The 141479-nt window shown below is 45.3% G+C and overlaps 6 protein-coding genes, 1 long non-coding RNA gene and 1 other non-coding gene across 14 annotated transcripts; 4 read left to right on the forward strand and 4 right to left on the reverse strand.

The window, feature by feature from the left end:
* Positions 1–15408: 15408 nt before the first annotated feature.
* On the reverse strand, positions 15409–23700 carry LOC134388714 (polyunsaturated fatty acid lipoxygenase ALOX15). Its single transcript, XM_063111972.1, has 14 exons — positions 23566–23700; positions 21916–22120; positions 21572–21653; positions 21370–21492; positions 21110–21213; positions 20745–20905; positions 19955–20098; positions 18565–18774; positions 17136–17222; positions 16867–17036; positions 16660–16781; positions 15990–16090; positions 15698–15865; positions 15409–15588 (listed from the first exon to the last, which is right to left on the reverse strand). The coding sequence occupies exons 1-14, from the start codon at positions 23698–23700 to the stop codon at positions 15409–15411; spliced, it is 1992 nt and encodes a 663-aa protein (XP_062968042.1).
* A 25049-nt stretch (positions 23701–48749) lies between these two features.
* Positions 48750–68716, reverse strand: PELP1 (proline, glutamate and leucine rich protein 1). Of its 2 annotated transcripts, XM_063112020.1 has the most exons (17): positions 68452–68716; positions 64116–64180; positions 63652–63757; positions 59772–59921; positions 59449–59520; positions 54189–54248; positions 53733–53883; positions 53405–53534; positions 53171–53258; positions 52616–52704; positions 52419–52535; positions 52158–52305; positions 51854–52013; positions 51051–51106; positions 50684–50890; positions 49060–50556; positions 48750–48899 (listed from the first exon to the last, which is right to left on the reverse strand). In XM_063112020.1, exons 1-17 carry the CDS (start codon positions 68698–68700, stop codon positions 48807–48809), a joined length of 3438 nt encoding a protein of 1145 aa, XP_062968090.1. In that variant the 5' UTR covers positions 68701–68716; the 3' UTR covers positions 48750–48806. The 2 variants fall into 2 exon arrangements, with proteins under 2 accessions (XP_062968090.1, XP_062968091.1); XM_063112021.1 differs by lacking the exon at positions 52419–52535.
* A 37-nt stretch (positions 68717–68753) lies between these two features.
* Positions 68754–71804, forward strand: LOC134388742 (uncharacterized). The gene is made up of 3 exons (XR_010024650.1): positions 68754–68816; positions 70819–70883; positions 71723–71804. It is a non-coding gene; the product is annotated as an uncharacterized LOC134388742 (long non-coding RNA).
* Positions 71805–73884: 2080 nt separating this feature from the next.
* Positions 73885–82970, forward strand: ARRB2 (arrestin beta 2). 4 transcript variants are annotated; one of them, XM_063109668.1, is made up of 15 exons: positions 73885–73984; positions 77123–77153; positions 77807–77867; positions 77980–78024; positions 78236–78465; positions 78724–78783; positions 79202–79269; positions 79392–79527; positions 80110–80194; positions 80495–80567; positions 80863–81000; positions 81725–81808; positions 81902–81981; positions 82097–82151; positions 82425–82970. In XM_063109668.1, exons 1-15 carry the CDS (start codon positions 73962–73964, stop codon positions 82516–82518), a joined length of 1263 nt encoding a protein of 420 aa, XP_062965738.1. In that variant the 5' UTR covers positions 73885–73961; the 3' UTR covers positions 82519–82970. The 4 variants fall into 4 exon arrangements, with proteins under 4 accessions (XP_062965738.1, XP_062965739.1, XP_062965741.1 ...); XM_063109669.1 differs by having other exon boundaries at positions 78236–78432; XM_063109671.1 differs by lacking the exon at positions 77123–77153.
* A 6196-nt stretch (positions 82971–89166) lies between these two features.
* LOC134389774 (U6 spliceosomal RNA) lies at positions 89167–89273 on the reverse strand. Its single transcript, XR_010024750.1, has one exon. It is a non-coding gene; the product is annotated as a U6 spliceosomal RNA (small nuclear RNA).
* A 2680-nt stretch (positions 89274–91953) lies between these two features.
* MED11 (mediator complex subunit 11) lies at positions 91954–93561 on the forward strand. Its single transcript, XM_063112752.1, has 3 exons — positions 91954–92084; positions 92280–92410; positions 93058–93561. The coding sequence occupies exons 1-3, from the start codon at positions 92000–92002 to the stop codon at positions 93193–93195; spliced, it is 354 nt and encodes a 117-aa protein (XP_062968822.1). The 5' UTR covers positions 91954–91999; the 3' UTR covers positions 93196–93561.
* A 208-nt stretch (positions 93562–93769) lies between these two features.
* Positions 93770–98243, reverse strand: CXCL16 (C-X-C motif chemokine ligand 16). The gene is made up of 6 exons (XM_063112798.1): positions 97917–98243; positions 97399–97537; positions 97017–97099; positions 94874–95266; positions 94126–94195; positions 93770–93876 (listed from the first exon to the last, which is right to left on the reverse strand). The coding sequence occupies exons 1-5, from the start codon at positions 97984–97986 to the stop codon at positions 94149–94151; spliced, it is 732 nt and encodes a 243-aa protein (XP_062968868.1). The 5' UTR covers positions 97987–98243; the 3' UTR covers positions 93770–93876; positions 94126–94148.
* Positions 98244–99248: 1005 nt separating this feature from the next.
* Positions 99249–104341, forward strand: ZMYND15 (zinc finger MYND-type containing 15). Of its 3 annotated transcripts, none has more exons than XM_063112685.1 (13): positions 99249–99831; positions 100342–100576; positions 100665–100820; positions 101061–101221; positions 101598–101747; positions 102068–102148; positions 102282–102398; positions 102492–102580; positions 102671–102769; positions 102930–103083; positions 103147–103229; positions 103484–103644; positions 104170–104341. In XM_063112685.1, exons 1-13 carry the CDS (start codon positions 99249–99251, stop codon positions 104339–104341), a joined length of 2241 nt encoding a protein of 746 aa, XP_062968755.1. The 3 variants fall into 3 exon arrangements, with proteins under 3 accessions (XP_062968755.1, XP_062968756.1, XP_062968757.1); XM_063112686.1 differs by having other exon boundaries at positions 103171–103229; XM_063112687.1 differs by lacking the exon at positions 102282–102398 and having other exon boundaries at positions 103171–103229.
* The last annotated feature ends 37138 nt before the right edge of the window (positions 104342–141479 follow it).

A 141479-nucleotide genomic window follows, 5' to 3' on the forward strand; every position in this document is an offset into this window, starting at 1 on the left:
AAAGCAAAGCAAAACAAAACATCAAAACATACCCACTATAGTGGTGTTTAAAGAAAATAAAGAATAGTCAATACAGAACATATTCTGGTGAAGCATTTTAGTCACATGTTTATAGAAGCAGTCATGCAGAAGAATCAGGAAGAAGAAAAAAATTAGGCTAACCTCAGATGTCTCTTAAGCAACATTTGCATCACAGATGTGTCCACTTGTGTGGACCACAGGTGTGTCCACATTTGTCACTCAAGTGTGTCCAGGTTGTATCATCTTGTCTAGCCCCAAAGAATAAGTAATGGAGCCCCTGCCCATTGTTTTGTGGATCATATTGGAGTTTACAGGTGTTTGGAAGTGCTGATGGGAAGCATTGTGAACAATCAGCATATGATATCTTCAAGCATTGGATTCATTCATTCATTCGTTCATTCAGTCAGTCAGCAGTCAATGGGTACTTATTGAACATCTACCATGTGGCAGGCAGTATCCTAAGTTCTGGGAATATAATGAACAAAACAGACACAAATCTCTGCCCTTGTGGAACTTATATTCTAGAGGGGAAAATAGATGGTAAACAATACCACCGTTTAAATACACACTAGGTGAGATGGTGATAAGTGTTGTGGAGAAACAGGAATCAGGGTAAGGGGGATTGAGAATATGAGCACCTCTTTGAGGTGACATTCAGTGGAGAAAGCCATGTAAGTATCTACCTGAAAATGAAAGTTCCAAGCAGAGGGAACAGCTAGGGTAAATTCTCTGAGGTGGGTACATGGTTGGCACATTCAAAGAACAGCGGGGAAGCCAGTATAGCTGGAGAAAAGTGAGAAGTGGGGAGAGTAGCAGGCGATGTGTCATGGCGTTACGGTGGACAAGATCTTCAAAAATAGTGATTTTCTCTATTGTGATGAGAAATAGAGAAGGTGATGCCATTCATTCCAGCGTGCAGAGTCCGCATTCTTTCTTTTCAAAGATACACCAAATATTCATAAAACATACCTCATGTATTTGGGTATTAATCTGTGTTCCCACCCGCCACTCACCAAATTATTTTATATTTACCTCCACATGCTCTTCTCTCCCCAGACCACACAGATAAATGTGAGTCACTCAGTGCAGACCCAGAGCTAATGGCTGGAGTGACTGTGCAGTGTTGGGGGCTGGGGAAGGAGGGGTGAGAAGAGAGCTGGAACCGGTGACAGCAGAGTTTGTGAGGCAGAGACTGTGAGTCAGTTCAGAGCAGCTTCTCTCGTCATTTGGAGAAGATAACCTATCATAAGCAATGAGAATGGAAATATAGATTTTCTATTTTGAATAATGCTTTAGAATCTGGTCTCAAAGCTCTTTCCACCCCCCAACTTGACCCATCCACATGGACAATCTTTGGTCTCTTGGCCCAGTAACTTGTAATCCCTCCCAGAATGTGAGATGGGGGTATCAACCCCAAAACTATGAGTTACAAGTTATGGACACCTCAAACTGCCTTAAAAATAAAAGGAATATGTTGGTTTATAAATAAAAGAATCAAGAGGTAGGGTACCCTTCAGGTGACATGTGATACAGGGTCAATGTTTTCACTAAGGACCAATTTCTTATATTTTTCATCGGAGTCATTTTCATTTTAAGATTGGCTTGCTTCATGAACACAGGGTGGCTACTAGCATTTTGTGGGATTATGTGCTTATTTATTCAAAGAGAGTGAGCATCTTTGTCCTGGAATTAAAGGAAAAAGCCCTGAGATTCACTCTGATTGGATTGGATTAGGTCACATGCCACCCTTGCATCTGTCATATGGTAGTGGGATGACCTGTTGATTTGACTTCCCATAGGTCACATGCTCCATAAATTAAACCACAATGTAGTCAGAATCCCCAGAATTCTGTGGTGCCCCTTATGAAAATTAGGATTATTGAGAAAGAAAGAGCAGAAGGAACTTGAAAAAGGCAATCAACAAATGCCTGCCTTGAAGTGAGAATTAGGACTGTTGGAATAATAGTGGAGCAGACTTAGAAAACTTGCAGGATGATGGAAAATGAAGAGTAAATCTTGCCCTAACTAGTGTAAAATTACTCACTTTACTGAGACTGCTGATGGAAGACTTACCAAAACTAGACCTGGATTTAAACACAAGAAAACCATAATGAAGTAAAACAATAACAATAACAACAAGAAAAACAATAGACACCTCACATTTCTTGATCACAGTGCAATAAAACCAGACACCAATAACAAAATAACAAAAAATCAACGTTTTGGCAGTCTTAAATACTCTTCTAAGTAAATCCTCAAATACTGATTTATTAGTCTAGAAACTAATAAACATGAGAACATTCCTTATTATGGTTTCTGGATTATGACCAAAGTAATGCTAAGAAGAAAAGGTACAGTCTTAAAATCTTTATTTTTGCAAAAAATATTTTAAAACAACTTGAAAAAGAAATTGTGATGAAGGATTATAAAGCTAGAAGCTAAAATTAATAAACTAGAAAAAAAAGAATGGAATTGATTAATAAAACAAAAATTTGGTACTTAGAAAACAGATGATATAGAGACATCTCTTTTAAGGCTTATTAAACAAAAAAGAGAAAAAAACAAAAGTTAGGAAAAAGAAATAAAATGTAACTACAGCTCTCCAAGGTGTTAGAGGAATCATGAGGTAAATATTATATGCAACTTTATGCAAATAAAGTTTAAAATGTAGGGTATAATTTCCCATTAAAATATTCTTTTGTGTAAAACAAAGATTAATATATATTTATACTAATATTCTTGCATGTGCATAGGGAATTTTCTAGAATATATACAAGAAATTGCTAGCGATGGTTACTTCTGGAAATTTGGACTAGGGATTTGAGATAATTACTTTTGACTGTATAGTCTTTTGAATTTTTCTATACATCATGATCAAGTGGGATTCATTCCAGAGATGCAAGGATGGTTCAACACATGCAAGTCAATAAGTGTGATACACCACATCAAGTAAATCAAGGACAAAAACGATATGATTATTTCAATAGATGCAGAACAAGCATTTGACAAAATTCAACCTCCCTTCCTGATAAAGACTCTTAGTAAATTAGGTATAGATGATACATAATGATGATATGTAATGATACAACCTGGACACACTTGAGTGACAAATGACACACCTGTGGTCCACACAAGTGGAAAGCATCTCAACATAATAAAAGCCATAAATGCCAAACCCACTGCATCCTGAATGGGGAAAAACTTTCAGCGTTTTAAGGACAGGAACAAGGCAAGGATGCCCACTCTCATCACTCCTATTTAACATAATATTGGAAGTACTAGCCAGAGCAATCAGGCAAGAGAAAGAAATAAAAGACATCCAGATTGGAAAAGATGAAGTCAAACTGTTCCTGTCTACAGATGACATGATCCTATATATAGAAAAACCTAAAGACTCTACCAAAAAACTCTTAGAACCGATAAATGATTTCAGTAAAGTTGCAGGATATAAATCAACATGCAAAAATCAGTAGCATTTTAATACTCCAATAACAAACTAGTAGAAAAGAAATCAAGAAAGCAAGCCCATTTAAGATAGTCTCAAAAACAAACAAACAAACCAACAAAAAAACCTAGGAATCAATTTATCATGAAGGGAGGCTGAATTTTGTCAAATGCATTTTCTGTGTCTGTTGAGATAGTTGTATGTTTTTTTGTCCTTGATTTTGTTGATGTGATGTATCACATTTATTGACTTGCATATGTTGAACCATCCTTGCATCTCTGGGATGAATCCCATTTGATCACGGTGTATGATTTTTTGATGTGTTGTTGTAGTCTCATTGATAGCATTTTGTTGAGGATTTTTGCATCTATGTTCATCAGAGATGTAGGCCTGTAGGGGTTTTTTGGTTTTTAAAAAATCATATCTTTGCCTTGTTGTGGTATCAGGGTGATGCTTGCCTCATAGAAGGAGTTTGGGAGAATGGTCTCTGTTTCAATTTTTTGGAATAGTCTGAAGAGAATTGGTATTAATTCCTCTTTAAACATTTGGTAGAATTCAGCAGTAGAGCCATCCAGTCCTGGGCTTTTCTATATTGGGAGACTGCTGATTACTTCCTCAATCTTGTTGCTTGTTATTGGTTGGTTCAGATTTTCTATGTTTTCTTGGTTCAGTCTTGGTAGTTTGTATGTGTCCAGAAACTTATGCATTTCCTCCAGGTTTTCCAATTTGTTGGCATGTAGCTGTTTGTAATAGTCTCTAATGATTATTTGTATTTCTGTGATACTGATTGTAATGTCTCCTTTTTCATTTATGGTTTTTGTTATTTGGGTCTTCTCTCTTCTTCTTTTGGTTAACGTAGCTAATGGTTTGTCTATTTTGTTTATCTTTTCAAAAAACAACTTTTTGTTTCATTGATCTTTTGTATTTGGGGGGGGTCTGTATATCATTTAATTCTGTTCTGATCTTAATATTTCTTTCCATCTACTAATTGTGGGATTGGATTGTTCCTGTTTTTCTAGTTCTTTGAGGCGTAGTGTTAGGTTGTTTATTTGAAACCTATTTTTTTGATGTAAGTATTTATTGCAATAAACTTCCTTTTTAGTACTGCTTTTGCATAATAGGTATTAGCAGACTGTGGTCCCTGAAAAATGGGAAACAAATTAGGTGAGCCCTACAGCCACTCCAGCTTTCTGCCTAGAGGCACTTTTGAGACAGCAGGGCAGGAGCGGGCACACAATTAGGGCACAGTGAACTCACTAAGCTTAGGAGAATGAAAACGAAGTTCAAGAAGGCTAAGGTTTCTGAAATATGCAGGAAAGAGTATGGGAGAGAAGGCAGCATGCAGAGAAAACTTGCAGAAATTTGCATAGGGGTCTCTATTTGTTTCCTATTGCTGTTCTATCAAGTTACCACAAAATTAGTGACTTAAAGCAACATAAATTTATTATATCATAGTTCTGGAGGTCAGAAGTTAAAACTCAATCTCACTGGGCTAACGTCAAAGTGTCAGCAGGACTGGTTCCTTCTGGAGGCTCTGGGGGGAAATCTATCCCCAAGACAGCTTGGCGCATGGCTGCAGCACTCCAGCTTCCGTCTGTCATCACATTGCCTTCTCCAGCTTCGACCTTCTTGCTTCCTCTCATAAGGACTCTTATGATTACATAGGGCCCACTCAGATAATTCAGGATATTCTCCCCATTTTAAGGTATTTAGTCACATCTGCAAAGTCCCTTTTGCCATGTAAGATAATATGTTCATAGGTTCTGAGGATTAGGATGCGGATATCTTTTGGGAGCCATTATTCTTTCCACCACAGGGACCATTTGAGCCTTTGTCTGAATACTAAGCTTTACAGCATATGGTAAGATTCCATGAGTCCAGAGAAAGAATAATTTATGGGGAATTGTAAACTGAACAAATACAAGACTATCACAGAACTGAAGGACAATCCAGTATCAACCAGCTAGAGTGAAGAAACCTTGTTGAATACCTAGGTCACTCAGCAGAAACTCCAGAAAGGCAACACTTTAGGAATAAGGTGAATCTAGCCCTAAAGTAAAAACTATCCTAGACCTGCCCTCAAAAAGTTCAAAACAAACTTTGAAAGGATGAAACTGCATAGCAGAACAATGCTCGACATTCTTTAAGGAAGACCAAAATATCCTACTCAACAACATTACATTCATAATGTCTAGTACCCAATAAAAATTACTAGATATGACAAAGAAAAAAAATGAGGGCCGGCCCGTGGCTCACTCAGGAGAGCGTGGTGCTGACAACACCAAGTCAAGGGTTAAGATCCCCTTACCGGTCATCTTTTAAGAAAAAAAAAAATATATGAGACCATTTCCAGGAGAAAAAAATAATCAACAAAAAAAGACTCAGAAATGAGGGAGATAATGAAATTAATACACAAGAACTTTAAAATAGTCATTATAAATATATATAATGTTTTCCTTATTGATTAAATAGTTGCTGTATTTACATCCATAATTTTTATGTTTACATCCATAATAAATTAACAAGGAATGGACTTACACTCCCACCATAAACAAATAGAAAAAATGGACAAAATTATGAAACAATCATTTTAAGACATTTAACAGTAGGCAGAGCAGGGTTGTAATCAATGAGAAAAAGTAAACAAATTAGGTGAGTTTATGACAAGGTTTCTGCCTAAAGGCAGTTTCCCAACTGACAGCCCAGGGGAGGGAAACCTAAATAGACCCCAGCTGACTCACTGAGTTGAAGAAACAGAAAGCAGAGTATAGGAAAGCTGAAACAGTTGCAAGTTACGGATGGAGTTCTAGAGAGGTGAACCCAGCGCAGAAAAATATCTCAAGAAATCTGTATATGGATGTCCTTGAGTCATTGATGAGTATTGGCTGGGGCTGGGGAGAACAGGGTACAACTCCATGAGGCCAGACAAAGACTAGGGAACTGAACAACTCCCAGAGCTCAAAAGCAGCAAGATATTTGAGTTCTGACCACTCTAAATAGGAAATCCTCAGTTATCACCCAGTCATTCAGTAGATACCCCAAAGGGGTCATAATTTGGCAGTAGTGCTGACCTATACTTTGATCAAAAGTAATTTCAGACCCAATCACACAATGTTTAACAACAGGACTTGAAGGATCAAATTGATTACCAATAACTTAACTCTTTGCCACACTTGCAAAAAATTTAAAGGAAGCAAAAAAGAAAAAATCCAGACAATCAACAATGTAATATTCACAATATAGGGCATCAAATCAAAATTTACCAGATATATTTAACAGCAGGAAAATGTGACACATAGCCAAGAGAGAAATCAATCAATAAAAACAGAATGAGAAATGACGGAGGTGATAGAACCAGCAGACAGGGACATTAAGACATATTATAACCATATTCAATTATTTATAGGAAAACATGAAGAGAGAAATGAAAGATATAAAAGAGTACCCAATGAAACACCTAGAGATTTTTTAAAAACAATATCTGAAATAAAAATTTTACTTGATGAGATTAACAGAAGATTAGACATTGCAAAGAAAAGATCAGAAAACTTAAAGACATAGCAAGAGAATCTATTCAAATGGATCACATAGAGGAAAAAATACATACAATGACCTGTGGAACAATATCAAGCAGTCTAACACAGATATAATAATGTGAGTCCCGGAAATATAGGGAAATTGGACAGAACATGTTTGGGAAAATAAGGGCTAAAATTTTTTCCAATTTTACTTTGTTTTTCAGCTGGCTAGTATGGTGATCCAAAACCTTGATCTTGGTGTTATAATGCTGTACTCTAACCAACTGAGCTAACCAGCCAGCCAATTTTTCCAGATTCAGTAAGATCGAAAAATTCACCAATGCATGGAGCTCAATAAACCTAAGGCAAGATAAACATAGGTGCACATGTGCATGCACACATACACACACACACACACACACACACACACACACACACACACACACCCCTGACACAAAGGCACTTTAAAATCAAATTGTAGAAAACCAGTGATAAAGATAAAACCTTAAAAGAAGACGCATTATGTACAGGGTAATAAAGATTCAAATTTACCACAGATTAATCACAGATTTCTTACCAGATATTATGCAAGTCAGGAGACAATGGAAAGTCATCTTTAAAGCAACACAAGAGAAATGTATCCTCCAAAAACAAAGACAAAAAAAAATCTGGAGAAAAAAAGTTGCATCACAGAGCATTGTCAAGAAACTTAAAAAAAAAAAAAAATGCAAATCATACATATGATAATGTTCTAATATCCAGAATATATAGAAGACTTTTACAATTCAATAAGAAGATGAACAAGCCAATTAAAAAATGGGCAAGAGATTTGAATAAGCATTTCTCCAAAGAAGATATGCAAATGACTAATTAACACATGAAAAGGAGTATGACCCAGCAATTGCACTCCTAGGTATATCCAGTAGAGAATTTAAAACATGTTCACACAAAAACTTATATACCATTGTGTGCTTAACCAGTACAGGGTTTCTTCTAAGGATAATGAAAAGGTCTGGAATTAGATAGTGTTGGTGATTTGCAAAACATTGTGAATATAGTATAAACCACTCAATTTTACACCCTAAAATGGTTAAAATGACAAATAAATTTCATGTTATGTAAATTTTATCTGAATGTTTAAAAAAGGATGAGACATGTCAAAAGGGCATTGGGACCAACCTGGAAGAGCTCCCAAAAGCCAAAGCTGGAGAAACCTGAGTGACAAATTATGAATTCCCCATAAAGTAGAATGTTTTTAATTTTGTGAGACCATGCTTTTATAAATAAATAATTGAATAAACAAGTAGGGGAGAAGACATAACTCTTCCTTACAGAAAACTTCCAATTAATAAAAATACAATGAATGAAAGAAACAAAAAATCGCTATTAAAACATGACAGTAAAAATTATTCTGGGAAGACCCACCAAAGCTGTTAAAATTAGAGAGCAAAAGTTTAAGAAGTAGGATATTCATATATTCTCAAAGTATCTCCCCCAATATATTTATTAATTATAAAGTGAAAAATAGTAACATTACAGTGGAGAAACCCAGCAGATGCCATCATATTGATGTAATATCAAGGTTAACATCGCCAGGTTTAAGACATAGCAACATCATGTACTCCTTGATATGATGCACTGAGAAGGGTACATTGCTTCTGTGGGATTCTTGTCAAAAATGCATAATTTCAGGCTGGCCCGTGGCTCACTCGGTAGAGTGCGGTGCTGATAACACCAAGGCCACGGGTTCGGATCCTATATAGGGATGGCCGGTTTGCTCACTGGCTGAGCGTGGTGCTGACAACACCAAGTCAAGGGTTGAGATCCCCTTACCGGTCATCTTTTTATAAAAAAAAAAAAAAAAAAAATGCATAATTTCAATCTAATCATGAGATAACATCAGACAACCCCAAATTGAGGGACATCCTATAAAATAACTGACTAGTACTCTTTGAAAGTGTCAAAGTCATGAAAATAAAAGGAAAAATTTTTTAAACTGTCAGAGATTGGAAGAAGCTAAGCAGAAATGAAATGTACTGTGGGATGCGGGACTGAATCCTGGGACAGAGAAAGGACATTAAAGAAAAGACTGTAATTTAGGTAATAGCATTGTACCAATGTTAATTTCTTAGTTTTGATGGTTATAGTATGAGTTGTATAAGATGTTAACATTAAAAGAAACTGAAGAATATATGTACTATTTCTTCAACTTTTCTATACATCTAAAATTATTGCAAAATGAAATTTTTTATAAAACTTCCCAAAAAGAAACTCCAGGTTCAGATGGACTCACTGACGATTTTCATCAAACACGTAAGAAATAATACCAATGCTATACAAACTCTTTCAGAAAATTGAGTACTAGGGATTTCTACATTTATTATAAAACTACAATAATCAAGACTGTTGGTATTGGTGAAAAATGGAAATACAGATCGAAATAGAGAGTTCCACATACATATAGTAAATAAATTAATTTTTAACAAAAGGTTTCAACAAAGTTGCTATTGCAAAAGAAAGTATTTTCAGCAAATAGGGTTGAATTAACTGGATATCTTTATGGGGAAAATATAACATCAACCCTCGTCTTGTATAACACACAAAACATTAATAATTCAAAATTAATTCCAGACCTAAACGTAAATCCTAAAACTATAAAATTTATGTAAGGAAACACAAGAAAAAGTCTTTTGCTGGGAGTAGGCAAAGATTTCTTATAAAGAACACAAACAGCATGTAACTTCTAAAAATCAGTAAATTGGACATCATCAAAATCTAAAACTTGCTCTACAGAAGACACAATCAAGAAAATGAAAAGGCAAACTTAAAGAAAATATTTGCAATACATGCATCTACCAAAGGACTTATATTCAGAATATATAAAGAACCCTGACTACTGGATAATAAGAAAAACTACCCAATTTTAAAATGGGCAACAGATTTGAACAGATATTTTACACAGGAAGATATAAAAATTGCTCAGCATCATTAGTTGCTACACAGCCATGAATCACCAAAATTGAAAAGACTCATTATTCCAAGTGTGGGCAAAGGTGTGGAACAGCTGGAACTCCCACACACTGCTGGTGGGAATGTAAAATGGTACAGCTGCTTAGGAAAACTGTTCAGCAGTTTCTTAAAAAGTTAAACATAAGCTACCATACAACCCAATCATTCCACTCATAGGTATTTTCTGAGAAAAAACAAAAAACATATACCCACACAAAGATTTGTACATGAAGCTTAATTTGTACATAACAGTTTATTTGTAATAGCTGTAATAACCCAAATGTCTATCATCCAGTGAACAGAGACACAGATTGTGGGAGAGCTGTACAAAGGAATACTATTCGGCAATAAAAAGAAACAAACTTCAATATGCAATGACATGATGAATCTCAAGCTCACTATGCTAACATGAAAGAAACCAGACCCAAAAAAGTACACACTATATTATTCCATTCATATAAAATTCTGTAACATGGAAACTAATTTATCACAGAAAGCAGATGATTGGTTGCCTGGGAATGAGGAGGGAGAGCGTTGAGCTGCCAAAAGACACAAGGCATCTTCCAGGGACGATAGAAACGTTCATTACCACGGTCGTAGGGATGACTTCAGGGGCATAGACATATGTCCAAACCCATTCAAATTATACACTTGAAGTATGTGCAGTTTATTGTACTTTAATTTTTATTCAATAAAGTTATGCCAAAAAAAAAATACTGAAGTGAAAAATGTTTAAAAAGAAAAACTAAAGCTTCCTCTACCTACACTCCTGACTCATATTATAGTTGATGTCCTTTGGGAGAGGGCCAGCCACAGAAAAATAGAAGGCTTTTAAGTTTGCCAAAATAAACATTTCCACAGAAAAATATCAATCTCTACTGAAAAGAGCCCTGACAGTTGTCACTGGATTATTATAGCTACGATTTAACGATTATGTTAACGTATCGTGAGGTGTTAGATATCAAAATTGTTAAGCAGAGATTCCTTGAGATCTGAAAATTATTTCAGGGGTTCCTTCAGGGTAAAGGTTGAGAAGACCTATTTCAGACTATATTGGAAACGTTTTAATTAAGGTCTGGCCTGTGGCTCACTCGGGAGAGTGTGGTGCTGACAACACCAAGGCCACGGGTTCGGATCCCTATATAGGGATGGCCGGTTTGCTCACTGGCTGAGCGTGGTGCTGACAACACCAAGTCAAGGGTGAAGATCCCCTTACCGGTCATCTTTTAAGAAAAAAAAAAAAAGAGAAAAATTTTTTAATTAATTAAATGTTCAATTTAAAAATTTAATTTAATTAAATTTTAATTAATTATTTTTTTTAATTTAGGGTTACGCTGTGGCTGCTGGTAATGCTTTTTCTTGCCCTGGGCTGTTGCTATATGATTGTCCTCTTGGTGATGATCCATTGAGAAGTACTTCACATTTTATGCACTTGTGTGTGTGTGCGGGTGTGACACGTAATTTTAAACGTTTAAAATAAAAAATCGTGTCATGGGTCAATTAAGAAAAATAAATTAAAAGGTAAAAAAAAAAGATAGAACTAGAGGGTAGAATAGCAGTTACAGGAGGCGGGGAAAGGGAGCAGGGGAGAGGGGGCCGGGGAAAGGTTGGTAGACTGGTACAAAGTTACAAAGTCACAGTTAGATAGCAAGAATAAGTTCTGGTGCCCTGCGGTGACAATAGCTAATAATATTGTATTGTATACTTCAAGATAGTCAGAAAAGACAATCTTGAATGCTATAATCACAAAGAAATGATCAATGTTTAGGTGATAGACAGGCTGACTATTCTAATTGGATCATTACACAATATATGCATGTATCCCACAAACGTGCACAATGAGAAAAATTAATTAAAAAATAAAATAAAATAAAAAATCGTTTGCCCCAACCACCCAAAATGCACGGAGTCATCCTTTCCTCCTCCTCTACCCCAATCTTGCTGATATTTAGAAGGTCACCAAGTCCCGTCAATTCTGTCTTTGTAGTTACTCCTCACATCTTTTCTCTCCATTTTCAGAGACACCTCCCCCAAGGTCACGTTCTCAATAACTCATGACTGACATTGACATAGAAAGGAGCAGGCAGTCAGAGGAGCAAGAGAACTCTATGGCATAGCATGGTTAGAATTTAAGAAGACTTCCTGGAAGTCAGGCTTGCTCTGGGCCTTAAAAAGGTGATCTCGACACATTTCTAGCAATGACCTCTCCAGTGAACGTTTTCCTTTATCCCAGCTGCAATACCATACCTTTCTGTTCCCTCAAATACATTACAGAAACAAGCTACAATATGATTTAAATTGCATTTACAAATATTCTGCTCCACCTACACCCATCTCTGTTCCCTTTCCCACCCCAGGGCCTTTGCCCACTCTAGGTTTCCTGCCAGGTATACCCCACCTCCACACATTTAAATCAAAGTCATCTTTTTTTTTATTGGCAGCTGGACAGTATGGGGATCTGAACCCCTGACCTTGGTCCAAACTCATCTTTTAAGGGCAAGGGCAAATCTGGGCTGGGAAATGGTCCACAGAGTGGGGTCCAGGCAGCTAGGCTCACTCAGGCCTGAACCCCACTTTACTGTCTGCAGCAAAAGAGCAGGTGGAGGTCCAGCAGTTCTCATGTGTGGAAACAAAAGTGAAAACTCTACACTCTTTCACTCAGCCTTGGCTAGAAATTGTAACCAAAGACAGAGGCTCCCAGACTCAACAGGCAGATGAATGAGAAACCTTGAAAAGAATGCAAAGGCTTAACACAAGGGTTTTGAGGAAACTAAGCTCTGGGCTAGCAATTATGTTTTGCTACGTAAAAGTAAAATCTACGAATATTTGCCAAACGTCTACCTTGAAGACGCCAAGAATATAAACAATAACCAGGCTGGGATGAAGTTTCCTTCTTGCCAGGTGTATACTTATTCTATAGCTTGTTATCTCAAAATTTTGTACACTGGAGATTTGTTTGCAAGATTTCCCTTAAGCTATCCTGACAAAGTTTTATTGTTATCTCCTATGTTCTGCCATCCATAATCCTGAAACTATACTTCCTCTGATTCTCAGTAATGTACTGTAATTTCCATTTGCTAACTACATATTTGTCATAAAAAGTATATATGTGTGTGTATATATATATATATATATACACACACACATATGTGTGTGTGTGTGTGTGTGTGTGTGTGTGTGTGTGTGTATATTGGGGCCCTGGCCAGTTAGCTCAGTTGGCTAGAGCATGGTGCTGATAACACCAAGATACAGGGTTTGATCCCTGCACTGGCCAGCCACAAAAAATAAAAATAAAAGACATTTTATATATATATATATATATATATATATATATATATACACTTAGACACACATATATTTTATACACACACATATATATATTTGTTAAATTATGTCTGTTGCAAGAAATTGTTTACTCACCTGAAAGTAATATAGCTTCACTATCTATGATCTCATTTTTAATCTGTAACTTCGCTGAAACTTAAGGAAAATGACTTCGTGTGTTAGAAAACATGAAGATCATGTGTCTTGGTTTTCTCCCTGCAAGCCTGTTTGTAATAAACCTGAAGCTCTAAAAGATTCATTTCCAGAAAGCAACAGGATTTGAGGTTTTCTCTGCCAGGAACTGAGGAGGAAAAGTGTCAGCTTGAATGTATACCTGGCAAAACGAACTGGAAGGAGGTTCCGGACCCTCAAGGGAAAGGGGGTGTGGCCCCAATGGGGGGTGTGGCCTCTAAGGAGAAGGGCGTGGCCTCCAAAAAGAAGGATGTGCCTGCGAGAGTTTGACTTCCAGGTCTCTGCATACCCTTACTTTAAATCCTTCAGTGGCTGTTTCCTAAAGGTCAAGTCTAATCTCCTGGCATTATGAAACAGGCTCTTTCCACCACTTCCCACCCCCACTACACCACTCTCCAGACTGCATTACTGCTTTATTCCTGCCTCTTTTGCCTCTCTCTTGCCTCTTTGCAAATTCTCCTGAATTCCAGCGTTAAACTCTACACCCACTTCTCAACTATTTATTTCCAATTCTTCCTTCAAGAGTCAGACCAAGCATCGCCTCCTGCGGAATTAAATAGAGTCAGGGGCAAGAAGAAACTGTTCATGTTGTAAAGGAAACACTTTGGATTTATGTATTGTTAGTTTCCTTTTAAAAATCTCCACAGATTATCATATTAAGAAATAAAACTTTCAAGGGCCGAGCCCGTGGCGCACTCGGGAGAGTGCGGCGCTGGGAGCACGGCGTCGCTCCCGCTGCAGGTTAGGATCCTATATAGGAATGGCCGGTGCACTCACTGGATGAGTACCGGTCACGAAAAAGAGAAATAAAACTTTCAGTCTGAACAGATAGGCCTTGCTGGGTTTCCCCACTCAGTCTATCAGCATTAGATCATACTTTCTTCTCTAATTGCATTTCTACACAACTGTGCCTGCTCCATAAAACCTAAGCATAAATATGCACAATTTTCCCTGTCTTGGGGTCTTCATTCTGAAGGCTCTTGTGTCACATAAAACTATGACATAATAAAATTCATTATGCCTTTTCTTCATATTTTAAAAAAAGAAAACTTCCAAGTTTATTTTTCCAAAATTTTCACCAGATACAGAAGTTGGATTTTATTGAATCTCTTGTTGTACTTAAGATAATAATGAAATTTTTAGCATTCTTCCAGTTAACTATATTAATTTGGAGATTCCCAACCAGTGAGTTGCAAGAGGGTTACAGATATAGATCCCTCGGGCTGAAGCCCCAAGGGCAGAATAATATCTCCAGCCAGAAGCAGCTTCTTCAGTTTAACCAGTTTACTTCCATTCATTGTTTTCTAAATGAGCCATAAAATGAAAATCTTGAGAGTCAAAAAATCTTGAGAATCCCTGTGTTTGCTTTGTGGGGTGTCTGGCTTCAGGACATGTGCTAAATCCTATCCAGTTAGAAAGAGAAAAGAATTTTTTTTTTTTTTTGATGCTCTATATTCCTTTGCCAATATTTTATTTAAATAGTTCAGTCTTAGTTTTCTATAATTAGTCTAAAATATCTTTTTGTTGTTGTCAAACTCAATTTAGACTCAAAATCACATTTGGTTCATTAAATTGTGGAGTGATATTGCATTATCACCCTATTCTATTCTTGAAATAGTCGATGCTATTGTTTGCCCTGTGGGAGATCTGAATGACGAGGGAAGAAGAGAGGAAGGGAGGAAAATAGAAAAGGAGACAGGAAGGAATGGAGCAAGGCCCCATGTTTTCAGCACATCTACAACAACATGTGTTCACTGGGGGCACAGACAACAAAAAAGCACCTCTTTAGGGAGCTGGGACATGGGAAGAGGGTGGGATTTGGAGGGACAGGGCTGAAACCATGAAGGAATGGGATTGTGGCTTGGGTGGAGGAGCTGAAACAAGCAAAGACTGGGACAGTCATATGGCCACACTGTTTTCCACCAGGCTGGGCCGCAGGTACTCGTAGGGTATGTCCAGGTTGGCATTCCGGGTCTCAATTTCCTTATCCAGGGCAGCCAGCTCCTCCCTGAACTTCCTCAGTACAGACTCAGGCCCAGGGCCTGAAAAATACTCCTCCTCATGCTGGCCCAAAGCCACCTAGAATGGAGAAAAGGGAGGAACTAAGAGCCTTATGACCCCCAGTTTGGCATGCCACACCTCCCCAAAGCTGCCTCCTTCCTCAGGAACCCAGGCACCTGGCTCTCACCATAATGACCTGGCGTCTGCCCAGCTGCCAAGTGATGGACATCTGGAGAGCAGCCTGATGAAAGTTTGGCAGTGTTGCCATCACTGTCTCCAGCGTTGCATCCTTGGTGGTCGGCGGGGGCAGCCGCATTGTGCAGGGTGCATTAGGGACCCAAGTGAACCAGTCCAGCTAAGGAGGGGCAGGGATCCAGAGTCCATGTATGTTAAGCATGAAATACCTTTAGCCCACCTGCACACAACCCCCTCTCCCACTCCAGGCCACAAATTCCCAGCTGCCTGCCTCTGGTAAATACCTGGCCTAGGTGGGTGGAGGAGTGTTGACCAGTGCAGGTGAAGACGCACATGGTGACAAAGTGACAAATCTGGTTCCGAGAGTGTAAAGAGTCAGGAAACCCTGCAAGAGGTGAGGAAAGTTAGAGCTGAGGCCAGGAGTAGAAGCAGAGCTCAGAGAGACAAGGCAGAGATCCATGAGAAGGGGTGCCAGGAACTAGCAGCAACTCTTGTGAGAATTAACATGAGAGTGGGGTGGGCTAGGGAAACGGGGAGCTCTGCCAGAAGAGCCACTCAGTGGGGTGCTGGTGCAGCTCATACGGGCTCATAAGAGTCAATGATGTTAACTTTTCAGCTGTTGAGCAAGCTGGCTGACATCACATTGGTAGCCACAATGGGAATATTTACACCATGGAAATGGGCAAATGCTACAAATCAGGGCTTTTTATCCAGAGAGCTGGTTGTTAAACATTTATGAGCAATCACTGGTCCCACTGCATCTGGAACCTGGTGGGAATTTCAGTGTATAAGATGGGACCTGCCTCTAGCTGAGAGAGAACAGAATCTGGGAAGGCCTTTAGGAGTTGTCATAGGGGTTGGAAATGCTTCTGGAAGATTCCATAGAAGTAGAGAAGATTCGAACAAATCTCTTGTGTTTTGTGTCTGAGATCTCATAGCAGGAGCTCCTCTTACCTCGATCCTGGGCCCCTAGCAGCCCAATTTCAGTGATCTCTCGACACCAGTTCTGCAGCTCAAGGTCATCTGTTACATCTACATCTGTCTTATAGTGTAGATTCACAATTCCCTCCACATACCTGCAGCCAAGGGGTCAGGGCAAGAGAGGTCCTGACCTCCACCTTCACCCCCACCCCACCAGCCCTGCCTTCCCCCTTGCCTCACCGAGAGATGATTTCCCAGAGCTGCAGTGCATCTTGGGCATAGAAGGAAGACTTGACTCCCAGGAGCCCCCGGTCAGCCAAATCATCAGGGGGACAGAATGATCTGTAGGTTAGAAAGGCTCCAGCTTGCTTGAGCAGCTCCACGTGGCCTCCCCCACCTGTGCTCACCACCTGAGAAGCAAGGACAGCAGGGTCAGGCAAATCAAGCTGCCCTGAGGCCAGAGCCAGAAGGGAGAGTGAACCTGCAAATCCCCCTTTGTCTCTCCATACCTGGTCGAAAACTCCCATGTCAGAGACCAGCCCAGTCCTGGCCCGGACATTAATTTCCATAGTGTATCGCAGGTGGGGGATTATAAGCTAGAGGGAGAAAAGCAGGGAAGGGCAAAGTCAGAAGAGAGGTGTAGCAGGGCCCTGTGGGAAACGGGTTGAAAGCAGGAGAGGCATCAGGTGTTCAGGAAAAGCATAGACTTGAAGTTCGGTGGCTTCTCAACACCGAGTTTTCAGTTGATTTGCATCACCTAATTCAATCCACAAACCATTGATTTAGCACTTTATGATAATTGAAATAGCTCTCCTTTTCTTTTTATATTCTTTTCATAGGTTTAGACCAATGTTTCCCAACCTTTTCTTTATCATCAGCCCCCTAAGGAGCCTTCTGAGACATTTTTTCCTAATCTTACTTCCCCCATGAAATTTTCATGCTACATATATACTGTCTATCTGTTTATGTACTGTATCATAACCGTGCTTTATACATAAAAATAACAAGACTTTTTCAACCCTCGCAATCATTTTCACCCCCTTGGGGGGCATAATTGCCCCCACTGAGAATGTACGATCTAACCCCTGCCTACCTCCAGAACCTCATCTCCTCACTCCCCTTTATTCTGCTCTTCAAACAAGCCAAGCTCATTCTTGCCTCAGGGTCTTTGCACGAGCTGCTCCCTCTGCACAGAACTCTGAGTGCACCCTTGGTCATCTCACAGTGACTCCCCCTTATATTCTCATTCTGTACATCATCTCCTCAAGGGAGACTTTCTTGGCCACCCAGTCTAAACTCGCCCTCACATACCCTGCTTTGATTCTCTGCATCATACTTACCACAGCTAATATATTACAATACAAACTCTATTGTCTGCTTGCCCCTATTGGAAATGAAAATCCTAAAAAATCAAGACCTCGCCTGATCCAGATGTTACCACCAGCCTCTAGAATGGTTCTCGTCACATAGAACGCACCCAATAAACATTTTTAATGGGTGAATATTTTGCTCTAATTGTCTGTAATAAACAAGGCTACTGTCGTGGGCCTGAGCCCCTCTAACTAACCTGTTACTATTTTAGAACTCGTCAAAGATTGGCTGGAAAAAAGCCTTTTACCTTATTTGCATGGTCCCCTCTAATTGGATGGAATCTTCAATCATTTGCATGAACTGTTTATATACTCTATGAATATCTGTGCATACAAAGAGTAAGATTTTTTTTGTCCCTTTCCCCAAGAATTATCTTCACCCCCTTGGGAGGTGACATTGCCCACTGAAAATGCAGCAAGACATGCTCGCCCTCCCTCACTCCCTTGTCTTCTACTGGTTGGTTCTCTCCAGATCCTGAGATTCCAGAAAAGAGGAAGCCTCCAGAGGTCGGAACGTATATTAAGGCAGGGAGAGAGGCAGGCAGGAGAGAAGAGAATAAGGTGTTACCTTGAAGATAGGATGTATCGATGGAAGACACCTCATGGTGGCCACAGCAATGACCTCAGCCATCAAGTGCCCCCTCAGGAAATGAAACTGCAGCTGATGAAGCTGGAAATCAGAGCTACGGACCCAGCATTTGGCCAGGAGCCAGACCATTGGGGGATCCGTGGGCAAGAAAAGTGGAGGTGGGGGGGATCCCAGGCTTGGAAGTTGAAGCTGGAGCAAGGACAAGAGGGAGAAGAGGAGAGAGGAGATGAGTGCCAGGTGCCCAGTGATTCCCCTCCCTGCCATGTATAACCTCTGCCTTTGTCCTTCAGATCTGCTTAGCTTTCTCCATCTTGCTGCTGCTCTCCCCTACAGCTACCAGTCCTTCCCCTCCTTTTCCTACAGGTGCGTTAACACTAGCAAGCTGCTCTGCCCTCAGCCTCCTGCAAAAACTGCTCTTCCACTACCTTCTCCAGCCGCTCTTCACCTCTCAGCCCTCTCAGTGTAGACAAGATTCAAACCCCCTGCTTCCCTCACCCCACACTCTTTCAGAAATCTCAGCCACTCTCCAATCTTCCAACAGGACCTCTACGCAGAAGACTAAGTCTCCAGTTCTCAGCTGCCTGCTAGACAATTTGAATGTCTCCCCATTACCTCAATATTAGCAAGACAAAAGCCTACCCAGGCATCTTTCCCTCTTTATTTGCCCTATCTCTGCTGGTGCCTGGCCTGACTCCCCCTTTTTCTCTCTCCTTGAATCTCTCTGCACTCCCACCCACTTTTCCCCTCCATCCCTTCAGCCACTACACATTTCAGCCCATCACTTCCACCAGGTCACCCTAATCCCTATATCTAGTGTCTCCCTGCTCCAATCCATCCTAAACACAATTGCCTGTATACTGTGTCCACAGCATTTTTCATAGCAGCTTTCACCAGCTTCCCATATTCATCCTCCTTATTAGCTTGGCTTGATCTGGCCCCTCTCACCTCACATTACTTCCCAACACTCCAGTCTGACTGTCCACTAGGAATCTCCTGACCCCTCTACCTCAGCCTCTCTGCTTAGCCCATCTTGCCCTTTGGGACAGGTTTTTCCCCTCCGTCCTGTTTGTCTAAGTTCTGACCCTCTCCAAGGCTCATGACCACCCCGCCTCCAGTGATCCTTCCTTCCCAGACTGTCTCTCTCCTCAGGGACTTCATCAGTACTGGAGCTTATTCAGACTTACCCAGTCTGTCTCTCCAGCCGGACTGAAAACCCTTTAAAATCAAAGACTGTCTATTTCCTACATTAATGTCTCCCCCAATGCCTTATCACAATGCTTTGGCAGAGAATGGGTACTAAGTGAATTTGGACGAGGGGCTGAGCTGAGAAGGCCAACCCCTGGAGAGCAGAAATTCTCAGTCCTCTCACCTGGATGACCATGGGCAAGAGTTTCCCATCAGGCTGCAGTTTCAGCATGACCAAAGGGGCAGCCAGGTGCTGCTGGCTACACAGGATGACATTGGCCTGGATCCCATCCAGCAGGGAGTAGTCAGCTTCAAACAGCGTGCCTCCCTGGATGAGGGGATATGGCAAGGGCTGCTATCAGCACAAGGCATCTTCTTCCCACCTTGATTCGCCAAAGGGAGAAGGGAGCTAACTTGTCTCCATCACTTACTTTGTACCAGGTAGTGGATCACATGCTGATTACTTCATATAATTCTTATATGTACTTGAATTAACCCCAGTTTTACAGAAGAGGAAACAGATGATTAGAGAGGTTGGGTATCTTGCCCGAGGTCACACAGCTTACAAACTGCAGAGCCAGGATTCAAATCCAAGTCTCTCTGACCCTATAATCCCATGAATTTTCTCTCAATTGTTTCACATTGACTCCTAATTAACAATCACACCCCCAACCTTCATTCTCTTACTCTGCACCCCACTCCTGAGTCCCTATCACCAAGGCCCAGTTACATTGCTTCAAGTTGACTCTGTCTCTTTCAACTTTGTACGCCCTCCCTCCGCAGCACACTATTCTCATGTGAGTAGGAAGGCCATGCAGGTGTACTTCTCCAGGATCTCTGAGGATTTCTCCTGCAGAATCACTTCCTGTGAATGGCAGCAAGCCAGGCCCACAGTGGACCCTGCAGCAATACAGATGATGCTGACCCCACCTCCATTTCACTGTTCTGCCTCCTTAGGGTTCTGATGTCCATACTTTGAGTTCCTTCTCCAGCTGGGCCTGCAGTTCCTCCATCCCTGGAGGGAACACTAGGCGGGCAGGAAGGTGAACGGAGCGCCTCAGCAGCATGGGGTTGGCACCATTGAGAAACTGGTATCCAAATAAGGCATCCTCCTTCCACGAGTCCTGCACCCGCTCTGGGGAAGGCAGTTGAGCATGCTATGGGATCTGAGCTCAGGTCCTTCTAACCGCACCAAACCATCCCCACTTGACCCCAGCCTACCAGAGAGACCCCAGCCTCTGGTCTCCTAACCCTGTTTCTTTCAATTCTCCTGGATTGGGTGGGATCAGGGGGTAAGAGTCCTGGGAGAAGTACTGGGGAGGAGGCAGAGGCCACTGACCAGCAAGCTTGCTCTGGCCACACCAGAAAATCCGGTTGAAGTCATCCAGATCATTCCAACAAGTCAGAATATTTGAAACGTCTTTGAGAGCGAGATCTGCCAGCCTTCATGGGAGGATTGGGCAAAAAGAGTTTGAGAGTTATTTTTAGAATCAAACATTACAACCAAAGGCACCTACCTTGGGCTGGTGCAACCCATGAGCCCATTGTCCTCCACTAGACCAGGACAGCCCCCCCTCACCCAGCCCCCCTTGCTCTCACCCTTTAGCCAGTGAAGCCTCAAACTCAATTCTCTTGTCCTCCAGAAATCGCTCATCTACAGGGAGGTCATTTATTTTGGCCACAGCCACATTCAGGATTAACCCCTCCTTCCAGTTACCCCACCTGTGGGGTAGAAATGAAATCAGACATTGGAACTGCAGAGGGTCAGCAGCTCACTGTGGGGTCGGGGAGTAGGGCTAACCGGTACAGCTTCCTTCTCTTTTCCAGCTCCTCTTCCCTGTGTTTCTTGAACAGACCTTGAGGGTCGTCCACCACTGTGCGGCCTAGAAGTGCAGAAGAAAGCACGGGCAATGACTTTTCCTAACAGCCTCTCTCCTGTCCCTGCCCAGAGTGTCTCCTCAGCCTGTTCTTCTGGCTTGTCGCTTCCCCCAGCCTCCATGCCACTCTGTGTCAGCTCCAACAACCTACCTCTTCCACAACCCCTGAAGACCCCTGCCCTCCAGGTTCCAGCCACCACGCCCTGCACGCTCTTCACACACACACGCCCCCCAGAGAAGGTCTCCTCACCCGCAGCCCCACGCTCACCAGTGCCCTCCGGTACGCTCAGGACGCCGTCGCCCTCCACCCAGCGGTAACAAGGGAACCTGAACTCGTCCCCACTGGCCCCGGGGCCCTGCACGGAGATCCAGTTGCAGAACCAGGCGTCATCCTGAAGGAGGTGCCGTTTGCGCAGTTTCACGAACAGCAGAGGCCCCAGGTACTCCAGCACGTCCTCCTTGAATTCCGCCTCCTGTGGGCGATAGAAGAGGCTGAGCATCCGTGGGACCTGCCGGGAGGGGTTCTCGGACTGAGCCCTGCTCCCCCGGACGCCCTTCCGCTGGGCCTCTGGGAGAGCGGCCCGAAGGGGGCCAAGAAGAGAAAGGGAGAGCTCACAGGGCAGGTGCCCCCGACCCAATTCTGTGTCGTCAAGTGAGGGGGTGGGGAAGGGGAGAGGAAAGGCGCACTGTTTGCTTCACTGTTTCCTCCCTATAGTCACTGGCTGTGCCAAGCTCTGGGCCGGGCCCTGGGAACCCGGCGCCGCGCCCTGCGCACAGTTGAGCCGGGAAACGCGCTGTTGACCGGGCAATTACAGCTGGGAGACCCCGCCGAGGCCGACAGCGGCCCCACGCGGCCTTCCCGGAGGACATTCCGTCGGGGCAGAGACCCGGAGGTGGAGATGACTTAGCAGGGAGAGTGACAGGGACGGAAAGGTGGGGGACAGGCGTGCCAAGCAGAGGAAACGGAGAGAGCAGCGGCGAAGGGAGGGCGGGCCGCGTCCTGGGGCGCGAGCGCAGGGCGCCCGGGGTGCGCGGCTCGAAGGCTAAGCCGAGGGCTTTGGATTTGGTCCCGAGAACAAGCGGGAACCGTTCGAGTGTCTTAAGCAGAGGGAACGTTTTAAGGGTGGGCCTGTGCCGGGGAGAAAGCGATCTTGCTGCAGAAGGGTTTGGAAGGTTTGGAGCAGAGGCGGCGCGGCTGGTTAAGAGGGCGAAGGTGACGCCGATTCGTGGGGACATTGGTGACCGGAGGGGGTGGACATCAGGACACGGATGTGGGAGCCGTCCAGGAGTTAGAACGGACTGCGCTCGATTCTCGGTTAGACCGAGGCGAAGAGGGGAAGGAGGCGCGAGTGCCACCGGGAGAGCCGGCAGGAGGGGCTGGGAGGTGAGAAGCGGGGAGGCCGTCACCCGGGCACGTTCCGCAGAAGTGTCCGTGGGGCGGACACAGGGATCCGGGGTTCTGGGAAAGAACGGAACAGGCGGGGATATCCGGGGGTGCGCGGAGGACCGGGTGGATGTGAGCGGAGAGGGGGTGGGTCGGGAAGCGGAGACTGCTCTCGTGTCTCGGCTTCTTCCTTCCACCTCCCACCACCTCGTGTCAACGGCCACCCCCTGAAGTGATAAAGGCCGCAAGGTCGCACACCCAGCCACGGCAGAGGCTTGAAATGGCATCTTTCAGAAACAGAGGCAACAGGAGGGCAGACAGGCGCTCGGGCGACCTCTGAGTTCCGAGACGAGAGCTCCGAGGACCGAGGGGCGTGCGGGAGTGTCCCGTCCACTCCGGGGAGGCCAGCGGCGGGGACCTAAAGCGGGCTCTTACGGTCTGGCGCCCACCGCCCCAGGAGTGGGGGCCCGGCCGGCATTGGACGGATTTGTGGCCGGGGGCGCAGCCCAGCCCGCCCGGCTCCGGACAGCTCACCGTGCCCCGCGCCGGCCACAGACGTGTCCTGAGCGCCGCCTCCCCGTGCTGGCCCACCAGCCACAGCTGCACCTGGTTGTTGGAGCCCGCGAAGAGCGAGGCCCCGGTGGACACGCGGACGCGGTAGGTACCCATCTCGCCCGAAGACGTTTCGCGCCTTCTGAGGTGGGAGAAGGGTGGACGCACCGAATAACCGAACCCGAGACCCCGCCCTCTCGGAGGTCTGGCCTGGGGTCTGGGCGTGGGTGGCAGGTCTCCAACCAATGCTGCCGGGCCTCGCGCTGGGGCCCCCAGTTGTACGCAGCCCAGAGCTCAGCGCCAGCCCAAAAGGCGGAGCCCTGGTGGGGACAGGGCGTGCAAGCCATTCTCTTGGCGGGGATAGCGGGCAGCAGATGAAGACTTAGGCAGAAAACGTGAAGGAAGAAGCAATCAACGCCTAGACCAACAGGCAGACACGGTGGGGTGGGGGTGTGAGTGTGGGTGGGACTCACTCTGGGGCCAAACAACGGCTGAGAAGCCCCCCTCCACCTACACGCTTACGCACACACTGGCCTCACAAGTTGTCTTACCCCTGCCTAAGTCATCCTTCAGGTTGCAAGGAAGGGCGAAGTGGGCGAGAAGACTTGGTACATTCGTGCCACCGAATTAATTCGACCAACTTTGCACACTTGCCCTCCCTGTGCCAGGCTCTGGGCCTCGTTCCTTTCGACCTTAAAAGCCTCTGGCGTCCCTGTAGCCTGCGGAATAAAAATCCAACCGTCTTGCCATTCAAAGCCCTTGCTGACCTGACCTGCTCTCCTCCCACCTCATGCCTCTGCACCCCAGCCTCATCTCCTGCGCCTCCACTTTGGACTGGAGCCCTCCCCAGAACCCACCATGCTGTCCACCCGGAGAGTTCGCTCCTGGAAAATTCTATGCACCCTTCTAAACCCTGATTAGACTCCAGCTTTTCCGTGAAGTCTTCCCTGGTAATTCCACCTCTCCCACCCCACCGGAACCAGTCAGCTTTCCTCTCCACTATTGCACTTTCCTCTTTGTGCATACTTCTGTTATTGCACCCTTAATACTGCATTGTGATCCTTTGTTTGTTTGTCTGTCTGTATCCCCCACTACTGTGAGCTCTTCGTAAGCAAGGGCATTTCCAGCACAACTCGCTCACTTTTGTTTCCCCTGGATTGTGGACACTGTCAGTTCTTGTGGGTGTCAATCAGTGCCTGCTGAAACACACTAAGCTGAAAAAATCAATGATAAAATCCTTCCCTCGGGGAGAAGGTAAACAAATAACTATCAGACAATAAAAATAGCAAGAGAATGTAAAATAAACTCAGGCGCCACCATGGCATTGAGTACTATGAGCCTAGTAAAACCAATGAAGTCAGTAGAAATATGTTTGTGATGCATATTTTCTGGTTTGTTTATGTTTTTAACGGGAAGTACATTCACGTGACTCAAAATTCAAAGGTACAACAAGGTATTCACTAGTTCCTCCCTCTTGGACCCAAGCCACCCGTTTCCTCCAACCCCAGCAATCACTGTTACCTTATGTAACAAGAGACACTATTACTGTGTCTCTTATGTACACATTCCCAAGCAAACACATCTTTTTATCCTTCTCCTGTACATGGTAACATACTTTACACTGTTCTGCACCTTGTTTTTTCCCTATTGCAACATAAACCAAGAGATCATTCCATATTAGTACATAAAGACCTTCCTTATTCTTTGTTAATGTTGCCATTGTTTTGCTGTAACACAATATACTCTGCCAGTTCCAATTCCTTATAAGTGGACATTTAGGTTGTTAGCAATCTTTTGTAACTATGAACAAATTTTTTGTTGAAATGAATAAACCCAGTGTATACATCGTTTCTCGTCTATAAGTGTATCTGTTGTACAAAATCCTACAGATGGAATTTCTGGGCCAAAACCATGTGTAATTTTGGCAGAAATTACTTAATTGCCCTCCAGAGAAAGTTATACCAATTTATACTCCCACCAGTGGACTATGTGTAAGAATGTTCTCCCTCACTCTTATCAGTGGAGTGTTAATAACCTTTTACCTTAGCCAATCTGATCGGTAAAAATGGTACTATAGTTTTAATTTTAATTTGCACTTATCTTATGAGTAAGGTTAAGCATCTTTTCATATTGAAGGAGCTATTTGTATGGCCAAGCAAAGACACTGCTGAATGCTGTGCTGCATAATGTGTGTATTAGTCCGTTTCTGTCACTTATAACAAAACACACGGAACTGGGTAATTTGTAAGAAAATGAAATTTATTGCTTACAGTTTAAGAGGCTGGGAAGTCCAAAGTCCAGGGAACACATCTGGTGACAGTCTTCTTTAGTGGTGACTTTACAGCAGTGCAGGGGTCTCACGTGGCAGAAAATGACGAAGCAGAGAGAGACTCTCACGTGCTCTCCTTTTTAAGCCCTCAGAACCATGCCCATGACTGCCATTGCACCATCAAATAGATTAATCCATTCACTATGGCATGGGCTTTACAATCTAATCATCCCTTCAAAGCCCCACCTTTCAACTATCACAATAGGATTTCCCAACCTCAACAGTTACAGTGGGGATGAAGCTTTAATGACTTTGGGTGGGGGCCATTCAATCCATTGCAATGTGGTTCTTCCGATAAATCTCTGGACCTTCCATAAAAGTTATGAAATGCTTGATGTGATGTGATTTTAAGTAACTGAATTTTGCATCTAAGTTTACACAAGGGCCATCAGAGACATCATGTTGGGATCTGAGATTAGAGGCAAGAGATACACTAAGGCCATAAATCTCAAGGATTCCACAGAAATCTGGGGGAACACTTTCAATTTCTTTAAGCCAGGAAAATTTGTGGGGTGGGTAGGAAATTTCCCCTAGAATGCAAGGGACAGGGATACCCCTAATTGAACATTATGCTATAGTTTGAGGTCCCACCCAGGATAGTTTGGACTAAAGTGGTATAACCAGCTACATGTTAATCCTGAGCTAGTAGTGTACTCTCCCCACTACTGCCACATCTTGGCCAATTAATGCCAGGGTATCGATGCTAATCCCATGCAAGCCTCTATGGTCCTAGGAAGTCCACTTCAAAGACAAAGGGAAGTTGTGTAACTACATTACAATCAGCCTTAGAGCCTTCAGGGAATGAATGGATGCACAATCTTAAATTGGACGTTTTGACAACCAAAAAGCAGTAAGTAATCTATGTATGCATCATTACATGAACTTAGTAGAACCACTGAGCCTAAGAAATTCCCTGGTGAAATAACTGGTGGCAGAAGACCTCACTTCTGATGTTTACCAGCCTCAATAGACATTCCATTTCTTAAGAGAACAGAATCTTTCAGGAAGCAAATATGATATGCTTGAAATTGATCAGCCTCCACTCTGTTTCTTCTGCTGAGATAGGATTACTTGGAGGCTGACTCAAGTGCATGATGCAGGCACTGGAACCTCTGGTTAAGGCTACTGCTACTAGAAACTAGAGATGTTCTCGGGGAGTACAGAACTGGGACTGAACAAGAGTGTTTGGGATTGTGGTCGGAATGTACCACTGAAATGTAAGCCTGAAGGAAAGAAGCAAAAGATTAATGGGAATCTTACAGGGGCCAGTGTCAGAAATCATAAATGACCTCCAAAGTTGTCCATGCCTCCAACTCTGCAATTGCACAACAATTCTCAAAGGTATTCAGTGATGACTCTTCAGGATTTGGACATCAGATTTTGGATAAACATATTCCCACAGGCAGGAGAGAAGATTACTCTGCCTATGTGGGTTAAGGCTGCAGAAGTCTTAGGATGAACAAAACTACCAGATGCTGTGGAATGCGGTTTGGAAAACTAGGATTAGTTAGAGCAAGATAGTAATGTGAGAGCTTAACTGGGAAAACTCAGACTTCAAAATAACTTGCGGGATTCTTGAATTCGCATGAGAGGAAGAGGACATCTACTACTTTAGGAAATAGACTAAAACAGAACAGGGTTGGTCCTGGAGGAACCACTTCAAATTTCCCAGCTGAAATTGATATAGATCTGGCTCAGTCTCTGAGGGCAAATTCTCAACAATCAAGATCTCAGGGGGAAAAGATGAATGGGTCTCCTACTTCTGGTAGAAGGTTCCCAAGAACAAGTGTTGGCATGCAGAAGCAGGCTCAAGAAAGCTGTCGGCATGGAGAAGGGCAGCCTATGTGATTGGCTACGGTGCACATTTCACTCTCTCTGATTCCAAGTGGAAGTGGAGACAAAAATTAGAAAATCTGGCCATTATTGACCAAGTCCTGACCGTTTGGGGCCAATTGCTACAGACGTTGTGGCTTGACTTCCTGGTCTGGTTGCTGCAGAGGTTGTGGGACGGAGTTCTGTTTCCATGTATGATTCTGGCCATTGGCCTTTCGTATATTTTCTCTCACTAGCAATGTACAGGAGTTCCAGCTGCTTTGCTTCCTCACTAATACTTGGTATTGTCAGCTTGTGGAAGAGAGGGGTAGTTTGGGATGAGGGAGATTCTAATAGGTGATATGCCATTGTGGTTTTAAGTTTTGCTAAGGACTAATTATTCTGAGCATATTTTCATGTGCTTATTTGACATTTGTATATTTAATTTGGAGAAGTATCTATTCAAACTTTTGCCCATTTTTTAATGTCTGTTTTCTCATTTTGAGTTTTGAGAGTTCTTTACATAGTTTAGATTTAAGTCCTTTGCAAATATTTTCTCTCAATAAGCAAGGTTTCAGAGGATGTCTTTTCATCCCCCAGCAGTGTCTTTAACACAGCAGAAGTTTTTAATTATGATGAAGTACAATTCATCAAATGTTTTATGGATTATGCCTTGCCTAAACAAAGGTCATAAAGATTCTCTCCTATGTTTTCTTCTAGCAGATTCATTATTTCACGTTTTATATTTAGGTCTGTGACTAATTCTGATTTAATTTTTGTATGATGTGCAAAGAATGGGTTAAGTTCCTTTTCTTGCATATGGATATTCATATGCAAACAATGTTATAGCACCAATTCTTAAAAAGACCATCTTTCCTCCATTGAATTGCCTTTGCATCTTTGTCAAAAATCGGTGTCTATTTTTGGTCTATTTTTCCATGACCTATGTGTTTATGATTCAGCAAATACCACTCTGATTTTATTACTATGGCTTTATAAGTTTTAAAATCAAGTAGTATGAGTCTTGTAACTTTGTTCATTACTAAAACTGTTTTAGCTATCCTATTTCCTTAGCCTTTTCCTATAAATTTTAGAATCAGCTCATTGGTATTGACAAAATTACTAACGAAAATCCCTGTTGGTTTTTTTAAATTGGGATTGCATGAATCTACAGAGATATATGAGGAGCATTAACATTTAACAGTACTGAGTCTTCCAATCCATGGACAAGGTATATCTCTCCATTTACTTGGTCTACTTTGACTTTTCTCATTAGTATTTTATCATTTCCTGCATACAGATCATGTATATATTTTATTTTGTTAGATGTCATCCCACTGTCTGCTGGCTTCTTTGCTTCTAACGAGAAATCCAGTCATTCAAATGGTTGTTCTTCTGTATGTAAGGTGTTGTTTTTCTTTACTATATGTAATGTGACTACTTTAAACAGAAGAGGTTGGTTGTTTTTCTTTTAATCTTTGGCTTGCAATAATTTGCTTGTTGTCTAGGCAAGGTTCATCCTGTCTGGGGTTTTCTGGGCTTTTTGAATGTATGAGTTTATGTCTGTCACTAAATTTGGGGAATTTTCATTTATTATTTCTTCAAATATATTTTCTGCACCAAGTGTTTTCCCTTCTTTTTTTTTTTTTTTTTTTTTAAAGATGACTGGCAATGAGATCCCAACCCTTGACTTGGTGTTGTCAGCACCACACTCTCCCAAGTGAGCTAACCAGCCATCCCTATATAGGGATCTGAACCCATGGCCCTGGCACTGTCAGCATCACACTCTCCCAAGTGAGCGATGGGCCAGCCCTTATTTTCCCTTCTCTTTCTGGGACTTCAATGACATGATCGTTAGAACTTTTAATATTGTCTCACGGGCCGAGCCCGTGGCGCACTCGGTAGCGTGCTGCGCTAGGAGCGCAGCAACGCTCCCGCCGCGGGTTCGGATCCTATATAGGAATGACTGGTGCACTCACTGGCTGAGTGCGGTCACAAAAAAAAAAAAAAAAAAAAAAAAATATTGTCTCACAAGTCACTGAGGTGCTGTTTATTATTTTCATTATTTTTTAAATCTTTTTTTTTCCTCTATGTTCATCAGATTGGGAAACTTCTAATTGTTCATTGATTCTTCCCTCTGTCATCTCCATTCCACTATGGAGCTATTCCAGTGAAATCTTTATTTCAGATATTGTTTTCTTCAGTTCTAAAATTTCTGTTTAGTTCTTGCTTCATGGAAATTCATTAGCTTTACCTCGTGGAGCTTGGTTATAATAGCTGCTTTAGTCCTCACCTAATAATTCCAGTAACTGAGTCATCTCAGGGCTGGCTTTTGTTGACTGCCTTTTTCTTGAGAATTGGTCATATTTTCCAGATTCCTTTTATGTCAAGTAATTTAGTCTGTTTCCTGGACACTTTGACTATTATTTTGAGAGACTCTGAGTCCTGTCAAAATCCTCTGGAGAATGTTGATGTTTGTTTTGTATGTTTTTTGTTTGTTTGTTTGTTTGTTTTTGTTCTAGCAGACAATTTACCTGGCTAGGTTCAAACATCAAGCTCGAGCACATCTCCTGTCTTGCTCTCTGTGGGCTGTGGTTTCAATGTTAATTAAGTTTTCAAAACATTTGCTAAGCCACTTTAGGTCTGTCCCATACATGCATCTCTTAGTCTGGGACTTGAGTGGTGTTGTATATCATAATTCAGTTCTCAAAGCCTTTGTTATGCTGCTTTTGGTCTGTTCTGTGCATGCACAGCTCTGGGATTAACCCCGGACTTGTATAAATTCATGCACAGAATTATGGGTTCCTATTCTCCAGCTCTCTCCTCTCCGGTATTTTCTTTACCCTCTCCAACTTCCAGGAGTCTGTTGTTCCAGTGCTCTTGCTTGAAAGAAGGAATTTCTCTTCACGTTTTAGCCACCTGTGCTGCCACCACACAGTTCTAGACAACTGGGACTGTTCCCATTCTAAAGTGGTAAGAGAAGAGAAAGAAAAAAATAACGGGTGTTCATCCCCATACTCTTTGACCACAAAGTCCCCTTTTTCTGGTTCTTCTGCCAGAAAAGCAGGTCTTCTCTCACAGTTTTAGGTGCCCACACCACCATTACACGACTGTGTGCTCTCTGACCAGGGCCACCCTATATTGTATATTGGATAAAAATATGTCAAGATGAAATTTTGAAAACTCATTGACAAATTTGCAGAACTTAAGGCTTAGGAACAGAAATTTTAATGTTAACACTTACCACTGTAAAAATCAATTATGTACATATAAGTTTTTTTCCTTTTCCCTAAAAAAATATTAATGGAATTTTTAAAATGAGTACATAATTGTCTTTTTTGCTGTAATCTTTTTTTGTTTTTCATTTTTTTAAAAAAAATCTCTAGCATGATTATATAGACAAAATTCAATAGAAAAAACATTTTACAGTCTCAAGTTTTTCTAGCCATGATTATTATCCTTATTCTTTTCATTTCGTGATTACTAAAACTAATTGAAGGATGTTAAAAATGATCTGCTTTGGGGCCGGCCCATGGCTCACTCGGGAGAGTGCGGTGCTGATAACACCAAGGCCCCGGGTTCGGATCCCATATACGGATGGCTGGTTCGCTCACTGGTTGAGCGTGGTGCTGACAACACCAAGTCAAGGGTTAAGATCCCCTTACCGGTCATCTTTAAAAAAAAAAAAAAAAAAAATGATCTGCTTTGATTGTCAAATAAGCTAGGTACACAATTGCCCTTTGCTTTTAATTGTAGCAAGGATGGCTCCTGTGGTTAAAACTTTACCTTGGACATTGTGACAGATTGTATATTCCAAATGTGGCTTCCTCAACATGTCCCATCCCACACAGTCTTCTTGTGGTGGAACACTGACTCTCCTCCTATTGAGTGGTGCACTCTATATTCAATCTCCTTGCTCCTGAGTGTAACTTTGAGACTGTCCAGACCATTTGAATACAATATAAGTGATAGTCTTTGACTTTCAAGGCTAGGTCACAAAAATTCCATGCATTCCCTCCCACCTTGTTCTCTAGAAACCAGCCACCATGCTGTAAGGAAGCCCAAGTCACATGGCAAGGCCATATGTAAGTGTTCCAGCTGATAGTCAGCATCAACTACCAGATGTGTGAGTAGGAAAGCCTTCAAGATGACTCCAGTTCCAGTCACAACCTAACTATAATCACAGGAGAGATTCCAAGTGAGAACCACCTAGGCTAGGTAACCCTCCAGAACCATTTGAGATCATAATAATAAAATGATTGTTAATATTTTAAGTCTCCAGGTTTTGGTGTTATTTGTTACTAGCAATAGATAACCAGATATATTTGATACCAGGAGTGGGATGTTACTGAAACAAAAATCTAAAACATGTGTCACTGGCTTTAGAACCAGGAGGTTACAGAAGCCTAAAGGGTCTCAAGGAGTGTTAGTGAAAGCCTAAAGCACTTTGAGGAGGCTGTGGTGAGGGCTTAAAGTGAGGAAAATATTATTAGAAGCTGGAGAAAGAGTTATATATGTGGTGGAAATTTTGTTATGTATGTAGCATTATTACATAACGGGAAATATTTGTCCCCTGAAGTAACATGGTAAATGAGAAGTGTACTTAATAACTCAATGATCTAAGAAAATTTCAAGACAAAATATTGAAAGTACCACCTGACTTCTCGCCACCTATGACAAAATGCAAGAGGTAAGAGAAAAGTTAAAGACATAATGTTATGTATAAATGATCCATGACTTGCTGAGTTCAAAAATAAAGCTGTTTCTCATTCTCAGTCACTCTGGATGTAACAACTCTAAAATTAAGAAATGACTTCTGAGGGCCGGCCTTTGGCTCACTTGGGAGAGTGTGGTGCTGATAACACCAAGGCCACAGGTTCGGATCCCTATATCGGGATGGCCAGTTAGCTCACTTGGAGAGCGTAGTGCTGACAACACCAAGGCAAGGGTTAAGATCCCCTTACTGGTCATCTTTAAAAAAAAAAAAAAGAAGAAAGAAATGATTTCTGGGCAAAGATCAAATCCAGGGCATTTTCAGGAAACATGGCTTAAAGATTAACCCAAAGTTATAACTGTAAAATAATTTGTTAAAACCTCAGAAAGATTTAAAGCAGTGCTTTAAACAAAGCCTTCTAAGAAACTTAAGGACATGCCTGGCAAAACATCTCTGTTAAAACAATCAAGCTTTTCATATGACCCAGCTATCCCACTGCTGGGAATATACCCAGAGGAATGGAAATCATCAAGTCGAAGGTATACCTGTTCCCCAATGTTCATCGCAGCACTCTTTACAACAGCCAAGAGTTGGAACCAGCCCAAATGTCCATCATCAGATGAGTGGATACGGAAAATGTGGTACATCTACACAATGGAATACTACTCAGCTATAAAAACGAATGAAATACTGCCATTTGCAACAACCTGGATGGACCTTGAGAGAATTATATTAAGTGAAACAAGTCAGGCACAGAAAGAGAAATACCACATGTTCTCACTTATTGGTAGGAGCTAAAAATAAATAAATAAATTCACACACACACACACACACACACACACACAAAAAAAAAAAAAAAAAAAAAACGGGGGTGGGGAGAAGATATAACAACTACAATTCCTTGAAGTTGACATGACCAGCAAACAGAAAGGACATTGTTGGGTGGGAGGGAAGAGAGGGAGGAGGGAGGGAGGTTTCGGTGATGGGCCACAATAATCAACCACATTGTATATCAACAAAATAAAAATTTAAAAAAAAAAAAAAACAAGCAAGCTTTTGAGAAGATTAAAGGCAGGGAGTCCAAACTAGAGAAGGATTTATCACAAAGAGATTTGTATAGGGATTTTGTCTAATAGGTTAGATTATAATTGATAAGTATAACACTCACATGGTTGTTTTCTTTAATTATATGAGCTGGAACTAAAAGGAACAGAAACAGTACAAACAGAAAAGAGACCTCTAGACCCACAAACTTCCATACGCAATAATCAGGCTGAGTAAGCTACTGCTTATGGAAAAAGAAGGATGACTTAGAAGAAAAAATTAGGGTCCTAGAGGGTAGAGCCAAGAGCCACAGTAAACTCACAAGCACGAACTTTGGCGAGAGTGTGAAGATTTGTTTTGACTACACCTGTTTTGTTGATACAGTAACAGCATTCTTCGTTCAGGAACATGCAGGTGCTGCCTCTATCTGCAGTGAGGAGGTTCAAGGCCCATCAGTTTTGGAGAGCTACCTGGGCCACCGAGGTGATCTGGCACTGCAGGGAGGCCAGAGACCCCACTGAGGCCTCAATAGCCATCTGGAGTCTTTCAGAAAGGTCTCTGGTGGAGTCCATGCCGGAAAGGTTAGCAATGGTGATGAATGAGCTTTACCCGGGAGAAGGAATCTTGACCTAGATGAGGGCCGATCTGCAGGTGTGCTGGGAGGAGACGCTCCTGTGCCTGGATTACGCTAGTCTGGTTACTGAAAACAGAAAGGACCTGAGGGATGACCCGTGTGTAGGCCCTGTAAATGTGAAGGGAAGCGGCGGGGCAAGACTGGAAGGGCCAGTGGTACAGTTTGGCATCGACTCCGGTGGCCCAGCCATTGTCCCAAGGGTCTGGAATAGTTAAATAATAAGTGTTTTTTCCATTAGGGGTGAGGCGGTATTGGTCCCGTTTGGTACCTGCAGTATCTAGCTGGGCAGTGTGCACTGTGCAATAATGATAAGGGCAACCGTTAGTTTGAACCCAGTAAGTGTGGCAGTTGTAATGTGTTTGGTCATAAACAAAACAGATAGTGGGGTTTGAGCTTCCCTGTGGGGCAGAGTCAAAAGCAGGGATAGAAAAATTAACTGAGGCCTGGCAATTGCAAAATTCTTTTGTAAATTCACCCTTCACAAACCACTATTACTACTTACTCAGACCTTCTGCAACGTGCTTGAACTTTTTTTCTTTGTCCCCATACTTCTTTCCATTCTGGAGCAATCCAGCCACTCTATTCTAGAACAAAGTTCACTACACAAGATGCTTTCCCACACAAAAGTATTTTTCCTTTTTAACCTTCCTAACCACAACTACATCTTCATAGCTTTCTCATATCTCCTCTTTTCCTACAATCTTGTTTCCTTTTTAGCAACAATACCAGATTAGCCTCATTTGCCTAAGAATTGCATACAGAATGATCTGGTTTTGGCTGCATTCACAACTTTGGCCTTAAAACCTTCTAGCAGAGATAAATGCAACCCTGTTTGACCAGTAAATCCATGGGGAAAATGTATGCTAATAGTTCTGATAACATTTCTCATAGCAGTCTGATTTTCAAAAAGCCTTTTTACCCTTTTTTGTCCAGTAAGCTTCTGCTTTAACACTTGCAGAACTCTGAACAGATAGACACACTTTGTCCAGATATGTAGTCAACTGGAACGTTTCTGTTTCTCAATCTTTCCCTCTTGGATCATCAGGCCTTTAATGACCAAGAGGCACAAACTTACTCCCTCCCAAGGAGACAGAGCTTTTCCAAACAAGACATGAGGTTCACTATACTAGGAGGTGAGACATACGGCAAAATAAAAACCTAAAAAGGAAAGGCCATCCCCCAGGTCTCCATTAATTTGGTTGTTGTTACCCTTTCAAACAATTAGATTATGTCTTAGCTACTGAGTTCCATTAAGGCATAAGTTGAAACTGTTTAGTCATTGCAGGAAATATTTCACATTACACTTTTAACTCAGAATGTTACACATACAATGTTGCTAAGCTCACCTTGCTGTTTTTAAACAAATCCTGGACTCTGAGAAGTATGTGCCTCAGGGTCCTCCCAAGTGAAGGCAAAAAGGAAATAAGAGTCCGCTACCTGGAGCATGACCCTGGGCTTGGCGTGGGTGGGAGGGGTTTCCGAGTCTGGGCCCCGTCAGTCGTCATCCAGGCCAAGGAGCTGGAAGGCAGGCCTTACCTGCTCGGAGTTTCCTCGTGGAGGTGCCGGGAACCCTCCAATACCAGGGCAGTCAGATTTCCAGTGGCCTATCCTCCGGCATTGAGGACAACGGGGTGTCAGTACCTTTGGATTTGGACATTGACAGGCCCAGTGTCCGTCATCGCCACACTTGAAGCAAGCCGGGGGGGGGGGGGGGGGGGGGGGGGGGGCTGGGTTACCCCTTTCCCGTTGGCTCCCGGGGCCAGCCAGCTGCAGGGCTGCTACCAAGGCTTGGGTCTGGAGTTGAACCTTCTGCTGGACCCGGGCTTGTCTTTTAATTTTGGCCGCTTCCTCCTGGGCATTACAAACTTTAAATGCCATTCTCACCAGGTCAGGAATGGGAGTTTGAGGGCCCTCCTCAGCCTTTTTTAATTTTTTGCGATATTGGAGGCTGAATGAGAGATGAAATGGGTGGCTAGGGCAGTAGCTCCTGCCAGGGTGGAGGGGTCTAGGAGGGTATACAGAAGTAGGACCTCAGTGAGCCTATTCAGAAACACAGCAGGATTTTCATCTGGACTTCGGGTGATTTCCCGCAGTTTGTTATAATTGACGGCCTTATTAGCAGCCACCTGCATTCCTGTGATGAGGCACTGAACCATGGGGTCACGGCGTCGGCCATCTTGACCATTCTGATAGTCCCACCCAGGGTCTGCAGCGGACACCACCTGAGCCCCTACTGGCATAGTCAGATCAGTTAAATGGACCTCATCTGCATGTTCTCAGGCAGCAGCCTGGATGCATTCCCTTTCCTCTGCTGTGAGGGTTGTAGTCTGGACGACATGTAAGTCGTGCCATGTTAGGTCATATGCTTGAACTAAATATTGGAACTCTTTGGTATAGTTTCCCAGGTTAGCAGCGTAGGAACCTAGCCACTTTTTGATTTGGGAGAGGTCCTGGAGCGAAAAGGGTGCATGAACTCGAACCACTTCATCGGTGCCAGCTACCTCCCTTAAGGGGCAGACCAGGTCGGGGATAGGTGGGATTACTCGGGACCGTGTCCAGGCAGAAATGGGAGGCAAGCTGGGGGGTGAAGGTACTGGGGCAGGTGCCGAAGGAGTAAGGGAAGGAAGAGAAAGAGTTGCCGGCCCCCGAGCCGGCGGGCTGGCCAGGTTTTCAGGGGGTTCGGACAGAGGAGAAGGGGGGAGGACTCAGGGGCCTTCGGGGCCGACGGAGCCGGTGTGGTTCAAGTGAGGAGGACTTTGAAATGGGTGGATAGGTAGGGGAAGGGACGCGAGCACACTGGGGGCAAGGCTGCCGTGGGAGCCATATCAGAAACAAGTAGGAAATCAGAGAAGCAGGTAGAGGGTTGGGAGGAACAGGTCAAACAGTCAAGAAATCAAAGTTGGGCTCCAGGAGAGCTCAAAGGAGGAGGGAGAAGTTAAAGTTGAATTCAGAAAGTAGAAGCCAGTTAGTTCAATATGAAACGCGGTCCAGTTCCAAAGCGGAAGTTAAAAAGGGTCAGGAGCTTAACAATGGCTGTAGAAGGTGGAAGGAGAAGCAGACAAGAAGTTAAGGTTGAGCTCCAGGAGCTCGGACATGTGAGCGGGACTCCAGGAGTTCAAGAAGGAGAGGCCGGTGCACTTAAAATGAATTTAGATTGGGCAGTTCCCATAACTCCTGCCAGGCAGGCCTGGAAAAAAGGCTCAAAACAGGTAAAGGCAAGGGGAAATAACCGTGGATCCTGGCTAAGACAAAGAAGAGAGAAAGGGAAAAAGAAAGTAAAAAATTCGGTCCAATCCAGGTGCGGGAACTTAAAAGACAAGAGCCGGGTAGAAACCAGTGAGCACATGTAAAACGGGTAAAGGGAGCTCCAGGAGCTCCAGAGATGGGGACAAAATAGTTACAGTAAATCGAAGGCAAAACAGGCAGTGAGTAAAAAAGGGGGTAACAAGTAGTGGATAAAGGGAGCTCCAGGAGCTCTGGAAAAAAGAACGAAGCAGTTACAATTGACAAAAAGCAAGACTAAAAAAGGGGAAGGGCCCTCGGGTGCCAGGAGTGGAGCAGCCACAACTGAGCTAAGAACCCGGAAGGCAGAGGGTACAGGAAAAAGGGGTGAGAGCGTAGCCTCCAAAAGCCTGCCTGTAAAAACTCTGGACCGCTTGTCCTGGCGACTACAGAAATTATTTAAATTTGTGAAAACCTGATAGACGGAAATGCCCTGAAGGAGTCGTTGAGACTGATGGTTTAATTGATATGGGGGTGAGGTGGCCCTCAAATCCTGTGCGAGGCGCCCAGCAGTCAGCCCAAAAGGGGTTTTAGGGTTAGATTTTGGTCGGGCAGTTCCCACGATTCCTGCCGGGCAGGCCAGGGATTAAAACAGGTGTCCCCCTTTGGAATCCCGGGCTGTGGACAGAGGGAAGGTGGCTGTCCTGAGGATGGGGACATCTCCCGATCCCCAGGCGCCGAGCGGGAGTCACCTGGTGACTCGGTAGAGTAGTCCTGACGCAGCCGTGCCTTTTCAGGCAGGACCATCCAGATCAAGGCACGGAATCAGGGGAACTCACCCGGTGTCTCGAGGCGTGGGGCTCAGATGAGGTCCTGGTAACGAGAAGGAGGGAGGCCTCCCACGGGAGCGGGGCCTCCACCTACTCCCGGGTTTCAGCACCAGATGTCCTGTTCGAATTGGTGGTGGTAACAAGAGGAGCCAGGCAAAGGGTTCGAGGCAAGCTTTAATGGCAACGCTTTCAGGCGAGGCGCTGTGGCCCGCAAAGGAATGAGGCCGGGGAAGTGGCACCCAGGGTGGATTCAAGCGGGTATTTATAGGGGAGGGCTGTTGGTGGGTTTTTTGCCCATATATGGTAAGGAATTGGGCAGAGCTCCGTTTCCGGTTCCCGCCTTCCGGGGAGGGAGGGGTGGAGTTAACAAGACGGAGGCTCCGTTCTATTTTGTTGCCGCTTTCCAGTCCTCCCGATCCCGCCACCGGCCCAACAAAAACAAAGTTGCTTAGAGAGTTGGATCAGTGACTTGGACAGGGAGACATAGGTTTTTAGAAACTTCAGAACCTGAGAAAAGAGTTGACAACTGGAAATTTTCTAGTGAAATTCCAAGTAATATGGTGTCATTTGAAAAATCATACTCAATCTTGCAAACAATTTACATGGAATTAGATGTTTTCAGTTCAGTTAGTTAACTTTGGATTTAATATAGGGGGTGTATTTAAAAGTGAAGGATGAAGTAAGAAGCTTGGACAACCCAAACCCATCTAAGACATCATACATGCATGACTGTGGAATTTTGGAAACACTTCAGATTCAATATAAGGTAACCTGGGCCATAGACTCCAAGAAACAAGATTAAGAAAAGCCAAACACTTGTAAATGTTGTAATTTAAGACAGAGTATGTTAACAGAAAGGGGAGCCTGAAGCACAGGAATATGTCAGATCACACATTCATCAGAATATTTGACAAATGCCACTACCTGACACACCTGGGAGGAGATGGGTGAAAGCTTTTCCAACTCTTTCCCCATGGCAAAGAATGGATGTGGCTCAAGGATGGGTTGTGTAGAGGTCCCTACAGCCTGTCCCAAACACAGAGCACACAATGCCTAAACACACAAAAGTTCAGCATCTGCCATTTTCTATTCACAACATGACACATCCCTTCACTCCACACTATGCCTGAGAAAGTTGGCTTTTGTAACCAGGATGAGAACACTACTTCTCAGTCCAAAGAGATACTGCAGATGTTTCTGATTAAAAAAATGGATGATCAAACTCACCCTTATTCATTCCACATAATGACAGTAAGGGAATTTTTTTAAACATATAAAAACCCACAAGAACAAATACAGCAGGAGAGGTGACAATTGCAGACAATAGATTCAACAAATTTTATCAGCTGGAAGCAGTCAGGTGATAACTTCCTTAAAAGACAAGAAAAGATGAAAGCTAGATGCATAGAGCCGGGTAGAGCTGGGGTTATGAAATCCCCCAAAGCAAAACTGTTCCTGACACAGAATCCTAAAAAAGCTCAGAAATTGAGGACCACGGGCCAAGCCTGTGGCGCACTCGGGAGAGTGCGGCGCTGGGAGCGCAGCGACGCCCCCGCCGCGGGTTCAGATCCTATATAGGAATGGCCGGTGCACTCAATGGCTGAGTGCCGGTCACGAAAAAGACAAAAAAAAAAAAGAAATTGAGGACCAGCCTGTGGCTCACTTGGGAGAGTGTTGTGCTGATAACACCACGGGTTGGATCCCTACATAGGGATGGCCCGTTGGCTCACTTGGGTGAGCGTGGTGCTGACAGCACCAAGTCAAGGGTTAAGATCCCCTTACCGGTCATCTTTTAAAAAAAAAAAAAAAAAATTCTAGAACTGAGAGAATATTAGTTCCAGATTAATACAACCCACCAAGTGCCAATAAAATGAACATAAACAGACGTAGACAAAAGTATACCATTGTGAAATTTTAAAGAACGATGGGGACAAAGAAAAAAAAATTCTAAAAAGCTTCCAGAGAGGGGGGAATAAACATAGGTCACATACAAAGTGAGTCAAATGGCATCAAATTTCTGAGTAGCAACACTGGAAACTAGAAGAAATGGGAAAATGTCTACAGGATTTTGAGGGAAAATAATTTCTGACCCCCATACCTAGCCAAATTGTCAAGCAAATGCCAGAATAAAGTTATTTTGGGAAATGCAAGAAATAAACCATTTTACCTCCTACATACTGTTGGGTCCCTGGAACTGAGAACCTGACTTTTAGAAAGCCCCCACCCTTCCGTTTCATTTCTCTAAGTTTCTGTCTCTGGAAGTCTCTGTTCCCACCAGCAGGCTGAGCAGGCTGTACCCGGAGTGTAACATTGTAACCGTTTCCCTCCCTTAGACCAAGGTTTCTGTCTCCCCAAGTCTCTGTTCCCATGAGCAAGCTGTACCCGAAATGGAACATTGTGACCGTCTTCCTAGGCTAGGCCAGACGTCAATCTGAGCCCTATAGAAGAAGACACCCGACTGCCTTGCTAATAGAATCTTCTTTTCTTCCTTCACCTGGCTTCTGTCCTTCCTCGGTGACCTTACACATACCCTTTCTCAAGAAGCTATTGGAGGATGTGCTCCCCCGAAATGGAGAAATAAGTCAAGAAAGGGGAAGGCATGCGATCCAGGAAGCTGAGGAAAGACAAAAGGAATTCCCGAGGATGATGCGGAAGGGAAGTTCCAGAATATAACCATTTCAGAGCATGTCTAGACAGCAGTCAATCCAGAGTGGAGCCAGACATAACTCTCCAAGAATGAGTACATGAATGAATGATGAATGAATCTTACCTTGATTAAATATAAAATATTAAGATGTAGAAATATCTTTTTATTTTTTTAAATTTTCATTCATTTTTTCTTGCAATGAAAAATACATAACATTAAATTCACTGTCTTAGTCATTTTTAAATGTACAGTTCAATAATGTCAAGTGTGTTCCATTGTTGTGCAACAGATTTCAGAATTTTTTCATTTCGCAAAACTGAAACTACACACCAACTTCTTCTTCCCCCTTTGCCCAGCCCCTGGCAAACATCTTTTCATTTTCTGTTTCTGTCATTTTGACTGTGTTGGCTACCTCATATGAGCAGAATCATACATTGTCCTTTTGTGACTGGCTTATTTCACTTAGCATAATGTCTTCAAGGTTCGGCCATGTTATAGCATGGGACAGAATTTCCTTCTTTTTTAAGGATGCACAATATCTCATTATATGTATATACCACATTTTCTTTATCCATTCATCTGCCAATGGACATTTATTTGGGTTGCTTCCACCTCTTGGCTACTGTGAATAATGCTGTGATGAATACAGGTGTGCAAATATCTCTTCAAAATCCTGCTTCAAATTCTCATACATATACCAAGAAGTGGGGCTGCTGGATCATATCATAATTCCATTTTTAATTTTTTCAAGGAAAAAATTTTTCCGTACTGTTTTCCATAATATCTGCATCATTTTACTTTCCCAACAACAGTGCACAGGGTTTCAATTTTTCTGCATCTTTGCCAACACTTGATAGTTTCTGCTTTTTTTTTTTTTTGGTTATGAATATTCATGAGATACAAAGCTGATTGTCACCCCTCGTGCCCATGATGTGAGGGCCAGATTCATACTGGCAGCATATTCATTACCACAAATTGCATTTGTACCCCGTGTGCCCCACCCAATTATCCCCATCCTCCCTCCCCTTCCCCCTTTCCCCCCCACTCCACTTTGTAGCCCATGTTCTCTCCCTCGCCAGTCCAACGCACCACTGTGGTCTTTCTTTCCTTCCTTCTTTCTCTCTTAGCGCCCACATGTGAGTGAGAACATGCGGTATTTATCCCTCTGTGCTTTGCTTATTTCACTCAACATAAGTTTCTCCAGGCTCATCCACGTTGTTGCAAATGGGAGTATTTCGTTCTTTTTTATGGCAGAGTATTTTTCTGTTCTTTTGATAGTGGCCATCCTAATGGATGTGAAGTGATATCTCACTGTGGTTTTAATTTGCATTTCTTTTATGATTAGAGCAGTTGAGAGCAGTTGGGCATCTTCATATGCTTGTTGGTCATTAGTACGTCTTCTTTGGAGAACTGTCTATTCAAGTCCTTTACTCATTTTTTAACTGGGTTATTTTCTATTCTTGAGTTATGAGTTCCATATATGTTCTGGATACAATCACTTATCAGACATATAATTTGCAAATATTGTCTCTTAGTCTATGATGTGTCTTTTTAATTTTTTTTTTAATGATGTCCTTTGAAGTGCAGGAGTTTTTAAATTTTGATGAATTCTAATATATCGATTTTGTTTTCTTTTGTAGATTGTGCTTTTGATTTATATCTAAGAACTCTTTGCTTAACCTAAGGCCACAAACATTTTCTCGTAAGTTTTCTTCTAAAAGTTTTGTATTTTAGCTCTTACGTTTGGGTCTATGATCCATTTTGAGTTAATTTTTGTATAATGTGAGGTAGGGTTCCAAATTATTCTCTTTACAAGGATATCCAGTTGTCCCAGCACCCTTTGTTGAACAGACTATTCTTTCTGCATTGAATTGCCTTGGCACATTTGTCAAAAATCAATTGCTCATAAATGTAAGGATTTATTTCTATCTAGACTTTCAGTTCTATTCCATTGATTTATATGCCTGTCCTTATGCCTGGACTACATTGTCTTGAGTACTCTAGCTTTGTAGTAAGCTTTGAAATTGAAAAGTGCAAGTCTTCCAACTCTGTTCATTTTTTTCAATGTTGTTTTGGCTATTTTGGGTCCTTTGTAATGTCTGCTGGAGTTTTGATAGGATTGTGTTGAATCTGTACATCTATCTGGGAAAAGTTTTGTATTCTGCTATTCAAACTAAGAAGTAAAAAAAGCAACCATAATACTGAGGTGCTCTGTTTATGTAATAAAAGCAACAGTTCAGAAAAGATAACATCCAAGAAGTATGCAAAATAATCTCACGCAATATTGGTGGTTTTTTTCGTTTTTTTTTTTTTAAAGAGTCCTTATCTTTTAGAGATATATACTGAAATATTTATTGATAAAACAGTATGTCTGGGCCATTTTTTAAAAAAAGAATAACAAAAGGATTAAAAAATAAAATAAAATGAAACAGTAAGTATATTGTCTGGGATTTAATTCCAAATAATCTGGGTTGGGAGAGTTTTTAGCCATGTGTTGATAATTATTGAAGGTATGGAAGGGGGAATCCATAGTATTATTCTCTTTAATTGGGATATGTTTGTAAATTTTCATAATAAAAACATCAAACAAAAAAGTAGGATCAAATCATGACATTATCCTCAGATTTTTTTCCCCTAGAATTAATGCTTTCGCCTAAAATAGTCTAATAATAAGACTTACAAATTTGGCTGGCCTTGCAGACTTGGCTGTCTAGTTAGCTCAGTTGGCTAGAGCATGGTGCTGATAACACCAAGGTCCAGGTTCCTGTACTGGCCAGCCACCCAAAAAAGAAAAGAAAAGAAACACATAAAATTATTGTAGAGATGTCACAACAAAAGATAAGGAATAGAATATATTTTCCCCTTGAATCCTCTCTGCTCTATAGTAGTTTAACTCTGTTTTCTCCTATGTCCACTGCAATGCCAATTAATCATGACATGGTTATAACTAATCCCAAACTCTCTTTTCCTGCTGTCTGCTGTCTAGTCAATTCCTGGCTTCCCCACCTGTTCCTTTACTTATTTGTTTCATTCATTTCACAAAAATATGTGTCTACAGTGTTGTTACAAGAGCAATTGTGTCACCTATTCAGCCTGACCCAGAAGTTGAGAGGTCTTTTTGAGTGCCAGCCCTCAGAGTTCTGCAGAAACTGAAGAAGTGACGCAAGCAGTAAAACGAAGTTGGAATTAGGTTTGTTTGGGTTTGGTTTGATTGCATTCCAGTGGTCAAAGGCCCCACCCTTAATGACTATGTGGAGAGAGATGAAAGGAGAGACAAGCTTGATGGGAGCCTGACAGTCTTTCAATCCTGCCACAACCTGGACCTTATCTTTGCCTGACATATATGGCATTCTTGTTTAACAGGTATCTTTTCAATTAAAAGTTATAAGTCTCCTGTTAGTTGAGATTATTCTTGTTTTTGACTGGAGAAAAAGGAAGAGGCAAATACTAATTCTAGAATCTAATGCTTTAGCAGCTAAGCAGGAGTTTGCGGAAGTGGCCCATGCTGTGGATATAGGTGGGGGGCAGGCAAGGGATGAGGCTCAGGAATGGGATAAGGGACAGAGTTCATGTCAGGGATGGGGGACAAAGGTACCTGTGACTTGATGACATAAAAAGCTAAAATTCACAAACAGCTATAAAGGACATTAGAGGGATAATTGAGGAAATTCAAATATGGACAACATATTAGGTAATAATACCCTCTCAATTGTTAAAATTCTTGTCTGATAATTGTATTGTGATTATGTAAGAGGATGTCCTTAGTCTTGGGAAATACTGTACAGATATTTAGGAGTGCAGAAGCATTTAAGGGTAAAATATCATAATGATGCAACTTACTCTCAGATGCAACAACACAAAAGAATGGGCTGGACTGCAGGGCACCCCTGGAACCGCACACCCTCCCTCCCCTGGCCCCTTGCGAGCAAGGAGACTTTGAGGGGTGGCTCTCAGAACACAGATCCTGTGGAGGCTACAGGTGCCACTTCCCCTGCCTTTGTCATCAAAGGCTCACATTGATCTTCAGCCCTTCTGCTTGGTTCACTTTCCCACTTCCAGTCTCCACCAGCCTGGGCCCTGGTGAAAATCTGTTTTCAAACGCTGGATGAGTGACCTCTCTACAACCTGCCCAGGGGATTTCCCTAAATAGGGTTTCCCTGCAGCACCCTCTGGATAATGTATGTTAGGCATTCTTTTCTCCTTGTGTTTCCTAGCAAAATGCTTGGCATAAAGGAGGTAACAGTGAACAGAAAGTAAATGAAATGTTTGCGTGTGTGATAGAGTGCAAGAGGAAGCAGCCCATTTTCAGTCCTTCGTGATTATGTTTGGTCTCCCTAATCTCATGCCATTCTAATGTTTCCCAACACTTTATCTCAGTTTTGCTTTGTGTTTCTTCACCTTTCTGACCCCAACTCCTTCAAGTCTACCATATCCTCTGTTTCTCCTGCTCCCGTGTAGTAGTAGCACAGTGCTTAATCCACACTTTTAGGTCTCGAACACTAAGAATCTAAACCCATAACATTCTGGTCATTTCAGCCCCCATCAACCAGCCTGGAGGTCACTTGCTTTCATTTGTCATACTCCAACTACCATCTCTGTCTATCCGTCCACCCAGTGAGCCATTAATTCATTCATTCATTCCCCAACCTGTACATGGTACTTCCTGCCACACATTAGGCTAGGTGCTGGAGAGAACAAAATGAAAACTACACAGTCACAGTCTCCAAGGATTTCTCAATCTCCCAGGAAAGAGAAGGGTAAATGGAGAAATGCAATGAAGTGAAATCATTATATTATTTTAGAGTATTAATAGGAGCCCAAAAAGAGAGCTGCCGGGGTCATGAAGGGGGTGGGGAGAGTGGGAAGATACAAGGATATCAGAAGGGCTTTGGAGAGCAGTGCCTGTTGTCTGGGCATTTTGGGGGCTAGGCATTCTGGATAGAAGGTTGGGGAGCTCCATCAATACTAGGGGGCTGGGGCCAAAAAGCAGGACATTTTGATGTTTGCACTATAGCAAACGAAGTATTTAAGCTTAAAAAATTTTTTTAAAGCTTCCTAATGTTTCAAATATTTAAAACTCTGTGGAAATGTTAACAGAAGAGCAGTAAAACAGACATCCATCTACCCTTAACTTACACTAATCAAATATTAGTATTTCGCCACATTCAATTTCTCTACATCTGTATTTTGTCTTTTTTTTTGGCAGCTGGCCAGCATGGGGATCTGAACCCTTGATTTGGTGTTACAAGGCTGTGCTCTAAACGACTGGGCTAACTGGCCAGCCCTCTGTATTTTGTTTTGTTCACTGCTCTACCCCCAGCTTGTAAAACAGTGCCTGTCACTGAACCAAAACCAAATTTCTGGTTTTTATATTGTACCATAATCATGTGAGATGTAACCTTTGGGGGAAACTGGGTGAAGGGTATTTTGTCACCCCATCTTCTCTGTACCATCTTTGCAACCTCCTGAGGATCTATAATTATTTCAAAAAGTACTATATCAATGAGAAGACGGTGCCTAGTACATAATTGGTACTCAGTAAATATTTGCTGAGTGAATAAATCCCCATGACAGTGAAGTTAAGTGATTTCTATTAATATATTAACAACCATCATGTAAAAAATAAAAGGAAGGATTTTTAGACATATTTGCTTGTGTACGCATACAATATCTCTGGAAGAATATGTAAATACTGATCATACCGGCTGCTCTAGGTAGAAAATCTGAGTGGCTGGAGAACAGGGGTGAGATGACCTCAAACCTTTTGTACCTCTTGAATTTTGAACCATGTGAACATATTATCTATTCAGAATACAATTTAAATTAGAAAAACTTCTGTTCTAGCCTCTTCCCCAGGGTCAACATCAACTTTATCTATCTATGGTTTCCAGAAATCAGGTTCTTTCCCTTTTTGAAAAAAATCATTATTGGAAGAGTTTTCACATTTCTCCACCTTTGGCCTTGCAGCAATCCTTACTTAAGCTTTTAAATGGCCTTCTCCACCTAAAGGAAACTCCTCTTCAATTTGTATGAGAAAAAAAAACAAATAGCTATCATGCATTTTAGAAATAATTAGGAAAACCTGAATATCACAATATATACAATATCACTGAATTACTATTACTTTTCTTAGGTTTGATGGTGGTATTGTGATTGTGTGGGGAAATGTCCTTAATCTTAGAAGATAATGTTGAAGTATTTGGAGAGGGCAGAGCCATGATTATCTGCAACTCAATTTCGCATAGGCCCATGAAAAAAAGAAATGTGTATAAATATAAATGTATTACACGTCTACACATCTATATGTATAGTTATACGGGAATAAAAGCTAACATGGCTAAATGTTAAGAATTGCTGAATCTAGGCAAAGATTACATACTGTACTATTCTTACAACTTTTCTGTAGGTTTGAAATCTTTCAAAATAACTAGTTAGGGGAATGAGGGTTTAAGCCCTAACAACGTTTCCAAAAATTAGCTCAAAAACCACCCCCTCAAAGAGGCTCTTCAGGATACATGCAGTTGGGAGAAATGATTCCCTTTTCTGCATTTCCAAGGCATTTTACTGTACTTACGTTCATACACCAACAGAGTCCTATGGATTGAACTGTGTCCCCCAGTTTATTAGAAACTTAATCCCCACTATGACAGTGTGAAGAGTGTGGGAAATCCTATTATGGTAGTTGAAAGGTGGGGCCTTGAATAGGTGATTAGATTTTAAGGACCATGCCATAGAGAATAGATTAATCCATTGATGATTTAATGGATCATAGGCATGGTTTTGATGGCTTTGAAAGGACAGTGACTGAGGTTAGTCTCTCTCTCTACTCAGGCATCCACCATGTGAGACCCTGCATTGCTGTGTTGTCACCAAGAACAGGCCCTCACCAGACATGTTCCCCAGACTTTGGACTTCCCAGCCTCTGAAAATGTAAGAAATAAATTTTATTTCTTTACAAATTATCCAGTTTCAGGTATTTCTCTTGTAAGCAATAGAAATAGACGAATATACTGAATGAGTGAAAAATTCATGGGGCGGGCCGAGCCCATGGCACACTCGGGAGAGTGCGGCGCTGGGAGTGCAACGACGCTCCCGCCGCGGGTTCGGATCCTATATAGGAATGGCCAGTGCACTCACTGGCTGAGTGCCAGTCATGAAAAAGAAAAAAAAAAAAAAAGAAAGAAAAAGAAAAATTCATGGGGCCCTCGCTCAAACCCATAAATCTTGGTTGGCACCCTCTCCTAGACACACCTCTAGATTCCTGCTCAATCATGCATCACAAGGCCTGGAAGAAATATTAGTGCTTAAAGGGACCAAACACTGGCTGGGAAATGTCCAGATCCCTCGAGTGGGTAGAATGGGAGGAGGACTGGGATAATGTTAATGAAAGGACAAGACTGGGAAGAGCTCATTCTCCATACCCACTGTGGATGCCCCCTTGAGATGCCCAAAGATAAAATTTCACAGAGTTCAATGACTAAATTCCTCTTTTCATAATTTTCTAAACTTTCATTGCAATCTCTCAGCCTTTTTCAGACCAAGGGCTGTGTGTGCATGTGTGGATGTGTTTACACAAGTTCAGTCACTAGGACAATTAATGCCATCAATTCCCCACACATTTCCCACTTCTAGATTACAAACTCAAAAGCAGGGCTACATCTTCCAACTCATCGCAGTCTTTACTAGACAGGCAACCCTGCATGTATTTAGCATCAGAAATGAAAGAGGGCAAAAATTCTAAAATTCTGACACTAAATTGCTGAGTGACAGGACAATCTATTACCCCTTTAAGTCAATGCCTCCTCCTCTGGACAATGGAGACAACAGGACAGATATGGAAACATTTGGGGAATACTACAGATACCTTGAAAAGCCCAGAAGACACTTGGGCTTCTGGCTAGGGACCCAGTTGTGGCAAAAGGCAGAAGCAGCAGTCAATATCTAAGGACATAACTTTATTGGAAACGAGGGTTGGAGGGTGTAGAAGAGGGCTAGGAGTCAGGCTCTGTGGTAGGTGGTGGCTTCTCGTCATCAGGGGGACAATCAATGAAATCGGCCAGCATGGCAGCTGTGTCATCCTCTTCCTTTTAAGGACAAAGACAAGATTTGAAAGAGACACACACACACAGAGGGAGTGGGTCAGTCTGGGGCAAACCTCTTCCCTAACATGAACAGCTGCAACCCCTTCTCCCGCCAGGCCCACCTGCCCACCCCAGAGGTGCTCTCTTTGCCCGGCCCTCTCACCTTTTCCTGGAGAGCTGCAGGCTCTGACTCTGTCTCCATCACTTCTTCTGTAGATGTCTCTGGTGGGGGTGGTGTCTTGTTATCCGCATCCTCAGTCCCCTCTTCCAGCAGGGTTGGGGGAGCAGAAGGCTCTTCTTCAACAAGCTCCTGAGGAGGTGACCCTGCTGCAGGGCTTCCCCCTTCCCTCTCCACCTCCCCCTGGGAGGGGAGTACTTCAGGGGCCAGGGTAGGGGCTGTCTCAGCCTCATGGTCCTCCTCTGCCCCTGGCTCCTCCACTTCCAACAGCAGCCTGGGTTCTGGTTCTGGCTCAGGCTGCACCTTGGGGGACTCCGGGGGAGGCAGAGCCGGAGGCAGGGTGGGAGGCAGAGGTCCACCCTCTTCTACCTCCCCTCCTGCTGAGCCAAACTCCAACTCTTCGACCTCTTCCAACTCTTCCTCCTCCTCTTCCTCCTCCTCTTCTTCTTCTAATTCACCTTCTTCTTCCTCAAATTCCTCCTCAAACTCTTCCTCCTCCTCTTCTTCCTCTTCAAAATACTCTTCTTCATCCTCTTCCTCTTCCTCAAAGTCTTCTTCCTCCTCCTCTTCCTCTTCCTCCTCCTCCTCCTCTTCCTCTTCCTCCTCCTCCTCATCACTGCTGTTGATATTAATAACCGTCAAATCCTCTTCCAGGGCTGGAGGCCCTCCCCCACCAGAGGTCCCTTCAGGGACCAGCTGGGGTGGAGGAAGTGTCACAGGACCAGGAACAGGTGGGGGTGGGAGCGGAGGCGGTGGGAGAGGCCCTGGGGCTGCAGAAAGCTCTTCGGGCTCCTCCTTGGCTGGCACAGGAGGAGAAGCTGCCGGTGGCCCAGCGGGGGCTGCAGGTGGAGGTGTAGTGCCTGAAGGCGGTGGGGGTGGCAAAGGCGGCAGCCCCTCAGGCACTATCACCACACTGTCATCAGAGTCACTTTCCAGGGAGATCTCTACGTCGGATGCCTCCTCCTTATCATAGTGGACAAAGGCTGGTCTGGGCACTCTCCCCCCAAAAGTTTCATCCGGGGGTATAGCAGGTGGAGAAGTCCCACTAGGAGCAAGGACAGGGTCCTCGTTTGAGCCTGCTCGGTGGTTCTCAGGGCCAGGAAGGAGCCTGGGCGGGACAGACACCAGGCCTGGGACAGAAAGGCCTAGGTGGTTGGCTGTGGCTGGAGGTCCAGGGCGTGCTGAGGGCACGGGGCCTGCGGAAGGCATGGGGCCTGAGGAGGACATGGGGCCTGCAGAGGACATGGGGCCTGCAGAGGGCATGGGGCCTATGGAAGGCATGGGGCCTGTGGAAGGCATGGGGCCTGCAGATGGAACAGGGCCCGAGGGATGGAAGGGAGGGGCCCTGAACGGAGATGGGGCCTCAGGAGGGGGACCCGGGGCAGGCGTGGGGCAGGTGGGGCCCATGGACTGCAGGGGAGGAACCCGGGGGTGGGTCAGAGCAGCACAGGTCACCAGTGCTTCTGAGCAGAAAGAGGAGACCTGAGGAAGGAAGAAAAAGAGAGTGTGAGTATCAGCAATACAGGGTCACATGGGGCCAGAGAGGCAGGATCCATCAGCATCAGAAACAAGAGAATCCAGTAACCAAAGTGCCCCAATCAGCACTTACCTCAAGGCTGTCTTCTCGCTGGCCAAGGGAGAAGGCTTGCAGGGCACAGGTGAGAGGTGGCGGGCAGCGAGGAGAAGGTGCCAGCAGCAGTGCCAGCAGCAGGCGGTAGAGTTCACGGCGGCAGCAGGAGCTGGTGTATGGGGAGCTGCCTAGGACCTCACCCTGCTGGACACCCATGACCAGGGGTAGGACCAGATCATGCAGTCTCTGGAAAAGACAGAGAGCACACCTAGAAACAGCGCCAAGACTACCCAACCCTTCTCTGGCCTACTCCCAGGTTGGAGTGGACCAGCTCTGAGGCACACACCCCACCATGTACAGAGCGGTGGCCCCTTCCCCAGCCCCTACGGGACCAGGCTCCACTGACCCTGTGAGTCTCCTCCTTGATGAGAGGCCCACACATGAGGACGGTCCGACTGAGGCCTGGAGAAGGAGAGTGGTGTGTAAGAGGCAGGCTGCTAACAGGATGAACAGCACAGGCTTCTGAAGCACACCGGCCAAGGTGAGCACTAGCTCTGCCACTGCCACCTCAGGCAAGTCACCTCACTTCTCTAAGTCGGCTTTCTCAACTATAACTGCTACCTCTACTACATAGGGCTGCTGACAATACTTAAGTGAGATAATATAGGTAGAACATTATAAATGTACATTTATATAGTTGGGGAGAGTTGGCTCTTCCCTTCACACGGGGAGGAGTGACAGGCAGTGAAATACACAGGACCCAAAGGAAAGTCACCCATTAACTGCACAGTATCTGTCTAGTAACTTCTGTTTACAGCTTAGCAGTTGCACTGGAAGCAGAAGCTCCAACAGGCAGCCTGCCTGGGGAGAATGTAAGCTCCACAGGCAGGGGTTTCCTCCCAAGTGCTACTACTATACCTGGTACATAGAGTGGACGTGCAAAGTGTTTGCTGAATAAATGAGATAACTGAGACCTTGGAGGAGCAGTGTAAACTGTCAGAACCCTCAGTCTGACAGCAGGACCCATGATTCCACCTGAAGTCCTGGAGCTGCATGGCTGCTTCTGCTTCTACTCTTTCTCCTGGCCTCTCTGTAGGGTTTTAGCTGGCTCTGCATTTTATATACACCCTCTATAAAGCAGGCTGGTTTTGGGTTATCACTCCAGGCCATCGCAGAGCCCTAAGGGTCTGGGGCACAGGGTTCACCCACCTCTCAGTGCTGCTACACACACATCGCTGTTGGCATTGCTATCTCCTTTCCGGTGGCTGGGCGGGGCCGTAGCCTCCCCTAGATCTAGCTTTAGCTTCTTGGGGGCGCTGGGCTTCCCGGTTTGTAAACCCCCATCAGGGCTCCCCCGGGGGCTGCGCAGCTGGTGGTGGAGAGAAACATAAATCACACACACAGATACACAGGAAGGAAGGACAGAGTTGGGAGACAGAGTCTGGTGAGAAAGCACATTTGGACAAAGGGCACAGGATGAGAGTACTGGGATGGGAGCCGAGGCCTCACTCACCTTCAGGGTATCAGCTGGTGGGGAGATGTCACTGAGCAGGTGGGTGAGCAGGGCCTCTCCAGAGGCTCCCCCCTGAAGTATGCCTGCCGAGGCCCCACAAACCTGTACCCACAGCTCTAATACAGAATACACCTTGGTCCGAATGGTACTGTGATATGAGCAAAGAGGGAAGGTTACAAATGGAGAGCCAACATCCCAGAAGACCAACCCACCCACATACGCTCACCCCTTCTCCTCCTTATTCCCTTCCTGGAGGGTCACCTGTAAGGCCTCTCCTGGCCTGGAGGGAGGGTATCCCTATCAAAGCTCCAGGCATTGAGGACCTGGGGAAGCAGGCGGCTGATCAGGGCCCCAAAGCGCAAGAGCCGGCCTCCACACCTGGGGGCAGAGACGGAAAGGTGACCCTTGTTCCCAGCATGTCCCAGTCCATTCACCACACCTTGCCCAGAGCCACTCACGCGAGGATGAGCGCAGAGAGCAGGTCCAAGGCTTCAAGATGGATAGATGGCAGCAGTAGAATCCGCAGGGGACCATCTCCAGGCAAGCTCTGGAGAAACAATTGGAAAAATAAGGAGCCAGAGAGAGAGAGCCAGAAGAGGTGACAGAGGGGGTGTGTGTGACCAGGTACATAAATACAAATAGGTAAGGAACCCACCCTCTGACCTAAGTCCTCCAAACAAAATCGAACCTCCATCCTCTAAAACAGACCCTGGACAGCGGGTAAGGAGAGGAATGGATGAGCCTCTCAACAACGACTCAACAGATCCCCAAATTCACCCTCCCCTAGGGAAGCATTAGCCACAAGCAGTCCCGCTGTATGAGAACAAATCCACTCTGACAGTGCGCACATGTGCTGGGGAAGCACCGGGAGTGATGGTACTTAGATAAAAATAAGGATCTGTGTGGGACAACTTCAGGGATAACATTGTTTGAGGAGCTTTAGGTCCCACACTACTTTCTAGTTGCCAGGGGTCCTAAGCAAGGGCTCAGAACAGAGGACAGGTCTCACTTACAATATTCTTGCCACTGACACTGAGTGTCCGGCAGATGACATCCAGGATTTCCTGCACAGGGACGGACACAGGAGCCCCAAACTCTGAGCTAAAGAGAATCAGAGCAGGGAGCCCCTCAGAGCAGGCTCCCCAGCATGACTCCAAACCCACCTTAATCTCCTTCCTCATGATGAAGACGCCTCTCCCATCTGAACCCTTCCTGCTCTAGGCCCCTGCTCCAACACCCACACACACCTGAGCATGAGCCCCAGGCAGCGAGCCAGTCCTGAAAACCTCTGCCGAACCTGGAGAAGGACATGGGCACCACCATCTTCTGAGGGCGAAAGTAGCGTCTCTACTCCAGGGACTTCATGCTGCATAGGAGCTGGGCAGAAACACAGCCTCCTTGTACATTGTCTCTCTTCCATCCCCTCCTTTTTCATTAGTGGTGAATGACCCGCCAATATTCTAATCCATTCTGCCTAGACTGATCAATTGCCTCACCCACCTCTCTGGGCCACCCCGTTCCCTCCTGCCAAGCTCCCCAATCACTGTTCCACTGACTACCAGCCATGGTCCCTACCTGTTTCTGCTCCCTCATACAGGACCCCCAGCAGGCTGTGCAGTGAGGCCAGCAGGCTGTGCAGCTCCTGCTCCCAGCTCTCAGTGTGCTTCAGGCCCTGGGAAAAGCCAGCGCCTAATGAGGGCAGCCTAGAATAACACTCACAGGCCAACTGCAGAAGAAAGGGCAGAAAGGTGGTCAGACAGGAATCCAACCCAGCCACAGAACCCCCAACCCCACTAATGCCCAAAAGAGACAGAGATCAAAGAGAGCTCTGAGGGAAACATGAGAAGGGACAATGAAGCCAAAGAACTCAGATGGGCGTGTGAAGGCAGCAGTAGAGGCCTGCGCATTTGAACAGGGACAGAGGTGAGAACATGGTCCCAAAGCAGTAATACACAGAACAGCTAAGGAGGAGCCATAGGAGATGCTCCAGGCTCAGATCCCCAGGCTCTCCATCTCCCTCCCTTCTTTTACCTGCTGGAGCTGAGGGCTCAAGGCATCCACGCGAGACAGGAAAAATGAGGCTAGCTTGCCCTGGACGAGGGGGAAAAAGGAAGAGGCTAGTGAATCAGCTCCAAGAGCCAGAAACATACACCCTGGCCATTCCCAACAGCAAACCCTAAGCTCAGGTCTTTTTCTTTCCTACAGACACAGGAGGCAAAGCACTCTATAGGGCACTGACGCCTGGGACGAGACATGCTTTGGTGGTAGAAACACATCCTGAATGTCAGCTCTGGTCCTCAGATTCCTGTTTAGGGGGAAAGGGTCTGGCCCCTACCCCACAGACAGCTGGGTTCCCTCCTGCCAGTTTTTGTAAAATGATAGTCATCTCCCTCAAGCCAAAAGGACACAGAGTGCTGAAAAACAACAATCCTTACACTCCAGCTGTCTACCAACTTAGACAGAGACACGAGAGTCCAAGCTGAAATTGAGGCACTATCCAGAGGTATGAGGGCAGGTGAAGGTCAAAGAGAAGGGTGGGCTGGTGGGGGAGAACTAAGGCAGCAAATCTCACAGCAGCAACCTGTCAGTCAGCAAACATCTTCTCTGCCTGCTATGTGTAGGCACCAGAGCAGGAGGAGTGTTTAACCTGTGGGCCACAATTTATTTGGGGGTGAGCTCAAAGGGGCCTGTGAACATAGATGAGAAAAAAAAAATTACATCGTTTTCACTAATGTATCAATGAAATGAAGTGTTTCCTTCAATTATAAATGTAGACAAATAGTCACAGTAATATCAACAGTTCCTGTGACTATCACCAGTAAAACTCACTTATTTTCATTTCACAATATAATTTTAACATATCTTGTCTTTTTTGTGACCGGCACTCAGCCAGTGAGTGCATCGGCCATTCCCATATAGGATCCGAACCCGCGGCGGGAGCATGGCAGCGCTCCCAGCGCCGCACTCTCCTGAGTGCGCCACGGGCTCAGCCCTAATTGTAACATATCTTGAAATCTTGTTCACATGCATCATTAATTTGAAATTATGGTAGTTATAAGACCTGCCTCTAGATCTTATTATTTAACATGTTAATAAAGAAGCACATACTATTCTATCACAATTTTTAAAACTATCTTGATAACTACATTTCAACAGAATCAGTTTCCCTTGCAATTCCATGCATTTTGACAAGTACCTGGAACCAAACTGGCACTGCTCAGAGTGGGGACAGAGAGGGAGTCAAGAGGAATGACACTCAGGCTAGGGAGGATGGGACTGAGCTGAGCTTAGAAAAAAGTAGAATCCATATAATGAGGCCAGACAGGAAGAAACACCGGGGAAAGCTATAGAATCGAAGATGTCAATGGAGAAGCAGACTGAAGCCTTAAATCCCAGACTAGGGAATATTGACTTTTTCCATGGGGTGGAAGAATCACATGCACAAAGGTAAACTCATGGAAGACAAATCAGCAGACACATCAGGCACATGGCAGCAGACTTAGGGAGGAAACTAGGAGCAGAAGCCTACATCAGTGTGTGGTTCAGAAATCAACATTCCAAAGACTCTCTCCTACCTACCCTGTGGCAGGAACTACATTTAGTTTCCCCGTTACGCTTCAGGATTCTTACTGACCATGAGACAAGCACTGTTACAGCTGATCCCAGGCAGGAGAAGATCGAGAATGATGTCCCATGGGATTTGGAGAATATTTGCATGTCTGATGTGGTAGGGTCTCAGAACACTTCAAACCAAAGAAGAGTAACCACCCAAGGTCTCCTGATTCACCAGCTTCTCCAAGGACGATGGTTCTTAGAGGGCTGCCAAAGCCCCAGCTATAGTGGCACTTGGCTCTTTTGGCCAACTTACTGCTCATGCTTTCCCTGAGACTCCAGCTCAAAAAGCTGGGCTGAGGCCAAGAGAAGTCTGCTTATGTGACTGCAACAAAGCAGAGTACAGTGAAGTGACAAGGCTCTGACCACGAAGTCTGCCCTGACTGACCCACAAAGCAAGGTAATGGCTCACTTGGAACTCAAAACATGCGTGTATGCACGCAGACACACACACAGAGTATGTCCTGGGTATCTCTCAAGAGTGAAGTTAGTCTTCTCACTTATTCCAAGGAACTATTAATCAATTTGGCAGTGAGGAGGGAGTAAGGTAAAGTCTCTGCAGGGATTGACTTCATGGGCTCAGAATGCTTGAGACATATCATTTGGGAAGTGTAACCCTGAACTTGGAAACTGTAACAGCTCTCTGGGAGCATCTGAGGCATGAAAAAAAGAAACACTTCAAAACGGCAATTATTGAAATGGCAAAATGGAAATTACTAAGTTTCCTTAGTACTGGTCTACAAAATTTTTCCAAGTACAAATTGCCCTGGGGCCTTTGCACAAAACAGTTTACCTGAGGTGCTGGCAACAGTCAAAGCCAAAATCCTCAACAGAGAGTTCTCTAATGACACTTTATTCTTAGAGAAATAAAGGTAGTCATACCCTGGAGCACTGCATGAACGTTTTATTGTTTGGTTTGAAAAACATACACCATATCTTCAAAACTACCGTGTCTGACAAAAAAATTATACATGGATTCTCCTGACTACTCACACTGAAAATTAAGAGGCAACAGCAGAGGAACACTTGGCATTCTAGTCTCCATGAATTTCAGATTTCTACCCTGGAGGTAACACTCAATTCCCCCAACCCCGCCTACATGGGGGTAAAGAGAGGTGATACCAAACACAGCTGAACTGAAATAGACATTTGCAGTAAAATCTCACAAATTTTCAGTCAGGGACAAACGGTTAGCCTGTATAATGTATGAAGTTTACTTACAGAACATTTTGTAAGAAAGGCAGTTTTTACTAAACAGTAAAATTTCAGTTAAAACAAAAAGCTTTCAGGTTGGCTGGTTAGCTCAACTGGTTACAGCACGGTGTTCATAGCACCAAGGTCAAGGGTTCGGATCCCTGTATGGACCAGCTGCCAAAAATAAAAAATAAAAAATCTTTACCAATGTTTGGTAAAATCCATGAGTTACTCCAAACACATTACTGACAAAAGTCTTGTCCTGCCTACCCAAAGATTTTATTAGCTGTGATTAGTGGCATTCATATGAAAACAAAGAATCAGTAAGGACATGACCCCATGCTCACTGAGAAATATCATCACCTCAGGGACTTTTCAGGTACTGCAAGTAACCAGTTACCAAAGCCATAACAAGGACCACTTCCTGACCACAGCACACATGCCAATGGAGCTCCGCACCTAACTCAACCTTCTCAAGCCAGCGATCTACACAGTCGCTAACAATTGATCAGAGCTGCATCAGTGTTGAAACCTATCTGCCCTGGTTTTGCAATTACCACACATACAAGCTTGTGTTTAAGTCACTTAATCCCTCTGAGCTGGTTTCCTCCTGTGTAAAATGCAGTGATACCAATTCCACAGAAAACTTAAAATGATAAAATGAGACAACACATCTTAGACACTCATCAGAGTACCTGGCACATAGTGGATACCCACTAAATACCAGTTCCTTTTCTTCAAGAGCTTGCTTTCTTGATTTGATCATAAAACCATGAAATCTTACTTTCAAGACAATTTGAATGGCAAACTCCCCCTTCATTGATAATACTGATAGCTGACAGTTAAACCACACCAGTTATAAAAAATATTACTAATTTGCTACAAATTACAGCTCTCTATAGATTCGTGCTTCTGACTAACGGGCTGCCCAATGGTTTGTCAAACCAAAGATGTGTATAACAAAGTGAGAGAACATTTAATCTACAGAGGAAAATCTACTTCTCTTAAGGAACAGCTGCCATCAAAAAAATGTTTGGGGGCCTGCCTGAGGTCCTGAGGCATGGGGCCAGGGACCGACCCCTCCTCCCGTATCCAGGCACACTGCCGCTGCCACGGGCCTGCCTGGGGGCCTGAGGCGTGGAGCCAGGGACTGACCCCTCCTCCAGCAACCAGACAAGGAGCACAACAAAAACACCATTTCCATGTAGATGGCCCACCACAGACACCACAATAGCCACAGCGGCCGCAAAAGCAGCTAGACGCCACAACCACCGTGCAGATGGCCCACCAGCTACTCGAGTACATTGACACAAGGAGAGTCATCAGCGGAGACCAAAGAAAAGAAGAGGACGTCTCTCTCCACAAAGCCCATTCCAGAGTGACAGAAGCAGCATCTACTCTAAGATAATAGTGAGGGACCTGAACACACCTTCTGAGCACTGGACACATCATCTAGGCAACAAATCAACAGAGTAACCATTACTCTTTCAGAAGGAGAGAAGAAATCTAGGGTTATCTCAGGTGGGGGGGATGGAGGGAGGGGATGGGGAGAGATTTGACAAGGAGCATAAAGTACGATCTGTAATAATACATATGCTAATAGTAGTGACTTGATCAACTTACATCAACACTGAACCTCAAAAATATGTATACTCAATTATGACTCAATTAAAAAAAAATTAGAGAGTAGCCTTACAACCCCAAGGTCATGGGTTCAGATCCCCCTACCAGCCAGCCATTAAAAAATAAAAGGGCTGGCTGGTTGCTCAGTTGGTTGGTATAGCTGACATCCAATTATACTGCAAATAGCAAATGTGCCAATTACAAATGGCCCTTCAACTGTTACTGCTTTGATAGAATTTGTAAACCATATCTGTTATTGTATATCCTTGTAAATAAAACTGTGTAATTCTTTCACTGACCTCCTCCCTCATACACCTGACCCACATACACCCTGCCCATCCGATCTAGGAAGGCTCTGCTGTACAGTCATCTTGTGTGGGTCATGACAACCTAGAGGAAGGAGTGGGGAAGTGACAGAGGGATTTAGTCAAGAACATAAGGAGAAAGAAGTGTTGAGGGAGTTATCCTAGGCAAGGAGTGAGTCAGGAAGGCTTCCTGGAGGAAATTACAAGAGCTTCAGGAACAAAGAAAGGATGATATAAAAATGGGCAGGGCATTCTAGAGATACAGAGAAAGCAGGGCAGAAAGAGGAAGGAGACCATGATGAAGAGCCTGGGCTTCTGCATCAGACATAGGTTCTGATCTGTGCTAACCTTAGGCAAGTTACTTAATTCCTATTTCTTTATCTATAATGATTAGATGAAATAATTGCTACAGGGCGGTATAATCATAGCTGTGGAGAGATAGGTGACTTTAAAAAACAATCCGAAAATAGGTGTTTAGAAATCTCAGGAATGGAATTGAGGTAAGAAAGCTATCATGACTTATGTTGGTGGGAAGAGGAATTTCCATGAATACTTACTTTGAGAGAACCACAAGCCCGAGGAAAATAGATCATACAAGCCTTCATTCCCTCCAATGCTGATTGCTCACACTGTGGGAAAAACAGAAAGTAAGGAAGAAGGGACAGGCTGACAGCCCAATACCCCTGTAACTCCCCATCTCACCCCTGCTCCCCGCAAGGTCCCTTCTCCATAAAGTCACTTTTTCTTGGCCCCTCCCTCTTCTTACCTCTTCAATCCTATTCCCCAGTCACTTCCCATCACATTCTTTAATCCAAACAGTGGGAGTGAGGGCAAGCACTTCCAGGGTCCAAAAGGTGGGGGGACTGCGGAGGTGTCTCACCTCTAGTCTGAGGCCCAGCAGGGAAGTGAGAAGGCCAGGGAGGTGGTTAATGGAGATGTCCCGGAACAGCGTAGGAAGCTGGGCTGCATATCGGAGCAGGTCCCTCAGGACAGCCACAGCCAACTCCATTGTGGGGGGTGGGTCCTGGGACTAAAGAGCAACAACACCACAACCTCACCTTGACTTTACCAAGACAAGGAATGGGGATAGAATAATATGGGGCTTTTGAAAAACACCACAGTTAATGTCAATATTACCATCAAATCCACTATCTGTAGGAAAAAAGGGCATGAGAGATATGGAGTATCCAAAAGTAACATATATGTTGTTTCTGAGGCGGGTTTTTTGGCAGCTGGCCAGTACAGGGATCGCACCCTTGACCTTGATGTTATCAGCGCCATGCTCTAACCAACTGAGCTAACCGGCCAGCCCCAAAAGTAACATATTTGAAAGAACAAGGGTCTACATTTTAGTATTAAGGGTATCTGAGGTCCTAGGAATTTGTTTGGGGGAAAAAAGCAACAAAGCCTCACCTTAAAGATCTGACTAACTAGAAGACATCAAGAGTGTTTTGATTCTCTCACACTATATTTCTCTTCTAGGAACAGAGAAGAGTACTTTTCAGACTGAAAAATAAGTCTCAGACACAACAAAACTTCCCCATCTCTCCAAGCTTGCTTCTAGGTGGCTCGAACCTACCCTGGAACTCATAAAGAAAAAACTATTTGGATTTAGATGGACTTTGCTGGAAAATTAACATGTATCTAAGGAAAAAGCATTTGGCACGTGTCTCCTGCTAGACCAGAAAAGGCCATGTGTCAACAAAACAAATGAGAGTGCTTACGAGGAAAGTAAGAATAGATGGGCCTACCAACTACAAATGGGCCTTCAACACTGTCCACAAATCCTCCTGCATTTCTCCCTGGCTAGCTCCCTCCATTACTCAAATCTCCTCCAACTTCGAACTCCCAGCTTCTCCCACCACCGTCACCTCTTTAAAATCTTGTCTACAACTTCAGAGAGAAAACCAAAGCCCAAAGATGGGAAGAGCCTTAGCTTCCCACCCCCAAGCCTGAAAACCTAATCCTCATACTCATCCACCCACTCTCCTCCCTCCTACTAGAGGAGGTACTCCCTCCCCTAACCAAGAACAATCCCTCCACCATGCTGTAGACACCATACCCTCCCTTCTTCTCAGAACCTCACACAGCAACTAGCTCTCTCTCTCCTGTATTTCTAGCCAGTCCCTCTCAAAAAGATTCTTCCCACTGACATTTATATGTGCTCAAGTATCTTCCATCTTAAATTTTTTTTCCTTAGAAAAAGAAGCAAAAAAGAGAGAAAGAAACAAAAGAAAAAAAAATTCTTTCCTTGTGCTCATACTCCACTTGCTAAATCCCAGTAACTGTCAAATTTCTCTCCCTTATCATTAGAGCCAAAGGTCTTGAAAGGACAGCCTGTCTTCCCTACCTCCACTTCCCTTCTCCCATTCGCTTCTCATCCCATGCCCATCTGGTTTCAGTGTCTACTGCTCCACCAAAAACACTTTCACTACGGCCATACAACCCTGGAGATGCTACTCTGATAAACAATTTTCAGTCTACGTCTTATTCCACCTCACAGGAGCATAAACAGAAATGACTCCTCCCTCTCCCCTTGGTTTCCATCAAACCCACAGCTATCTCCTTTCTGCACTCTGTCTCAGTCTCTTTTATAAGATCATCATTCTCTACCTGACCATTAATGTGGTGTGCCTTAAAATCCAGTCCATACAAGAACTCATCTTGATAATCGCATCCTCATCCTTGGCTTCAACTCCCATCTAAATGCTGAAGCCTCTTCCCCCTTGTAAAACATACCATCTCAAGGCCCCCACCCACTAGAGACCATACTGAGACACCTGGCTATTTCCATTCACACCAGATTAGAGATGCTTACTAAGAGGGCTTCTACTGAATGCCCAAGGCCATAGACATGGTATTTTCTCCCCTCCCCTCTGAAACTGGCTGTCTTTCAATTTTCTAAAATCCAGAAGTCATCCTGGATGCGTCCTCTCCCTGACACTAATCAATCATCAGGACATGTCCACTTTGCCTTTAAATCTCTCAAACCCACCTACATCTTGTCAGTTCTACTGCCACCACCTAGTCCAAGCTACCATGAATGTTCTCCTAGATTACTTACATAGCCTTCTCTGTGGTCTTTCTGCTTCTGTTCTGCTCCCTTCTAATCCTTTCTCCACACAGCAGCCAGAGTAAAATTTTCAAATGAAAATGTGATCACCACCACCTCCTCCTCACCGCTACTACCTTCGATGAATTCCCACTGCTCTGAGAATAAAAACCAAAATCCTCAGCATGGTATACAAGGCCATACATGGCGTGGTCCCATCTACATACCTCCCCGGGAACATCTCATCAACTGCAGCCACACCAATGTGCTTACAATCTTCAAATAAGCCAAGCTCCTCTTCTCTCAGGACTTCTGCACACTTAGAACACTTTCTTAGCCTAATTAACTCCTATTGATCAGTTCAGAAAAGCCCTCCCTGAACCTCTGACCCCGATCACCATCACCCAAACCACCCCAGTTGGGGTCAGATTTTCTTGTTATTTGTTCTGAGAACTACAGTCTTTACCTACATAGCACCTACCTCAGTTTATCATTTCACACCCATTTGTATAATTATTCAATTAAAGTGTCTTCCACTAGAAAAGGGATCAGCAAACTATCGTTTGTCAGGGTCTGTTTTCACAAGGTCCACAAGCTAAGAATGGTTTTTACATTTTTAAAGGGTCGGAAAACAAATAAACAATATGCAACAAAAACCATATATGGTTCACAAAGCCTAAAACATTTATTATCTGTAAGCATTTACTTCATAGAAAAAGTTTCCCAACCCCTGCACTAGACTCTAAGCACCATGAAAGCAGGGTCCATGTACACCTTATCACTGTCTCCCCATAGCTTAGCACATCATCTGCCAAATGTGCTCATAAAATGCTTGCTGAATAACTAAGATTTCATCAAAGGATGTAAATGTGTGTAGGGAGTGGGGAATTAAAATGTTAAAAGAGAACAAAAGAGTAAGCCAAAAAAAAAAAAAAATCAAACCTAGAAAAAAGAACTTTAGAGATGTCACTTGTTAGAAAAGCTAACAAAGAAGTGAAACTGTCAGAGGTTACAGAGTATGAAAGGTCAGACGAATTAAAATAACCCCGTGGATAAAAATATCAAAAAGTTTAAAAAGGGGGCCGGCCCGTGACTCACTTGGGAGAGTGTGGTGCTGATAACATCAAGTCAAGGGTTAAGATCTCCTTACTGGTCATCTTTTAAAAAAAAATTTTTGGGGGGCCGGCCTGTGGCTCACTCGGTAGAGTGCGGTGCTGATAGCACCAAGGCCACGGGTTCGGATCCTATATAGGGATGGCCGGTTTGCTCACTGGCTGAGCGTGGTGCTGACAACACCAAGCCAAGGGCTGAGATCCCCTTACCGGTCATCTTTTAAAAAAAAAAAAAAAAAAAAATTTTTTTTTAAATAAATAAATAAATAAATAAAGTTTTTTAAAGGATATTTCTTTTTTTTTTTTTTTTTCCGTGACCGGCACTCAGCCAGTGAGTGCACCAGTCATTCCTATATAGGATCCGAACCCGCGGCGGGAGCGTCACTGAGCTCCCAGCGCAGCACTCTACCGAGTGCGCCACGGGCTCGGCCCTTAAAGGATATTTCTATTTGAAGCTTGTCCTCCCCTCCCCCCAGTATCAGGAAACTGCTCCTGATATTCTGTCTTCAGAACTAAATGTCCAAACCACAAAGAACGTACCACATCTAAGATGGAAAAAGATGGGCAGGAGGAGAGAGAGGAGGCTGAATCCTCACCTGCAACACCTGCTGAATGCTCCGAAGCCAAGAAACACAGTGCTGCTGGAACATCTCTGTGGGGCTCTCCCCTACCAGCAGGGACAGCAGACACAGGCCCTCAAACCTTACAAGGAAGAAGAGGGTGATGACAAGTGGGTGAAGGCTAGGCTTCAGGGAAAGCAACTGACTGTTCCTTTATTTTCACTGGGCTATAACAAGACTACACCCCCAGATCCACTGTGGTTTCTAACTCCTAAAATACTTGGAGGACTTGGAGTGAGTGGGAGCAGCAAGGAAAGAAGGGAGCTGATAGGAAACTTGTGAGCTGGAAAAGGTGGAGTTCAACTCAAATGAGCTCACTCTCTTGGGAATGGAGAAATCTCTTAAATACATGGGGTGCTGACAATGGATTGAAAGATGTACATATAGCCCCCTTCCTAAGAGAACATCCCCCTGGAGAAAAAACAGGGTTAAAGACTTACCGAGTTTTGATGGAACTGAGACGTGCATTACTGAGACTCACCAATGCCCCAAGGGCTGAAAGGTTCTAGAGGAAAAAAAACAGGGAAGTGAGTCAGGAATAGCATGTTAAATAGGACACAGGAAAATTCTCCAAGCCCTCTACTGCCCAGCATCTATGAAGCCTTTCTGAAGTCACACCTACTCTGAGGCCAAAAGACCATCCCTAGAGGCCTTTAGCCTTTGCCCTTTTTTCTTGTGGGTAACATACACAGCAGCCTATCCCTCAGCCCTTCCTCAGGTTATATCTTGCCTGACCCCTTCCCCCATGCCCCACCCAATAAATTAGTGCTAACCAGAGGACAGCCCACCTCATCCCACTACCAGACTTCAAAAATGGGCTGCATCACCTCTGTATCACCGGACAGCACCTAGCACAGAGGAGACATCCATAAAGGCTTGCTGAATGGACAATGAACTCATCTGTTATCCTTCTTCTTTCACTCCCAAATGAATCCTCCTCCCCCTATTCCTGGCCTCCTTATAGCTATAAGAATGCCAGCACACACCTAGTCAACCAGAGTCCTCCTTCCAATCCTTCCCTCCTTCCCTCACATTCTGGGAGCCCATGCAAGATGTTTCCTCATAGCCCTCCTACAGGTAAACTCTCCATCCCGAAGGGCCAGACTCCTCTCATGGCACCTGTATATCTCCCTAATAGTACACACCAGTCCTTTCTTTCTTTTTTTTTTAAAGATGACCGGTAAGGGGATCTTAACACTTGACTTGGTGTTGTCAGCACCACACTCTCCCAAGTGAGCTAACCGGCCATCCCAATATAGGGATCCGAACCCGTGGCCTTGGTGTTATCAGCACCACACTCTCCCAAGTGAGCCACGGGCCAGCCCTACCAGTCCTTCATTCAACAAACACATATTACGCACTGGGTTTGGTGAAGGAATACAGAGCTGAATAAAATAAATAAGGTTCTTTCTCTTATGGAGGGAAATGTTCATTTACTCAATATTTATTTAACATCTTCACGTGAGACAGTTTTTAGTGCTGGGTAGCTTATTTTCTGGTTAGAGAAGACCAAAAATAAACTGATAAAGTAAATACATAGTATGTCTTATGCTGCTAAGTGCTATAGGGAAGAATAAAGCAGAGTAAGGAAGGAAAGGAATGCGAGGGGGAGGGAAGGGAGAGAGTACTTTATGTAACAGAGTGAGCACAAAAGTCCTCTCTAAAAAGGCCATTTAGGGAGAGCCCTAAAGGAAAGTGAAAACAAGACATATTATCTTCTCGCCCTCACACACTACTGGTAAAATGTAAAATGGTGCAGCCACTGGGAAAAACAGTCTGGCAGCTCCTCAAAAGGTCATACACAGAATGAACATATGACCCAGCAATTCCACTCCCGGGTATATACCCAAGGAAATGAAAACATATGTGCTCACAAAAACTTCTACAAGAACATTCATAGCAACATTTTTCATAATAACGAGAAAGTGGAAACAACCCAAATGTCCATCAACTGATGAATGGATAAACAAAATGTAGTATATCCATAAAACAGAATATTATTCAGCCATAAAAAAGAATAATGTTCTGGTAGCTGGATGAACCTTGAAAACTGAATGCTAAGTAAAAGAAGCCAGACCCAAAAGGCTAAATATTGTATCATTCGCTAACATAAAATAACCAGAATAGATAAATCTATACAGATAAAAAAGTAGATTAATGGATCCTAGGGATGGAGGCAGCCAGAAGGGGGTTGGTGGGCAATGAGGAGTGACAACCAACGGGTACAGGGTTCCTTTATGGAGTGATGAGTGTTCTAAAACTGACAGCAGTGACGGTTGCACAACTCTGCAAATATAATAAAAACCACTGAATTGTACACTTTAAATGAGTGAATTTTACAGTATGTGAATTAGAACTCAATAAAGTCATTTTCTTAAAAAGGCATACTGATAACCATAAAAAAAGTGTTTCAGGCAGAGGAAAGAAAAGAGCAAACGTTGTGAGATGAGAGCACATTCGGCATATCTGAAGAACAGCAAGAAGGCAACTTGTCGTTGTATGAGAGAGAGGCAGGTGGAGAATAGTAATAAAAGATGATGGTCAAGGTAACAAGGCCAGATCTTGTACAGCCATATAGGCGACTGCTGACTTCTACTATGAATAAGATAAAAACCACTGGGGGAAAGGGCCATTGAACAGAGGAGTGACAGATTATCTGACTTACAATTTTTTTTTTTTTTTTAAAGATGAGCGGTAAGGGGCTCTTAACCCTTGACTTGGTGTTGTTAACACTATGCTCTCTCAAGTGAGCTAACAGGCCATCCCTATATAGGGATCCGAACCCGTGGCCTTGGTGTTATCAGCACCACACTCTCCCAAGTGAGCCACGGGCTGGCCCTACAATTTTTTTTTTTTAAATCAACAACACTTGAGTTACCCTGTTGAGATGGCAGAAGCAGATGAGGTAGGAGACTACTATAATAATCCAGGCAAGAGATGCCACAGCTTGAAGAATGTGGTAATTCATGGAGACACAAAGCAGTCAAAATCTGGATATATTTGAAGGTAGAGCCAACAGGATCTGATATGAAATTGGATATGGATGGAAGATAAAGAGAAGAGGCAAAGACAACTCCAAGGTTTTCCACTTGAGCGACTAGAAAGACGGAGTTGTCATTTACTGAAAAGAAGAATAAAGGGAAAAAAGCAGGTTTGGGGGGTGAGAGTTTCAGTTCAGTTTCAGATAATGTTAAATCTGTGATGTCTATTAAACATCAAAATGGAGATGCCAAATAGGCATTGGGTAGACAAGCCTGGAGTTAAGAGGAGAAATCCTGTTTAGAGAAATGGATTTGGAAGTTGTTGGCCAGGAGACTGGATCAGCTCACCAAGGCAATGAGTTTAAACAGAGAAGAGAAGCAGTGTGAGGACTGGGTTTTGGGGCACTCAAATCTTTAAAGGTCAGAGAAATGAGAAAGATCCAGTTTTTACTGGAGAAGACTGGAAAGGAGTGACCAGTGTGGTAAGAGGAAAATCAAGAAAGAGACGTATCCCAGATGTCAAGTGAAGACAGTTTCTCAAGAATGAAGAAATAATCAATTGTACCAAAACAGATCAAGTAATATGAGGACCCAAATTTGACCTTTGAACTTAATATCTTGATGGTAACCAGTGACCTTCAAGAGTTACCATAATACCCAGCAAACAGTTGTTTTGGCATAGTTAAGCTGAAAACCTAAATGGAAAGAGTTCAATGGAACAACCATCACAGTAATAATCCATTCAGGGAAGAACCTTTAATGGATGCTAAAACCAATGGGTGAAAGGCTCACAAGACACAAGACATTTACTCATCTCCCCACAAGACACTTAATGGAAAAATCATAACTTTACAGTGAAGAAACCTGGCAGATACCACCCTAACCTAGTGATCAAAGTTAACATCACCAGTAATTACACAAATGATATCATGTGCCTCCTGATATGAGGCAGCAAGAATGACATTATTTCTGCAGTATTCCTGCCAAAAACGCATAACCTGAATCTAATCATGAGGAAACAGCAGACAAACCATACTGAGGGGTATCCTACAAAATAACTATCCTGTGCTCTTCAGCTGTCAAGATCATAAGACAAAGACCGAACTATTTCATATTAAAGAAAACTAAAGAGACACGACAACTAAGTGCAACGTGTGGACCCTACAGAATTCTGGACTAGAGTTTTTTCTCTTTCGCTATAAAGGACACTTTTAGTGTCTCTAGTTAGGTTAGAGGCTCCCTGCTATTCAGTTCCCATGTTTCACAGCACTAGTTCATCGCCATCACGTCTGTAATTGGATCGCCTAGTACAATATTTAGTCTTCAGTAAGAACTCGATAAATACTTATTTGTTGAATACGTCCAGGCTGGCCGGTTAGCTCAGTCGGTTAGAGCGCAGACTCATAACCCCCAGGTCTTGGGTTCGGATCCCTGTCCCGGCCAGCCGGAAAAAAAAAAAAAAAAAAAGGAATACGTCCCTTAACTCAGTTGAAACAATCCCCCAAACAGATACCATCAGAAGGGAAAGAGGATGAAGATCATACAGCTAGTGAGTGACAGAGTCTGAAATATAATCCATTCCTGTGTGCCCGGCAAAAGAGAAGTAGGCCCATTTTTTCCTCTGGAGAAATTCACAGCGGATAAAGGAGAAATATTTAAATCTCGTCCAGACTGACAGCTGGATGCGCTTTCTGCACTCAGCCCTCCTCCCCTGCAGCGGCAGCACACCGTAACCCCGCACACGTGCCGCGCCAACCTTCCCACAGGGCCGCGGGGATTCGAGCCACGGACTCACCTGGGCCCCGCCCACCGTCCCGTGCAACCTCAATAGGCACAAGAGCCCGGGCAAATGTGGGACCGAGGGGACTGGGGGATGTACGGGAGCAACGACGGACCCCGTTCGCGGCTGCAGCAACCCAGAAACGCTCTCCAGGAGCAGCAGGCGGAGACGCGGGCCCGAGACCGCCACCGAGACGCCCCCGGTCCCTCCGGGAACCCCAGCCGCGGTGCCCGCGGAGGGCCCACTAAGAACGGCTGCCGCCATCTTCCCCCCGGTTCTAGTGGTGGCGTGGCGCGATGACGCAAACACACCGCGACGGACGCCTAGTGGGAAGGGGGCGTGTGGAGGGGGCTGTGGTCCTGCGCGGTGGTTGAATGGAGGTTGGACTGCGGGCGTGAGTGGGAGGGCGCATGCGCGGGGTGGAGGCGACCCGGGGCCGGGGCGGCGGGGTTTTATTGCGCTGGGTGTCAAAGGATGGCCTGAGAGGCGGGCCGGGGGTGGGTCGGAGGTGCTCCGGGATGCTGAAGGAACACGTGGTCCGGACAAAGGGCGCCCAAGTCCGAAAGATTTTCATTAAGCGGAGTCTCAGGACACCTTTGCTCTAGGAATCAGTAACATCTACCCGTGGAACCGGCCCCCTTGTCTGAAATCACAGACACTTTTAAGTACATTTGCAACTTCAGAAATGATATAATGTGCGCGCCTTGCAAAAACAAATTCAAACATACAGAAGGGCATAGAGTAAACAGAGGAAACCCCTCTTCTCAAAGGTCCTCCCCTAGTAACGGGTATCCTTTCCTGACATCAATCTGTGCACAAACACAGACATACATCGTTTATTTTACAAAAGCAGGGTCTGCACTTGCCTGTTTTCACTCGATATATATCGTGGGCGTCTTTACGCTGTTTTAAGCTGTGTGGTACAAATGAAATAGGTGCACCATGATTTAACAGTGCTATTGCTGAATACCTAAAGCTGCTCCCGTTTTTCACTAACACAAACACTGTAGTGAACACCTAATATCTTTGTGTTCTTGTGTGAATATTGGATTCAAATCCAAGTGTCATCTTTTTCCTCTTACTATCCTCTATCCAATCCTTCAAGTCCTGGCATTCTGCCTCCAAAATACATTAACCCAATAGGGTTAATTTTTCTCCATTTCTCCATCTCCAATGCCACTCTGATCCAAGTCACCATTCTCTCACCTGGTCTCTTAGAAAGGTTTCTTCATTACTCTCTGCTTCCCTCTTGGCCCTCTATAGTCCCTTTTCCACACAGCAACCAGAGTGGTCTTTTCAAATGTAAATCAGTTATGTCACTCCCTGCTTAAAGCCCTTCAGTGGCTTCCAAATATTGTGAGAATGACATCCCATCTCTTCACTTAGGCCTACTAGAATCCCCATGATCTGACCCATACCCGCCTCTCTGACTTCAACACATACCTCAAGTACCACTTACTCTTTTTTTCCCTGTCCTTGAGCCAAACTAGCCTTCTTTCTTTCCTCCAGCCAAGACCATTCCCACTTCAGGACCTTTGCACATGCTACAGATTCTGCTGGAGAAACTTTCCTTTGATTCTTTGTGACTGACACCCTGTTGCCCTCTTCAGAGAGGGCTTCTCTTTAAACTTCACTCCAACCCCCATCGCCCTCTATGACATTAACCTGCTTATTTTTTTGTAACTCATATCACTATCAGAAATTTATATACGTTCTTATTTATTGACTATTTCTTCTGTCTAAAATCTAAACTCCGGGGCTGGCTCGTGGCTCACTCAGGTGAGTGTGGTTCTGATAATGCCAAGGGCACAGGTTCGGATCCCATATAGGGACGGCCGGTTAGCTCACTGGGTGAGCGTGGTGCTGACAACACCAAGTCAAGGGTTAAGATCCCCTTACCGGTCATCTTTTAAAAAAATAAAATAAAATAAAATCTAAACTCCATGAGAGAGCTTTTGTCTTCTTCACTATTTTATTTCCATTATCTAGAACAGTACCTGGCACATAAAAGGTGCTCAATAAATATTTGTTGAGTGAAGAATAAGTATTGGATGAAAGAGAATGCTTATTTTTAATTTTCATAGGAACTGGAACTGGCAAAATGCCCTCTAGAAAGAAAGTTGCATCAATTTATACTCTTGCCAATCATCTAGAATAGTGCTGTATACCTTATACACCGTCTCAATACTATTTATCTTTTTAAATTTTGTCAGTCTGAAGATGAAAAATATCTTCTTTTAACTTGTTTTCCCTAATCATTAATGAAATTAAGTAACTTTTCATATGTATAGTAGATGTTTATATTTATTCTTTATTAATTGTTTTTATGTCCTTTACCCATTTTCCTATTTGGTTCTTTGTCTTTATTTTATTAATTTGTAGGAACTCTATAGATTTGGGGAATTATTGGATCCCTGCACCTGCCAGCCACCAAAAAAAAAAAAAAGGTATGGGAAATTATTGTTGTATGTTATATGTGTCGCAAGAGATTTCTAACAATTTGTCTTATTATTTTTTTAATCTCAGTTTTTTTTAAGTAAGATGTAATTAAGGGCACAGACTCAAGCTGTGTTCAAACACCAGCTTTGCCTCTATTTGTGTGTCCTTCCAAATTATTTAACTGTGCTCCTATGTCTTCATCTTTAAAATGGGGATAATCAGGGAGCTGGCCAGTGGCTCACTTGGGAGGGTGTGGTGCTGATAACACGAAGGTCAAGGGTTTGGATCCTCAGACCAGCCAGCTGCCAAAAACAATAAAATAGGGATAATTATTATAGAACTTTAATTCATACGGTAGTGAGGATTAAATGAGTTAATATTTGTAAAGTGCTTGGAACAATGTTTGGCAAATGGTGAATGTTTGGCACATAGTAAATTCTCTAAAGTGTTAGCTATTATTACTTATATCCATGGGGTTTGATATTTTGGGAGGATTTCCCCAACTCCCAAAGTTATTTTAAAAAAAACTTATTTTCTCCTAATACTTTCAGGGTTTATTCTGTGTATTTAGATCTTTAAACCATCTGCAATTTGTTTAAGGTGTGAGACAGAGATCTAACTTTTTTTCCCCAGTGGATAGTCAATCGTCCCTACCCTATTTAGTAAATATGCCATTCTTTCTCCATTGACTTGAAATGCTACCACGTGGGTCAGGTCTGTATATGGACTCTCTATTCTGTTTCATTGCTCCATTTAGTATTATTGTGCCAGTAACATAGTTTTAGTTATTGTAACATAAATTATCTGGTAAGACATGTGCCTGCTTTAATTTTTTTTTTTTTTCCAGAATTTTTCTGGTGGGGCCGGCCCGTGGCTCACTTTGGAGAGTGTGGTGCTGACAACACCAAGTCAAGGGTTAAGATCCCCTTACCGGTCATCTTTTAAAAAAATAAAGAATTTTTCTGGCTATACTTGAAAGTTGATTCTTTTGATTATGTTTACAATCAAGTTCCTTCCCCCCCAAATCCCATTCTTATGTTGATATGGCATTAAATTTATAGATAATTTGGGGATAGATGACATCTTTATAGTAATAATTGTTCCTATCCAAGATATGGTATATCTCTTTCATACTTTCAGGTCTTCTAAAGTTGTTTTTATATTAGTACCTTTTAATACAATAGATTTCATGCCATGTTGACCACTACCTTCCAGTCTCAAATGTACTTTAGATACAGATCCCATTACCTTCTAGTCATGACCCTTTGTCCAGGGTCAAATATGGATAAAAGTGATTCATGAGTCTAAAAGAAATGTGTGATCTAAAAGCTTGAAAAAAGGCTGGCCAGTTGGCTCAGTTGGTGCTGACAATACAAGATCAAAGGTTCAATCCCAGGACCAGCCAGCCACCAAATAAATACGTAAATAAATAAGCTTGAAAAAAGTGAGGAGTAAGCCTAGAAGGTGGTGATAGAACTGAGGCACGGGGAGGTGCAGTTGGTGGGCAAGGCTGAAGTGAACCTTAAAGATGATCTCAGAAACTGTCTTGTGCATATTAGTTTTTGCTGCATGGAAAAGTGGAGGGAGAGGTATGAAGTTAGTTCATTTGGGGAAGATGGGGAGAGTATGGGAAAAGAGGTGGAAGAAGGAGTAATGTCTTAGCTCAATAAGTCCAGAAATGTCAGTCATCCCTCATCCTCCCACAAGTCCACTCAACTTTACCCCAGGAATGCCTCTTCGGTCCGGCCCCTCTTCTTTCCACTCTAGCATGCATCATTTATCTACAACAGTCTGGCCCCACTCCCTCCACTCTCCGCATTGCCCAGAATCGTCTCCCCCAAAAAGAAATGTCGTCATGCTGCCCCCTCTGCTTAAAAAACCACGATTGGTTCCATGGGTCCTCCTGCTGGGAAGGGCTTCAGTCTTATTCCTTCATCTGCTATACAAAACCCTCCACGACCTGTTCCAGACTTCCTCTTTAGCCTTATTACTCTTACTGCCTAACTCCATAAACACTTCAGAACAGGACGTGCCTGACCTTGCTCTCTCTTCGGAATGCCCTTTCTCAATTTCTGCCCATCGTTCAGAAAGCTTGTCCTCAAATGTCCCCTCTTCTGGACAGCCTGCACTCCTTCCACCCCCACCCTAGCCAAGCCCTGTTAGTCGGTTTCTCTTCTGAGTCATCCTTCTATTATAGCATTCCTGGGATCATAATACCTGTTTATGTGTCTCCTCAATTATACTGGGAAGGCAGGGGCCGTGGTAATTCTTCTGTTCCCACTGCTTGGCATACTGACTAACACAAAATAGGCATGGATGGATGGATGGGTGGATGGATGAGTGAGTGGATGTTAGCTGGGATGAGCGGGTGGAGATGGATCGTCATGACAGGAAATAGAAAAAGGAGCCCTGCGAAGATCAAAGACAGACACTAGAGGGAGCTGAGACACCACAATAAAAAAGCGGGAGTGGGGACAAAGAAGGCCGCCGGCTCTGAGCGGGTGAGCGGCGCTCACTAGAGCAAGCGTCACGCAACTGGAACCTCTGGCCCACGTGTGCGTCCCCTCATCCTCCTCCCCAAACTGTGCTTGAGCTCATTCCACCCTCACCGAGAAAGCAAACAAGAGGGAGGGAATCCCTGCAGGGTTCTGGATATGGGAGCCAATCAGAGGACTTTGATCACCTGGAAGGTGGCGCCTTCCTTTAAGCGGGCCCAATCAGCTTCTCAGGGGTTGAGGAGGGGCGGAGAGATGGGCGGGAAAAGCAGGAGGAGGGATTGCGCGCGCCGGGGCGGGCTCCCCCCAGGGACGGAGCGCGGAGGGGCGGGGGCGGAGCCAATCACCGCGTGAGTCTGTGAGGAGAGGGCGGGCAACGCTGCGGCGCGCGCGATCCGGCTGACGCATCTGGGCCGGTTCCCCAGGACCCGGGGTGGGGGGGCTCGGAAGGGAGGGGGAAGAGGAGAAGGAGCTGAGGGCGCGCGTGCGCAGTGGCGCGGGGAGGAGCAGGGACCTGGCAGCGAGCGAGAAGGCTGCGAGCGAGCCGCGAACCGGGAGGGCGGCGGACGGCGGGCGGCGGGCGCGCGCACCATGGGGGAGAAACCCGGGACCAGGTAAGGGAAGTAGGGCCACGCGGCGGGGCATAGGCGGCGGCGGCTTGGGGCGAGTGTCGGGATGGTCCCCAGACGAGGACACCGGGGAGAGAATAGGGGGCCGGACGCCTGGGTCCCTAGGGGTCAGCCATCTGGGGCTGCACGTCCAGGTCTTCGAGGATGATGGGGGGGCGGTGGGACGCGTGCATGGGCCCCCTCCAGAAAGCGGCGGTTGCAGGGGATCAGGAAACCAGCGTTGGGGTTCTTGCAGGGATGTGGGAGCCGGACGACTGGGTTCTCCTTGCAGGCTGGGATGCAGGGGCGGAGGAAGGAGGAGCAGGTGGCCGGCCTCAAGGGGTTGTGTACGGGGATGCTCGATACCTAGAGGGTATCGATGGAGAGCCTATGGAAAGCCTCCTGTTCAATACCCCACAGGCAGCCGGGCTGCCCTCACCTGTCCCAAGGGCCAAGTGACTCCGCTTCCAAACTTCTGCCTTCTGCTGGGTTGCTAGGAGCAACCGCTTCATCTTAGGGGAGCAGAGTGCATGGCGACCCTCCCTGAAACTGGCCCATATCCTTCTTCCCCGAGTTGGGGGAGTCCGTATCTGCCCTAGGCACGCATCCACTCCCCGGATGTTTTCTGTGTAATCGAGGCTCCTTTCTTCCACTGACACTCTGAGTTCTCTTTTTTGGTCTCTAGCTAAATCCACTTCCTGTTGCGACCCAGCACCCCCAAGAGGGCAAGGGGTAGTGCCTGAGTCCCAGGGGAGCAGGAGCAAAAGAGGAAAAGGTTAAGGCTATATTCCTCAACCCAGAGGAGATCGGGAATGGGGGCCTGGCTGTCACTTCTGCAAAACATCATATCAACCCCATCACTCCCTGCACGTACAGTATGAGAACCCAGATTTCTGAGCATCAAGTAGACCAGTATCAGAGAGAGATGATCAGAGGGAAGACTGGTGTTCTGGATTAGAGGTTAAACGCCCCAGAGAAAAGGGAAGTCGCTGACATCAGGGAGGCCTCTGATTTCCGTTATGTGGTTCAGGGAGGGGGACAGATGGACCAAAGGGGGACTGCTGACTTGGCACAATTCCCTCCACCCCCATCAAATTCTGGGCCACAGGAAATGGAGAGAAGAGCAGGAAGTGTGAAGGGGCATCTGCTTCAGCTGCCCCCACTCACTGGGCACCTCCTTGGCCAGCCTCAGTATATGCACACTGCTTCTCCCTGGCCTGGCAGGAGGTGGCTTGCTGAGTATCTAAAGGGCAGGTGCCCTGCAGCTGTGACAGGGCAAATTGCCCCAGAGCCACACTCCAGTTGGCCAACTGATTGTGACTGTTGCAGTCCTCTGCCAAGGCTTCTAATGGGAGGAAACACTGGGACAAAGAGGAAAGCCAGAAGCGAGGGCGTGAATGATGCTATAGCAATCATCCCCCAAGTTAGAGTAGGTAGAGTGCTTATCCTAGCTGCCACCATATCGGTGTTTACTCTCCTTTATTGGTTGAGGATACCTGGGGGCCTCCATACTCTTTGCCTTATAACCTCTGGACAGCTTGACATTCTAGGAAGAACAGGCAAGTGAAGTGTAGCAGAAATTTGGGTGGTATGGTTGGAGAAGGATGGGCCAGTTGGCAAGGATTTCGGTTTTTACTATCTGGGGACCCTATCCAGGGATTGCTGCTGAGGCAGAGTGGATTGGCTGTACTAAGGTGATACTCAAAGAACAGGCCCACAGGTGATCAGAGCACTGGGGCACCAGACATTTCCCTACACTCCCAGCAACCGGTGGAGTCCAGGCTTAGATTGTTTCATCAGTGAGAAGTAGGGACTGGCTGTTTAGCTTAGTTGGTTAGAGCTCAGCCTTATAACACCAATGTCACAGCCAGCTGCCAAAAAAACAAGACAAAAAGGGCCGGCCTGTGGCTCACTCGGGAGAGTGCGGTGCTGAGAACACCAAGGCCCCGGGTTCGGATCCCATATACGGATGGCCAGTTTGCTCACTGGCTGAGCGTGGTGCTGACAACATCAAGTCAAGGGTTAAGATCCCCTTACCGGTCATCTTTTAAAAAAAAAAAAAAAAAAGACAAAAAAAAAATTGTTTGTTGAACATAAGAAGTGAATCCTCTTCAATTCAAGAAACCATTGATTCCAATTACAGAGATGGATATTGTGATAGTTTAGTGATTGAGAGCATGGACTCAGAGCCAGATTGCCTCAGTTTTTATGAGTTCCACCATTTATGCTCACAAAATACTTGACCTCTTCATGGTTCAGTTTCCTCACCTATAAAATAGGGATATTATTACCTCCATCATTGGGTTTAGGGTATTAAATGATACAACACACTTGGAACACTGCATGAGTAGTCACCCAATAAATGTTAGCCAGCATCATCATTTTCGTCATATGGCTGGCATTATGCTGGGATCCTGCAAGAATAAGGCCTCCGAGGCTCACAGTCTAAGGAGAGAGACAGACAGACGGTACACAGCTAACCACCCTTGCATGCGATCACACCACAAGTAAACATGAACAAAGTGTGACAGGAACCCAAGAAAAGAAGTGACCAGAATCTGGGCTGGGCCTGCTTCCTAAAAGAGATGATATCTGAGCTGGGTCTTGAAAGACTAATAGGCTTTTAAGCTGCTGAGATCAGAGAGGGAGACAGTTGGATGTTAATGGAATAGGGTCAAAACTTGGGTAGTGCCTATAGTAGAAAACATTTCAGAAGCAAACGCTAGGGCCATTGTTCTTCTGCGTGGTCCAGCTGTCATTGGAGCTGGAGACAAGGTGGAAAAATGGTTAGTTCTCACCCAGACACTGCTGCAACCTGCCTGTTCAGGTCCCCTCTGGAGGAGGTTCTTTGAGAAGAGACTGGGTGATTCCTGGGGCAACCATTGGCTATTACTGTGGAGGGAGAGGGCCTAGTGAGGGTGGATGAAGGTCAAGAGAAGGGGCATTTGCCCTGGATACCATGTTAGAAATATTAAGGACCTCCTGGGAAATGGGAGGGGGTAGAGCTGGGCAAAGCCCCAAAGCCTCCGGGCAGGAATTCTGGGTGAGCTCTGCTTCTCAGGCTGGGGAGGGATACGGTCCTGGTGTGGGGGCTCCCTGCTGAGTCTGAGGGAGGCAGTGGGGTTTCCCTTTCTGTTTTGTTAGGGTCTTCAAGAAGTCGAGCCCTAACTGCAAGGTGAGTCTCCCAAAGTGCTTATCCTCTTGACCCTGACTGGGCCCTAACAAAGCGCAGCCTGCCCCTAGACAGTCCCCAACCCCTAGCTCCCCACTTCCTGTGACAGCTAAGAGCTGACTTCCTTCCCTCCTGAAGCCCCTTGCTGCAGAGGCTGCTCAGCCTAAGCCAGCCACAGGGCTGGGTGGGGACAGGCCTGGGTGCCTAAGCAAGATCAAAGGGGAGGAGCCCAAAAGCAAGCCCTGTGCCTATAGCCTTCTTAGGAGCAAACCCAGGGTGCCTGGGGCTGGGGAAAATTAACAGTCCCCCCTCCCCCAGCCTATGGCCTCTTTATTCCAGAGCCCCTTGAGGGCACTAGTGAGGCTGGCAGCTGCTCTCTAACCAGCTGGTCAGGCAGAGTCCTCCCTGAAGACACACACACACACACACACCCTGACTGGTGGGCAAAGGTGTGAAAAGCGATTAGGGAGCCTAAAGGTGGGTAGTCCGGGAAACCCTACCACCCTCACCTTCCAACACTACTGAGAGGAAAAATGGAGAAACTCCTTCCTGATAGCCCCACCTGGGGAGCCCAAGGCAGGACAGCCACTTTTCAGGGTGCTGATGCCCTGTCACCATCCTCCTCAATCTTCCCTGTGACCCCTTGACATCCTCAGCTCACCGTGTACTTGGGCAAACGGGACTTTGTAGATCACCTGGACAAAGTAGATCCTGTAGGTAAGTTTTCCCAGAAAGAGACAGCTCATCCCCCAAGAGGGGAAGAGGTTCCTGGCCTCAGGAATGGGGGAGAGGTCCTTTCAGGAAATGAGCCTATGTGTCCCTTTCCTAGATGGCGTTGTGCTTGTGGACCCTGACTACTTGAAGGACCGCAAAGGTATTGGCCCCAAGTCCAGGGGCCTGAGGGGAGGTAGGGAAGTGAAATGGGCTGGCATTGGAAGAGTGCCCCAGAGAGATGAAAGGCTGAAGCAGAAGCCAGGAGTAGGATTCAGGCAAGTCATGCTGCTGAGGAAAGAGCCGCGGCTACTAGGTACGGGGGGATTGGAGAAAGGGGTTCCTGACCATCCCACCTTGCCCTCCCTTGCCAGTGTTTGTGACCCTCACCTGCGCCTTCCGCTATGGCCGTGAAGACCTGGATGTGCTGGGCTTGTCCTTCCGCAAAGACCTGTTCATCGCCACCTACCAGGCCTTCCCCCCAATGCCCAACCCACCCCGGCCCCCCACCCGTCTGCAGGACCGGCTGCTGAGGAAGCTGGGCCAGCATGCCCACCCCTTTTTTTTCACAGTGAGGATGCCCCCACCCTCTGCAGGGCAAGAGGTCTGGGACTGTGTTTGGGGGGAGAGGCACTTGTTATGGGCAGATCTGGAAGAAATAGTGAAGCAGGGACCCTAAATTCACCTCCCTTTCGGGTCACCCTGTATTCAGGAAGCCCTAGACTCTCTGCCTCCTCCTTGGGGCCCCTGCCTTCTGCCTTTCGCGTCCCGGAATCCTTTTTCCAGCCCCTTAAGTTGAGACTGGGAGGAAGATCTGGAAGCGTCCTGGAGGTTCTGAAACCTCCCCATTCCTCTGCCACAGATACCCCAGAATCTGCCCTGCTCTGTCACACTGCAGCCAGGACCAGAGGATACAGGGAAGGTATGAGAGAAACAGTTCTGAGGGCTGGTAGGGCAGAACCAGGCCCAGCAGGAGCCTGGGAGCACAGCTGGGCTGGAGGGTGAACCATGGAGAGGAGTCAGGGTGGGGCCTGCGGGCAGGGAAATGTCCCCCATGGAAGTGGGGTGTATGTGGTATGGTCACTGTCCTCATGTGACACTGCCTTCTGCTCTCTTAACCTGTATGTGCCTGGGTATGGGGGCTCTCTTTGCACTACCATGACCAAGTTTCTGCCATGTGCCAGGCCTTGAGGAGGCAGAGGAGAGACTCGGTTCTGTGTTCCTCAGACCATGATGGGGCAAGAGTCCTGCCCAACACGAGGGAAGAGGGAGGAAGGAAGGGGAGTGGTGGTGGCGGCAGGAGCCTTGGGTAAGATGTGTCCTTTTCTCCCCCTCCTGAGGCCTGTGGGGTAGACTTTGAGATTCGAGCCTTCTGTGCCAAATCACTAGAAGAGAAAAGCCACAAAAGGTGAGGGAAGCAAGCTCTGTGGTTTGACCACTCCCTCCCTGCTTCAGGAGCCCCAGGAGGTGGGAGCCGTGGTTTGGGAATCTGAGGACTAACCTCTCCCACCCATCTCACCTCCACCCCAGGAACTCTGTGCGACTGGTGATCCGAAAGGTGCAGTTTGCCCCAGAGAAGCCCGGCCCCCAGCCCTCTGCTGAAACCACACGCCACTTCCTCATGTCTGACCGATCCCTGCACCTGGAGTCTTCCCTGGACAAAGAGGTGGGGAGTGAGAGGGTGACAGAGATGTCACAACACAGGCCAAGCCCTGGGGGGGAGGGGCAGGACCACATGTCAAGATGGTGTTTTTATTTTTTTGTTTTATTTTTATTTTATTAATTTTTATTTACATTCTATGATGTTGCAGAGAAGTTGGGAGGGAAAGGGGAAGGGAATGTGATGGAAGAAGGAGAAAGGAGGTGGGGCAGGATTGAGGCCTCTGGCTCCCCCCACATTCCCACAGGGGAGACCAGGGGCTTCCAGCAGTGGCTTGGTCATTGCTGGGCTGGGTGCAGGTATCAGGGGGATGTGGCAAAAGCCCTCACCTCCTACCTCCCCAGCTCGGGAACCCAGGACTCCTCTTGCTACGGCTTGGTGGTCGTCGCTGGGCTGGTTGCTCATGTTGGGGTGGCGTGACTAAGGCCCTCGAAGATGGTGTTTTTAAAGGAGGCAGCCTTGGCTGGATGTGGAACATTGCTAGGGGCTTGGGTTTAGAGAGCAGAGCAATGTGTCTGTGTCGGGGAGCACGCTAACAACGGGACCAGTGAAAAACATGCAATTCACGCAACCCCCTCCCTTCAAAAGCTGTACTACCATGGGGAACCCCTCAGTGTCAATGTCCACGTCACCAACAACTCCACCAAGACCGTCAAGAAGATCAAAGTCTCTGGTAGGAGGAGGGGGCTGGAAGGGGGTCTCGGGGGAGGGAGTCACTGCAAAAGTGGCTTGTGCTATGATCTCAGCCCAGGCCATGTCCTAGTGTGGGAGACCCACCACAGCACAAAGAATTTAGACTATTCCAGACTAATACATGGGGCCAGTGTTTATTGTTTTGGGGAGGGCCATGTGTCAGAGGGGTAGGGGGTGGTGGTGTCCTAGAGCCTGGGGCACACACCGTGTGGTCTGGAGTCGTAGCGTGGTGGTAGTCTGTGCCCCATCCAGAGCTGCTTGACTCCACCCTGCCCCACAGTGAGACAGTATGCCGACATCTGCCTCTTCAGCACCGCCCAGTACAAGTGTCCCGTGGCTCAGCTTGAACAAGAGTGAGTATCAGAACAGACCTGAGTCCCTGCCTTAAAGGAGAAAAGTAGGACCAGGATAATGTGAGGTAGGGGGTTAGAATTCCCTCTGAACCATCTCCACTTAAAAGGGCATACCCTCTACAGCTGGGTAACTCGGAGCTGCTAATTTTCTTGAGGAGCTTGAGCCAAAACCCTTGTGACTTATGCCCTAAGAGAGAAGGGGCTAGTAAGGGGCAGATGCTGCTTGGGGGTGGTAGGCTATCTTCTCACCCAGCCTGGCACCTCCAGGAGTCCTGTTCTCTTGTCCCCACCCCAGTGACCAGGTGTCTCCCAGTTCCACGTTCTGTAAGGTGTACACCATAACCCCGCTGCTCAGCGACAACCGGGAAAAGCGCGGTCTTGCCCTGGATGGGAAGCTCAAGCATGAGGACACCAACCTGGCTTCCAGCACCATGTGAGGGGGGTGGGGGGCTCAGTGCCCACTGTGTGCCAGGCTCTGTCATAGGTGCCAGGAACAGAGGAGAGAAAAAACCTCTCACATTCTAGGGAAGAGAAGACAGACAAATCAGATAAATGGTAAAGTATATAGCAAGTTTAGTGACAAGTGTTAAGGAGAAAAAGCAAGGCAGAGAAGGGAGATATAAAGTGTAGGGTGGAGGAGGGTGTGTTAATTTTAAATAGGGTAGCAAGGGAAGGCATAAGACAGAGGTGACTTCTGAGTAAGGACCCAGAGCGAGTAGGCAGCATGGACATGCTGGGAGAGCATTGCAGGCAGAGAAGGCACAGGCACAAAAACTCAGGGGTGGGACCAGTGGAGTGTTTGAGGAATTGCAAAGTTTGGCAGGAGCACCCCCACTGGCACCTCTATGGGGTACACACTGCACAACCACACAGCAGCCCTGGAGGAGAGGAGTAGGAGGTGAGGTCAGGGGCCTAATGAGAGCAAGCCAGTGCAGGGCTGTTCAGTGAGGCTGACTTGAGCTTTCACCACGAGAGGTGAGAAGCCACAGGAAGGTTCTGAGCAGGGGGATTCCATGGCATACTTCACCCTATGCCGCTGGAGCCCTGGGGCTAGTGTAAGTGTGTAGTCCTGCTCAGAGTCCTGGTGGGAGCCCCAAGCGTGGGCTGGGTGACAAGGCAATGGGCCCTGATCAACTCCCCCCACCCTTCTATTGCAGCATGAAGGAGGGTGCCAACAAGGAGGTGCTGGGAATCCTGGTGTCCTACAGGGTCAAGGTGAAGCTGGTGGTGTCTCGAGGCGGGTAAGTGTGGTGGAGGAGCCCAGGTGGGGGTCACAGTGGTTCTCTCTGGCCCAGTGTCGCCATCATCTTCATGCTGCCTCTCCCCCTCCCCAGGGATGTCTCCGTGGAGCTGCCTTTTGTTCTTATGCACCCCAAGCCCCATGACCACATCACCCACCCCAGACCCCAGTCAGGTGAGCATGCCACCCACACCAAGCCCCCGAAGGGAGGGCCTGAAGCAGGCCTGTGGAGAAGAGCTGGTCCTTCTCGTACCACCCACCCAGCTAGCCTCTGTCCTTCTCCCCTCAGCCGCTCCTGAAATAGATGTCCCGGTGGACACCAACCTCATTGAATTTGATACCAAGTAAGAAACTTATCCCCCTACTTTGATTCTCTTTGGACAAAGATTCATGTAACATTCAAATCTACCTGCTACTTCCTGTTTTTTTTTGTGGGGGGTTGGGTGGTTGAGGCATCAAACAAGATGACTTAACCTTGGGCTGCCTGCTACTGTCCCTTGTTGCAAATACTTCTAGTCCCATTGCTGCTCTAACTCCTCTGTCCCTGGGGAGGAAAGCGGGAGGCCAAGAAAAGGGTCAGAAGCCCTCACCTCATACCCCTCCTTTCCACCATCAAGCTATGCCACAGACGACGACATTGTGTTTGAGGACTTTGCCCGGCTTCGGCTGAAGGGAATGAAGGATGACGACTACGATGACCAATTCTGCTAGGAAGGGGGCTGGAAGAAGGGAGTGGATGGGTGCTGGGAGAGGTAGGGGCAGGACCAAGGTCCCCACTGTTGTTGGGGGTGTCCCAGCCTCTCTTCCCTCCCCCTCCATCTGGCAGCTTCCTCAACCAACCCCTTCGCTCCCTCTCCCCCATCCCCCCAAGATACGCACTGGACCCATCTCTTGTTGAAAGTGGGCATTAATATTTTCACTACAGCTCTGCTTCCCCAACCCCCCAATGGGTGGCAAGCTGTGTTCATACCTAAAATTTTTGGAGGGGGATGCTAAAAAAGAGTGATGGTAGGGAAAGCGGGGAGAAAGAACTCCCACATTCAACCTCACACCGACAACCCCCTCCCATCACTATCTCTGCCTCCCATTCTTTCAAGATGAGACCCTCGAGTCAGGGGAGGCCATTTCTTTGTTTCTGAGCATAAAGAAGAAAATAAATGTTTTAATAGGCATGAGTGTGTGTTTTCTCTGTGGTGTTTAAAGAGCATATAGTGTTATAGCGTATTATTGAATATTACATGAAGGTCAGGATCGTGCAAGATTTATATAAGAATCTACGTATAAATATATATAAATATGTATAAATAATACTTAAAAAAATAAAGAGCGTATAGTGTGCTCATCCATGATCCTGTTACCTTGTGGGTGGGGACCCCAATCTCTTTTCTGCACCTGAATGCCACCTGACACACAGTCTATCAATGTGTTTATTGAATGACTGTGCTGTCCCTATGTTCCAAGGTAAACATCGAAACCTGATGTGGTCAGTCCAAACTCGAGGGTTCATCTTGGTAAAGCCACAAGGTAAACTTAGTCATTTACAGGGGAAATAATAACTAACTTCCCTGCAGACCAGATCTCTCGGGAGTTGGGTAAGGCAGCTCTTCCCTGTTGCAGCTGACACACATGACCACTTTGTGACCTGCTGTGACTGAGTTGTGTTCGTTTCCACTGCTCCTTATGGTTGCCAAACAGTCTGTTCCCTGGGCTCAGTGGGACCACATGTGCAGCCCTCACCAGATAGAAGCCACACGACATCTATGTGGAGTCTGCTATTTACATTCTAACAGAAGCCAAGGCTTTGGGCAGCCAAGAGTCATGCTGCTGCAAGCCCAAGTCCTAGGAACTATGTCCTAATGCTGCTCTGTGACACTCATCAGGGACTACCTAATGCTTGGCCAAAGCCCCAGGCTGGGCGGGAGGAGTTAGCAGCTCTGCACAGACACTCCTCACCTCCATCACCCACTCCCATTTCTGTATCCCAACCTTCCTCTCCTTTTTCTTTCAAGGCTCCTTCATTCTTTCCATGAACAAGCTTGATTTGAGTCCCTACTATGTGCCAGGCATAGTATAGGGATGTAGCAATAGAACCAAAACAAACATTAAATTATTCCCGAATGATTAAATATCTGTGTTCCAAAAGAGAAGTACAAGAGCTACAAGAATGCATGACAGGGAGTTCTGACGAGGCTGGGTTTGAGGCAGATTTCCCTGGAGGAAGTGATCTTTAAGCAGAGAACTGAAGGACGAGGAGTTGGGACCATGCAGGAATGAGCATCCTGGAATGGCAACATCATGTGTGAAACCAAAGGAACAGGGCAAATTTCAGGGACTCAAAGAGGCCAGATGTACTGGGACAGAGACAGCCAGAGGCAAAGTAGTTCCAGATGAGGCTGGTGAGGCAGACGGGGCAGCTCACACAGGCCTTTAGTCCATGCTATGGCTGACAGCAAACAAACCGTTCTTTACCCACAGGCTTCACGTGCTGCCAAATTGCCACTGACCTTGCTTTACCTCACCACAGTAGCAGCCTACCCTGCACACCCTAGACTTTATCATGTGGAGGAACTATCCCTCTACAACCTTCACTTCCAGTACCCCTCTGACTCCCGTGAGCTTGCTGCTCCTTCACCTCTAAGCCCATGGATTTCAAACTTTCACAGGTGAATCAGAACCCTCTGGGAGACACAATAAAGATCCAGAATACCCAGCACTACCTTCCCAGATTCTAAGTCAGGAGGTCCCAAAAAGAATCCATGAATCTAGATTTTTAATCAGCACACACTTTAAGAAACAATGGCTTTGGTTTTTTTCTAAAAGTTTTATTTTTGATTATACATATTTACGGGGTACAGAGTCGACTATCAGTATTTGTGTATAGTGACAATCAAATCAATACTACTAGCATATTCATCATTACAAATCATAATTACTTTGTGTCCCTTACCCAATTAATTACTCCCTAACCCCCTTCCCTTGCCACTGCTTTTTTAGCTTTTTATGTTTTTAATGTTTTTTAGAAAGTACATGTACATGGTTAAAAAAAAAAATCCAGGTCCAGCCCGTGGCTCACTTGGGAGAGTGTGGTGCTGATAACACCAAGTCAAGAGTTAAGATCCTTGAAGCAGTCATCTTTTGAAAAAAATCCAAATAGTATAAAACAGTAAAGATTGAAGACTCTCTTCTATCCCCCATCTCCAATCTTCCAGTTCTTTTTTCCAGAGGCAATCACTATCACCAGCCCCTTGATTATCCTTCCAGAGATGTTCTTCATATTCAGTCATGCATATGCGAATGTACATATTCACTATCTTATTTTAAAAACATATAGCACGGGGCCGGCCGGTGGCTCACTCGGGAGAGTGCGGTGCTGATAACACCAAGGCCCCGGGTTCGGATCCCATATACGGATGGCCGGTTGGCTCACTGGCTGAGCGTGGTGCTGACAACACCAAGTCAAGGGTTAAGATCCCCTTACCGGTCATCTTTTAAAAAAAAAAAAAAAACATATAGCAGCATACTTTGAACTCTTCTACACCTTGCTTTTTTCACTTAATAGTATACCTAGGAGAGCGTTCCTCAATACACACGGATCCACCTCATTCTTTAAAGAACAGCTTTCCATTGCCTAGACGTCATTTGTTTTTACCAGTTTCCTACGGATGAACATGCAGAATGTCCACTATTTTGCTAATTCAAACAATATTACAATAATTGGACCTGAAGATATGTCTATTTGTACATGTGAAGTGTACCTGTGGGACAAATTCTTAAAAGTAGAATTGCTGGGTCAAAAAGGGTGAACATCACTTTGATTACTGCTAATCTAGCAGGTAAAATATAGTATCCTAATTTTAATTTGCATTTCTTTGATTACAAGTGAGATTAACTCAATTTATTAAACTGTTCTTTTTTTTTAATGTACTCTCAGAATGCTTTATATTTTAAAGAAATTAGCTCTCTGTTGTATACTTTACAAATATTTTCCCCAGTTTGTCATGTCTTTTGAATTTGTACCTAGTTCTTTTTTATGTTTGTTTCTTTAATTTTTTTAGCATATTCATTGTTACAAATCATACTTCTTTATGCCCCTTATCCAATCGCCCCTTTCTCTTCCCCTCCCCGCTCTAATAACCATAGATTTGTTCTCTCCATCTGATAGATTAACTGTTCCTCTGTTGGTTTGTTGCCTAGATGATCTGTCCTGTACTGAGACAGGTGTGATGAAGTCCTCCCCTATTATCATAAATCAGATGCTGCTACTATTACTCTGGAGTGTGCTTTGTGGAAAGGACCTCTTTTTTTTGGTCTCCACTGGTGCCTCTCCTTGTGTCAATGCAGCTGAGAGTGTGGCATGCCATCTGCATAGTTGCTGTGACTGCTGCTATAGACACTAGCCACTTTTGCAGCAGCCATAGCAACTGAGGTGGCCATGGTGGGCTACCTGCGTGCAAATGGTGCTTTCGGTGCTTTACCTGGTTGCGGCTGGGTTCAGCTTCCTGGCCCCACGCCTCAGGACCCTGGTGGGGCTCTGGGGTGGTGGCAGCATAGTTCTTTTTTATTTTAGAGTGTACAATTCAATGTCATTTGGTACATTCACAGTGTTGTGCATCCATCACCTTCATCTAGTTCCAAAACATTTTTCTTCCAGTAGTTTTTTCTTTTTATTCCGCTTTTTCTTTTTCTTCTTTGTTACTTTTGCTTCTAGTATTTTTTTTTTTTTTTTTTTTTAAAAAGATCCGAACCCGTGGCCTTGGTGTTACCAGCACCGCACTCTCCCGAGTGAGCCACGGGCCAGCCCCTGCTTCTAGTATTTTTAATAATACACACATTTTTTATTTTAATGTAGTCAATTATAATCACTTTTTTATGGCTTCTTGGTTTTTTGTCACAAAGCTCTTGGCCCTTCTGTTTTCTCATAATTTGACACTTTTCTTTCCAGCCTACACTTTAAGATCATCATATCAACCACTATTTCATCAGCACACTCAACTTTTCCTCACAAGTGCTCTCAGACCCCACCCTTAGATCTGTCCAACTATCTCCCCTGCCCCTTCTCTGCTCTGACACAGGGTTGATGTGCACTGCCAGAGAGAAATTCTACCCCACACTTATTCATCCATTCAACAAATATTTTTGAACACATCCTAGATGTCAACACTGTGCTTGGCACTAGGTATGGATTTGGGGTCACTAAACATTTATGGTCTCTAACTTAGGCTGGGTCCTCAATGCCTGATAACTCTTTGTCCCTCTCCACATCCCCTGGTCACCTGCCTCTCCTGCTCCTGTCCTACTCACTTAATTTTCCACTTTCCTCATGCTCACAGTGACTTCTATTTTTCACAGCGATTAGACAATGAGAAATAATTTCAATTTCCTCTTGCTGACAAACACTGACATCTACACCAATTCTCCTACACAACCAAGGTTAAGATGCCTTCTCTCATTCAATGCTAATTCCTCCACCTGTGCTCAGATCACTCCCCTCCCAGCAACTCGAAGACCTTGATTCATCAAACCGCTCCCCTCTCTTCAACCTCTGTCTCTCTGTACCAGATTTTCCTTCATGGTAAATACACCCACGAAAGTCTCTTCCATTGAAGGAATGGAGCGAAGGAGGGAAGGAAGAAAAAAAAAACAGGGAAAAACTCTCCTCCACTCTTAGGTCTCTTTCACAGTAAAGTGCATCTGTTTCCTCTCTCACTTTTTGTTCTTTTTAAATTTACTTTTCATTTTCAAAGTTACATATGCACATAGTTTAAGAAGTTAAATAGTACTACAAGACCTACTACAATAAAAAGCAGACTCCCTTCCCCCTCTAATTACCTTCTTCTCAGAGACTACTTTCACCTCCTTTAGATGTTTCCTTTGGCATTTACCTCCATATCTCTAAACGTGCCTATTGTGCCACTTCTTGACTTTTGTTTTAAGTGTCATCTACTGGCTTCCCACCATATAAGGTGAAGCTTGAGCTCACTTTTGCCCCCCTGCCCCACCACAGAACACTTTCCATCCTTCCCCCACACCCTGTACTCCCAAGAGAATTATATCAATTGGGGTTAGATCAATATTCACTATTTAATTAAGCCTATGTATATGTTATTCACAGCTGAGTCATGTGTACGTTATGATTACCTTTTTCTTCTTGCACAACTTTGTTTTCCCAAAACAATTGCTATTTTTAATGTGCTTATTCTCTGAATTTATCACTAACTCAGCCCTATACTCTTCTCCAAAAGCCTATATATCCTCTCAATTCATTCAAAACAAAACAATGTTAATCTCTTTCATCTCCCTGAATAAACCTCTCCAGGATACTTCTAACCTACGCCATTCTGAACTGAACATTCTTCGTGCCTACTGCCCTGGATTTCCCTTAGCCATAACCACGGGGTTCCTGTTTACCTCTCATGAGTTGAAAGCCTTAGGTGCTGAATCCCATATCTTTCTCTTCTGGCCTAACTCTAGTACCTTCCAGAGAAAGGGTGCACAGAGGAGAAAAATTCTGAGACTTCGTACATACCAAAATGTCCTTATTCTACCTTCGTAACTGAGTCTCTGGTTTTGTGAGGCTCTCGATATCTCCTAAAATTTATTCTTCCATGGTGACAGAATAACAGCTGGCCACCTAGGTAAGGACTGGATTTCCCAGAACCCCAGAATTAGGTGAGGACATATGACTAAGTTTTCTTCAATGAAATCTGAGAAGAAACAATATGGGCCAGCTCCTAGCCAGATCTCTGAGACAGAAGTGCCTCCTGCCCATTTTCTCTTCCCTTTTCCTGCCAGCTGCAGCCCAAGGATGGGAGCAATACAGGTTTGACAACACAAACAATGCCCTAGAGCAGTGTTTCTGAAATTTTACTATGAATACAAATCACCTGGGGATCTTAAAACACATATACTGATTCAGTAGGCCTGGGGCAGAAACTGAGATTCTGCATTTCTAACAAGTTTCCAGATGATGCCGATGTTGCTGGTTTGCATACCACACTTTTCAGTATAAGACCCTAAAGGATGGCAGAACTGCACTGCTAGCCTTGGTCCCTGTGTGATGTGTGGAGCACACTAACCTACCCACACTGAACTGTTTTATGAGAAAAAACTAAGTTTTATTTTGGGTCATTGCATTTTTAGCCTTCACTCTAACACAGCTGGAGCATAAAATTCTAGATTGGAAATCACTTTTTCCAAAAATGCTGAAGGCGTTACTCCACCGTCTTCTCATGTGGAGTGTTACTACTAAAAGGCCCAGCACCATCCTGACCACTGATCCTTAGCATGTGGTCTGTTTTCTTTCTGGAAACTTTTGCAAGACCTTTTTCTTTGAGCCTGGTGTTCTTTTAAAAAAAAAAAAAGAACATGGAACGTTTCACGAATTTGCGTGTTATCCTTGCACAGAGGCCATGCTAATCTTCTCTGTATCATTCCAATTTTAGTATATGTGCTGCCGAAGCAAGTACGAGCCTGGTGTTCTGATGTGCGGGTCTATTTTCCTCCTTTACACTGGGTACGTGATGGGCCCTTTCAATATGGAAACACAAGTCCTTTTTTCTCCTTCATTTTCTGTGATTTCTTCTAAACTTTAAGCTTCCTGGACTTATTTCTTTTCTTTCCCATATGCCATCTCTTTTCGTTTGCTTTACTTTCTGGGAGAGTTCCTCAATTTCTCTTCAAACTTGTGATGGATCTAAGAGCTTCAATAGTTGTTCTGGGTGGCTGGTAAGCTCAGTTGGTTAGAGCACAGCCTTATTACCCCAAGGTCACAGGTTCGGATCTCCATACTGGCCAGCCACTAAAAATATATATATACATAGTTGCTGTTTTCCCCCATTGATTTTGGACTCTGTCATTCATGTTAGAAAATTTCTTCAAAGATCAAGAAATCCTTTGCTGTCTGCTGATATTTAAGAGTGAGGTGCTAAGTTGACTAGAAGTTCCAGGTACACAGTTGGGACTTAGCAACTGTGAGTTTCATTATGCAGTGATCTGGCTAACTGCTTTGTTGGAGAACCCCTGATGTTAACACCTTAAGTCTTTTCTCTGACTAATCAAATTCCCTGGAGAAAAGTCTTCCAGTCTCTGACCTGGGAAGTACTGTCACGTGTCACTTAACAGAGATACATTTTGAGAAATGCATCTTTAGGGCCGGCCCGTGGCTAACTCGGTAGAGTGCGGTGCTGATAACACCAAGGCCCCGGGTTCGGTTCCCATATACGGATGGCCGGTTCGCTCACTGGCTGAGTGTGGTGCTGACAACACCAAGTCAAGGGTTAAGATCCCCTTACCGGTCATCTTTAAAAAAAAAAAAAAAAAAAAAGAAATGCATCTTTAGGCAATTTCATCATTGTGTGAACATCATAGAGTGTACTTACACAAATCTAGATGTAGTCTACTTCACATCTAGGCTATATTATTAACAGAACTATTGTTCTGACCACCATTGTATATGTGGTCCATTGTTGACTGAAATGTCATTATCTGGCACATGACTGTATAAGCCTGGTTGCCAAAGTTCTAGAAACCACCACTCAATATATAAACTTTCATTTATTCTCTGTTTTCAATGCAGTACTGTGACCAGCTTGCCCTCCAAGCTAAAAAACCCTGTCTTCCATCTCCATCAAAGAAACCTCCAGTATTCTGATAGGTTGGGGGAGAGTAGTTGCCAAGATATATGGAGTCAAGGACATCTGGCAGTCTTTACTTCAAATAATCCTCCCAATTTTAGTACCACCTTCATGCCAGTTACATGCAATGTCACTAATTTAAGGGTCAATCAGGTTCTTCTAAGCTGTCTTCACTGCTGGTTTGGTTGTCTCTTCATTGCTAAATCAGTTACCACATAGTCTCTCTTTTCCAGCTTCTATCTAAAGTTTTGCTATTAACTCTTCTCCCTTTCTCTCTGACCCCTTTTTGTTTTTGTTTTTGTTTTTGTTTTTCGGTAGCTGGCTGGCACAGGGATCAAACGCTGAACCTTGATATTAGCACCATGCTCTCATCAACTGAGCTAACCAGCCAGACCAAGGCCCCTTTTTAAAATAACTTTGTTATTTTACTAGGATTTAGGGAAGGATACAGTTAAATGTTTGACCCATCAAGTCTCCACTCACGTGCTAACCCTGTGAAAACTGGTTTTATTCTTCATGATCTTCTATAAACTGTCAAGAGTGATCTTTCAAAAAAGGTAAATCTTGTCAAAACACACTTCTTAAAAATCCTTTAAAGACTCCCCAAATGCCTTCAGAATAAAGTCCAAATTACTTAGCTTGCAAGCCTTTTCCTGACTGGGATGCCCCCTGCAGTCTCAACACTGTCACACCTAACCACCACCACACTGTATTCACTCTGGGCAAACTGAACCCCTTGCTGGACTCCAAATGTGCTAAGCCCCTTCACAGCACCACGCTCTTGCCTATGCTGTTTCTTTTCCTTTTCCACGCCAACCTCTCATCCACCTAGTTAACCCGGTAAGATTCAGTTCAAGCAGCACTTCCTCCGAGTATCCTTTCTCTGCTCCTTGAGATACACCCTAAGCATATCTCTACAAAACACCTATCCCACTATCACAGGAGAGTCCACCTTATTCATCTTTGTATCCCCAGAGTCCAGCACGTAACAGGTAACCAGAAAGGGAAAGGGGAAAAGGCTGGAAGGAGCCAACATCTGAGAACATATCGATAGTTGTGTTCCAGGTGGACTCACGGTCAGGAGGAAGCGCTAGGGAAAATAACATAACACTCACTAAAAGTCAAGCTTTCCTCGAGCTGGGTGGGCCGACAAAGGGCCCATGGCATCCAATAGGGAGGAAAAGCCCAGAACTCCCACCATCATCACCTAGCAGTCAGCAGAAGCTTAATAAATTCTTGTTGAATAAATTAAATACAGGCCATAAGACAGTGTCATGAAGGTGGGCAGGTGTGACTGGCCTCAGTCTAGGGGATAGTTCAATATCACCTCTCACCACAGGAGGTCCGGAGGTGTAGGCGCAGACCCGGCCAGGGGCAGGTTACCCTGTGAGTTGTAGTTCACCACAAGTGGACCCAGAAGGGCGACCCTGCGCAGAGCATCCTGGGAATTGCAGTGTCGGCTAGAGTGCCCCCCGCGCAGGCGCAAACCTATAGTCACTTCCGGACTCAAGCGTTGCATTTCGCAGGAGAAAGTCCCGTGAAGTATTCCCAGAGTGACAATGGCTACCTACAGTCTGGCGAACGAGCGACTACGCGCCCTGGAAGATATCGAAAGGGAAATCGGCGCCATCCTTCAGAATGCAGGTCCGGCGTGCGGCCACGGACGGCAGGCAGCGAGAGTGAGACCAAGCCTCGCGCACATGCGCCGAGCGGAGACTAGGAGAGGGGTTGGGGAGGTTCCCGAAGTGCATGCGCCGCCAGGGCGAGGCGGGGGGCGGGGTGGGGGCGGAGCTATGCCGGCGGTCTCCAGGTAGCCCCGCCCTCTCTCCGCCCTGGCAGGTACGGTGATCCTAGAATTGTCCAAGGAAAAAACCAACGAGCGGCTTCTAGACCGGCAGGCGGCGGCCTTCACCGCTTCGGTGCAACACGTGGAGGCGGAGCTGTCGGCTCAGATCCGCTACCTCACCCAGGTGGGTGTGTCTGGGAGGTGCTGGGCGCAGACCCCAGCTCTCCGCCTTACCCTTAGCCTTCGTAGGTCCCAGGCGGAGCATTAACTGGACAGAACCAGACCTCCCAAGCAGGCATCACCCCCCGAGCGTGCTAGATGACCCTGGCAAGACCCCACCATTCCAGGGCCGGTTTTTTTCTCTAAAAGGAACGCATTAAAGGTGGCCCTGCCTACCTCACTAGGGTAGCATCACATGAGCCATTGGATGGGAAGTGCCCGGGTGTGTAAACAGTGCTAAAGCCACAGAACTTACTTTGTCCTGAGAAATTTGGCCTGACCTCAGGGGCATGAGGCCCCAGATGCTTACATCCTGAGAAAAGGGACAGGATTGAGAGGGTTCTGAAGTTGTTCCATTTACTAATTTTTACAGTGTGCCAGACACTCTGCATTATCTTATCAATCCTACAACAACTCTAGGAAGTAGTTATTGTCACCCCCATTTTACAGATGAGGTTAACAGAAGTTAAATGATTTGCTCTAGGTCACCCAGTTACCATGTAGCATAACGGATTCAAACTCAGGAAAGAAATGAGACAGGAGATCTGATGCCTGGTTGGGAGATGGGCAAAAGAGTCAGTGCTCCGTCAAGCTGTCTTAACTGTCCTGTAGGTGGCCACAGGGCAGCCCCATGAGGGCTCCAGCTACTCTTCAAGGAAGGACTGTCAGATGGCTCTGAAGCGAGTGGACTATGCCCGCCTCAAGCTCGGTGATGTGGCCCGAACCTGTGAGCAGATGCTGGAGAATTAGGCCAAGAAGGTTGATCGAGAGCTTGGAGGGAGACCATCACCTGCAGAACAGAACCTGGGAACCTGTAGGATGGGAAACATGGGCCGACACATACATGCCCTCCTGGTCAGAGTATACTAGGACAAAGGGGCAAAAGGTGGGAATGAAGAAATTAAAGCCCAGCCTTCCCACAGCTATCCCCTGGCTTCACCAACACAGTGCTCCTGCTCGGCACTTGACAAACATGCCAACAAGCTCAGACAGGAGATGGAGATTCAGACACCCAACCCACTTCTTCATGTATTTCATGCCGCTGCCCCAGGTTTCCTGCACACTTGGCCCAATGAAGATACATTCTTCTTCATTGGAAAAGACAAAAACAAGAACTAAGGGTTTTCATAATAAAAACAGTAATAACAAAAACAAGGAGATCTGATTCTCATTGGAGTGTATATGAATGATGCAAGTGATTGAGGAAGTAAAACCAGACTGTACAGCATCAGCAGCACAACAGCCACTGATGAGGGTGGGTGGGAAATCCCAGGCCTTCATTGTGGGAATGGGGGAGGAGGCAGGAGAAGAGTACGGCTGGGGAGGAACAGCTCGTGTTGTATAAAGAGAGACTTGGGACAAGCGGGAACCATTAGCACAGAAGCTGAAGCCAGGAATCATAGTAAGGGGGCATGGGCCTGAGTCCAATGTCTGCAGAAAGAAGAGTCAATAATTATAAAAATAATTTTTAGTAGCTAAAAAACATAGAATTTGTACAAGTTATCATTACTCAATATAAAAGGCAGATTATATAATTTTTTTTAAATGGGGGTATCTAAGAGGGCAGTAGCTGGTTAGTCAAATATTAAACAACAGATATGTATAGAGTGCCAACCATATGCCACAAATTTGCCTATTGTATTAATTACATAGAGTATCAAAATAAGTCACAATCTCTACCATCACAAGCTGCCATTCTTGGCTCAGGCGTTGGAGTCTGGTGTCACAGGTGTATAATGAAGCTGCGAATCTGGAAAGGATAAAGAGACTGAGAGATGAGCTCTGAGATCAAGGGGAGTCGGAGGGGGTGGGGGTGATTGCTTAACTAAGTAATCAGACTCCAAGACATTAATCCTATGACTTGGTACACAGTAGGTGCTCAATAAAGATTTGTGAATTGAATGAACAGTCCTCACCTTCCTCCACAGCTTCATCTCCCACTAGCCTGGTCTAGCTGCCATCTTTTTTTTTGGCAGCTGGCCGGTATGGGGATCTGAACCCTTGACCTTGGTGTTACATACCACACTCTAGCCAAAAGATCTAACGAGCCAGCCTTTTTTGTTTATTTTGTCTTTGGCAGCTGACTTGTCCAGAGATCCAGAGACCTAAACACTTGACCTTGGTGTTATCAGCTCTACACTCTTCCATGTGAGCTGCCAGCCAGCCTCTCACCTCCTTGATGCTGTTACAAGCATTCACTGCCTGGCTTTGAAGGCCATGCACTGGTTCCTGGGCCTGTGATGGCCCCCTCTCCTCTCTGATCTCTGGCTAACTCTTTCCTCACAACCCATAGGAGGTCCATGATGCAGAGAGCCTTAATATTTGTGTACCTGGGTCAGATTTCTAGCCACCTGATAGCTACTGGGGTTAGGATCCCTACCAGAAAGGCTTTGGGTCCCTGGGGGAGGGGTTCAGAGGTCCAGTTTACCTGGAAAGTACTTCAGTGACTGCTCCCTCCTCCTCTTGCACAGCACATAGAGGAGGACTCCAATGAGGATGAAGATAATGACCAGGAGAGTCAACACCGGCACCACGGCTGATGTGCCAGCTGCGAAACCTGCATTTTCTTCCAGCTGCTTCTGGTTCTCTCCAGCCTCAGGTCTAACTCCCAGACTGTGGCCCACAATGGGAGTCGTGGTTTCATTGAGGTTGGTGAGCTCTTTATCCAAGGATGGTGCTGCTGGTAGAAAGGTGGGGTGCAGGGAGGATGGCAGGAATGTCTGGCCAATGTCTGAAGGATCAGGAATTCCCGTGGGCTCAGGAATCTGGGTGCTGGGGAGAGGTAAATGCTCCCGACTCTTTGAATTAGTGCTTCCACATTCTGGAGAGGAAAGAAGTGAGGAATCAGGGCTATCGGGAGAAAAGGTGAAGAAGCAGATAAAGGTGTAGGGGTGAAAAAGTAATATCTTTTCCTCACCCATCACAAGGGTCATGGCTGACACCCTGATAACAACAAAAAAAAAAAAAAACAGATTAACAAGAGAAAAAGCATGGGCCGGCCCATGGCTCACTCGGGAGAGTGCAGTGCTGATAATACCAAGGCCACGGGTTCAGATCCCATATAGGGATGGCGGGTTAGCTCACTGGCTGAGCGTGGTGCTGACAACACCAAGTCAAGGATTAAGATCCCCTTACCGGTCATCTTTTAAAAAAAAAAGAGAGAGAAAAGCATAACGAAGGTCTTGCTTCTGCAGTTTTCTCAATTGCCAAGATGCCATATTTGGGGGTATCATGTTCTGAGCCCCAACAGAAGGAAGGGGAGCGGGTCAGCAAGAACATCAAAGGGACAGCTGAAGGCCAGGGGAGGAAGGCAGTGGCAGAGGGGAGGGGTGGGGGACAAGGAAGTGAGCAAACCACAAGATGCAACCACTGGGACAAGTAGGTGCTAGAAACTGGGAAGTCCAGAGACCTGGGTTGGAACCCTGGCTCTGCCACAAAGTGGCTGTGTGACCATGCCCCTTGACTCCAACCTCTCTGGGACTCATTTCTTTCAGCTGTAAAGTGAAGCCAAGGTATCTGGGAAAATTAAATGAAATAAGGTAGGGTGAAGTAGTCTGAAGGGTAGTATGGTACCACCAATGCTACACCAGACAACTTTAGCTAGGATATGGAAGAACACTTTGTATTTTAATGGTTGTATTTATTTTAGAAGAAAAATACAACCAGTGTGTCAAGTTTGTGACTTCACAGATATTATTACATGGGGCAAGTTGCTATTTAAGTTTTTCAAAACTGGTTTATGTAGACAAGATTTATTCATTTAGGGTTGGCTGGTTAGCTAAGTTGGTTAGAGCACAGTTTTATAACAAGTTCAAAGGTTTGGAATCCTGTAGTGGCCAGCCACCAAAACAAACAAAAAGAAGATTTATTCATTTCAATGTATGCAAGTTTTACCTCAAAAATTTTTTAAAAGAGCATAAAATATGGAATTCTATTTAATACACATGCTGAAATGTTTTGAGATGAAGTATAATGATGCCTGCAACTTATTTTTAAATACATCAAAAAATAAGGTGGATTTATGATGGCTAGATGGATGGATAGATATATGGATGTATAATAAGCAAATATAGTAAAATACTATAAAATCTATATTGTAAAATATATGTTTGCTATATTATGTAAATATGTAAAATGTAAGTATGAAGGTACTTCAAAAAGTTCATGGAAGAATAGAATTAAAAGCTAATAGGAATTCTTCCATGAACCTTTTGAAGTACCCTAATATATATAAATCAAATATTGTAGAATCTAGGTGGTTCATTGTACAATTCTTTCAACTTTTGTATATGTCTAATTCATAATAAAATACTGGAAAATAAAAACAGTGCCTTGATTTCAAGAAAAATATTAAGAAAATAATACTTGTAGTACACGTGATAGAATCAATCAGTAAACACCATGAAGGTGGTGGTGAGTGATGTTTGCTTTGGTACAGGGACTTCAGTGAAAGTACTTTGGCCAGTATCAGAAGGTTCTAGGAATGTCAGAAGGAAAACGGCCGAGGCAAAGAAAATTGTATGCTGGAGGCCACTGAGGCAGAGCCTGGGGAGTAGGGGGCAAACTCTCACCTTTGCCATCAAAGCAGCCAATCAATTTACGAACCCACCGGTCTTCCGGGCCCCCACATACACTCCGGAGAGGTAGTTGGAACCTGCAAAGGAAGAACCTGGTCTCAGCTGCGGCTCCTCCTTTTCCTTCCCCAGCTCTTTCCTCATTCCAGGGGTCTGGAGTCATCCCAGGAAAGAGCTTTCTGCTAGGACTGGCACTGGGAAATCCCCAGGTAGGCAGGACAGAGAAATGAAGATGCAGAGAACTGGGGCAAACAGAACCCGAAGAGGGGGTTAGGTCCCCACAGAACAAATTCAGCTTTGACCAGACGGGGTCCTGGAGGCACCTGGTAGGGAGGGACTGTGCAGGCGCCGCCGTCCCAGGGGCAGACGAGAAAATTACCTGATGTAGCGTGGACAGCGATGGTAGGCTTTTAGGTGTTGTTGGAGATGATCCATGATTTGAGCCGATGGGGGGGAGTCAGAAGAAAATATCCTGTCACAGGGACAACTTCCGGTGATGCTGCCCTCGTTCCCATCGCCTGAGCGGGATAGAGGTGGTCGGCACAGTTCCCCAGGCCGAGGGTCTACCCGCCCCCAGCCCCCGGCCCCCGCTGTCACTTAGCCTCCAGCCCGCTGCTCCATTGCAGCCGCTCCCCTAGACGCCGGGATCTGACCCGCAGGCTCAACCCACACACCAAAAACCCCCAAACGTCCATAATTCCCCCAGGACCCAGCTGTCCCTCAGCCTGTCCCCAGCCCCGCTGGCCTTCCCCTTTTCTCGGCCGCCTTGGGAACCCTGGCAGCACCCGGCTACGCACTTCATCCAAACTCAACTCCGCGGCCCTAGTGTCCCCTACCCCTACTCGTTCTCTCCCCGGGGCTCGGGGATCTGAACCCCCAGCCCCGCCGCTGACTAACCTGGCGGAGGCAGCCGCGCCAGCAGGAGGAGTAGGAGCGCGCGGGCCCCGGCTCCCCAGACCCGCCTCATCTCGGGGCTCGGCAGAGTTTGGGGGGATGGAGCCGCCGCGCCCTGACTCCCAGACAGACGGGCTCCGCGGTGTGACGTCCAGTCGGTGTCTCAGCGGCTGTCGCTTCCCCCGCCCGCCTGCCCGCCTGCAACTCTGGAGGAGACGGCGGCCGTCGGCGCTGAGTCCCGGCTGGGCAAGCGCGGCAGGCGGCGGCGCCCTCCCGCCCCGCGCTCGAGCTCGCGCCGTGGCGAACGGCCCGTGCGGTCGGGGCTGTCGAGCTGCCCGGCGCCCGCCGCCTGCGGAAGTCCCCGGAGGCGGAGCCCGCTCGCCCCGCGCCCCCGCACCGGGCCCAGGGCCTCGGTCCAGGGGGCGCCCGGAATGTCCGAAGAAACCGAAAGAAAAGTCGGGCGGCGGGGAGAGTCGGGGCAGCCGGGCAGCGGCCCGACGGGCTGCTTCGGTTCGGTTCCGGCACGTCAGCCCCCGCCGGCCGCTCCAGGTGGGTCCGCGGACCCGTGAACCTCCCCCTCCCCCAAGACGCTCTCACTTCCTCGGGCCCGGCCTCTAGATGCTGCGGAATCCAGTCACGAGGCCGAGGTGAAGAGGTCGGGACAGCCGCCAGGCTGGCGTCCAGCCGCGCACACACCGGCCGGGCCGCCACCCGCGACGCGCGATCCCGTGGGGGCGTGGCCACCCGACGGGCGCGCCGTGGGCTCGGGCAGCCCTGACGTCACCATCGCCCCTTCCCCGAGGTATTTACCTTCGAAAAGTGGTGGCGGCTGCAGGTACCGGAGGAGTGGGGCGGCCCGCGTGGGTCTACTGGGGCTCAGCGCCAAACCAATCCAAGCCCAAAGGACGCCCCAGCTCCTGTTCTACCTCTTCCCGCACCCCACAGAGGGATCCAAAATTCTGCCTTCCTCACCCTACGCTTCCCAGTAGGATTAGCCCTCCCTCATCTCTATCCGTAATTCAAACCCTACTTTTGATGTTTGAATCCTGTTTTGAGCCCAAAATACCATCTCATCCCGGGGTGGTCATCTTCAACCCTAATCGCCCACTTTCAGGTCGAGGCTCTCATTTTCATCCCTGAACTCCCATCCTCAGTCCTGAAAACCCTATTCTCAGCTCCTAACACTCATCCGTATGTCCCACCCTAAGTGACCCTCAAACCCCTCCCCTCCCCCATTTTGTGGCCCAGCCCCAAACTCTCTTACTGCTACCCTGTCCCTCACCATCTATTTCTTCCTTTGCTCAGTCTGGGCCCAGACCCAGTGCCCCTGAAGACATGGAGTTTGTGTCTGGATACCGCGACGAGTTCCTTGATTTCGCTGCTCTGCTCTTTGGCTGGTTCCGCAAGTTCGTGGCAGAGCGCGGGGCTGTCGGAGCCAGCCTTGAGGGCCGCTGGCGGCAGCTGGAGGCTCAGATAAGAAGGCTGCCCCAGGACCCTGCCCTTTGGGTGCTCCATGTCTTGCCCAACCGTAGTGTGGGCATCAGCCTGGGGCAGGGGGCAGACCCAGGCCCTGGACCAGGCCTGGGAGCTGCCCGGCTCCTGGGAGAGGAGCCTCCACTCCACCTGCAAGACCTGAGCCCCTATATCAGCTTTGTCAGCCTAGAGGATGGGCAGGATGGGGAGGAGGAGGAAGAGGAAGATGAAGAAGAGAATGGAGAGGAGGGTGCAAGCACAGAGAAGGTAGAGCCGGAGAAGGACAGGGAGTCAGCCCCTGCCAGCAGGGAGTCCCCCCAGGAAGCAAGCCCTCCAGGGGAGCCAGAGGAAGCTGAGCAGGAGGGAGGAGGTGGTCACGATGGCTGCCGAGAGGACAAGGCAGAGGATGAAACAGGTCCTGAGAAGAGGAAGGGATGGAGGAGTGGTAAGAACCCAGGGCTGGCTCTGCCCAGCCAGACTCCCCTTCTGAAGCCCTCCCCTGCCACTCAGAACCTAGCTAGGAGGCACACAGTGGTGGTCTTCAGGCCAATCTGGCAGCTGGTGGGTACAGGGATCAGACCCTAGATCTTGGTGTTATCAGCACCACGCTCTAACCACCTGAGCTAACTGGCCAGCCCAACCCACAGTGTTTTTTAATGATCAACATTTAAACATTGAAAGAAAAAAAATCCAGAAAACTGGATTTACACATCTTCCCAAGAAAAATCTAGAGTCCTGACCACCAGCCTCCATTTCTGCATGGTAGCACATTTTAGTACTGTGTAGCAGCTATCCCCTTTAGACGGGGCATGACCTCTCTACCTAGTCCCCTCTCCTCATTGAGAATACTCGCCTAGACCCTGTAGACATTTGAGTTTGGTACCCTTGACCCTGACCATCTTTGTCTCACACGGCGCCCTTCTCCCCCACCCCCAACTTTTTCCTCTTTCCCCAGAGGCTGCTCCTCTTCACGTTTCCTGCCTTTTAATGGTGACAGATGAACATGGCATCATCTTGGGCATTGATCTGCTAATGGATGGAGTGCAGGGGAGTGCAGGCCAGGGCTCAGGGACCGAGAATCTGGCTCCTCGGGCCTATGCTCTCCTCTGCCACAGCATGGCCTGCCCCATGGGCTCTGGGGACCCCCGAAAGCCCCGACAGCTTACTGTGGGAGACACCCAGCTGCATCGGTACAGAAATCTGGTTTCTGAGGGTGGGGAGACCTGGGGCCTGGACTCCTGAGCCCCCAAACCTGATTCTATCTCCACCCCCATTCAGAGAGCTGAAGAGCCTGGTCCCAAGGCTGGGCGTGAAGTTAGCCAAGACCCCAATGCGGACGTGGGGTCCCCGGCCAGGCTTCACCTTTGCCTCCCTTCGGGCTCGAATCTGCCATGTTTGTCACAGGCACAGCTTTGAAGTGAAGCTAACACCGTGGTGAGCAGCCTGCAAAGATGGAGGGAGAGGAAGACCCCCAACAGTCAAGCAGAGAGAAAGCAGGCCGGTGGGGGGCCTAGCAGACAGACACAGTGAGATGAAACAAGCAAGCTATTACAGACCATTAGAGGGTATAAGACAAACAGATCAAATGATATATAGGCAGCTGCAGGGCAGATGGACAGCAGATAGGACCTACAGAGATCAACATTAGGTGCATACCACCCCCTGTGTCCCCAGCCCCCAGTGCAGTGCTGTCCTGTATTGTGGAGAGGCTTGTCTCAAGGCTGACTGGAGGCGATGTCCAGATGATGTGAGCCACCGATTTTGGTGTCCAAAGCTTGCGGCCTTCATGGAGCGGGCGGGGGAACTAGCAACTCTGCCTTTTACCTACACTGCAGGTAAAGGAGGACAGAATGGGTGAGGAAAACTGGGGAAAGGTCTTTGGGACTGGACAGGGTCCTGGGGTTGAAGGCTAAGTACCTGGGGCTGGAGTCTAGATCCTTGGAATAAGGGCTGGTGGTAGGTGTCTGGGGTTAGAGACAAGGTGTAGCAGAGGACTGAGTACCTGGGTCCCTGGTAGAGCTTAGGGGATTTGGGAATAAGGATCCAAACATATACTTGCTTCCCAACTCCACCACTAATTGGCAGTATGACCTTAAATCACTTTACTTCTTGGAGCCTTCATTTGGGTCCTTCAGGGAGGGAGGCTGAGGAGAGCTAAAGTCTGGGGTCCTACCCACCAGGCCCTCACCACCTCACCTCCTCCTTCTCCAGAGGTGACCAGTGAAACCTTTAACAAGGAGGCCTTCTTGGCCTCTCGGGGCCTCACTCGTGGCTACTGGACCCAGCTCAGCATGCTGATTACAGGCCCTGGCACCCCCAGGCACCCCTGGGGCAGCACATCAGCCCTCAGTCTTCTCAGTGGTGCGTGGGACCTCACTTCAGGCATGGGACCCTCAGCCTAGAGAGAGGGATTGGGGAGAAAATGTCTGGATCCAAAGATAACCCCTCTACACACACACCAAACCCCTACCAACACCGCCAGGGCCGTTTCAGACCTTTCCCCAGCCCTCAGAGGAGTCGCCCCTGCCAACCCCATCCAGAAATCATGTCTCTAGGCAAATCTCCATTCCTCTTGCTGTAGCTCCAGGCCTTCTCAGGAAATTCAGCTCCTTTGGAAGGGAGAGAGATGGGTGAGGTTGGGGTTTCCCTGATTCCAGGCCTCTCTCCTTCAATCTTCTCAGGAGATCCCTACCACCTTCTCCAAGGGGATGGGCCTGCCCTGATGCCTCCTGTGCCCCCAGATCCACCCAGGGGCCTCTTTGGTGAGCTGAGGGGGCCCTGAGGGAACTAGGGATAGGGACAGAAGCCTGAGTGGCTGAGAAAAAGGGGGCTATTAGACTGGAGGGGTTGGGGGCCAGGCCTGGGCCAGGTCCCCCAGTAACCCACTCTCCCCAGGCTCGTGGCAGGACTACTACACATGGCGGGGCCTCAGCTTGGACTCCCCCATGGCTGTGCTTCTCACCTACCCGCTGACAGTGTACTACGTCATCACTCACCTGGTGCCCCAGTCCTGTAAGGAAAGCCGAGCAGGAAGTGGAGAGGGTGTAGGGACAAGAGGGGGAAGAGAGGGAGACCATATCCTTAAAGAACTGGCTTCTCATGTAGTCCCTGAGCTCAACATCCAGAACAAACAGTCACTGAAGATCCACGTGGTAGAGGCTGGGAAGGAGTTTGACTTGGTAATGGTGTTTTGGGTAAGTCCCTCCAGGCCTGAAGGTTGGGCATGTGGGTGTGGGGGTAGACACAGGACGGGACCCAGGTCTGTCCTTCTCTCTGTGCTTTAGGAGCTCTTGGTCCTGCTCCCCCATGTGGCCCTGGAGCTGCAGTTTGTGGGCGACGGCCTGCCCCCTGAGAGTGACCAACAGCATTTTACCCTGCAGAGGGTAAAGCCTGAGGGGGCCCTGCTCTTCAGCCCTGATCCCCCTAGTAGCCTCCCGATCAGGCCCTGCCCTTCTGCTCCCTGCTCCCCTACCTCACCTGGTGCATCCTACACTACATACCCTGACTTCCAGTGGGTTCCCCACTCAACTCCTGTCCCCTCAGGATGGCCCCGAGGTGTCTGTCCGTCCTGGTTCTGGGGTATCAGCACGACTCAGCTCTGCAACCAAGGAGAAAGGGGGCCGCAGGGACCTACAGATCAAAGTGTCGGCAAGGCCCTACCACCTACTCCAGGGGCCCAAGCCAGACCTGGTTATTGGTAAGATCCTGGGGCTCAGGGGTAGGGGTGTGGGGAAGGTGGGAAAGAAGTAGACCATGGGAGCCAGCTTCTCCCTGGTCTCTGCAGGATTTAACTCTGGCTTTGGTCTCAAGGACACTTGGCTGAGCTCTCTGCCTCGGTTACAGGTGGGGAATGGGGGTAAAAGGGGACTTCTCTCACCTCCTACCCATCTCCCTCCCCCTTTTTGAACGTCTCTGGGCTCTCCTCTTCACCATCATCTGTTCCACAGACACGGGGAGCGCCTCTGGGTCATCTTGCCCTTCTCTGTATCTGCCTCCTGCCTCTCCCACATCCCGGCCTGTCCCGGGGCCTTTGCTTTTAACCCTGTCTGCCATCCTGGTGGTGGCTCGGATATGTCTGAGACCCCGCCCCACCCCAGTCCCTCCGAGTGCCAGCCTTCTTCACCGAGAGCAGCGAGTATGGCTGTGTGATGGACGACCAGACCATGGCGGTGGCCACAGGAGGGGGCACCAGCCCTCCACGGCCCAACCCCTTCCGCTCCCCCTTTCGCCTCAGAGCGGCCGACAACTGCATGCCCTGGTAAGGCCCGCGAGCCTCCTTCCTGACCCTTAACTTCTTTTACTCTCTGGCTCGGCATCCTCAAAGGTCACTCCTACCCTCGTCTCTGCTCTGCTGGGACCCTCCCTTACCCAGCCCTGCCACCCGCCTTCTCTGCCTCCACTACTCACCACCCCCCGGCTGCTCTCGACAACCCCCAACACAGCCCTCTTTAGATCCAGCTCACAAAAATCTCAACTCCTCTTTTTTTTTTTTTTTTTTTTAAGATGACCGGTAAGGGGATCTTAACCCTTGACTTGGTGTCGTCAGCACCACGCTCAGCCAGTGAGCAAACCGGCCATCCCTATATGGGATCCGAACCCGTGGCCTTGGTGTTATCAGCACCACACTCTCCCGAGTGAGCCACGGGCCAGCCCCTCAACTCCTCTTTGCACCCCGCAAAGGACCCTGCTACCTGCCACCCTCTACCTGGCCGAGCCCGTGGTCTAGCCCCGCCCGCTGGCACTGGGGCCCCCTGACCGCGCCCGCCGCTCCCCTCCCCCCCAGGTACTGCAACGCCTTCATCTTCCATCTGGTCTACAAGCCCCCGCAAGGGGCTGCGGCCCGCCAGGCGTCCGGCCCCGCGCCCCCTGCCCCGGCTCCTGCCGCTTCTCCCGCCCCCACCCGAAGGCGCCGGGGAGAAAAGAAATCGGGGCGCGGGGCCCGCCGGCGGAGATGAGTGCTGAGGCAGCAGCAGTCCGCCCCCTCCCCAAACACGCTTCCGAAAGAGAACATGATAGACACCCGAGGCCACGGAAAGGTAAATAAAATCATCTGTTTGAAACCACTGAGTCATGGACTCTCTGATGCCGCGCTCATAATTGGGTCATTGTACTGGGAAGAGAGAGGATTTAGGGATGACTTTCCCCAGCTCCTTTCAGTCCCTCCGACGGCTGTCCCTGCTCTAAGTCAGGGATCCTGACCCTCCTTGGTCACCCAAATCTCTCCTAATGTGTATGCAGGTAAGTCATTTTCCAGCCCTGGTAACCCTCAGGAACCCAACCCCAAAGCAACGAAAGACCAAGAAGCAGCAGGTGGTTTCTCACCAGGGGGTGGGGAAAGCAGACAACCTCCTAGGGACGCACAGGCCCCACGCACCCAACTCCAGCTTCTCTCATCCCTCACATCGGATAAACACTCAACTCCTGCCGAGCTGGTCTCCTAAAATCCATCAGTGTATGTCCAGTCTGCTGTAAACTCCACCATATCTCATCTCCACATGGCAGCCAGCATATTCCTCCTAAGACAGACGTTCGAAACCCAGTCCTCCTGTGCTTAGGTCCCTTCAGTGACTTCACTCCACCCTTAAAATCCTCTTGAGTGTGGGCAGGATTTAGCGACTTCAGAGTCACTAAGTATAGAGTTACTAAGTGTAGAAAGGGAAACACAGTGAAGAAACTTGGCAGACACCCCCTTAACCGAGTGATCAGGGTTAATAATAAGTAATAAGTTCTGTTAGCATGATGTGTCTGTCCCCTGACATGGTGCCATGCGAATGAGACATATCACCTCTGTGGTATTCTTTCCCCAAATCCACAACCTCATCTAATGACAAAACACCAGACAAATCCAAATTGTGAAACATTATACAAAATATTTGATACTATTCTTCAAGAGTATCAAAAGCCATTAAAGGCAAGGAAAGACTAAGAAACTGCCACATATTTGAAGAGACTTAGGAGAAATGACAACTAAATACGACCTAGTATCCTGGATTGGATCCTGGAACAGAAGACAGACGTTAGTGGAAAAACTAGAAATTAGAAGAAACTCTGTAGTTTAGCTAATGGTATTGTATCACTGCTAACTTCTTAGTTTTGATAAACATGCCGTGGTTATATAAGATGTAACATTAAAGGAAGGTGGCTATATGGGAAGACTCAACTATCTTGTAACTCATCTATAAATTTTTCTAAAATTAAATTTATTAGTAGTATTTTTTTTTTTTTTTTTTACATTTTAAGATGTTGTGGAGCAGCTGGGGGTGGGGAAGAGGGGAGGGGGAGGGAAATAGGATGGGAGGAGGAGAAAGGAGGTGGGGCATGGTCACCAGTGGCACCCCCGTCATTTCATCATTCCAGCAGGGAAGCCCTGGGTACTTCCAGTAGCCGTTTGGTGGTTGTCGCTGGGCTGGATGCCAACGTTGGGGTGGCATGGCTGAGGGCAACTCCTGTATAAATCTACAATTATTTCAAAATAAAAAGTTAAAAATCAAGTTCAGACTCAGGATTGCTTATAAGGTGCCTCTTTTTGTCATTTCTTTTATTGTAAATATTTTATTACCTAAGTTTCAAAATATGCATGAAAGTCCAGAGACTTGTTATGATAAATCTCTATACACCCATCACCCAGATTCAACAATTATCAACACTTTTCCCATTTTATTATTCCCATCTCCAGCTTTTTTTTCCAGAATGTTTTAAAGCACACACCAGACATAAGTCATCTCACTTATATGCATTTATAACTAATAAGAGCTTTTTTCAATGTAACCACTGTTACTAACAGACGAGGCTCGCCTTGCCCTCTCACACTAAACAAATGACTTGAAAGTCCAAAAATTGGTGCAAGGATTGGGAGGTTTATTCAGATTACCGGTACTCAACTAAATGTTTAACCAAGCAAACAAAGAGAAAAGAAGAGCAGTGGGGTCCAGTTTATCCTAGTCCCTATCGGCGGGGCCAACCCGCTATTCCACTGACACAGTAATTGATACAAGCAGTCCTCCCCACTGTTGTTGGCACAAAGAAGAAAAGTACCAACTAGATTTAAGTCAGGCAAACAAAGTATAGCCAGGAGCCCTCCAGGGTACAACCTATACAGAACAGCAGAAGAGGGCTCAGAAAATCAGAAACAAAGCATGGCCGGGATCCCTCCAGGTTGCACCTACATTGTAGCAGATACAATCCAACCAAATAGCAGAAGAGGGCTCAGAAATTCAGAGAAAGGGAAAGGGAATTTTAGTGATTTCCGGACTTCCAGTCACTGTGCAGTGTGGGGATGAATCCCCACCACTCCCTTGAATCCCCTGTCAGGGAGAATCTGCTCAAGCAAGATCTTTATGGTGTAGGTCTGGCCTTCCCACCTCTGCTAGTGACCCGTCAGGGCAAGCCGTTGCCAGACAGAGGGAGCATGCCTCTCACAGGATGAGAGGAGTTTAAGCTGTAGTTGTCCGGCAGTCACTTTGAAGAGGAAGAAAAGGGGGGAAAAGCAGAGTAAAAGAGAATAAAGCATAGCCTTGTCAGAATTTAGGCCAGGGACTCCAGGTGAGACTTACCAGCAGAGACATGGGAGCAAAATAGTCCCAGTGTCCACTTGCCTCTCACAGCTAGAGTCTTCTCTGGTGCCCAAAGCTTTCTATTTTTTGCCAGTGACTAAATTAAGCACTTGGATTCCAAAGTCATAGAAATGAACAATGTACCCAGCAGTAAAGCCAGTTAACGCTTATTAAAAGAGGAGATAGACTTATGCATAAGGAGGGCGTATTAGTCCATTTTGTGTTGCTATAACAGAATACCTGCAACTGGGTGATTTATAAAGAAAACAAAATTTATTGCTTACAGTTTCTGAGGCTGGGAAGTCTAAAGTCCATCTGGTGGTAGCAACAGTGAACCAGGAGTCTTACATAGCAAGACGGTGGAAGTAGAGAGACCAAGAGAGACAGACGCCCCTCCCTCTTCTTTCAAAGTCCTCAGAACCACACCCCTGATCACCATTTTTAATCCATTCGCCACTACATGGCCCTGTAATCTAATCACCTCTTCAAGGCCCCACCTTACAATTACCATAATAGGATTTTCCACCTTCTTTACAGTAACAGCGGGGGGCTAAGTTTCTTTTTCTTTTGTTTTAAAGATGACCAGTAAGGGGATCTTAACCCTTGACTTGGTGTTGTCAGCACCACGCTCTCCCAAGTGAGCTAACCGGCCATCCCTATATAGGGATCCGAACCTGTGGCCTTGGTTTTATCAGCACCACACTCTCCCAATTAAGCCATGGGCCAGCCCTGGGGCTAAGTTTATAATACATAAAACTTGGGGGACACAATTCAAGCTTCAATAAGGTTTAGGGGGACATAATTCAATCCACTACATTCTGCCCCTAGCCCCCCCAAAACTCATGTCTTTTCACATGCAAATACATTCATTTCATCCCCAAAGTCTTAACTTGTTTCAACTCAAAAGTCCAAAGTTCAAAGTCCCATCTGTGAATGAAGTCAATATAAGTTAATCACTTCCAAGATACAATGGTGGAACAAACATAGGGTATATATTCCCATTCTAAAAGGGAGAAACAGGCCAAAAGAAAGGTATAACAGATCCCAAACAAGTTCGAAATCCAGCAGGGCAGGCATTAAATCTCAAAGCCAATGAATCGGGTACCTTTACTCCATGTTCGATGTCCTCTACACCCTGGTGTGAGGGTTGGGTCCCCAAGTCCTCTGGCAGCTCCGCTCCTATGGTTTTCCTGGTCTCAGGTGATGCTTTAGCTCTCACAGGCTGGCATTGCACCCTGGTAGCACCACAGGTCTGGGGTCTCCATGGTGGTCTTGCTCTCACAGCTCTACTAGGCATGGCACTGTTGGGGTTTCTCTACCACAACTTTGACCCCACGTTTCCACTTGAAAGGATGAGTCGACACCAGTTGACGATCCACCAGAGAGGGCTCGTTTATTAGGGGGCACACACACATATATATAGGGCTTTTAGGGAAGGCTGATTGGCTTAGAATACAATCCCTACTTAGCATACCGCATGGGGCTTGGGGTGAGCTGATTGGTGTGCGATTCGTGCCGGCGGGAAGGAGAGTACTGAAGAGAAGGGCAACCAGCGCCATGATGGGGTGTGGCCGAGAAGGGCTTATGTGATCAGGGTGTGATCCCTTGGGGCATTTGGGTTCTTACATTCCTTGGTGTGATCCCTTGGGGCATTTGGGTTCTTACACCACTCAGCATTGCTCTAGTGAAAGCTGTCTGCAGTGACTCTGCCCCTGTGACAGATCTCTTCCTGGGCCCCCAGACTTTTCCATACATCCTTTGAAATTGGGGTGGAGGCTCCCAAGCCTCCACAGCTCTGGCATTCTGCAGCCCTGCAGACCTAACACCACATGGATGCTGCCAAGGCTTCCAGCTTGTATTTTCCAAAGTTGTATGTCCAGCCACCCCTGGGGCCAAAGCAGCTGGGATGCTGGCGCTGGAAGCAGCTTCCCAAGGTGGTCCTGAGCAGTGAGCCTGTGGAGGGTGCCTCAGGCCGGTTCCCCAAGACCATTTTGCCTCTCTAGGTCTTTGGGCCAGAAACGGAAGGGTTGGCCCCAGAGGCTTCTGCAATGCCTTCAGGGACCTTTTCCCCTTCTCTCGATAATCCCTTTTCTTTGTACTAATCTTCTTAGCTAATGATCACTGGGCTGCACCATTGCATGCTCTCTGCTTCTCTACCAAATGACCAGACTGCAAATTTTCTAAAGTTTTACATTCTGCTTCCTTTTCAAATTCTGGCTTTACATCACGCCTTTGCTGCCATAACTCAGCATAGGCTATTACAAGTAGCCATGCAATTTCCTTAATGCTTTGCTGCTTAGAAATTTCTTCCGCCAAATACTCGGGCTCACAACTCTTAGGTTCCAACTTCCACAGAGTCCTAGGGTATGGACACAATGCAGCCAAGTTCCTTTCCAGTTCACAGCAAGGGTGATCTTTGCTTAAGTTTCTGATAAACTCCTTCTGATTTCCATCTGAGACCTCCATAGAACGGTCTTTACAGCCCTTATTTCTATCAGCATTCTGCTCGCCACCACATAACCAGTCTCTAAGACATTCCAAACTTTCCCTCATCTTTTTGTCTTCTTCTGAGTCCTCCAAACTCCTCCAATCTTTCCTCAACACCCAGTTCCAAAGCCATTTCCACATTTTCCAGTATCTGTTATAAGCAACACCTCACTTCTCTGGTACCAATTTTCTGCATTAATCCGTTTGTGTTGCTATAACAGAATACCTGCAACTGGGTGATTTACAAAGAAAACAAAATTTATTGCTTACAGTTTCTGAGGCTGGGAAGTCCAAAGTCCATCTGGTGGTGGCAACAGTGAACCAGGGGTCTTACATTGCAAGATAGTGGAAGTAGAGAAAGCAAGAGAGAGAGAAAGAGACAGACTCTCCTCTTCTTTTAAAGTCCTCAGAACCACACCCCTGATCACGATTTTTAATATATTCACCACTGCATGGCCCTGTAATCTAATCACCTCTTCAAGGCCCCACCTTACAATTGCCATAATAGGATTTCCCACCCTCTTGACAGTCACAGTGGGGCTAAGTTTCTAATACATAAAACGTGAGGGACACAATTCAAGCTTCAATGAGGTTTGGGGGACATAATTCAATCCACCACAGGGGAAAAGTGACAGTAAAGCCAGCCCCGCAAGGGAAGCTATTCAGGGTCTTTTCAAGGGAAAGGAGTTAAGGGGTACAGGTCAGCGTCACTGGAGGTGGTCCATTCTGTTCTTCCTGGTTGCGTTATGGGTGCATGCTCAGTAGGTCCGAGATGGCGGCGGTGTTCATCTTCCCCACAAGAGGGTCACTGTAGCGGTCACCTTGAAGCTTTGGGTGCTGGTGGGAATTCCTAAAGAGGTTTTAAGGTTAATCTGTAACTTAATTTTTACAATTGTGGCAAACAAGCCTTGAGGAGGAGTTTTGCAGTTCTGTAGATATGTTTCCTCTCTTATCTCAGTCTATTTTATCAGGACAGGCCATGGTGTAATCCTTTGCCCTGGGGGTTTCATGACTGAGGAGTAGAAAATTAAGAAAGTGTCTTCTGCGGGGAAAATGGAGTCAGTTTGGTTCACAGGCCTAGACTTACTCTGTTTCACCACCATGCTGTTATCACACCCAATTAAATTAATAATAATTCCTTAATATCTTATAATGCCTGGTTCATGTTCAAATTTCTTCAGTTATCCCAAAGATGCCTTTTATGGTTGGTTTGTTCCAATCAAGAAAAAAATAAAGGGCCAGCCCATTACTCACTTGGGAGAGTTCAGTGCTGATAACACCAAGGCCACAGGTTCGGATCCTATATAGGGATGGCCGGTTCGCTCACTGGCTGAGCGTGGTGCTGACAACACCAAGTCAAGGATTAAGATTCCCTTACCAGTCATCTTTAAAAAAAAAAAAGAAAAGAAAAGGGAAGGAAGGAAGGAAGGAAGGAAGATGCACCCATTGCTTTTGGTTGTTATATTGTTGGAGTGAACAGGACTGAAGCTGTGTTGGGACCTAAAGCTGCCAGGGCTGCAGGAGGTGGGGGGTGGGGAGGATTTTTAAAAGGACAGTTTTTTTCTCTCCACTCCTGCTTCCCATCCCCTGACTTTCTTGTCTTGCTCACTAAGTAGAAAAACAAGGCCGAGAAGCTAATTAGTACTTCTCAAAGCTAACGGTTCTTTCTTTGAGACTTGTAGAGTTTTGAGAACTGATCAAGGCCAAACGAATGGAAGCTGACCTTGGGCACTAGCCAAGTACACTGGCGCAAATCAAAATCTTGCAGGGTCCTGAGATAACAGCGAAGATGAGAACAGAAACCAGATGAGGCATTGGCGAGACCTCGTACCTGGCTCACAGACACGGACCCCTCGTGACTCACATCTCCTGCTCTCCTGCTTTTCACCTCCCACATTCCATTCCCTCAACCCTTCCTTTACAAACCCCTCAGTAAATGTAAATCTTTGAGATGGGGTAGCCTACCATCTCCTTCAGCTGAATACATCTGCTTTTCTAACACCAACCATTTGACTTCTGAGGCTTTTTCTTTCCTTTTCAAAGGGGCGGGCAGCCGGACCTGAGTCTGGTAACAGATTTTTGCAAGCCAGCCAGGAGTTGAATGCCTTGGGAGGCCTAGCCCCCCATTTCAGTGGGAGAGAGGCTGGGTCTGCCTGTGGTGCCAGCTACCTGTGGTGGGTTGACCCCAAGGCTGGGCATCTACGGATCCCTCCCAGCAGGTGCTGGACCTTGTTTATTCCGGGGAGGGCTCTCTGAATTCCAGCAATGGCATTGACCACCAATTCCCTGCCTTTTGGTTGGTGAAGAAAAGCAATGTTAGTGAGGAGCCCACAGGCCCTTTTGTGGGAGCCAATCGGCTCTTTTGAGGAGCTGACAGGCTGTTTTGTGGGAGTCGGCGGACTCTAGGGTTGGGTAAGTTGCCCCAGCATGCATGCTTGAAGTCCTCTATTCACACTGTTTGTTAGGAAAAGGTACCATTAGTGTGGAATAGGACTTCTTGAAACTCAGACCAACCATTTGTCTGGAGGAGTGCTCCATTTGGTATGTGGCTGTTTTGTTGTGCACATCAGAAGCTATTTACCTGCACCGTTTGTTTATGACTTAGCTTGGTGTTTGGAGACAGCTGTAGGCCATAGAACCCAGCATTTTGTCTGTTTGTTTGGAAGTGCTTCATCTGTTTGTTTGACTTTTCTCTGTGTGAATGTGAAAGTGAAACTAATAACATGGGTAGTTTCTGCTATTTCTGGCTCAAAGTCCTTTGGGCTGTATTCTGGAGACTGGCCAGCTTTAGTTATTCACCCATGACTAAGAAAGGAATGATGCTCTATTGCAATAATGTGTGGCTTATGTATGTGTCAGATTCTGCTGGAGAAAGGTCGCCACTAAATGGATCTCTTAATTATCATACTTTGGTACAATTGGAATTGTTTTGTCAAAGACAAGGCAAATGGGGATGAAAAACCTTATGTTCAGTCTTTCGTGCTTTTACATAATTAGGACTCTTTGAGAGAAGGATCAGGGTCCAAATTAATGGTAAAATAAGGTGGCTCCTCCCAACTATCTGATAAGCCACCTTGTTATCCCCCTTTGCCAGACAGTGAGAATAAAAGAGGATAATGAAATGGAAAATCAATACTTGTTAGAAGCTTTGAGTCCCATGGGACCTGTAGTGGCACCTCTTTCTGAGCCACTGTCTGAGGCACCTCGACTTCAGACGGTGGCCCCAGAGCTTCCTGATGATGTGTTAGGTGGGGCATTAGCCCCACTCCAATATGATCAGGGCCCAGGAATGGTCTCTCCTTCTAAGACCCAGCAGGGCACCCACTTTGGCCCAGGTGCATACCCAACCATAGGAGGGCAGGGCACTCCACTAAACCTTTCAGACCCACTAATTCTTTCCTTACAGGAGCCCCAGGTACAATTGACAGTGGGGAACAAATCAATCAGTTTTCTATTGGAGACTGGAGCCAGTCAGTCTTTAACACTACATTAGCTAAAAGTGCTGGAAAGACAGTTCCCGTAATAGGGGTTACAGGTAGACCCCAACAAAAGCCTTTTCTTCAACCTCTGGAGTGCCATCTGGGGGACATGACATTGAGACACAGCTTTTTGTATATGCTTCAGTGTCCCATCCGTTTGATGGGAGGAAATTTACTATACAAAGTGACTTTTTCTCCTGAGAAACGATATATGCAGATATGAGTGCTTCCCAAGCAAGCCTTGCGGTTCCAGATTCCCTTCCTGGAATCAGACCTTCAAAATGTGAACTGTTTCCACCCAAAGTCTACGATCAAGTGAGTAAAACAGTTTGGGCTAATAGGGTCCCTGGCTGAGCCAAAAATATAACTCCTGTATCTATAGAACTGAAGACAGGGGCAGGAGTTCCTAAAAAAAAAAAAAAAAAACCCAAAAGTGTTTTCCAGTGTTGCTGGACTGTGTTGCCTCAGGGATTTGGAAATTCTCTGGCAATATTTGGCGAGATGCTGGCTAGAGACTTAAGACCCCTTCGGCTTGATGAAGGAATCATTGCAATATGTGGATGATCTGCTTGTTGCTAGCCCTACCTATGACAAATGCTTAAAGAACACCATTATCACATCTGGGTTCCAAATTATTTAGGCTAATTTTGTGACCCTTATATGAGGCATTAAAGGCACTAGACACCAATCCTCTATATTGGACTAAGGAATGCCAGCAGCCATTTGAAACTGTAAAGGAAAAATTGATGATGGCTCCTGCTTTAGGCCTTCCCAAGCCTTAAAAGCCTTTCAGCCTGTATGTATATAAAGAACAAGGATTTGGACTGGGAGTTTTAATACAGTTACTCAGAACCGTGCCCCAACCTGTAGCACACTTCTTTAAACAGCTGGAACAAACTACCAAGGATGGCCACTTTGTTTAAGGGCTGTAGCTGCCACCTGCGATATGTTACAAGAAGCAGAAAAAATTTACTTTGGGACAACCTGTTGCAGTGTGTGTGTCCCATCAGGTGCTAGGTTGCTGGCTTACTGCTGGGCATATAAGCAGTCCTTTTGAGGACTGGAAAATAGATTTCATTCAGATGCCTAAGACAACAGGAAACTTTAAATATATGCTTGTTATATGATGGATACCTTTTCAGAGTGTGTTGAACCCCATCCAACAAGAACAGAGAAGGATTCAGATGTTGCCAAAATTTTATTAAAGGAAGTAATACCTAGGTTTGGCCTTCCAAACACAATTCAGAGTGAAAATGGACCAGCCTTTGTTTCAGAAGTCACACAGAAGGTAAGCAAGGCCTTACAGATTAAGGAAACTACATTCATCATGGACACCTCAGTCAACAGGTAAGACTGAGAATATGAACGATACTCTGAAAAGACTATAACAAAACTTTGTCAAGAGAATCATTTAACCTGGGAGGAGGTGTTGCCAATTGCCTTGCTTAGGGTCCAGGTTGCACCTAGAAGTGGACTTAAATTGAGTCCTTTCAAGATTGTACATGGGAGACCCTTCCAGGACAGGTTAGGATTACTAGACCCAAGGATAGAACATGACAATCATATCAAACAATGTATACAACAATTATGTCAGGTACTAAGCACTCTTCATGAGTTTGCTCTCTCCAGGTTCCCTGTTCCACCTGATGAGATTTTGCACCCTTTCCAGCTGGGAGACAAAGTCTTATTTAAAACCTGGAAAGAACAGGGTCCAGAACACCAGCTAAAAGCAAAATAGCACCAGCCTTTGATGTCTTACTAACAACTCATAATGCTTTAAAGCTTGCAGGAGTCAAACCGTGGATATATCGTTCCAGAGTAAGGCTTGCTCCTGAAGAAAAAGATGATGTACCCAAGTCTGCCAGCTAGTGGGCTTGTGAACCAGGGAAAATTTGTCTGTCTCTTTGTGTTTGAGTAACTAAGTTTGTGCTTTTTGATCACTAAAGACCTGATGACTAAAAAGAAAATAAATTTTTCTCCTGAGTTTCTCCTGGTAAGCTTGAGAAACAGAAAACTGGGATCCAGAACAGTTATAATTGGCTAAGTCTCTAAACAAAATTTATCTATGCACAGAGTTCTGCAAATATTAAAACAAAAAAACCTGTTAGAGGGCCGGCCCGTGGCTCACTCGGGAGAGTGCGGTGCTGATAACACCAAGGCCCCGGGTTCGGATCCCATATACGGATGGCCGGTTCGCTCACTGGCTGAGCGTGGTGCTGACAACACCAAGTCAAGGGTTAAGATCCCCTTACCGGTCATCTTTTAAAAAAAAAAAAAAAACCTGTTAGAAAGAAAATCAAGGTCACTTGGAGATTTTGTTTTTTCTTATACAATTCAGCCAGTCTTAGAAAGAAAATCAAGGTCACTTGGAGATTTTGTTTTTTCTTATACAATTCAGCCAGTCTTAAGTAAATGTAAATATTTGAGAATTTAACCCCAAACTCATTTAAAATTAAAACTGAAGGGAAAAAAAGTAAAAAGGTTTTTTTGATAATCAGACCGCTATGAGAAATGTTTTCAGAATTATCTGCCTGGGTTTACTGGTCAAATAGGATTATATTTGTCTCTGCTAGAGACTTTTTTTTTCTTTTTTTAAAGATGACCGGTAAGGGAATCTCAACCCTTGGCTTGGTGTTGTCAGCACCACGCTCAGCCAGTGAGCTAACCAGCCATCCCTATATGGGATCCGAACCCGTGGCCTTGGTGTTATCAGCACCACACTCTCCCGAGTGAGCTACGGGCCGGCCTTCTGCTAGAGATTTTTTAAGTTAAAGTTATGAATCCAGCCTATAACAGAATGATCTTTGATTATAAAACTTTAGGCAAGTGGGGCTAATTTAGCATGTTGATGAAAAAGAAATCAGTATGTAAAAAAAAAAAAAGAGAGATATGAAGAAAGGTTTGGAGATGGAGATGTAGTTGTGATTAAGAAGGTTAAAAAGAAAAGAAATACTTTTATACAAAAAAGCATTTTATGTAATAAAATTTTGTCCTAGAGCAAAATACTAGTTGCTTAAAAAAGAGGAAGTATAGGACAAAATTTTAAAAAATCTAAAACATGTCATCAAATGTCTGAGTAACCCATAATAATGTTATGTGAAAGGTAAATTTATGGAAAAATTTTGTGTGTGATTAAGTTGGTTATAATTTAAAGGAAATTAGTTAAGTCTTTCTAAAGATTGAACTTTGAGATTAAAAAGACACTGATACAGAACTGAATTTCCCCTATGTTAGAAGTTTTTCTTAAAGTATAGATCATATTCATAATAAAATTGCAAAGGTTTTGATATTTCTCTAAAGGCATCTGCAATCAGATTCATGGAAAAGACTCTAACAATACTCTTAAACACAAGTATCAAATAACCTTAACATCAATGGACAGAATAAAAGTTTTTCAGAACTCTAGTAAGAAATCTGATGAGTTTATAGAACTACTAATTAAGATCAAGCAAAGCAAAAATTAAGTACACAAAGTATCTGATAAAGATAATGTTTTGTAACTTTCATTGTTTGTTCTTTACTTAAATGTTTTTTCCCCCCATATTTAAGGAAACTGTATCTCTCAGCTATCTATAACTTACAGCAATTTGGTAAAATGTGCTCTATAAACAAAGATGGAAATATTTGCCTTTTTTCCCTCTTTGATTCCTCCAAAATTTGAAAACTGTTTGTGAGTATGCTTCTGATTTTTATGGTAATATGGTTATTTAAATAAATGTAATAAGAATTTGCTCTCTCTTTATAACAGGATACAATTGGAAAGGTTGATTATAAATAACATGCCTCTTCTAAGTTCCTGACCCCACGTTGTTTTGCCCTAATTTGGCCTAACTGCTGTTTCATCTCCCCTCCAACCCCATATGGGACATGTCTACCTGGGAATGAGTCTTCCCAGCACTGAGGCGTCCATTCAAAGAAAAGTGAAACCTTTTTAATCAGGAAATTGATCATCAATGCTTTTATGAAGAATGATTTGATCAAAAAGGGGGAAATAATATCTTGTCTACAAAAGCAGTTCTCTAAAGTTTCACGGCCTTGAAGGGAGTGCTCATGATTTGGATGAGACATCCTGTTCCTAAACAAAGGATTCATGTAAGTTCTTAAAATTCTTGATGTACTAATTAATGTATAGCTTGCTAACTGTGATTAAGCTACCTGCTGTCAATCAACTCTTAAGATGATAAATGAGCAAATGCCCTTGGTCCCTCAATCACTCCAGCTGGGCACCAAAAGCTATGTCCTCCATCATGTCAAATAGTTCCATTCCACATTACCCCCTACTGCGCCCTGAAAACAGCTTGAAGCAGTCAGATGAGTCGGCGGCCCATTCCATAGAAATGGAAGGAACTATTGACAGTGGGTAATTGTTGGAGTGAGCAGGACCGAAGGCATGTTGGGACCTAAAGCTGCTTGGGCTGCGGAGGAGGGAGAGGATTTTTAAAAGGACAGTTTTTTTTCTCTCCACTCTTGCTTCCCATCCCCTGACATTCTTGTCTTGCTTGCTAAGTAGGAAAACAAGGCTGAGAAGCTAATTAGTACTTTGCAAAGCTAACAGTTCTTTCTCTGAGATTTGTAGAGTTTTGAGAGCTAATCAAGGCCAAATGACTGGAAGCTGACCTTGGGCACTAGCCAAGTACACTGGCGCAAATCAAAATCTTGCAGGGTCCTGAGATAACAGCGAAGATGAGAACAGAAACCAGATGAGGCCTTGGTGAGACCTCGTACCTGGCTCACAGACACGGACTCCTTGTAGCTCAGGTCTTCTGCTCTCCTGCTTTTCACCTCCCACATTCCATTCCCTCAACCCTTCCTTTAAAAACCCCTCAGCAGGGCCGGCCCATGGCTCACTCGGTAGAGTGCGGTGCTGATAACACCAAGGCCCCGGGTTCGGATCCCATATACGGATGGCCGGTTCGCTCACTGGCTGAGCGTGGTGCTGACAACACCAAGTCAAGGGTTAAGATCCCCTTACCGGTCATCTTTCAAAAAAATAAATAAATAAATAAATAAATAAAATAAAAACCCCTCAGTAAATGTAAATCTTTGAGATGGGATACCCTACCATCTCCTTCAGCTGAATACATCTGCTTTTCTAACACTAACAATTTGACTTCTGAGGTTTTTTTCTTTCCTTTTCAAAGGGGCGGGCAGCCGGACCTGAGTCCGGTAACGATGTCTCTTAAGTCTCTTTTATTCTACAACAGACCTCCCTTCCTTTTATTTTCATGCCACTGATTTGATAAGAAACTGAATCATTTGTCCTGCAGAATGTCCTCAGTCTGGAGCTGGCTGATTACTTCCTTGGGGTGTTTTTTAATTTGTACATTTATCTTCTTTAGTTCTCATAAACTGGTAGTTAGAGCCAGATGACAAAGCTTTTTTGATGTGGTCCCTGCCAACCTCATTAGGGTGATCTCATGCCACTTCCTGCCCCTCTCTGCCCTCCAGCCAGACACCTCTGAACAAAGACACCGCATTATCTCATTGTGGAATTTCCCCTTTTCTTGCTCAACTAAGTCCTATTCCGCCTTCAGGTCTCAGCCTAAATGTCATTTCTTTAGGGAGGGAGGCATTTGATGACCCCAAGATGAGATTACACTCTCCTCCATTAAGCCCTCATAGCACCTTGTATGTCCCCTTGGGTGACCTTTATCACACTTAGACAGTAATTTCTTGTCTACCTTTTCAATTGTAAACCCAGAAAGAATGGGAGCTACATCTGTGCCTCAGGGTCTAGCCTGGCCCGGCACACATCAGGAGCTCATAAACTGCTTATCAGATTGCCCTCCTCCCCATCCGTTCCACACTCCCTCCTCGTCTTTTGTCTGAGCTTCACACCCTACAGCCATAAAGGGGAAGCCTAGGTCCTCGGTGGACAGAGGGGAAGTAGAACTTTCCACCAGTCCCTCGGCCAGAATATAACCTTTCCTTAAATTCCATCTACTGAATAAAAATATGAAAGGATAAGGTTATCTCCCAGTGCTGGGATTACTAAGGTTTTATTTATTCATTTTGTTTAGCTGTACTACTCATTTTTCTTCCATGAATACACAGTACTTTTGTAATAAAAATGTTTAATGTAAGGCCGGCCCGTGGCTCACTTGGTAGAGTGCGGTGCTGATAACACCAAGGCCACGGGTTCGGATCCTATATAGGGATGGCCGGTTTGCTCACTGGCTGAGCGTGGTGCTGACAACACCAAGCCAAGGGTTGAGATCCCCTTACTGGTCATCTTTTAAAAAAAAAAAAAAAATGTTTAATGTACAAATGGCTCTCTTTAATAATTCACTTACCAACTACTGATTGCATGCACACAAGGCTTTGTGTTGGGTCTTACAGATGCAAAAGGGGGAAAGACAGATGATGGCCCCTGCGTCCATGAAGATTACAGTCCAGGGCAGGGGGCAGTAAACTATGGCCTGTAGCCAAATCCAGTCCACCATCTGTTTCTGAATAGCCTGAGAGCTAAGAAATCAAAAGAAAAGTGAAAGGACGAGTCGACACCAGTTGACGATCCACCGGGTTTATTAGGCAGCACACACACATATATATATGGCTTTAAGGGAAGGCTGATTGGCTTAAAATACAATCCCTACTTAGCCCCGCATGGGGCTTGGGGTGGGTGTGGCTGAGAAGGATCAGGGTGTGATCCCTTGGGGCATTTGGGTTCTTATATTCCTCGGTGTGATCCCTTGGGGCATTTGGGTTCTTACAAAAAGGAATATTTCATGATAAGAAAATTACATGAAATTTCAAATTGCTGTGTCCATAGATTTATATTGTAACAAAGCCACAACCATTTCTTCATGTATCATCTGTGGCTACTTTCAGGATACAAATGGCAGGGTTTGAGTACTGTTCTGTGACAGAAACCTATGACCTGCAAAGCCCAAAATATTTACTAACAGGCCCTTTACAGAAACCGTTTGCTGACCCTTGGTCCATGGCAAGATTTTCAAAATGCAGGATTATGAGATTTGGGATCATGAATTCAATTTAGTGAGCCTCACACAGCATTCATTTTTTACTGAAATAGAATGGAGTAAAAATATTAATCACATGTATCACAGGTAGTTAGAGTAAATAAAATAAATGTTTCATAAAATATTAACTCTAACTACCTGTGATACATGAGATTAATATTTTTACTCCATTCTTTTTCATTTATATATACAATATATGCTTATACCTGTGTCATGTGCCACATTGTGATGTACAATGTATTTCTTACTGTGGACCATGATCAAAACATTGGAAGGTCACTGGCTTGGAAAGAAGCCTGGAAGAAACAGAGAAGTAACCAGTACAGTGTGACTGGTGCAGTGACGGAAGAGTTACACATTCTTAGGGACACATAGGAGGCACTTAAGACAACCTAGGGGCTGTCAGAACAGGCTTCCAGGAAGAGATGACATCTAAAAAGTGGCATGAAGGACAAGTAGGAATTAGCCAGGTAAAGAAGAAGAGAAAAAGAGTAATAACATGTGCAAAGGCCCTGGGGCAAAAGTAAGCAAGACACTTGGGAGACATTACAAGAAGGTCGGTGTCGTTAGAGTTTAGAATGAGATGGAGCACTCTTACCCCCATCACTCTCTATCACATTACTTTTCTTTTCTTTGAGCACTTATCACAGTTATTTCATTATCCCATTCATTTGTTTATTTACTCTTTGTTACACACACACACACACAAATAAGTAAATTCCATGAAAGGGGAGTCTTTGTCTTTTTTACAAATATGCCCTAGCACAGTGCCGAGGATATGAGAGCCACTTCACAGTCACTAACGGAATTTTAGAAAGATATTCCTGCTATCCCAGAAAAGAATAGACTATAAGAGGGTAAGACCGGAGCACACAGATCAGCCAGGAGGCTTTTCTAGTAAAACAGGCAAGAGTTGATGGTGCCTTGATGTTGGAGAGAAACAGATAGATCTCAAGGCTAATGAGGTAGAAATAACAGGTCATGATCAATGAATAGATATTGAGGGAAGGGAAGGGCAGGCAGAGAGTCAAAGTAATGAAGGATGGCTCCCTGGTTCCTGGCTAGGGCAACTGGATAGAAGGAGGTGCCATCTGCTCACAGTGGGGACACAGAAAGAAGAGGAGTGGAGTTGGGGTATGATGGAGTTTGGATGTGCTGTCCCCTCCAAAACTCATGTGGAAATTTGATCTCCAATGCGGCAGTGTTGGAAACTGATTGAGTCATGGGGGCGGATCCCATGAATGGATTAATATTCTCCCTGCGGGATGGGGGTATTAATGAGTGAGTTCTCACTCAATTAGTTTCCGTGAGAGCTGGTTGAGAGCTGGACGCTGGCACCTCCTCTCTCTCTCTCTTGCTTCCTCTCACCATGTGATCTGCTGCCTGCCACTTTCCGCCATGAGTAGAAGCAGCCTGAGGCCCATGCCAGGTGCAGCTGTCCTAGAATCATAAGCCAAATAAACCTCTGTTCTGTATAAATTACCCAGTCTCAGGTAATTCTGTTATAGCAACACAAAACGGACTAATACAGGGTAGTTGGAAGAGTGTCAGAGAGAAAGATAAGGAATTTAGGATGCAACATGTTAAGTTTGAGGTGCAAGGACATCCTGGTGGAGACTCTGGCAGTCAGGTGGTACATGAGATGAAACCACATGACTGGGAAGGTAGATGAGGGCACCTAGAGAGAATGGAAGAGGCCTTAAACACAGAATCCTGGTGAACACCAAAATGTAAGGATGGTCCGAGGAAGAGGAGCCCGAAACGAGATGGAGAAATCCAGAGAGCAGCAGGAAAACCAGGAGAGCTCAGAAACAAAGAAAAGGTGGTTAGCTATGTCAGATGCTGCATAGATCAGGTAAGATAAGGGTGGAGAAGTGTCCCCTGGACTTAGCAACAATGACAAAAAAGAGTATTCAGTAGAGTGTTGGTGGTAGACATGAGAGGGTGAATAAGTGAGAGGGGGGCCAACTGGAGGCATCAATTGGGCAACTTCTGAAATACAGAAAAGACTACAAAGAAAATTTTAATGACCCTCAATCCCAACACCCAGTGATAACCACTGTTGCCATTTTGGTGTACTTAACGTATAACAGTGTACATATTTTTACAAACTTTAATCATACTGTACATAATGCTAACTAGCTTGCTTTATTAATGTAACAATATGTTCTGAACAGTTTTTCATGTCATTAGACAGTCTCTCTTCATGGGTGGCTGTATGCTAGTTTATGTTATGAATGCAACATACCCTACATTAGGACATTTAGGCATTTCCTAATTTTCTCAATTATAAATGAAGGAGGAAGTAGAAAGTGTCCCAGCTTGCAACCAAACTGGAACCCAAAATACTCTGGGTCTGCCTGGTAAGTGAGGAGTTGATTTGCCTGAGATCCTTTGCTTTGGGTTTCTAGCCAAGGAAGGCAGAAGGTAGTTTGCATGTACTTGAGTAGAAGTGTGTGATGCAGAGGTCAGTATGGGTCTGTGTGGGGTGAGTCCCACCCCAGCCTCATGAACTCTGGTCTGAGCCCTACAAGAGAGGAACCACAGGCAGAGGCTGAAGGAGGCACTGTAAAGAGCCTCTACACCTGTAACACCAAGGTCAAGGGTCTAGATCCCCATACTGGCCAGCCACCAAAAAAAAAAAAAAAGGAAAAAAGAGAAAAAATAGAGCCGGTATAGCCAGCAGCACACAAACAGCAGAGTACAGCATCCGGATCCCAGTAGTCATTGTCACACAGAGGGGGCAACCCTAATTCTCAAGGGATACAGTGTGGCTTTGAAGGCACTGAGAAATCCAAAGGAATTCAAAACAGTGGCTCTGGACATGGGTGACTGTTGGGTCTGGAAGCTTTTCCTTTCTCACTGGAGCATTACTCAGGTGAAACAAGAGCCAGTAAGCTATGGGCTGTTATTAATGGCCCCAGTGATTACCCACATGCTAGGGAGGCCAGGGGCTTTGTTTAGTTTCCCAGTGTTTGGATATTTTCCTATTATCACTCTGTTACTGACATCTAGTTTGAGTCCATTGTGGTCAGAGAACATTCTCTGTATGATTTCAATGATCTTAAATGTGTTGAGATTGGTTTTATGGCACAGGACATCATGGTCTATCTTGGTACATGTTCCATAAGTACTTGAAAAGAATGTGCATTCTCCTGTCATTGGGTGCAGTGATCTATAAGTATTGATTACATCCTGTTTGCTTATGCATTGAGTTCTGCCTCCTTGCTGATTTTTGTCTAGTTGTTCAATCAATTGCTGACAGGTGGGCCACGGGTTATGAATTTAGATAAACCTAGTTTGAACCCAGGCTCCATTAGTTAATAGCTGGGTGGTCATATGCAGATTCAGAATTAGACTCCAGAGAAACTTTTCTGAGATACAAATTCTACTAGCCTAGTATGGAAAATACAAATACCAAACATTCATATAGGGCTTACTCTGTGCCAGACTATGTTCTAATCACTTTATATCAATTTAATCCTCATAGAACAAATGAGGTGTTATTATTCCTGATTTTACAGATGAGAAAACTGAGACACAGGGAGATTATATAACTTAACCAAGATCAAGTAAGAGGGCCTGGGAACAAACCCAGGCAATCTGGCTCCAGTATACATGCTTTCAATCTCTTTATCATACTGTTTCTTGGAAAATGATGCAATTTCCCAGGATGGATAAGAAAGGCTGACTATAAAGCCCTTCCTTCCTAGAAGTCAGTCTCTCTTATACCAGGCATTGATTAGTGGCCATGCAAAGAATCAGAAACACATCTGTCAAGTTTTATTTGAAATACATAGAGAGATTTAAGGGAGGCCCAGAGAGCTCCAAGAGCTTCAGGCAAGATCACTGCTCCAGCATTGCCACACTGCCCACCTCACCACCACAGCAGAAAGAGGAATGGAATATGACAAAGACAAGGCTTAGGAGTCAGACCAACTAAGTTAAATAAAGGCTCCCGCACTTACTATCTTCATGACCTCTGGCAAGTTACCCAACCTCTCTATAGCTGTCTCCTCATCTGTAGATGGGGATAGTAACAGTACCTATTCCATAGGAATATAGTGAGAACAAAGGCAATTAATAAAAATAAATGCTTAGAGGAGTTCTCAGCATGGTAAGTACTCAGCAAATGTATGTTGTTTTGCTATTGTTATTGCAAACCAGGAGACCGATCCCAAGACAGATGATGACTAAAACCAATTTCCCAATTTTTGCAAAGAGATCATGCCTGTTAAGAGCTGATTTCCCAGAAGTCCATACTTGCCAGGACAACCAACAGCACCTTGACTTATCCCAAATGACTCTGTTCATCCCCACTTCAGTTGAATCTCCTATCTCTTCCCAACCCTGCTCCCAAATCCTTTCATTGGACCCTCTGTAACTTCAGGTATGTTATCAGTAAAATCCCCCAAATCATCGACCTCTTCTCTCAGTTTTCCCTTTGCCTTCTTGCTCTTATAGAAACTTGTCTCTCCCCCAAAGACACTGCTCCCTTGAAATCCTCTGGGTAGGTAGCTGTTTGTTTTCTCCCACACACCACATACCTGGAGGTGAGGCAGGTGTCTTTCTTGCTCCTTGCTGTTGCTTTCAAAAACACTTCTCCTCTCTCCAAAACCAAAGCTACTTTGAAGCACATGCCAACCAACTGTACCACGCACTACCCCTCCTTGTGGCAATCACCTTTCAACATCTCCCAACTTCATCAAAGCCTTAAGCATTTGGCTTACATTGACTTTGCCACCATTAGTCATGTCTTCATTCGTGTGGACTAAGACATCCACCTAGAGAATCCATTCAGCACCCCGACCTCTCAGGTCCTTGTCCTCTGCGCCGTAGTGCAGATGCTTCTTCCAATCCACTTCAGCCACACACTCCCATGGTCAAACCCCAGACCCTGTCATTACCAGTAACTGCACCCCTTCCAATCTCCCAATTACAAGCATCCCACCTCTACCCATCTTTCCAGCCCTTTCTCTGATACCCTCACAACAATTCTTCAACCCTCTGGGCTCCATAGTCTGTTGACCGTGCCGTATTTCCACTACCCATCACCTCTTTGTCTTCGCATCTCCTCTCCCCTAGTTTAGATCCAATTGTCCATTATTATAATCATTCCTTAGCGTTCACTCTTAATTCCCTTGTCCTTCTCCCTCCATCTTACTTGCTTGCAAAGCTACAAGTGTGGTTAAAGCAAATTCCCCAACCATGAGACTTTCCCTGAGCTACTGAACATGGCTGGAGAGAAATAACTATGCTGACTAATCTCACTTTGAATTTGTAATGACACATCACATGCAAGCTCTCAGCACAGCCCAACAATCTTACTCAGTTTCCATACTCAATTGTCTTCCACTCTCTGAAATGACGACTTGATACCCCTCCTCTCCTTAAATGGCAACACACACCCCTAATCCTCAGCTGATGATCGTAATTCTTATTTTGCAGAGAAAAATCATGCTTTACGTGCCTGTTAACAGCTGGCTTACCGGAAGTCCATACTTGCCAGGGCAACCATCATCACCAGACGATGAAGCACACAACTCCCTCATCTTTCCACCAGTGCTTCTTATCATGCCTATTCCCTGTAAATTCCTTTTCTCAATTTCTATTTTGGTCTTTCACGTTGAATGTGTTCCTCAAATGTTGGGTCATCCTTTCTTCTCCATTCATGTCTTGTCCACTCTAATGAAAGCACCTTTGTTGACATAACCTTGCCAGATCCAATGGTCAGTGCTCGCCCTCTGAGCAGCACTCAGTAGAGCTGTCACTCCCTCCTTGAAACAGTGTTCTGGCCTCCAGGACATCACACTCTCCTCATTTTCCTCCTTTTCCAGTGGATCTTTTTGTTGGCTCCTCCTCCCCTTGACATCTGTCTGTCCCACCTCTACCCTACAAATCTGTCTTCGCCATGCTTCCTCAGGTTTATAAATGGCTCCACCATCCCATTACTGGGTCCAAATCTTAGGGTTCCACCATGGGTCCTCTCTTTCCCTCATTCCATACATGCAACCCCTTAGCAGGTCCCAACAGCTCTACCTTCAAACTCTACCCCAACCCTGATCACTCTTCACCACCTCTACCTTTCCCACACTGGTCCTGGCCTCCACGATACCTCACCTGGACTACTGTGATAATCTCACCAGTCTCTCGGCCTTTCTACAATCCATTCTCTTTATAACAAAGGGTAACTATAAAACCTGAATCAGATGATGTCAGCCCCTGCTCCAGAATCTCCAGTGGCTTCCCCATGACACCTATGACAGTACTCAAACTCTCACCAAGACCAACATGGGTTGGGGCCCTACATCACCTCCCCAGCTCTTCTCTCACTCCCCAAGCTCCAGCCACTTGGCCATTCTTTGCTGTGCCTGCAGCAAGCCAAGCTTTTTCCCTCAGGGCCTCTGCACTTGTTCTCACATCTTTCCTGAATGTCACTGCCTCAGGGAGACTTTTTAAAATAGCTGCCAATCTCTGTTAGTCTCTCTCCTTAACTTGTTGTATATTTGTGGGTTTACCTGTTTATTGTCTACCTCTCCCAACTGAGTCCCCAGCATGTTGAAAAATGCCTGGTATAAAGTGAGTACTCAATAATTCTTTATTGGATGTAAGAAAGGAGAGAGGGAATAGAGAAAGAAATAAGCAAGTAAGCAAAAAGCCTCAGAAAACTGGTTTTGGTTAAAGCCAGCTTAAATCATCAGCCCCTCCTTTCTTCATGTTGCACCAAGCAGGTCGATCGTGTAGCACAGCAATCACAAGCACAGGAGTAGGCCTGAGTGCAAGCTCTAGCTTGACTAGTTTCAGCTGTGTAGTCCTAGGCACGTTACCAAATCTCGCTCTCAGCCACATCCACTCGCTCAACAAATATTTACTGAGTGTCTACTTTGACACAGGGGCACTATGCTAAGCTGATTGTGAGGATTATATATAATAATGTATGAGAAGCCCCTAGCACCAAGCCTAGCTCATTATGAAATGCTCCATAATCTATTGTTATTTATGCCCATGCTTCAAGTTTTGCCATGATACATTCTCATTGTCTGTTTATAATCATCTGTGTTTGCAATCTGGATTTTCTTGTTGCTCAAAGAATTATTTAGGGCTGTTTGGGGATTTTTTAAGAGGTTGGTTTTTGTTATTTAAACACTGGTAAATTTCTGGTTTGTTACATTGTGGTCGGAGAATGTGTCCAGTACAATTTCAGGTTTGGGGAATTTCATAGCAAAATATTTGATCTCATATTTGTAAATGTTTCATTGGCATTGTAAAAGGCCTGTTCTCCACTTATGAGATACACAGTTCAATAAATATCACTTGAATGCAAGCTCCAAGAGGATGTTCACTGCTGAGGGATGTATTTACTGGTGATATATTCCTGATATCTAACAAAGGGCGTGGCGCACATCATAGACATTTGATAGATATTTGTTGAATGAGTGGCTAATTTATCAATCAAACTTATTGTCATTTAGATTTTCTATACCTTTGCACCTTTGAATATTTTTTCTTCCTTCATGTGCCAATAACTGATGACTTATGTTAGTTTCCCACTACAACTATATTTCTGACAGTTCCCCAGTGTATTCCTAATGATATTGGTTTTATATATTTCAATACGATATAAGTTAATGCCTGAAAATTTATGGCTATTATATAATCATTGTAAATATACCCTATATCATTATAAAGTAACTACTTAACAAAACACTATCTAGGTAATATGGCTTAATTTTATTATGCATTTATTATTTTGAATTATCAACACATGATAATAAAATGAAAATGTACAAAAATGAACAGTAATTTTCCTTCCTCTTTTGTCTCCCATCACACAGTTCCTCTCCCCTGAGGAATTCACTAGTAACTCACTGTTAACAGAATTTTGCTGATCAGATTTGAAAACATTTTTAATGCTTTAATTAATTTTTTTCAGAGGAGTTAAAAATGTTTACTTGAATTGTTTTGGCCTATATTTTTGGTACAATTAGTCATCTTATTTTACGCTGTTTTTTAAGCTTCTTTGATGTTTTATACTCCATTTTGTAGACTGTTTTCTTTGCTTTTATCTTCTCTGGTGTTTTGGAAGGCATACTAACCCATATTTTTTACGCCTCTAATATCTCCTTTAACGGTTTCAAAATTATTTTTGCATTTCTTCACTTGTTCGAGTCAAGAGTAAAATAACATGAGTCCCCCAAATTAAATCAAGAAGTCAAGCATATTAGCATAATGTTGGTAAAATTTGGGGTTATGGATTTAGGTTTTTGTTATTCTAATCTGGCCCTATGGTTGTAAGGAAGAGTTGCCCATCTGCTGTGGACTGAACTGTGCCTCCCCCAAATTCATATGTTAAAGTGCTAATCCCCAGGACCTCAGAACATGACTGTTTTTGGAGATAGTCTTTAAAGGGGTAATTAAGTTAAAACGAGGTCATTAGGGTGAACTCTAATCCAATGTGGCTAGTGTCCTTATGAAAAAAATGACATTTGGCCACATATATACACAAAAGGAGGAACATGTGAGGACACAGAGAGAAGACAGCCATCTACAGTCAAGGAGAAAGGCCTCACACCTTGATCTCAGACTTTTAGCCTCCAGAACTGTGAATAAATGTCTTTTGTTTAAGCCACCCAGTCTATGGTACATTGTTATGGGAGCCCTAGCAAACCACTATACTACCCAAAATAACTCAAGGAAAAGGGGGACCCATGTGGCAAGCCCCTCTTGTCTTCCCACAGGGTATGTCTCTAATGACCCTCCAGGGAGGAGCCCCTGTTCCCAGCTGGGCTGCCATCTGCTGGCAGCTCTTCTTTGCCACTCAGCGGTCCCTAATGAGGATGTACTGATGGCTTGTAGATCCCAATGAGCAGGAGGCAGCCTTCCCTGTTCAGGATTCCACCTCACTAGCCTCTCTTGAAATGAAAATACACTATGTCATAAAGGTTGTCTTTACTGCAACATTTAGAAAATTTCTCCTGGGGTAAGAAGGACAGAGACACCAGGCGTGGAGCTCCTGCTCCAGCAACCTTGTTCCTGGCACTGCACCCAAGATGAGAACTCACTTGCAGATAACTCACAAATAGCTCCAAATTCCTAATGCTCTGCCACTGCCCACATTCTCTCCTAACCTTGCTGACTTGCTGCCTTTTCTCAGGAAATGCCACCCCTTTCTCCCTATGGAAAGAATCTATTCCCAGTACCTTCTTGGGTCTTGCAAATACTACAGCCAAATGTATTTTTTCCTGGTATCTCAATGTCTACTCACCACAGACCTAGACTGGAGGGTGGGTGGGGGACAGTGGGTCTCCAGAGGTCTCAGCTGTGAGAGGGAAGAAGAGAGGAATGCCAAGGGGCTTCCACTAAGAAACCTGAATTCAAATACTCTTTATCCTCTGAGGATTGTTTTCCTTCTAAAGACTCCATCTGGTCCTCTTAGGGGCCAGTAACCCCTGCCTGTCTCTCTGACCTCATCTTGGATCCTTCTTCCCCATTCCAATCTTTTGAAAGTTGGGTAAACTTTTGGTTCTTTTTGATTTCTCAATGCAAGCTCTTCTCCCCTCAGATGGACTTTGCCTGTTCCCTCCATCCAGAATGTGCTCTGCCTCCAACTCATCATATGGCACCTCCTCTGTCTTTCCGGGCTTGTCCAAGAGGGTCCCCTCTCTGAGCAGAGACGACAGAGCATCATGGTCAACAGCACAGACTCTGGGGCCAAACTGCCTGGATTTGAGTCCAGGCACTCCCGGTTTCCTTATCTGCAAAACAGGCATGATGATGATAGTTCCAATTTCTCATAGGTTTGTTATGACAGTTATGGGAGTTAATATATGTAAATTACTTAGAACAGAGCCTGGCCTACAGGTCAATCATGATTATATCGGTTAATATTATATCCTGCAGGCCCACTGCTAATATTTGTAGGGCCCAAAACAGCAGCCCAAATGGAGGCCCAAATATCATAAGTCTGAATGTTTAAATGAATAAATTAAGCTATGCCCAAAGCCTGCCCTACACTCTCACCTTTACCCTCCTCACCTGAGACTGTCCTCACAGTCCAGAGACTAAAGGAGCCAAACTCTTTCCCTGGACCAGGGCTGCTACCTGCCAGCCTGAGGGTTGGCCTAGAACTGCTGGTGCAGGGTGGGCAGAAACTGGCTCTGGGCCCAGACTCCCATGTCATTGACAAGACCCACCAACGCACACACACCCGCGGACTCAGCTTCACATCCATTTCAACTTTCACGTCTTTCTCCCATGATTCCCGCTGGCTCAGGTGGTTACTAAACTTTGAAACACTTTCTCACAAGACCGGAAAGGAGATTTGGGACTTGTGTTTCAGTATTTGTGATATGCAAGGCCCTCTACGTGCTTGCCCGTAGTGTGGTCCTTGGAACAGCAGCATCAGCATCACCTGGGAGCTTATTAGAAATGCAGAATTTCAGGCCCCACCCCAAATCTACTGAATCAGAATCTGCATTTTAACAAGATCTCCTGAAGAACTGTATAAAGTTAAAGTATGAGAAGCACTGAACCAAGCGGAGAACCACATAGGAGCCCTTCTTTGCCCAGGTCTAGGTGTGGTTTTGATTCCCTGGCCACCAAATCTAGAGTAGCCACTGCCCCATCACTCTTGATCACATCACCCTGTTTATTTCCTTCATATAATTTAGCATAATCTCTCATTTCTAGTTTATTGTCTGTCTCCTCTAACTATAATATTAACTACAGGGAGGTTCCTGGTCTGTCAAGCTTAGTACTGTATGCACTGAGTCCAGAACTGGGCTCATGCAGAGAGGGTGTTCGATCTTGAATTAATCTAAAACACCTTCAATTGTAACACTGTTATCTTGCATACCACTAAGAAAGAACACAGCCGAGCTTCTGGTCAAGATGGCAGAATGCACAGTCCCCAGTGTCACTCTCTCCCACAAATCAACAAATTTGCAACTATTAAAAAGCAACGACAGCCAAGCTGGGACTGCTAGAACTCAGGGGAAGAGGAGGAGAGACCTAAGGAGTACTTGAGGGCAGGAGAAGCGACAATGAGAGAAAGAACCACTTCCACTATTTCAAGCCCCAGCTGTTTCAAGGCTGGAGCTGGTGAGCACACGGAGCAGGAGCTGACAAAAGCCGCAGTTGTACCCTTTGGATGAAGTTGCTTGGAGGCTGCAGGGGAGAAGAGGGCCTTGGTGGCCCCCAGGCCAAAAAGGCCACTAATAGGGTTCCCGTGGACCCACATAGAAGTGAGGGGCCACAACAACTGAAAAAAGGGGCCATTTAGAGGCAGGTGAGACATCGCAAGGGACTGGCACATAGCCCATCCCATGGGAAGTGTTTGGAGTGTGGGCAGTGGGGGAGATGGGCCCACTGGGGGAACACTGGGGCACAGCATGGACAGCTGATCTGTCCCCCAGTCAGCACAGGACCACTCAGTGGAGACTGGTCAGGAGTACAGAATTGCAGGGGGAGCAGTTTGCTGAAAAGACTCAGGCCCAGAACAGAGTTTCTACACAAGCCAGGTGCACCAGACCTCACAAGACCCAGAAACACCTACAAAGACAACCATTAAAACATGAGCTGCACAAAAAGCCTTCCATAGGGAATCAGCAGCAAAGCAGCAACTTAGCTCAACCACAGAGCACAAGTGCTGGTCCCCACAGGAAGTTCCCCCATTTTAGAAGTAAACAAAGGACAACAAATTAGTTCCAGTGCAGAGTTTAAGTGGTGGGAACAGTGAATAATCCAGCACACAACTGAAAGAAAAAACAAAGTACCCACAACCAGAGACAAAGTTTGATATTAATTAGTAAAGGTCTCACTTTACCAAAGAACACCTATAAAACCTAGGAGGACCAGAAGCTCCCTGGGCCTCCAAGCCAGGGAGGAGGGGAGGGCTGGGGGCCTCAGCCATGCCCCCCAACACCCACAACCAGCCCAGTGATGACCACTGAACTACTGCAGGAAACATCTCAGGCTCCCGAGCCAGGGTGGTGGGGGAACAAGGGCTTCAGCTACACACCCCCAACATCTGCAACCAGCCCAGCAACAACCTCTGAATCACCTCTGGAAGTCCCCTGCTGTCCAGAGCCTGGGCAGTAGGGGGCCGAAGGCTTCAGCCACACACCCCTGACATCTGCCTTCAGCCCAGCAATGACCAAGCCACCACTGGGAGCTCCCTGGTCTCCCCTGCAGGAATGAAGGGGGTGCCACAGGCCTCAACCACACCCCCCCTCATTCCTCCTTCTCCCACCCTATTTTCTTCCCCCTTCTCCTCTCCCCCTCCCACCCAACTGCTCTGCAACAACATCTTGGATGTTGGAGCCGGGGAATGGCCCCTCCTCCCAAAACCAGGCAAAGAACATGCCAAAAACACCACTTTCATGTGGGTGGCCCACGACAGCCACCACAATAGCCACAGCTGCCACAAAAGCAGCTAGACACCACAACCACCATGCAGATGGCCCACCAGCCACTCCAGTGCATTGACACAAGGAGAGTCACCAGCAGAGACCAAAGAAAAGAAGAGGACGTCTCTCTCCACAAAGCCCATTCCAGAGTAACAGAAGAAGTATCTGCTCTACCATAATAGTGGGGGACCTGCACACACCTCTCTCAGCACTGGACACATCATCTAGGCAACAAATCAACAGAATAATCATTACTCTTTCAGAAGGAGAGAATAAATCTAGGGTTATCAGAGGTGGGAGGGGGGAGAGAGAGGGGGATGGGGAGAGATTGGATAAGGGGCATGAAAAATAAGTACGATTGGTAATAATACATATGCTAATAATATTGATTTGATCAATATACGTCAATGTTGAACCACAAAAATATGTATAATCAATTATGATTCAATAAAAAAAAAAAAAATTTTTTTTAAAGAATCATATAAGGGCCGAGCCCGTGGTGCACTCGGGAGAGTGCGGCGCTGGGAGTGCAGCGACACTCCCGCCGCGGGTTCGGATCCTATATAGGAATGGCCGGTGCACTCACTGGCTGAGTGCCAGTCACGAAAAAGACAAAAAAAAGAATCATATAACCTAGAGAATTCTCTTTATTTAAAGGTTCGAGTTTCTGAAGGACTCTTGTAAGAGGATGAATCTTCTTTCAGAATAATTAAAAACTAAATTGGAAAAAAAAAAGAAAGAAAGAATGCTGCCAGTTAAACCATAATACAATGCTTTCTTAACACTTACATTTTTAATTTTATTCTAATTAAAAGCTCTTTTAGGCCTTTTTTTTTTTTTTAATCATTTTGGTACATACATGCAAAGAAAAATGTAAGTTAAATATTTTTTTCTTTTTTTTCCCTTTAGGCTACAACTGCATGCCGATACGAGGGTACTTCAAAAAGTTTGGGACAAAATGAAATTAAAAGATAATACAAATCTTTACATGAATTTTTTTTTTTTTTTTGAGGCTGGCAGGTACAGGGATTGAATTCGGGGCCTTGGTGTTATTAGCACCATGCTCTGACCCAATGAGCTAACCAGCCAGCTCTCCATGAACTTTATGAAGTACTCTCATAGAAGTAAAATAAATTGGTTAAAATATTCCAAAAGTTTCTTTAAAGTCTGACTCTTCTGAATCACTTTCTGACTATCGACATCTGTGTTTTTCCACACAATATTTTCCTCTGTGCCACCAAGGGTATCAGTGAAGCAGCATTTCTTAAAAGAATGTTCCACTATTGAGGGCTGGCCCCGTGGCTCACTCGGGAGAGTGTGGTGCTGATAACACCAAGGCCACGGGTTCGGATCCCATATAGGGATGGCCGGTTGCTCACTGGGTGAGCGTGGTGCTGACAACACCAAGTCAAGGGTTAAGATCCCCTTACCGGTCATCTTTTTTAAAAATAAAAAAGAATGTTCCACTATTGTCTCCAAGATTTTCTTCCAAGCTGCTGGGACATTCTTGTTTTACCAGATGGTGTCCACAGAATGACATCTTCACTGACATCAAATTTTCACCCCAGTACGTTGTTTCCATGCTTTTTAAAATATATTACCTCTTTGTTTCAATTTCAAAACACAATGCAATATTTTTGAAAGCTTTATTTTTTAGAGCAGTTTTAGATTCAAAGCAAAACTGAACACAAAACTCCCATATACTTCCTGTCCCCACACACCTACATCCTCCTCCACTATCAAGATCCTGCAGCACAGTGGCACATCTGTTACAGTCAAAGAACCTATATTGACACATCATTATCGGCCAAAGTCCATAGTTTACATTAGGGTTTTTTTTTTTTTTTTTTTTTTTTAAAGATGACCGGTAAGGGGATCTTAACCCTTGACTTGGTGTTGTCAGCACCAGGCTCTCCCAAGTGAGCAAACCGGCCATCCCTATATGGGATCCGAACCCGGGGCCTTGGTGTTATCAGCACCGCACTCTCCCGAGTGAGCCACAGGCCAGCCCTACATTAGGGTTTTAACTCTTGGTGTTGTACATTCTGTAGGTTTGGACGAAGGTGTAATGACAAGTGTCCATCATTATACTGTCATACAGAGTAGCTTCACTGCCCTAAAAATCCTCTGTGCTCTGACTGTTCACTCCTCCCAACACCCACCCCCCACCCCAGGCAACCACTGGCATTTTTAGTCCAGAGTTTGCCATTTCCAGAATGCCATATAGTTGGACTCACACAGTGTGTAGCCTTTTCAGTTTGGCTTCCTTCACTAATTAATATGCATTTAAGTTTTCTCCAGGTCTTTTCATGGCTTAATAGCTCCTTTCCTTTTAACCCTGAATAATATTCCATTGTCTGGATGTACCACAGTTGACTTATCCATTCATCGACTGAAGGACATCCTGGTTGCTCCCATGGTTTGTCAATTATGAATACAGCTGCTCTAAATATCATATGTTGGTTTTTGTGTGAACACAAGTTTTCAAGATATTTGGATAGAAATACTGCCGAATAGTATGGTAACAGTACGTTTGCTCCACATCGTCACCAGCATTTGGTGCTGTTGGTCTTTTGGAGGTTGGCCATTCTTTTTTTTTTTTTTTTTTTTTTTTCCCCCCATGACCGGTACTCAGCCAGTGAGTGCACCGGTCATTCCTATATAGGATCCGAACCCGCGGTGGGAGCGTCGCCGCGCTCCCAGCGCAGCACTCTACCGAGTGCGCCACGGGCTCGGCCCGAGGTTGGCCATTCTAATACGTATCTCGTTGCTTCAATTTGCAGTTACCTAAATGACGCATGATGTGGAGTTTCTTGTAGGCTTATTTGCCATCTACATATCTTCTTTGGTGAGGTGTGTGTTCAGGTCTTTTGCCCATTTTTTAATCGGGTTGTTCATGTCCCTATTGTTTTAAGAGTTTTAGAGTTATTTGTATATTTTGGGGGAACAGTCCTTTCTCAGATATGTCTTTTGTGGATATTTTCTTCCAGTCTGTGCTGTGGCTTCTCTTCTCATTGTCTTGACAGTGTGTTTCACAGAGTGGAAGTTCTTACTTTTAAAATCTAGCTTCTCAGTTATTTCTTTCATGGATTGTGCCTTTGGTGTTTTATCTAAAAAGTTATTGCCAAACCCAAGCTCATCGAGATTTTATCCTATGTTACCTCCTAGGAATTTTATAGTTTTGTGTTTTGCATTTAGGACTATGACCTATTTTGAGTTAATTTCTGTGAAAAATATAAGGTCCGTGTCTACATTCACTTTTTTTGCCTGTCGACGTCCAGTTGTTCCAGCACCATTTGTGCTGCAACATAAATGGAAAGAGACTATCTTTTCTCCATTGTACTGCCTTTGCTCTTTTGTTAAAGATTAGTTGACTATTCTTGTGTGAGTCAATTTTTGGACTCTATATAGTGTTCCATTGGTCTATTTGTCTTTTTTTTTTTTTCCCCACCAATACCACACTGTCTTGACTACTCCAGCTTTATGGTAATCTTGAAGTTGGGTAGTGTCAGTCCTCTAACTTTGTCCTTCTCTTTCAATACCGTGTAGACTATTCTAGGTCTTTTGTCTCTCCATGTAAACTTTAGAATTAGTTTGTCAATATCCACAAAATAACTTGCTGGGATTTTTGGTTGGAATTGAATTGAACATAGAGATCAAGTTGGAAGAACTGACATCCTGACAATATTGAGTCTTCCTATCCATGAACATAGAATATTTCCCCATTTATTTAGTTCTTCTTTGATTTATTTCATTGCAGTTCTGTAGTTTTCCTCATATAGATCTTATACATATTTTGTTAGGTTTAGTCATGTACAGCACAACAACATTTCAGTCAAAAGACCATATATACAACAGTGGCTATACCATATAGCCTAGGTGTGCGGTAGGCTATATCATTCAGGTTTGGGTAAGTACACTCTGTGACATTCACACAGTGATGTAATTGTCCACTCATTCCTCAGACCATATCTCCATTGTTAAGCAACACATGACTGTATATCTAAGTATTTCATTTTGGGGGGTGCTAAGGTAAATGGTATTGTAGTTTTTTGGAAGACATTTTAAACAGCAATTTAACTCAAAAAGTATAGTACCAATAGGCTACATAACTCAACTGAAGCGATAATAATATGAACAGCTATGCCTGAGTTCTCACATATGCAGGCAAAACCTACCATGCTTATAAAACACCATTGATTATATAATATATCCTAATTTCAGAGGCAATAAAATGTATAAAATGCATGACTTAGAACTGATGGAATATGGTAAATGTTTAAGGAATGAATGGCACTGACTCAGTCTCACACCATCCCTGTAACCAACTTCAGGTCCAGAAATAACTAGCAAATTTCCCATTTGTCTCAATTTATATCCTAAGAGAAAGCAAATCTAACCGGCCTAGCCATTCAGTTTGTGGTACAGTCTACGGATTGCTGGCCGCTGTGTATTACTTAGGATATAACTTTGGCTGCTTATAACAGAGACCCAAATTAACCATGTCTCAAACAGGATAGAAGTTTATGTCTTGCTAACAAACAGCAAGGAGATAGGTGGCCCAGGGTGGTAACAATGTTTCTGCTCCTCAAAGCTGTCCAGGGGCCCAGACTCCTGTGATGTTGTGGATTCACCATCTCTAGGGGTTGCCCTCATGCACAGTCCAAAAGGCTCAATTCCAGGCCAGCACTCCAGCCAGCAAGAAGGAGACAGTGAGGACATGCTCATTCCTTAAAATACATCACTAGTTTTGTTTTGTTTTACTTTGTTCATTTTTTGTTTTTTCATCTTTTTCTTTTTTTATTCGTTGCTTTTTAAAATATATTTTTTATTGATTTTTTTGTGTTTTATTTTGTACATCACCATAGTTGAGCATATCATTTCTGCCCCCTCTCATAAGCCATAATTTATTCCCATGGCCACAGCTAGTTTCCAGAGAAGGTGGGAATTATAGTCTTTAGCTGATCATCCATGTGCCTGGATAAAAAGTTTACTATTATATTAAAACAGAAGGATGGGGCTGACTCACTATCTGTGCCATATACTGGGCCAGGCATCCATCTCTGATCCACACAGCTATGGCTAGGGATTATGGGGTCAAGGAGTTTAGACAGATTCCCTGGAAAGGACATTTGTTGGATGCCTCCCCATCATTCATTTCATCTTTATTCCTTCTTTCCTAACAGGCTGGTGGTTTAGATGGAATTCATAACTCTTCCTGTTCTAGAGTGGTCCCTGAGTGACTTAAGTCAAGTAGCATGTTCTACCTCTTGGCCACAGTGATCTGGGTCAGGGACAAGCACAGAACCCAATCTCAGCCAAGGTGAAGTTTTCTGGGGTGTATAGGAAAGAAGCTTCCACTCTCATCAGGGAAAGCTATGAGAAGAGATTCTCTTCCTCCTGACAGTGTGATGTAAAGACATGAGGTCTGGAACTGTGCAGCTAATACTGCTATCAAGAGGATAATCCGCTTAAAGAGGAAGTCAACACCAAAAAAGGCACAGCAGAGAGAATGGCAGAGAAAAAAAAACAAGAACACTGATGACATCTTGAATTTCTGAATCAAACTGTACCTGAAATTAGTTCTACCTTTGGGTGTTTTGATTGCCTGAACCAATAAGATCCCTTTTTGTTTCAGTAGAGTTGGGTTTTCTGTTTCCTGATATAGTTCCTTAAAATGAACTCAAAACCTAGCAGGTAATAAGTGAATGACAACTTTACTACTGTTAATATCATTTTCAGAATTTACATTATATATTTTCTCTTTAAAATATTTTCTTTAGGATATGTAGAGTTCCGGTCAAGATGATGGAATAGATGGTCCCCAGAGTCACTCTCTCCCACAAGTCAACCAATTTACAACTATAAAAATGTAACATCAGCCAAGCTGGGGCCTCTGGAGCTCAGGGGAAGAGGAGAAGAGACCTACGGAGTGCATGAAGGCGGGAGAAACTATGATGACAGAAAGAAAAAGCTGCTCTGAGCATTTCGGGCTGTGGCCACTTTAAGACTGGAGCTGCTGAGCACATGGAGCAGGAGCCACAGAAGCCGCAGCTGTGCCCTTCAGATGGAGTTACTTGGAGGTGGCAGGAGAGAAGAGGGCCTTGGTGGCACCCAGGACAGCAGGACCACTGATAGGGTTCCCATGGACCCACGCAGGAGCGAGGAGCCAGAACAGCTGACAAAAGGGAGCCATTCAGAGGCCAGTGAGTCATCACAAGGACCAGAGCAGGGCTCGTCCCATGGGAAGTGTTTGGAGCATGGGCAGTGGGGGAGATGGGCCCACCGGGAGAACACTGGGACACAGCAAGGACAGCCGATCCGCCCCCCAATCAGCACAGGATCACTCAGAGGAGACGGGTCAGGAATGCAGAATTGCATGGGGTGCAGTTTGATGAAAAAACTCAGGCCCAGATCAGAGTGTCTACACAACCCTGATCCACCGGGTCTCTGGAGAGCCAGAAGTACCTATAAGGTCAACCATTAAACCCTGAGCTGCAACTTCCAGTCAAGATGGCGGAATAGACGGTCCCTAGTGTCACTCTCTCCCACAAATCAACCGATTTAAACTATAAAAACATAGCATCAAGTGCATATAGAACGGGGAGACGTCCAGCGGGGGAGGCAGAAGCTCCACGGAGACCACATGACCCGTGGGGCCATGATCCAGCAGATAGGCTTCACCGCCACCACCCAGCTCCATTCCCAGCCCAGCCCAGTGTGAACAGAGTGAGGAGACGTCTGGCAGGGGAGGCGGAGGCTCCGCAGAAACCACACACCCTGTGGTGCCGCCACTGCATGATCCAGCAGGTAGGCTTCACCACAGGCACCAGGCTCCATTCCCAGCCCGGCCTAGTGCACTCAGAGCAGGGAGACGTCTGGCAGGGGAGGCGGGAACTCCATAGGGACCACACTGCTGCCGCATGATCCAGTAGCCCAGCCCAATACGTATGGAGCACAGAGACGTCCAGCAAGGGAGATAGAAGCTCCGTAGAGACAACACACCCTGTGGGGGGCCGCCACTGCGCGATCTAGCAGCAGGTAGGCTTCACCACCGCCACCCGGCTCCATCCCAAGCCCAGCCTAGCGTGCACAGAGCAGTGAGACATCCTGCAGGGGAAGGGGAAGCTCTGAAGAGTCCACACACTCTGCGGTGCCTTGGCGTATCCCAGCAGCCTGGGCCAGAGTGCACAGAACAGGGAGAAGTCCAGCACGGGAGGTGGAAGCTCAGCAGAGACCACACACCCTGCGGTACTGCGCGGTGATCCAGCAGCCTGGCAGAGTCCAAGGTGACAGAGAGGTGGCTCCCTGGAGAAGCCCAAGACCCGAGGCAACCACACACACAAGGCAATAGTGGCCAACTGAGCAGTCACTGAGGTAGCCATACCAAATTGGCAACCACAGCAACATCTTAGTCAGTCAATAGTGTCAAAACTGTGGACTGTGAAACCCCCTGCCACAATGAATAAACATCAAAGAAAAGACACCAGATATATGAAAAATCAAGAAAGTACACCACCAAAGGATAATAACTCTCAAGCTATAGATCCTATAGAACAAGAAGCCCTTGAAATGACTGACAAGGAATTTCGAGTGATAATTCTAAGGAAACTGAATGAGATACAAGAAAACTCAGCTAGACATCATGATGAAACGAGGAAAAGTATACAGGATCTGAAAGAGGAAATGTACAAGGAAACCAATGCCCTGAAAAAAAATGTAGCAGAACTTGCCAAACTGAAGAAGTTATTCAGCGAAATAAAAAACACAACGGAGAGTTTAACCAGCAGGCTTATGGAAGTTGAAGAGAGAACCTCTGAACTTGAAGATGGGCTGTTTGAAATAACACAAGCAGACAAAAAGAAAAAGAAAAAAGAATCAAAGGCATTGAAGAAAATCTGAGAGAGATATCAGACAACCTTAAGCACTCAAATATCTGAGTCATGAGTATTCCAGAAGGGGAGGAAAAAGGAGATTGCTTTGAAAACATATTCAACAAAATAGTGGCAGAAAACTTCCCACGTATAGGAAAAATCACAGATCTTCAGATCCAGGAAGCTCAATGATCTCCAAATGTATTCAACCCAAAAAGGTCTTCTCCAAGACATGTTATAGTCAAATTGGCAAAACTCAAAGACAAAGAGAGAATCTTAAAAGCTGCAAGGGAGAAGCATCAAATCACCTATAAGGGAGCCCCAATCAGGCCAACATCAGACTTTTCATCACAAACCCTAAAAGCCAGAAAGGAATGGGATGATATATTCAAAATACTAAAAGATAGAGATTGCCAGCCAAGAATACTCTACCCTGCAAGGCTATCCTTCCGAAATGAAGGGCAAATAGTATATTTCTCAGACAAACAAAAACTGCGGGAGTTCACCACCATACGACCACTCTTACAAGAAATTCTCAAGGGAGTACTGGGTTTGGTTCCTGAAAAATAACTACCACTGCCATAAAAACCCAAGAAAAATCAAAACCCACTAGTATAATAAAAATGGCATTCATGAAGAGAAAACAAACAAACAAAAAGGCTCTCTACAACCTAAGGAACCAACAAACACAGAAAACAAACAGTAAATCAGAAAGCAAAGAACAAAAGACACCTAAGACAACCAAACAATAATCAATAAAATGCCAGGAATAAATCAACACTTTTCAATAACAACTCTTAATGTAAAAGGCTTAAATTCCCCAATCAAAAGACACAGACTGGCTGCCTGGATTAAAAAGGAGGACCCAACTATATGCTGCTTTCAAGAGAACCACCTCACCCATAAAGACTCACATAGACTAAGAGTGAAAGGATGGAAAAAGATTGACCATGCAAACAGAAAAGAAAAATGAGATGGAGTAGCTATTCTAATATCTGACAAAATAGACTTTAAACTAAAAACCATAAAAAGAGACAATGAGGGACACTACATAATGAGAAAAGGACTGATCCATCAAGAAGACATAACAATCATAAATATGTATGCACCCAATGTTGGAGCAGCCAGATTTATAAAACAAACTCTATCAGACCTAAAGAAGGAAATAGACACTAATACCATAATAGCAGGGGACCTGAACACCCCACTGTCAATATTGGACAGATCATCTAGGCAAAGAATCAGCAGAGAAACACAAGATCTAAACAATACTCTAGACCACTTGGACTTGGCAGATATCTAAAGAACAT

The sequence above is a fragment of the Cynocephalus volans genome, chromosome 10, assembly GCF_027409185.1.
Source record: "Cynocephalus volans isolate mCynVol1 chromosome 10, mCynVol1.pri, whole genome shotgun sequence".
Classification (NCBI taxonomy): domain Eukaryota; kingdom Metazoa; phylum Chordata; class Mammalia; order Dermoptera; family Cynocephalidae; genus Cynocephalus; species Cynocephalus volans.

Excerpts from the sequence above, each read along its gene's own strand:
- PELP1 (XM_063112020.1), bottom strand. The coding sequence starts at position 68,700 with ATGGCGGCAGCCGTTCTTAGTGGGCCCTCCGCGGGCACCGCGGCTGGG. Across the intron at positions 52,536-52,615 it reads CTCTCTGCGCTCATCCTCGC|GTGTGGAGGCCGGCTCTTGC; the intron begins GTGAGTGGCTCT and ends CTCTGCCCCCAG. Across the intron at positions 50,557-50,683 it reads AGCGAGAAGACAGCCTTGAG|GTCTCCTCTTTCTGCTCAGA; the intron begins GTAAGTGCTGAT and ends TTCCTTCCTCAG.
- CXCL16 (XM_063112798.1), bottom strand. The coding sequence starts at position 97,986 with ATGAGGCGGGTCTGGGGAGCCGGGGCCCGCGCGCTCCTACTCCTCCTG. Across the intron at positions 95,267-97,016 it reads TGGCTGCTTTGATGGCAAAG|AATGTGGAAGCACTAATTCA; the intron begins GTGAGAGTTTGC and ends TTTCCTCTCCAG. Across the intron at positions 94,196-94,873 it reads GTCACTGAAGTACTTTCCAG|ATTCGCAGCTTCATTATACA; the intron begins GTAAACTGGACC and ends TATCCTTTCCAG.
- ARRB2 (XM_063109668.1), top strand. The coding sequence starts at position 73,962 with ATGGGGGAGAAACCCGGGACCAG. Across the intron at positions 78,784-79,201 it reads GACCAGAGGATACAGGGAAG|GCCTGTGGGGTAGACTTTGA; the intron begins GTATGAGAGAAA and ends CCCCCTCCTGAG. Across the intron at positions 81,809-81,901 it reads CTGGTGGTGTCTCGAGGCGG|GGATGTCTCCGTGGAGCTGC; the intron begins GTAAGTGTGGTG and ends CCCCCTCCCCAG.
- MED11 (XM_063112752.1), top strand. The coding sequence starts at position 92,000 with ATGGCTACCTACAGTCTGGCGAACGAGCGACTACGCGCCCTGGAAGAT. Across the intron at positions 92,085-92,279 it reads CGCCATCCTTCAGAATGCAG|GTACGGTGATCCTAGAATTG; the intron begins GTCCGGCGTGCG and ends CCGCCCTGGCAG. Across the intron at positions 92,411-93,057 it reads AGATCCGCTACCTCACCCAG|GTGGCCACAGGGCAGCCCCA; the intron begins GTGGGTGTGTCT and ends ACTGTCCTGTAG.
- LOC134388714 (XM_063111972.1), bottom strand. The coding sequence starts at position 23,700 with ATGGGTACCTACCGCGTCCGCGTGTCCACCGGGGCCTCGCTCTTCGCG. Across the intron at positions 17,223-18,564 it reads CGATACATCCTATCTTCAAG|CTTATAATCCCCCACCTGCG; the intron begins GTAACACCTTAT and ends TTCTCCCTCTAG. Across the intron at positions 17,037-17,135 it reads ACATGGGAGTTTTCGACCAG|GTGGTGAGCACAGGTGGGGG; the intron begins GTATGGAGAGAC and ends CTTGCTTCTCAG.
- ZMYND15 (XM_063112685.1), top strand. The coding sequence starts at position 99,249 with ATGGAGTTTGTGTCTGGATACCGCGACGAGTTCCTTGATTTCGCTGCT. Across the intron at positions 102,770-102,929 it reads AGCATTTTACCCTGCAGAGG|GATGGCCCCGAGGTGTCTGT; the intron begins GTAAAGCCTGAG and ends CTGTCCCCTCAG. Across the intron at positions 103,230-103,483 it reads GCTCTCTGCCTCGGTTACAG|TCCCTCCGAGTGCCAGCCTT; the intron begins GTGGGGAATGGG and ends GCCCCACCCCAG.